The sequence below is a fragment of the Triticum aestivum genome, chromosome 3A, assembly GCF_018294505.1.
Source record: "Triticum aestivum cultivar Chinese Spring chromosome 3A, IWGSC CS RefSeq v2.1, whole genome shotgun sequence".
Lineage (NCBI taxonomy): Eukaryota > Viridiplantae > Streptophyta > Magnoliopsida > Poales > Poaceae > Triticum > Triticum aestivum.
Window position 1 is genome coordinate 89112470 of NC_057800.1, and position 144179 is coordinate 89256648.

Here is a 144179-nt window from a genome sequence, read left to right on the forward strand (position 1 = left end):
CCAAAGCGGGAGGCAAGTGGATGGTCTCCTCCGCCACGGAGGGCAAAGTCAAGAAGCTAAGGAAGGCCGGATACCTGTCCAAGGACATCGCGCACCGGCTTCCCAAAGAGGGGCAGCTTCTCCCCACCCCAAGGCCCCATGAGGGGTAGTATTTCTCCCCCACTTCCTCTGCAGACTGGGTTTTCCACTCCACCCATTTTGTATCGACCCGACTCGAATGGGTCAAGTCTCTGTGCTTAAGTGTCATCCCTGGATCGGTATGCTGACACACACAGTACTCGAGGATTTATAACAGAGGTAAATCACATGTAAAAGTAATGTAAATACTATTACCTCAAATCCAAAATAGCGGAAGTAACAAGGTTGTGGATTCCCATCAACACCAACGGCAAAGTTGAGTGTAGAAATTGTAACCCTAATGTATCACTTACTCGTCGTAAGATAGTCCTGCAACATGAGACGTTGCAGCCACAGAGGGTCAGTACATTGAATGTACTGGAAAATTCACACCATAGAGAATGATGAATAAAGACTATCACTACATGCATATTTGGCTGGTGGAAAAGCTCTATGGTTATAAGGTTTTTGCGTAAAGCCAATTTTTCCCGACTGCAAAGGAATAAATTTTATTTAACTATCATGGTGGTTGTTGAACATTGAGAATGGTTGACAGCATTCTCAATCCCAATTAAGTAACATCATTAAACCCAACAATATTCATTTAAAGTAACGTGATGAGATCAACAGGATAATCCAAGAACTAGATACTCAAGATGTCCATAACCGGGGACACGGCTAATCATGATTAGTTTGTACACTCTGCAGAGGTTTGCGCACTTTTCCCCACAAGACTCGATCTCCTCCGTTGGTTTTCTCGCACTACATGGTGTTTGAGAAACGGATGACCAAGACATAGCCTTTCAGAAGCGCTAGCACCTTACGTTGGATAGACCGGTACACCTACTTTCCCCTACATCTGCTAGTCTACCCTGTAAGAGTTTGCACGACTTAATCAACTATGCCAGAGCCCATAATGGCTTGTGGCTGCACACGGAAGTTTCTAGTATGAATAATCTCATGATCCCTTTGAGCCTGGGTGGCGGACCGTAGGATGATCACACGATATATCCCCGGGATCTCCTAGGACAACACTGGTATATCCCCAGGTGTCCGGGCAAGTCCACTGGTATATCCCCAGGGTGCCCCTAGCAATCCACCCAGATGTGTATTCAAGTTGCCACCTTAAGTTGAACCATTAAATAAGAATCTCACATCTGTCATGGATTTCACTCATACCCAAACCACGTCTACGAGCACAGCATGGCAATATAAGCATAACATAAAAGTAACTTCCAAGGTTTGAATGCAGGGCAATAGGTTCCTACCTCATCAACTACTTCCCAATACCCATAATTTAATTAGATCCTAATCATGCAATGTTTGAGGTTTGATCGAATGCAATAAAAACTGGGTATAAAAGAGGTATGATCAAAGTGTGAACTTGCCTGCAATGTTGATGAAGATGATTCGCACTCAAAACTCTTGATAGATCTACTCGTCACACTCCGGTCAATCTATCGTAAGCAAGCAATAGTAGCCACACATAAGCAATCACTCAAAAGATCAGAAAGAATGAACTAGACGATTCAGAAAACTTCAAACCAAGCAAATAACTCGTGCAACATAAAACAATTTCTAACAGTACCAAAATTATGTGAATTTGGCCTTATTAGAATGTTTAGGTCAAGAGCTTCGATTTGCAAAAAGAATAAACTCAAACGGAGTTACGAAACTCAAGTTATGATCAAACGAAGTTTGAAATCAAATCTGGTCTAATTCAAATTTTAAACTTTTCAAAAACTTGTTTGAGTTGGATTACTGGATAAAGGAGATCATAACGAAGAAGTGGCGTTGGTTTTGTTGGATTTGGACTAACGAGTAAAAAGTTATAGTCGTTTGAAAACCAGGGGCTGATCTGTAAAGAAATTATTCACGTATGGGTCCCTGGACTGAGAACTAAAGAAATAAAAGAAAAAGAGAAATCTAAAAAGGGAACATTCGTTACCGAACGCTAACTAACGAATTTGCTCGCTACGAAGAGGTAAACAGCGAGCGTTCGCTATTTAACAAATACCGGTTCGAAAGAAAAAAAAACGACTAGATCTAATCCTAGCCATTGACCCTAGATCTAACGGACGAGGGAGGAGCCGGGCTTACCACGGCGGTGGGTGTCGACGTCGCCGGAGAAGAAGGCGGCGGCGGCTCGGACGTCGAGGGTGGAGGCTGCTCCGGGGTCCTCTAGCCCGGGCGAGACCATGGGGAGGCGCGGCTCGACGAGGCGAAGGTGATGGCGGCGTCGGCGGTGGTCGAGGGCGACGGCTGCATGAGCGGGCGGCGGTGCGGATCTCGTCGGAGTTCTGTCTCCGGCGAGGTTTGTGCGAGGCTGCGGGAGGCGATGGCGGTTCCGGTTGGAGGAAAAAGAGGCCGGGGTCCGGGGCGGCTCTACTTATGGAGGAGAGGGGCGGCGAGATGCATGGAGGAGGGGGCAAGGGCGGCGCGGAGTACGGCCATGGGACGGCGGCGGCGCGTACTGGCTTGGGACTTCGTCCCGAGCATGGGGAAGGAGGAGCTGGGCCGTGGCCTGGCGCTGGGCTGGGCTGGCCCAGTCGGCGAGGGAAGTTCTTTTTTTTCTTTTTTTTTAACATTATTTTCCAAACAAATAAAATGATAAAAGCAAAATAAATAAAAATATAATATAGGCATATTATATATCAAAATTTTCAGAAAAAGATTTTCTACGACATGAACATTTTCCTAGCATTAAATAAAATACACACAAATTCAGATAAATCAAAGAGTGCTACTGGTCTATTAGAATCCAACAAAAATCATTTTAAAAATTCCAAAATGATTTCAAATAAATTTTTCTCCAATTTTCTATTGTAGGGAATCATGTTACCCTAATTTCCATGTATTTTATTTTTGGAGAAAAATAATTTGAATAAAACTCAAATAACTCCAAATTGAAAATAAATTCAAAAAAACTTTGAATTTGATCCTTGAAACTCACAACTCATATTTCATATAATTTGAAGAAGTCATTTTATCTTCTCTCGTGAAAATTATTAAGTTGCATAAAGTTTCAGAATTGGAAACATTCTCAAATGAAATTCAAATATTTTAAACACCCCTTGTCATTTAATAAATGGAAGAAGTCATGTCATCTTATCTCCAGGGTTTCGTGATGAAAAAGTATTTGAATTCACGGAGAGCATAAAGGCAAAATGAAAGTTTGGGAAAGTCCTTTTATTCCCTCTCATTTAACGTTCAAAAAGTTTCGAATTTCACTCACTTTCAGTCAATCAATCAAACAGTCAATCAAATATATCTATTTATTATAACATTCCAAAATGTAGAATTTTGGGATGTTACAAACCTACCACCCTTAAATGAAACTCGTCCTCGAGATTCGGAGAGGCTAGCAAGAAAAAGGTTAGGGTTTGGGGGTCTTCGCAAAATCCATCGATCATCACAGGGGGTCTGGGGTGCTACCATCCTTAGAAACATGGTTACGCTCCCATCAATACTCATATATTCCATCCTTATTTTTGACGGGGCCGGTCTTCTCAGATTCTCGGCAAATTCCTTCTCTGGGCTCTTCCAGTAATGGCATATCCTTTTCCTCAATTCTTATGTCCTTTCATCTTGGTAAGGTTATTCCGAGACTGGGTCTTCTTAGCTGACGGTCTGGCACCAAGACTAAACAACTATCGATATCTCATGGTGGTCAACAATTTGTGGTTTCTCCTGCAGGAAATGGGCCTGGGTGATCCTCACCGTATAACCTACGGTTGGCAAAGCTACCGTGTACAAGGGAAAAATTTCTTATACCATTCTAAGGTTTAAACAAGGTTTTGATCGTCGTCTCTCTACTATAGGCAAGTCACACAGATTTACCATCCCATATAGCAAGGCGAATAATAAGAGTAAGTCGGTATGGTGATCAATCCATCCCGCACCCAAATCATTACCCTGTATATGCTTTAGTGAATCTCGCATTCAAACACTCGGTCATCCTCACAAGCATTGCAGAATTTTTCTTGTCGACGAACGAAGTTCGGATATATCCATAGATTCTGCAAGCCAGACAAACATCTATCGTTCCTTCACAACTCTTAGGTTTTGCGTTACTCCTATGAAATCGTCTATTGATAAGGGCATATCCTCTTCCAGGGTTTTTCCTTCAGCAAGAGTGTGCTTGCTTCTTGGCAGGTCCTGGGGCCTGTGGGTTATGGCCCATCTCATCACTTGTAGTCCTTGAACTTATCATCGGGCAACTGATCATTGTTCCAACTTCCAACTTCCTAACATCTTTAAAATTCATCCAATTGTACTGTCTTCCTTCCTTCTATTGGCACCAAACTAGGACATGATTACCCATACTCATCATGGAATTTCCATTGATCCATATTTCCAACATCATGCCTCCTTTATATCCAATAGTACTTCATCTCTTCATATTCTTGGGGTATCCAACATATCAAGATAAAACTCGCACCTATGAAGTACACTCCGTGGAACATCATTATCCTTTCCAGGGGTCAAGCGTGCTTACAGGGGAGTATTGGCCATCTCTGCATGGCACTTCTTCAATTGGGAAACGTGAAACACATCATGAACTCTTGACAGTACATCGGGTAATTCCAACTTGTAGGCCACTTCTCTCATACGCTCCAAAACTCGGTATGGTCCTACAAATCTCGGGGCTAACTGTCCCTTAACTCCAATCCGTTTAACTCCTCGCAGAGGGGTCACACGAAGACATGCTCTCTCTCCAATTTCATAGACTACCTCCTTGCGTTTTTAAGTCTGCATAACTCTTCTACCTGGATTGAGCTACTTTCAGTCTATCTCGAATCAACTTAACATTCTCTTCCGACTCCTTGATCACATTTGGTCCAAACTACTGACGGTCTCCAACTTCATCCCACATACTCTTGGGGCATCACACATATCGAGACAAAACTCGTATTCATCTTTGTCCGAAATCCACTAAGTGGAGCATCCTTATCTTTTCCAGGGGTCAAAGGTTCTTACAGGGTACTACCACCCTTAAAATGCACAAATCTTCCATAGACCATATTTCTCATATCCTCAAAATGGTCAAAATCCTTCTTCATAGAGTAACAACTCATAAAATCCATATCAGTACCAATGATGCTACTTTATTCATTCTCAAATGATTACAATCTCTCGCTTTTCCATTACATGTCTCAACTCAACACTTCAATATAAAAGAAAATGTTCTCACTTCTACTACTCCATTTCTTTTGTTGCAAACTCAACTATCTAGCACAAGTTTCCTTCTCATTGGGGCATTCTCTGGCAAAGTGCCCTGCTCCATTACAACTAAAACATATTACTACTGACAGGTTTCGAGGTTTCCTTGTGATTACGTAGCCTACTTGGGTCCTTGGCTTCCTTTTTGGGCAATTGCTGAGGTAGTGCCCTGACTCCTTGCACTTATAACAGGTGACATGACCCAGATCCTTCCTGGAATCCAATCTACTTCTCTTTCTGGACTTTTCCATTCCCATCAGAGCTTCTATTTCCAGTGGGTCATACTCTACTTCCTCTGTCGGGAATTCCACTAAATCCCCATTCAAACAATTCTGGGAGATGTGTCCTTCTTCTCCACATGAATAGCATGACTTGGTGCAGGGTTTCATTGGCTCTTCTTTGGGTGTGTCCTCCACATCTTCCTTCATCACAGGTTCTTCTAAACTTTCCATAAGGGCTCCTCTCGTTGCTTCTTTCTTCTGCTGGATGGTTCTTTGTACCATGGGGTAAATGTGACACTGAGCAGGGTAGTGGGTAGTCCCTTCACACAAGAAACAAGTGATCTGCCTAGTTGGGCATTCTTCAGCTGGGTGACTTCCTTCACAATTAGGGTATTCATCCTTGTGTTCTTTATGGTTGTGTCCTATTTCTCCAGAAAGCTTGCATGCACAAGTTTTTTTCATATCCTTTCCTTAAGGCTTCAACTTCTGGGACACAAACCGAGACTTTAGCAAAGTCAACTTAAAATCTTTCCAAGTGGTTACTCCTTGCCATCCATTTATGGTTTGGTACATCCTCCACCAAGTAGCAGCACCTCTTTCAAAGCATTAAAGACCATGCTGGGCCATATCCTTTCCGACTATAGGGTTGTTCTCCATATGATCCTCCATGTTCTGAATCCATCGGTCTGTCTCCAATTGACTCATTGGTCCCGAAAATACAAGCTCATCTCCATTCATCCTCTATTAGGTCCAAGGGTTTTGGGGTGAGATAAGAGGGATAGAGAGGGATACACACAATGCAAACAACAGTTTTTGAAAAGACAGGTTTTATTGTGGCTGTCGAGAAAAACATCAAACAAATGACAGCTTACAATCGTCGCATCTAACATAGGTATATAACAGGGGTTTGGTCTTCTAAAGGTCAATAAATCTTCAACGTCTCCAAACTCTTCAAGCCTTGTTCAAGCCTCCAATGGCTTCTTCCGATCATGCTTGTCTTTCTCAAGTTCTTTTGCCAGATCAATCTCTGTTGACGTGAAATCTGTCATGACATCCTTTAATATTCCGGAGTTGAATTTCAACTTCTGGTTTCAACATCCTTCACATGAACCATGGTCATACTGTCCTTCAGTTCCTGACAATTCTCTGGTATCTCGAGGTTTTACTTCTCTAGCTTGGCTACTTTCAACTTTTGGGTCATGTGTTCTTCACGAAATGCTTCCTTTCAAATACGGCTTCTTGTGGCTCCATCTTAACTTCTTGATGTAATACTCCAAATCCTGGTGATACACCGGCTGAGGTTAAAACTTCACATGTTGCTAATAGATGCTCCATCTACCATCCAATCCATTCTGAAGAAATGCATTAACTCAGCATGGTGACAATAGCATAAGAGGGCCATAACACGCTGGATAGCTGGGTTTCTGCTCTTGTCATTTCCATGCGCTATCATTCCATAGTTGATATCTCCTGCCTTCGGGTTTTCTTTAACAAAACTTCGAGTTCTCATGCTCCTTGTTTCAGTCTTTCTCCGATACACCTTGATCTCGGTTATTTGACAACTTCCATAGTCTGCCAAGTTCCATAAGGGTAGCCTCCCTAGGTCATACTAATCTGGAAATTCTTCAGAGCCTTCAAATTCTACTTGTCTTCGGCCTTCAATCGTTGTAGTTTCCATTATTCAGATGCACGGAAAATACTCTTCATTCCGAAGTGGTCTTAGTTGTCCGATATCTTGTACTTCTTGGAGTGGTCTCATCAGTGGAATCTTCGAGTGGTCAAAAGGGGAAAGGGGCATGGTCTCACTAAAAGGGAATATTTTAATAAACTCAGAAGAGAAGAGAGGTAAAAAGGTCTTTTTGAAAAGGAAAGTTGTGGGGAAAATCTTTCCTATGGGCTTGCCAGCTTCTAGGGTCACGTCCTACAGTCAACATGTGCTCTGATACCATCTTGTAGCGACCCGACCCGAGTGGGTCAAGTCTCTGTGATTAAGTGTCATCCCTGGATCGGTATGCTGACACACACAGTACTCGAGGATTTATAACAGAGGTAAATCACATGTAAAAGTAACGTAAATACTATTACCTCAAATCCAAAATAGCGGAAGTAACAAGGTTGTGGATTCCCATCAACACCAACGGCAAAGTTGAGTGTAGAAATTGTAACCCTAATGTATCACTTACTCGTCGTAAGATAATCCTGCAACATGAGACGTTGCAGCCACAGAGGGTCAGTACATTGAATGTACTGGCAAATTCACACCATAAAGAATGATGAATAAAGACTATCACTACATGCATATTTGGCTGGTGGAAAAGCTCTATGGTTATAAGGTTTTTGCGTAAAGCCAATTTTTCCCTACTGCAAAGGAATAAATTTTATTTAACTATCATGGTGGTTGTTGAACATTGAGAATGGTTGACAGCATTCTCAATCCCAATTAAGTAACATCATTAAACCCAACAATATTCATTTAAAGTAACGTGATGAGATCAACAGGATAATCCAAGAACTAGATACTCAAGATGTCCATAACCGGGGACACGGCTAATCATGATTAGTTTGTACATTCTGCAGAGGTTTGTGCACTTTTGCCCACAAGACTCGATCTCCTCCGTTGGTTTTCTCGCACTACATGGTGTTTGAGAAACGGATGACCAAGACATAGCCTTTCAGAAGCGCTAGCACCTTACGTTGGATAGACCGGTACACCTACTTTCCCCTACATCTGCTAGTCTACCCTGTAAGAGTTCGCACGACTTAATCAACTATGCCAGAGCCCATAATGGCTTGTGGCTGCACACGGAAGTTTCTCGTATGAATAATCTCATGATCCCTTTGAGCCTGGGTGGTGGACCGTAGGATGATCACACGATATATCCCCGGGATCTCCTAGGACAACACTGGTATATCCCCAGGTGTCCGGGAAAGTCCATTGGTATATCCCCAGGGTGCCGCTAGCAATCCACCCAGATGTGTATTCAAGTTGCCACCTTAAGTTGAACCATTAAATAACAATCTCACATCTGTCATGGATTTCACTCATACCCAAACCACGTCTACGAGCATAGCATGGCAATATAATCATAACGTAAAAGTAACTTCCAAGGTTTGAATGCAGGGCAATAGGTTCCTACCTCATCAACTACTTCCCAATACCCACAATTTAATTAGATCCTAATCATGCAATGTTTGAGGTTTGATCTAATGCAATAAAAACTGGGTATGAAAGAGGTATGATCAAAGTGTGAACTTGCCTGCAATGTTGATGAAGATGATTCGCACTCAAAACTCTTGATAGATCTACTCGTCACACTCCGGTCAATCTATCGTAAGCAAGCAATAGTAGCCACACATAAGCAATCACTCAAAAGATCAGAAAGAACGAAGAAGACGATTCGGAAAACTTCAAAACCAAGCAAATAACTCGTGCAACATAAAAAAATTTCTAACAGTACCAAAATTATGTGAATTTGGCCTTATTAGAATGTTTAGGTCAAGAGCTTCGATTTGCAAAAAGAATCAACTCAAACGGAGTTACGAAACTCAAGTTATGATCAAACGAAGTTTGAGATCAAATCTGGTCTAATTCAAATTTTAAACTTTTCAAAAACATGTTTGAGTTGGATTACTGGATAGAGGAGATCATAACGAAGAAGTGGCGTTGGTTTCGTTGGATTTGGACTAACGAGTAAAAAGTTATAGTCGTTTGAAAACCAGGGGCTGATCTGTAAAGAAATTATTCACGTATGGGTCCCTGGACTGAGAACTAAAGAAATAAAAGAAAAACAGAAATCTAAAAAGGGAACATTCGTTACCGAACGCTAACTAATGAATTTGTTCGCTACGAAGAGGTAAACAGCGAGCGTTCGCTATGTAACAAATACCGGTTCGAAAGAAAAAAACCGACTAGATCTAATCCTAGCCGTTGACCCTAGATCTAACGGACGAGGGAGGAGCCGGGCTTACCGCGGCGGTGGGCGTCGATGTCGCCAGAGAAGAAGGCGGCGGCGGCTCGGACGTCGAGGGCGGAGGCTGCTCCGGGGTCCTCTAGCCCGGGCGAGACCATCGGAAGGCGCGGCTCGACGAGGCGAAGCGATGGCGGCGTCGGCGGTGGTCGAGGGCGACGGCTGCGCGAGCGGGCGGCGGTGCGGATCTCGTCGGAGTTCGGTCTCCGGCGAGGTTTGTGCGAGGCTGCGGGAGGCGATGGCGGCTCCGGTTGGAGGAAAAAGAGGCCAGGGTTCGGGGCGGCTCTATTTATGGAGGAGAAGGGTGGCAAGATGCATGGAGGAGGGGGCAAGGGCGGCGCGGAGTACGGCCATGGGACGGTGGCGGCGCGTACTGACTCGGGACTTCGTCCCGAGCATGGGGAAGGAGGAGCTGGGCCGAGGCCTGGCGCTGGGCTGGGCCGGCCCAGTCGGCGAGGGAAGTTCTTTTTTTTCTTTTTTTTTAACATTATTTTCCAGACAAATAAAATGATAAAAGCAAAATAAATAAAAATATAATATAGGCATATTATATATCAAAATTTTCAGAAAAAGATTTTCTACGACATGAACATTTTCCTAGCATTAAATAAAATACACACAAATTCAGATAAATCAAAGAGTGCTACTGGTCTATTAGAATCCAACAAAAATCATTTTAAAATTTCCAAAATGATTTCAAATAAATTTTTCTCCTATTTTCTATTGTAGGGAATCATGTTACCCTAATTTCCATGTATTTTATTTTTGGAGAAAAATAATTTGAATAAAACTCAAATAACTCCAAATTGAAAATAAATTCAAAAGAACTTTGAATTTGATCCTTGAAACTCACAACTCATATTTCATATAATTTGAAGAAGTCATTTTATCTTCTCTCGTGAAAATCATTGAGTTGCATAAAGTTTCAGAATTGGAAACATTCTCAAATGAAATTCAAATATTTTCAACACCCCTTTTCATTTAATAAATGGAAGAAGTCATGTCATCTTCTCTCCAGGGTTTCGTGATGAAAAAGTATTTGAATTCACGGAGAGCATAAAGGCAAAATGAAAGTTTGGGAAAGTCCTTTTATTCCCTCTCATTTAATGTTCAAAAAGTTTCGAATTTCACTCACTTTCAGTCAATCAATCAAATAGTCAATCAAATCTATCTATTTATTATAACATTCCAAAATTTAGAATTTTGGGATGTTACACATTTGTCCGGGGGATCATGTTCTACTATGGCCTGGATTTCCACGATCTGGCTCCGAACTTCATCCTCAACATCTCGGCGTTTATCGTCGTGTGCGAGGCTTTTCTCCGCGTCCGCCCTCATTTCGGCCTCTGGCTCAAGACCTTCAACGTCAAGCCCAAGGTGGTGCGCGGCAGCCAGGCGGAGTGTGGAGGCGCCATGGCGGGCAAGATGGCCAACGTCCTATGGTTCAAGGGCTCTTTCGTGGAGACCCTAAAGGGATGGCAATCCTGGTGGTTTTATATCACCGAGCCACGCGATCCAAAATGGACCGCAACCCCCGAGTTCCGATCCGGACCCCCCACGCGGCTTATGTCCTGGAAAGAGACGGGCCTGTCATGGGGTGACGAAAAAGAGGTGACCGAATTGCAAACATGCATCCAGTCCCTGGTGAACAAGCCAATCTGGCTTGTTAATGTAATCTAGGTTATGCTCATTCGCCGGATCCTCCCGTGCCAACAACGGGATTTTAATCTGTGGGAGTTCGACCCGGCGCAGCACCAAACCCTTAGCAGGCTCTTCGACATGATGTACGAAGATGCCTGGAAGGTGCTATTCAAGGGCGCCGAGGCTCCCGCATCCGCTTCCGAGGACCGCGGATACAGCTCGCAGCGTCACGCTAGCGAGGTAAGCTATCATCACCTTTTATAGGATGTTAAGCTTTTTTCATAGTTTAACTCTATGCGGGATCTAAACTCCCTTACCTTTGACAGTCTTGGCGGGCGATATCCGGACCGGTTAACTGTCTGGCTCTGCTGCCCGAAGACCCAGCCCCAGCTCTACTAGTGAAGCTGCTGGCTCCGGCGCCTTATGTGGTGCCGGAAAAGAAGGCCAAGAAGAAGAAGACCACGGGGACTCGAAAGAGTGCCCGTAACGTGGTGGTGTCGTACTCGTCATCCGACGAGTCCGAGACGCCCTCTTCTCATGAAAATGAGGAGGAGGAAGAAGAAAACTCTCCTCCCCCCCCCAGCGGAGGGAGGAGAGAAGAGGAAGGCCGCCCCAACGGGGGAGGCCGAGGGGTCTAGGAAAAGGAAGACCCCTCCGCCGAACTACTCCCCCGACGCCGAAAAGGGCGAAGAGGAGTGGCCAAATAGGGCCAAGCGTCCGGCGAAATCGTAAGTTTGGATATCAGAGTAACTCATGATGTTACTTTCTCGCACAGCTTTCCCTAATGTCGAACGTAATTATGCAGCCCGCCCCTGGCCGAATTCAACGAATCGTCGGGCGGCTCCCTGGACTCATTAGACGTGAACTCAGTTCCGCCAGCTGTCTCCCCCTGCACTGCAGGCGACGCCGAAGTGGCGTCGCGACAAGCTCCGGGGCAGGAGGAGGTGGTCCCGGAGGAGCCGCAAGGCAACCTCCCGGACTCCAGGAGTGAAGGGGATAAGGCCCCCCAGGGCTCCAAGTCTGGCTTTGTGTCGGACACCACGCCGGAATCTTCCACAGTTCCGGACCGCGGTAGGCGAACTCCTTCCAAGAGGAGCGAGCCTTCTGAGCCGGAAGCCTCCGTCCAACCGGAGGTGCCGGACAATCTGCCGGAGGTGCTTGACAGCGCCTCCATCGACGAGGGGCACCGTACTATTATGAGTACGGTGATCCAGAAGGTTCAGTCCGCCAAGAGCGGACTGACCGAAGCTTGCGCTAGCCTTCTAACTGGCTTCGAGGTAAGTGAAAATACGTAAAAATATTATTGCATAGACAGTAGCCCCTGATGCTCTGTTTGGCGTTCGGAAAGAAAAGCCGAATAGAGGATCTATTAAATTTTGCAGGGGTCTAACAAAAAAAGAGTCAATATGCGTATGCAGGCTTCGCTGCTATCCACCGCCGCACTGACTGCGGAGGTGGGTGTCCTGAAGCAGGACCTCGAGCAGACCGAGCAAGAGCTCGACCTTGCCAAGCGGCGGCTCGAGGAGAAAGAAGGTAAGAAATACCTTACAGAAAAGGTGCCTATAGAAAGGCGTGATTGCAAAAAAGAGAACAGGATTGTACTGCTTATTGTAGGGGTCACGACTGAGATGGTGACCCTTAAGCAGGCGTTGTCTGAGGCCGAAAAGAAAACGGCCACGGAGCGCACCGAGCGAGACAGACTTGGGGTTCAGGTCAGCGAGGTGCAGCAAGAGCTTCAGGCTCTTATGAAAAAACATGAGAGTTTGGAGCTTGAGTCAAAGGCGCAAGCATCCCAGCTCGCGACGTCTCTTGAGACTGCCAAGTCTGCCAAGGCCGAAGCCCAAAAGGCCCTCCAAGAGTTGGAGGAGATGAGGAAGATAGCAGCGGGTAAGGCATTCTTTATGCACAGAAGAAATATAAAAGTAAACTACTTGTTACTTACCCGAATCCGGAGCTCTTCAGGGGTATTCGCAGATCTTCCCCGCAGCGTATCCGACGCCGCCACATTCTATCGAGTTGAAGAGGGAAGCTTGACGATGAAGGTGTTCTGGTCTCAGTATTCTGAGGCCAGACACCCTGTGCCTTTGAGCGACCAGCTGAAACAGCTGGTCGAGCTCCACAAGGCGGCCAAACAGGCCATGAAGGGCCTCATAGTTCGGCTGTGGCCCGGAGAGGCCCTGCCTGGGAGCTATTTCAGGCTGGTGCGGCGGCTGGTGGAGGCCTGTCCGAGGCTCGAGGTCATCAAGCGCTCCGTCTGCATCGAAGGTGCCCGTCGGGCCCATGCCCGTGCAAAGGTGCACTGGGGTAAGCTGGACGGTGAGAAGCTTGTGAAGGACGGGCCACCGCCGGGGAAGGAGCATCGCAAGCCCAAGAACTACTACAAGGATGTTCTTGCAGGTGCCCGCCTTGTGGCAGATGAATGTACCAAGGATGTGATTTTTGAATGAACTCGCTCGTGTTTATCCTGTGCGGTGAAAACTTGTTCATATGCGCTAAGCAATGCTTATTGAATTTAAAATATTACTTTCTGTGCGGCCGTTTATCAAAAAATTGAGAGATGGCCAGTCATCAGCTTCTGCCCCCATGCCACTAGTGCTGGGGTGTTCGGGATAAACCTGAGCGCTCTTTTTCCCATAGTTGGGTCCTTCAAGGGAGGCGCTCAGCACAACGAACCAGGCAATCGGACTATAATGCTTGAACACTCTCACTTAGCCATAGAACTCTATAATTTTAAATTTCGGCGAAGCCCCTAGTTCGGAAGACCGAGTTCGGGGCACTATCTATGCCTTGGCCGGACAAAGCCAGCTCCTCGCTCGAAGCGGCATAAGCCTTTAGGGACTCGAAAAACCTCTCGAACAGCGACCGGTCTCTCGCCACATCATGACAGTCAGTTTTAGCTTTCTCCACTAAGGTGCTTAACCCAGCTGAACCGGGGCACAATCGCAGTGGTTCTCCTAGTGCTACCTTAGCCGATAGAGCGGAACGTAAGGCACCAAAACATAGGAGCCGGGCAAACCCAACTATTGGCCCAAATCATGATTCGGAGTCGATGCATATAGTGCTATAAGTTCGGGGTGCCGCACTTGTGAAAGTGTACGGACTTCTCACACCATTATGAGGGGTACTGAAGCCCCTGGCGTGTTTGCCGTACCTTGGTGTACGGGTGCAATCATGTCATTTAATAAACATAAATGTGAAAAGAAGATAATGCAAAAAATAGACAAGAAGCTAAGCATTGTTTATAGAGAGGCTATTTATCAAAGCCGAATGATACAAATAGTGCGGTAAGCAAAAGATATTGGACTGTTTAGTATGTCCTGACCAGGGGCAGGCCGCGGAATTGTATTTAAAACAGGTATACCGCTTGTAACAGAGACTACCTGGGAGTTCCACAATGCGGCATGGCTTGTGTGTCTCCATGGATCTTGCATTGTTTATGCGGCAGTCGAATTGCCGAACAGGTCTTCCGAAGTATGGAGTCCTGAAAGTAAGAAAAAATTAAAAAAAGAATCTGGCAGCCCCTAGTACGTTTTAAGCCATATTTTGGGCGAGCCGTTATTGTGCCCCTTCCCCTGTGCCCATGGTATTTCAAGGGCGTGGTTATGTACGTGAGGTACTGGTTTTGCTATGTCGCAAAAGCTGGGGTTGGGGACGCATTGCTATGCTTGCTCAGAGTGTGCCAGGCGGTCCTGCTGTGGGTTACTCCAGGCGCGCTAGGTAGTGTCTGGCTTTTTAACGGCCGGACTGGAGAATTGCCTGAGAAGGCTACTTTGTACCTCCGCTGCGAGAGCCACCGTATGCTCCTCCGTACGGAGGGAGCGTTCGGTGTTTCTGTTGACCGTAATTACTCCTCAAGGGCCTGGCATCTTCAACTTGAGATATGCGTAGTGCGGCACCGCATTGAACTTTGCAAATGCGGTTCGTCTGAGCAGGGCGTGATAGCCACTGCGAAACGGGACTATATCGAAGATTAACTCTTCGCTTCGGAAATTGTCCGAGGATCCGAAGACCACGTCAAGTGTTACTGAGCCTATACAGTTGGCTTCTACACCTGGTATAACGCCTTTAAAGGTCGTTCTTGTGGGCTTAATCCTTGAGGGATCTATGCCCATTTTCCGCACTATATCCTGATAAAGCAGGTTCAGGCTACTCCCGCCGTCCATGAGGACTCTTGTGAGATGAAATCCATCGATGATTGGGTCGAGAACCAATGCGGCGAAGCCGCCATGACGGATGCTAGTGGGATGGTCCCTTCGATCAAAAGTGATCGGGCAGGAGGACCATGGGTTGAACTTTGGGGCGACTGGCTCCATCGCGTATACGTCCCGTAGCGCACGCTTCCGCTCCCGCTTGGGAATGTGGGTTGCGTATATCATGTTCACCGTCCGCACTTGTGGGGGAAAGCCCTTCTGTCCATTGTTGTTCGGCGGCTTGGGCTCCTCGTCGTCGCTGTGCAGCCCCTTGTCTCTATTTTCGGCCCTTAACTTGCCTGCCTGCTTGAACACCCAACAATCCCTGTTAGTGTGATTGGCTAGCCTTTCGGGGGTGCCATGTATCTGGCACAAGCGATCGAGTATTCGGTCCAAACTGGACAGGCCCTGAGTATTCTTTTTGAATGGCTTTTTCCGCTGACCGGATTTATGGCCTTTGAATCCGGCATTGACTGTCGTGTCTTCATTGCTGTCGCTGTTAACGCGGCGTTTTTACTTATTCCGACGTGTCCTGCCACTTTTGTCCTTGGTATCCGAATTACCAGGGTTCTTTGATAAGTTGTTACTGCGAGCTAGCCAGCTGTCTTCTCCCGTGCAAAAGCGGGTCATGAGTGTCGTGAGGGCTGCCATGGATTTTGGCTTTTCCTTTCCCAGGTGCCGGGCAAGCCACTCGTCGCGGATGTTATGCTTGAAGGCTACTAGGGCCTCTGCTTCCGGACAGTCGACTATCTGGTTTTTCTTTGTTAGGAACCGTGTCCAGAATTGTCTGGCCGATTCCTCTGGCTGCTGAATTATGTGGCTTAAGTCATCGGCATCCGGCGGTCGCACGTAAGTGCCCTGGAAGTTGTCGAGGAATGCGGCTTCCAGGTCCTCCCAAGAACCGATTGAGTCTGCTAGCAAGCTGTTAAGCCAATGCCGGGCCGGTCCTTTAAGTTTGAGCGGGAGGTATTTGATGGCGTGTAGATCCTTGCCGCGTGCCATGTGGATGTGAAGGAGATAATCCTCGATCCATACCGCCGAATCTGTGCCATCGTATGATTCGATGTTTACGAGTTTGAAACCCTCTGGGATTTTATGATCCATTACTTCATTCGTGAAGCATAGCGGGTGTGCGGCGCCTCTGTACTGGGCTATATCACGACGCAGCTCGGAAGAGCTATGTCTGTTGTGTTCGGCCTGGCCGGATTTGTTGTATCCGGCGTGAAGATCATTGTCACATGCCGTAGGGCGCCTGTGCGATCCGTAGATCGATCTTGTTTGTCTTGCCTTATCCTTCAGTATGTCTCGCAGGTCGGGCGCATTTTCCCATGCCTTGGTTGACCGGCGTCGGGGCATGGCTTGGGTGGAGGGCCGAGAGGCCTCTCTGTCGCGGCCGCGAGGTGGCCGGTCTGCCATGTCATGTGCTGGTGATGTAGGTGCTTCCTCCTCTGATCGGGGTAGCAGCCTACACTTTGGGTAACTCTTGGAGGGGCGTTCGAGTTCATACTCTTCAGTCGCAAGGACTTCAGTCCATCTGTCAGCTAGCAAATCTTGGGCAGCTCTAAGTTGTTGCTGCTTTTTCTTGAGGCTGCTTGACGTGGCTAAAAGCCTGCGTTTAAAATGCTCTTGTTCGGCGGGTCTGATGGTATGACGAATTCGTCGTCATCGAGGCTTGCCTCGTCTTCGGAGGAAGGCATATAGTTATCATCCTCGACCTCTTGGTCTGCCGCTCTCTAATGAGGACTGGCTTCTCCATCTTTCGCTGCCGAATCTTGCTAAGGTGGGTGTTCTTCGGCGCTATCCGCGGTAGTATTATCTCCCGTGCCAGAATCACCGTTTTTGCTTTGGCGGGATTTAGTGCGGCGCCGCTGACGCCGGCGCTTTGGCTGTTTCTTGGGGGCGTCATCCCCCACTGTTCCATCGCCATCTCCATCTTTTGGAGTATCCACCATATATATGTCATATGACGAGGTGGCCTTACAGCGCCCTACAGGTGCTGGTTCCTGTTCGTCTCCTACATTGTCGTCCATGCCGTCGATGTCTTCGGAGCTGAAGTCAAGCATGTCGGTTAGATCGTCGAGAGTGGCTACAAAGTGGGTGGTGGGTGGGTTTTGAATTTCCTCATCGTCCGTATCCCACCCTCGCCGACCTTAGTCCGGCCATGGCTCTCTTGATAAAGAGAGAGACTTAAGAGAATTCAGGATGTCGCCAAAAGGCGAATGCTGAAAGATGTCTCCGGCGGTGAACTCCATTATCGGCGCCCGATCGGATTCGATTGGCAGGGGCGCGGGGGGTTCGGAGTCCGGAGAGGAGTCCGGATCCTCGGAGTCACGGGTCGTGCAGAGTGCGGGGCTAGCGTTCGGCTCGATCGCATTCGGGATCACAGCCCCCGAGGTGACGTCCAACCGCTCATCCTCGATTGGCGCAATAGGCTCCGAGTTAGGGGTCGGAACTGATGCGTGTGCGGCCTCCAGGACACTGTCCGGGGGCAGAGCTAGATCATGCCCCTCGAGATAGTGCGGCGTGCTTGGCCGTGGCTCGAGCCCGTCGAAGATCAAGTCTCCGCGGATGTCAGCCATGTAGTTTAAGCTTCCAAACCTGACTTAATGGCCAGGGGCGTAGGTTTCGATCTGCTCCAGGTGGCCGAGCGAATTGGCCCGCAGAGCGAAGCCGCCGAAGACAAAGATCGGTCTGGGGAGCAAAGTCTCACCCTGGACCGCATCGTTGTTGACGATCAAAGGAGTCATCGGGCCTAAAGGCGACGACACAGAGGAACTCTCAATGAAAGCACCAATGTCAGTGTGAAAACCGGCGGATCTCGGGTAGGGGGTCCCGAACTGTGCGTCTAGGCCGGATGGTAACAGGAGACAGGGCACACAATGTTTTTTACCCAGGTTCGGGCCCTCTCGATGGAGGTAATACCCTACTCCTGCTTGATTAATATTGATGATATGGGTAGTACAAGAGTTGATCTACCACGAGATCAAGGAGGCTAAACCCTAGAAGCTAGCCTATGGTATGATTGTTGTGTATGGAGTTGATTGCCTACGGACTACAACCCTCCGGTTTATATAGACACTGGATAGGGTTAGGGTTACATAAAGTCGGTTACAATGGTAGGAGATCTTGAATATCCTCATCGCCAAGCTTGCCTTCCACGTCAAGGAAAGTCCCATCCGGACATGGGACAAAGTCTTCAATCTTGTATCTTCATAGTCCAGGAGTCCGGCTGAAGGTATAGTCCGGCTACGCGAACACCCCCTAATCCAGGACTCCCTCAGCGACCCTCAAGCAGGCGCTGTCCGAGGACAAGAAGAAAGCGGCCACGGAGCGCGCCGAGGGGGAGAAATTTGAGGCGCAGGTCGGCGAGGTGCGGCAAGAGCTTCAGGTTCTCATGCAAAAACATGAGAGTTTGGAGCTCGACTCGAAGACGCGAGCGTCCGAGCTTGCTGCAGCCCTTAAAACTGCCAAATCTGCCAAGGCCGAAGCCCAGAAGGCCCTCCAGGAATTGGATGCGGTGAAAAAGATAGCGGCGGGTAAGGCATTCTATATGCAAAGCAGACATATAAAAGTAAACTACTTGTTACTTACCCGAATCCGGAGCTCTCCAGGGGCATTCGCAGATCTTCCCCGCAGTGTATCCGATGCCGCCGCATTCTACCGAGCCGAGGAAGGCAGCTCGACGGAGAAGGTGTTCTGGTCTCAGTACGCTAAGGCCGGACACCCTATGCCCTTGAGCGACCAGCTGAAGCAGCTGGTCGAGCTCCACAAGGCGGCCGAACAGGCCCTGAAGGTCTTCATAGTTCGGCTGTGGCCTAGAGAGGCCCTGCCTGGGAGCTACTTCGGATTGGTGCGGCGGCTGGTGGAGGCTTGTCCAAGGCTCGTGGTCATCAAGCGCTCCGTCTGCATTGAAGGTGCCCGTAGGGCCCTTGCCTGTGCAAAGGTGCATTGGGGTAAACTGGATGGTGAGAAGCTTGTGAAGGACGGGCCGCCGTCGGGGAAGGAGCATCGCAAGCCCGAGAACTATTACAAGGATGTTCTTGCTGGTGCCCGCCTTGTGGCGGATGAATGTACCAAGGATGTAATTTTTGAATGAACTCGCTCGTGTTATCCTGTGCGCTGAAAACTTGTTCATATGCGCTAAGCAATGCTTGAATTTAAAATATTACTTTCTGTGCGGCCGTTTATTAAAAAAATGAGAGATGGCCAGTCGTCGGCTTCTGCCCCCATGCCACTAGTGCTGGGGTGTTCGGGATAAACCTGAGCGCTCTTTTTCCCATGATTGGGTCCGTCGAGGGAGGCGGTCAGCACAACGAATAAGGCAATCGGACTATAATGCTTGAACACTCTCACTTAGCCATAGAACTCTATAATTTTAAATTTCAGCGAAGCCCCTAGTATTCGGAAGACCGAGTTCGGGGCGCTATCCACGCCTTGGCCGGACAAAGCCGGTTCCTCGCTCGAAGCGGCATAAGCCTTTAAGGACTTGAAAAACCTCTCGAACAGCGACCGGTCTCTTGCCTCATCATGACAGTCAGTTTTAGCTTTCTCCACTGAGGTGCTCGGCCCAGCTCAACTGGGGCACAATCGCAGTGGTTCTCCTAGTGCTACCTTAGTCGATATAGAGGAACATAAGGCACCAAAACATAGGAGCCGGGAAAACCCAACTATTGACCCAAATCATGATTCGGAGCCGATGCATATAGTGCTATAAGTTCGGGGTGCCGCACTTGTGAAAGTGGACGGACTTCTCACGCCATATTGATGGGTACTGAAGCCCCTGGCGTATTTTGCCGTACCACAGTGTACGGATGCAGCATGTTATTAATAAACATATATATAAAAAGAGGGTAATGCAAAAAATAGACAAAAAGCTATGCATTGTTTATAGAAAAGCTGCGATGAAAGCGGAACGATACAAATAGTGCGATAGGCAAAATAAATTGGACTATTTGACATGTCCTGGCCAGGGGCAGGCCGCGGAATTGTATTAAAAATAGGTATACTGCTCGCAATAGAGACCACCTGGGAGTTCCATAATGCGGCGTGGCTTGTCTGCTTCCCTGGATCTTGCATCATTTGTGCGGCAGTTGAATTGCCAAACGGATTGTCCGAAGTATGGAGTCCTGAGAGTAAGAGAAAAAATAAGGAATCCGGCAGCCCCTAGTGCGGTTTAAGCCATATTTCGGGTGTGTCGTGATAGTGCCCCTTCCCCTGTGCCCATGGTATTTCAAGAGCGTAGTTATGTACGCGAAGCACTGGTTTCGCTATATCGCGAGGGCTAGGGTTGGGGCCGCATTGCTACGCTAGCTCGGAACGTGCCAGGCGGTCTTGTTGTAGGGTACTCCGGGCGCGCTTGACAGTGTCCGGCTTTTTGAAGGCCGAACTGGAGGACTGCCTAGAGAGGCTGCTTTGTACTTCTGCTGCGAGCGCTGCTGTGTGCTCCTCCATTCGGAGGGAGTGTTCAGTGTTCCCATTGACCGTGATTACTCCCCTAGGGCCTGGCATCTTGAGCTTGAGGTATGCATAGTGTGGTACCGCATTGAATTTTGTGAATGTGGTTCGCCTGAGCAGTGCGTGATAGCCACTACGGAACGGGACTATGTCGAAGATTAACTCCTCGCTCCGGAAGTTATCCGGAGATCCGAAGACCACTTCTAGTGTAACTGAGCCTGTACAATTGGCTTCTACACCTGGTATGATGCCTCTAAAGGTCGTTTTGGTGGGCTTGATCCTCGAGGGATCTATGCCCATCTTTCGCACTGTATCCTGGTAAAGCAGGTTCAGGCTGCTACCGCCGTCCATGAGGACTCTTGTGAGATGAAATCCGTCAATGATTGGGTCTAGAACCAATGCGGAGAAGCCGCCGTGACGGATGCTAGTGGGGTGGTACCTTCGATGAAAGGTGATCGGGCAGGAGGACCATGGGTTGAACTTTGGGGCGACCGGCTCCATCGGATATACGTCCCGTAACACATGCTTCCGCTCCCTCTTGGGGATGTGGGTTGCGTATATCATGTTCACGGTCCGCACTTGCGGGGGAACTCCCTTCTGTCCACTGTTGTTCGGCGGCCTGGGCTCCTCCTCGTCGTCGCTATGCAGCCCCTTGTCTTTGTTTTCGGCTCTTAACTTGCCTGCCTGCTTGAACACCCAACAATCCCGGTTGGTTGATTGGCTGGCTTTTCGGGGGTGCCATGTATCTGGCACAAGCGGTCGAGTATTCGGTCCAAACTGGACGGGCCCTGAGTTTTTCTTTTGAATGGTTGTTTCCGTTGACCGGATTTGTAGCCTCGGAATCCGGCATTAACTGTTGTATCCTCGTTGCTGTCGCTGTTAACGCGGCGCTTTTGCTTGTTCCGACGCGACCTGTCACTTTTGTCCTTGGTATTCGAATTACCAGTGTTCTTGGTTAAGTTGTTACTGCGAGCTAGCCAGTTGTCTTCTCCCGTGCAAAAGCGGGTCATGAGTGTCGTGAGGGCTGCCATAGATTTCGGCTTTTCCTGTCCCAGGTGCCGGGCCAGCCACTCGTCACGGATATTATGCTTGAAGGCCGCTAAGGCCTCTGCGTCCGGACAATCGACTATTTGGTTTTTCTTTGTTAGGAACCGTGTCCAGAATTGCCTGGCCGATTCTTCTGGCTGCGGAATTATGTGGCTTAGGTCATCGGCGTCCGGTGGTCGCACATAAGTGCCCTGGAAGTTGTCAAGGAATGCGGCTTCCAGGTCCTCGCAAGAACCGATTGAGTTTGCTGGCAAGTTGTTAAGCCAATGTCGGGCGGGTCCCTTAAGTTTGAGTGGGAGGTATTTGATGGCGTGCAGATCATCGCCGCGGGCCATGTGGATATGAAGGAGATAATCCTTGATCCATACCGCGGGACCTGTTGTGCCATCGTACGATTCGATGTTTACGGGTTTGAAGCCCTCAGGGATTTTATGATCCATTACTTCATCTGTGAAGCATAGTGGTTGTGCGGCGCCTCTGTATTGGGCTATATCACGACGCAGCTCGAAGGAGCTTTGTCTGTTGAGTTCGGCCCGGCCGGATTCATTGCGTCCGGAGTGACGATCACCGTCATGTGCCGTGGGGTGCCTCCGTGATCCGTAGATCGATCTTGTTTGCCTTGTCTTGTCCTCCAGGATGTCGCGCAGGTCGGGCACATTTTCCCGTGCCTTAGTATGCTTGACGCGGTGTCGGGGCATGGCTTGAGTGGAGGGCCAAGAGGCCTCTCTGTCGCGGCCACGAGGTGGCCGGTCGGCCATGTCATGCGCTGGTGATGTAGGTGCTTCCTCCTCTAGTCGGGGTAGCAGCCTGCGCTTTGGGTAACTCTTGGAGGGGCGTTTGAGTTCATACTCTTCGGCCGCAAGGACTTCAGTCCATCTGTCAGCTAGCAAATCCTGATCAGCTCTAAGTTGTTGCCGCTTTTTCTTGAGGCTGCTTGCCGTGGCCATGAGCCTGCGTTTAAAACGCTCTTGTTCGGTCAAGATCCTCTGGCACGATGAACTCGTCGTCGTCAAGGCTTGCCTCGTCTTTGGAGGGAGGCGTATAATTATCGTCCTCAACCTCTTGGTCCGGCCCTCTCGTGAGGGCTGGCTTCTCTGTCCTCTTGTGCCGAATTTTGTTGGAGGGGGTGTTCTTCGGCGCTATCTGGAGTAGTATTATCTCCCGTGCCGGAATCACCGTTTTTGCTTTGGCAGGATTTAGAGCGGCGCCGCTGACGCCGGTGCTTGGGCTGTTTCTTAGAGGTATCGTCCACCGCTGTTCCATCGCCATCTCCATCCTTTGGAGTGTCCACCATATATATGTCATATGACGAGGTGGCCTTCCAACGCCCTACAGGTGCTGGTTCTTGTTCATCTCCTGCATCGTCGTTCATGCCGTCGATGTCTTCAGAGTCGAAGTCAAGCATGTCGATTAAGTCGTCGACAGTGGGTACAAAGTGGGTGGTTGGTGGGTTTTGAATTTCTTCATTGTCCGTATCCCAACCTTGCTGACCGTAGTCCGGCCAGGGCTCTCCTGATAAAGAGAGAGACTTTAGAGAATTCAGGATGTCGCCGAAGGGCGAGTGCTGAAAGATGTCCGCGGCGGTGAACTCCATTACCGGTGCCGAATCGGATTCGATCGGCGGGGGCGCGGGGGTCTCGAAGTTCAGAGAGGAATCCGGCTCCTCGGAGTCACAGGCCATGCGGAGTGCAGGGCTGGAGTTCGGCTCGATCTCCTCTGAGATCGCAGCCCCTGAGGCAGCATTCAACCGCTGATCCTCGATTGGCGCAGTGGGCTCCGAATCAATGGTCGGAACCGATGCGTGTGCGGCCTCCAAGGCGTTGTTCGGCGGTAGAGCTATGTCATGCCCATCGAGACAGTGCGGCACGCTTGGCTGTGGCTCGAATCCGTCGAAGATCAAGTCCCCGCGGATGTCAGCCGTGTAGTTTAGGCTTCCAATCCTGACCTGATGGCCAGGGGCGTAACTTTCGATCTGCTCAAGGTAACCAAGCGAGTTGGCCCGAAGTGCGAAGCCGCCGAAGACGAAGATCTGTCCGGGGAGAAAAGTCTCACCCTGGACTGCATCGTGGTTGATGATCTAAGAAGCCATCAGGCCTAAAAGCGACGACACAGAGGAACTCTCAATGAAAGCACCAATGTCGGTGTCAAAACCGACGGATCTCGGGTAGGGGGTCCCGAACTGTGTGTCTAAGCCGGATGGTAACAGGAGACAAGGGACACAATGTTTTACCCAGGTTCGGGCCCTCTCGATGGAGGTAAAACCCTACGTCTTTCTTGATTAATATTGATGATATTGGTAGTACAAGAGTAGATCTACCACGAGATCAAGGAGGCTAAACCCTAAAAGCTAGTCTATGGTATGATTGTTGTATGATGAAGTTGTCCTACGGACTAAAACCCTCCGGTTTATATAGACACCGGAGAGGGTTAGGGTTACACAAAGTCGGTTACAATGGTAGGAGATCTTGAATATCTGCATCGCCAAGCTTGCCTTCCACGCCAAGGAAAGTCCCATCCGGACACAGGACGGAGTCTTCAATCTTGTATCTTCATAGTCCTGGAGTCCGGCTGAAGGTATAGTCCGGCTACCCGAACACCCCCTAATCCATGACTCCCTCAGGGATCCCTAACACTACCCCATGATGGAAGTTTGCAAGAAGAAGTGAAATCCTCTAAGTCCATGGTATTAGATATGTGATAGAGATCAAACATGACTGAAGGAGAATTACGCGAATATGAATACTCAAACCTCCTCACAAATGAACTTGTGAGATCATGATACTGGGGCATTTGTTAGCCTCAAAATCCTCAAGACCGGCATTGCACAAATATGCTTTAAATTCTTCTTTAATTCCCGCTCGGTCCATAAAATTTTCCGACGGCCATTCGCAAGGCCGTACTAGAGCGTCTCTTGGTGGATCCTCGTCAGCATCGCGCATAGCAATCCTGGGTCCTTGCTTCTTAGAAGAACCACCTTGGAACATCTTCCTAAGCATATTGTTTTTCTCTGAAAAATTCTGAAATTTTTAGTAAATTCAAACAAAACTGAACCAACTTCAATAAAACCGATAGCAACTACTCCTACAAGTGCCTAGAGTCTATATCAAGCATTAGAACTACTTAGAACCATATAAATTTGACATGCAAGCTCAAGAACATGGTCACCTATGCAGCACAAATTTGCAAAGAATAAAGCACTAGAACAAAAACTAATTGGACCAATGGAGGATTCACATACCAAGGAACAATCTCCCCAAGCAGTTTTGCGAGAGGTGCTTTGAGCAAGGAGATCGAAAATCACAGCAAAAGTGGCTGGAACTCGTGCTTGAGTTGGTTTTTCGGGTTTGTGTGAGACAGAGGAAGAAGATGGGTGCTGGGATAAGTAGAGGAGGGCCACCATGGCCCACGAGGCAGGGGGCGCACCCTAGAGGGGGGGGGCGCCCACCACCCTCGTGGCCAGGTGGCATCTCCTCCCGTGGTAATTTTTGCACAGTAAATCCTCAAATATTCCCGAAAAAATCATATTAAATTGGCATGTCATACTGAGGACTTTTATTTTCGGGATATTTTTAGATTGCACGGATAAGTCAGGAAACAGACAGAAAAATACTATTTTTACTTTATTTCTACTAATTGACAGAAAATAAAGAGAAGGTACAGAAGGTGGTGCTTCTAGTTTCATCCATCTCATGCTCATCAAAAAGAATCCACTAACAAGGTTGATCAAGTCTTGTTAACAAACTCATTTCGATAATCATGAAACCGGAGAAATTTCGAATAACACTAAGTTACCTCAACGGGGATATGCACATCCCCAATAATAAGTATACCATATTTCTTTTTGACAGTAGGAAGAGGGAATTCAAAACCTCCAAATATAATCGATGGGATTTTTCCAATGGAGTTGATACTATGAACTCGAGGTTGTTTCCTCGGAAAGTGTACCGTATGCTCATTACCATTAACATGAAAAGTGACATTGCCTTTGTTGCAATCAATAACAGCCCCTGCAGTATTAAGAAAAGGTCTTCCAAAAATAATAGACATACTATCATCCTCAGGAATATCAAGAATAACAAAGTCCGTTAAAATAGTAACGTTTGCAACCACAACAGGCACATCCTCACAGATACCGACAGGTATAGCAGTTGATTTATCAGCCATTTGCAAAGATATTTCGGTAGGTGTCAGCTTATTCAAGTCAAGTCTACGATATAAATAGAGAGGCATAACACTAACATCGGCTCCAAGATCACATAAAACAGTTTTAATATAATTTCTTTTAATGGAGCAAGGTATAGTAGGTACTCCGGGGTCTCCAAGTTTCTTTGGTATTCCACCCTCAAAAGTATAATTAGCAAGCATGGTGGAAATTTCAGCTTCCGGTATCTTTCTTTTATTAGTAATGATATCCTTCATATATTTAGCATAAGGATTTGTTTTGAGCACATCAGTTAATCGCATACGCAAAAAGATAGGCCTAATCATTTCAGCAAAGCGCTCAAAATCCTCGTCATCCTTTTTCTTGGATGGTTTTGGAGGAAAATGCATGGGTTTCTGAACCCAAGGTTCCCTTTCTTTACCATGTTTCCTAGCAACAAAGTCTCTTTTATCATAACGTTGATTCTTTGATTGTGGGTTATCAAGATCAACAACAGGTTCAACTTCTACATCATTGTCATTACTAGGTTGAGCATCATCATGAACATCATCATTAATATTTTCACTAGGTTCATGTTCATTACCAAATTGTGTTTCAGCATCACACATAGAAATATCATTTGGATTATCAGGTGGTTCAGCAATAGGTTCACTAGAATTTTGCACGGTTCTATCATTTTTCTTCTTCTTAGAAGAAGAACTAGGAACATCAATATTATTTCTTTGAGAATCTTTCTCGATTCTCTTAGGGTGGCCTTTAGGATACAAAGGTTCCTGAGTCATTCTACCAGTTCTAGTAGCCACTCTAACAGCATAATCATTTTTCTTACTATTCATTTCATCAAGCACTTCTTTTTTAGCCTTAAGTACTTGTTCTACTTGAGTGGTAACCATAGAAGCATGTTTGCTAACAAGTTTAAGTTCACCTTTAATATTAGCCATATAATCACCCAAGCGTCTAATCATATAAGCATTTTCTTTTAATTGTCTACCAAAATAAGCATTGAACTCGTCTTGCTTAAACATAAAGTTATGAAACTCATCCAAGCACTGACTAGAAATTTTAGTAGGAGGGACTTCAGCTTTATCATATCTATAGAGAGAATTTACCTTTACTACCTGTGTCGGGATATCGGGATCAGGAGGTTCTTCAATAAATAAAGAATTAAGATCATATGTTTCTTCAACAGGCGGTGAATTAAGACCATGCATTTCTTCAATAAGAGGTAAATTCTTAACGTCTTCATCGTTAATACCTTTCTCTTTCATAGATTTCTTTGCCTCTTGCATATCTTCGGGACTGAGAAATAGAACACCTCTCTTCTTCGGAGTTGGTTTAGGAATAGGCTCAGTAATTGGAGCAGGAGCTGGCTCAGGAGGTGGCTCAGGAGGTGCCCAATTATTTTCATTTGTCAACATATTATTCAATAGGATTTCAGCTTCATCCGGTGTTCTTTCCCTGAAAAGAGAACCAGCACAACTATCCAGGTAATCTCTGGAAGCATCGGTTAGTCCATTATAAAATATGTCAAGTATTTCAGGTTTCTTAATAGGATGATCAGGCAAAGCATTAAGTAACTTGAGAATCCTCCCCCAAGCTTGTGGGAGACTCTCTTCTTTAATTTGCACGAAGTTGTATATTTCCCTCAAAGCAGCTTGTTTCTTATGAGCAGGGAAATATTTAGCAGATAAGTAATAAATCATATCCTGGGGACTATGCACACAACCAGGATCAAGAGAATTAAACCATATCTTAGCATCACCCTTTAATGAGAACGGAAATATTTTGAGTATATAAAAGTAACGCGATCTCTCATCATTAGTAAACAGGGCAGCTATATCATTTAACTTAGTAAGATGTGCCACAACAGTTTCTGATTCATAGCCATAAAACGGATCAGATTCAACCAGAGTAATTATATCAGGATCAACAGAGAATTCATAATCCTTATCAGGAACACATATAGGTGAAGTAGCAAAAGCAGGGTCGGGTTTCATTTTATCTCTAAGTGATTCTTTGTTCCATTTAACTAATAACCTCTTAAGCTCATATCTATCCTTGCAAGCTAAAATAGCGGCAGAAGATTCCATATCAAAAAGATAACCCTCAGGAATAACAGGCATATTTTCATCATCACTATCATCATCATATTCAGATTCAATAATTTCTTTTTTTTCTAGCCCTAGCAATTTGTTCATCAAGAAATTCACCAAGGAGCACAGTAGTATCAGGCATAGAAGCAGTTTCATCATAAGTATCATGCATAGCAGAAGTGGCATCATCAATAACATGCGACATATCAGAATGAATAGCAGAAGCAGGTGTAGGTGTCGCTAGCTTACTCATAACAGAAGGTGAATCAAGTGCAGATCTAGATGGCACTTCCTTACCTCCCCTCGTAGTTGAGGGATAGATCTTGGTTTTTGGATCTCTCAAGTTCTTCATAGTGTCCAGCAGATATAAATCCCAAGTGACTCAAATAATAGAGTTATGGTCCCCGGCAACGGCGCCAGAAATTAGTCTTGATAACCCACAAGTATAGGGGATAGCAACAACTTTCGAGGGTAGAGTATTCAACCCAAATTTATTGATTCGACACAAGGGGAGCCAAAGAATATTCTCAAGTATTAGCAGTTGAGTTTTCAATTCAACCACACCTGGAAACTTAGTACCTGCACCAAAGTGTTTAGTAGCACAGTAATATGATAGTAGTGGTAGCGGAAACAAAAGTAAAGACAGCAAAAGTAATGTTTTTGGTATTTTGTAGTGATTGTAACAGTAGCAGCGGTAAAGTAAATAAGCGAGAACCAGTATATGGAAAACTTGTAGGCACCGGATCATTGATGGATAATTATGCCGTATGCGGTTCATCATGTAACAGTCGTAACATAGGGTGACACAGAACTACCCTCAATTCATCAATGTAATGTAGGCATGTATTCCGTATATAGTCATACGTGCTTATGGAAAAGAACTTGCATGACATCTTTGTTGGAAATATGCCCTAGAGGCAATAATAAAAGCATTATTATTATATTTCTTTGTTCATGATAATTGTCTTTATTCATGCTATAACTGTATTATCCGGAAATCGTAATACACGTGTGAATACATAGACCATAATATGTCCCTAGTAAGCCTCTAGTTGACTAGCTCGTTGATCGACAAATAGTCATGGTTTCCTGGCTATGGACATTGGATGTCATTGATAACGGGATCACATCATTAGGAGAATGATGTGATGGACAAGACCTAATCCTAAGCATAGCACAAGATCGTGTAGTTCGTTTGCTAGAGCTTTTCCAATGTCAAGTATCTTTTCCTTTGACCATGAGATCGTGTAACTCCCGGATACCGTAAGAGTGCTTTGGGTGTATCAAACGTCACAACGTAACTGGGTGACTATAAAGGTGCACTACAGGTATCTCCAAAAGTGTCTGTTGGGTTGACACGGATCGAGACTGGGATTTGTCACTCCATATAACGGAGAGGTATCACTGGGCCCACTCGGTAATGCATCATCATTATGAGCTCAAGGTGACCAAGTGGTTGATCACGGGATCATGCATTACGGTACGAGTAAAGTGACTTGCCAGTAACGAGACTGAACAAGGTATTGGGATACCGACGATCGAGTCTCGGGCAAGTAACATACCGATTGACAAAGGGAATTGTATACGGGGTTGATTAAATCCTCGACATCGTGGTTCATCCGATGAGATCATCATGGATCATGTGGGAGCCAACATGGGTATCCAGATCCCGCTGTTGGTTATTGACCGGAGAGTCGTCTCGGTCATGTCTGCTTGTCTCCCGAACCCGTAGGGTCTACACACTTAAGGTTCGGTGACGCTAGGGTTGTGAAGATATGTATATGCAGTAACCCGAATGTTGTTCGGAGTCCCGGATGATATCCCGGACGTTACGAGGAGTTCCGGAATGGTCCAGAGGTAAAGAATTATATATAGGAAGTGCTGTTTCGGCCATCGGGACAAGTTTCGGGGTTATCGGTACTGTACCGGGACCACCGGAGGGGTCTCGGGGGCCCACCGGGTGGGGCCACCTATCCCGGGGGGCCACATGGGCTGTAGGGGGTGCGCCTTGGCCTGCATGGGCCAAGGGCACCAGCCCCAAAAGCCCATGCGCCTAAGGTTCCACAAAAGGGAAGAGTCCCAATGGTGGAAGGCACCTCTAGGTGCCTTGGGGGGGAGGGAAACCTCCCCTTGGCTGCCGCACCTAGGAGATTGGATCTCCTAGACTGGCGCACCACCCCCCTTGGCCCTCCTATATATAGTGGGGGAGAGGAGGGACTTGACACACCAGCCCCTGGCGCCTCCCTCTCTCCCCGTTACGTCTCTCTCTCATAGTATAGGCGAAGCCCTGCTACTGTGACGCCCTGCATCCACCACCACGCCGTCGTGCTGCTGGATCTTCATCAACCTCTCCTCCCCCCTTGCTGGATCAAGAAAGGAGGAGACGTCTCCCATCCCGTACGTGTGTTGAACGTGGAGGTGCCGTCCGTTCGGCGCTTGGTCATCGGTGATTTGGATCACGTCGTGTTCGACTACATCATCCCCGTTCTTCGAACGCTTCCGCTCGCGATCTACAAGGTATGTAGATGCATCTAATCACTCGTTGCTAGATGAATTCCTAGATGGATCTTGGTGAAACGAGTAGGAAAATTTTTGTTTTCTGCAACGTTCCCCAACAGTGGCATCATGAGCTAGGTCTATGCGTAGTTCTCTTGCGCGAGTAGAACACAATTTGTTGTGGGCGTAGATGTTGTCAACTTTCTTGCCGCTACTAGTCTTATCTTGCTTCAACGGTATTGTGGGATGAAGCGGCCCGGACCAACCTTACACGTATGCTTACGTGAGACCGGTTCCACCGACTAACATGCACAAGTTGCATAAGGTGGCTGGCGGGTGTCTGTCTCTCCTACTTTAGTTGGAGCAGATTCGATGAACAGGGTCCTTATGAAGGGTAAATAGAAGTTGACAAATCACATTGTGGCTTTCACGTAGGTAAGAAAACGTTCTTGTTAGAACCCTACTTCAGCCACGTAAAACCTGCAACAACAATTAGAGGACGTCTAACTTGTTTTTGCAGCAAGTGCTTTGTGATATGATATGGCCAAAGTTGTGATGAATGATGAATGATCTATATGTGATGTATGAGATGTTCATGCTATTGTACAAGGAATCACAACTTACATGTCGATGAGTATGACGGTGACAGGATGATCATGGAGCCCCAAGATGGAGATCAAAGGAGCTATGTGATATTGGCCATATCATGTCACTACTATTATTATTTGATTGCATGTGATGTTTATCATGTTTAGCATCTTGTTTACTTAGAACGACGGTAGTAAATAAGATGATCCCTTACAACAATTTCAAGAAGTGTTCTCCCCTAACTGTGCACCGTTGCTACAGTTCGTCGTTTCAAAGCATCACATGTTAATCGGGTGTGATAGATCCTTACGTTCACATACAACGGGTGTAAGACAGTTTTACACATGCAAAAACACTTAGGGTTAACTTGACGAGCCTAGCATGTACAGACATGGCCTCGGAACACAGAGACCGAAAGGTCGAACACGAGTCGTATGGAAGATACGATCAACATGAAGATGTTCACCGACGATGACTAGTCCGTCTCACGTGTTAATCGGACACGGCCTAGTTGACTCGGATCGTGTAACACTTAGATGACTAGAGGGATGTCTAATCTGAGTGGGAGTTCATTAATAATTTGATTAGATGAACTTAATTAACATGAACTTAGTCTAAAACATTTACAATATGTCTTGTAGATCAAATGGCCAACGTTGTATTCAATTTCAACGCGTTCCTAGAGAAAACCAAGCTGAAAGACGATGGCAGCAACTGTAGGACTGGGTCCGGAACCTGAGGATCATCCTCATAGCTGCCAAGAAAGATTATGTCCTACAAGCACCGCTAGGTGATCCACCCGTCCCACAGAACCAAGACGCTATGAACGCTTGGCAGACACGTACTGATGACTACTCCCTCGTTCAGTGCGGCATGCTTTACAGCTTAGAGCCGGGGCTCCAAAAACGTTTTGAGAGACATGGAGCATATGAGATGTTCGAGGAGCTGAAAATGGTTTTTCAAGCTCATGCCCGGATCGAGAGATATGAAGTCTCCGATAAGTTCTTCAGCTGTAAGATGGAGGAAAATAGTTCTGTCAGTGAGCACATACTCACTATGTCTGGGCTACATAACCGCTTGACTCAGTTGGGAGTTAATCTCCTGGATGGCGCGGTCATTGACAGAATCCTCCAGTCGCTTCCACCAAGCTACAAGAGCTTTGTGATGAACTTCAATATGCAGGGGATGGTAAAGACCATTCCTGAAGTGTTTGCTATGCTGAAATCAGCAGAGGTAGAAGTCAAGAAGGAACATCAAGTGTTGATGATGAATAAAACCACTAAGTTCAAGAAGGGCAAGGGTAAAAAGAACTTCAAGAAGGACGGCAAGGAAGTTGCTGCGCCCGGCAAGCAAGCTGTCGGGAAGAAGTCAAAGAATGGACCCAAGCCTGAGACAGAGTGCTTTTATTACAAAGGGAAGGGTCACTGGAAGCGGAACTGCCCCAAATACCTAGCGGACAAGAAGGCCGGCAACACCAAAGGTATATTTGATATACATGTAATTGATGTGTACCTTACCAGTACTCGTAGCAACTCCTGGGTATTTGATACCGATGCCGTTGCTCATATTTGTAACTCACAGCAGGAGCTGCGGAATAAACGGAAACTGGCGAAGGACGAGGTGACGATGCGCGTCGGGAATGGTTCCAAGGTCGATGTGATCGCCGTCGGCACGCTGCCTCTACATTTACCTACGGGATTAGTTATAAACCTCAATAATTGTTATTTTGTGCCATGTTTGAGCATGAACATTGTATCAGGATCTCGTTTAATACGAGATGGCTACTCATTTAAATCCGAGAATAATGGTTGTTCTATTTATATGAGAGATATGTTTTATGGTCATGCTCCGATAGTCAATGGTTTATTTTTAATGAATCTCGAGCGTATTACTACACATGTTCATAGTGTGAGTACCAAAAGATGTAAGGTTGATAATGATAGTCCCACATACTTGTGGCACTGCTGCCTTGGTCACATAGGTGTCAAACGCATGAAGAAGCTCCATGCAGATGGACTTTTAGAGTCTCTTGATTATGAATCATTTGACACGTGCGAACCATGCCTCATGGGAAAAATGACCAAGACTCCATTCTCACGAACAATGGAGCGAGCAACCAACTTATTGGAAATCATACATACTGATGTGTGCGATCCAATGAGTGTTGAGGCTCGCGGTGGCTATCATTATGTTCTCACCCTCACTGATGACTTGAGTAGATATGGGTATGTCTACTTAATGAAACACAAGTCTGAAACCTTTGAAAAGTTCAAGGAATTTCAGAGTGAGGTTGAAAATCAACGTGACAGGAAAATCAAGTTTCTACGATCAGATCGTGGAGGAGAATACTTGAGTCACGAATTTGGCACACACTTAAGAAAATGTGGAATAGTTTCACAACTCATGCCGCCTGGAACACCTCAGCGTAACGGTGTGTCCGAACATCGTAATCGCACTCTATTAGATATGGTACGATCTATGATGTCTCTTACCGATTTACCGCTATCTTTTTGGGGCTATGCTTTAGAGACTGCCGCATTCACTTTAAATAGGGCTCCGTCAAAATCCGTTGAGATGACACCGTATGAATTATGGTTTGGGAAGAAACCTAAGCTGTCGTTTCTAAAAGTTTGGGGATGCCATGCTTATGTCAAGAAACTTCAACCTGAAAAGCTTGAACCCAAGTCGGAAAAATGCGTCTTCATAGGATACCCTAAAGAAACTGCTGGGTATACCTTCTACCTCAGATCCGAAGGCAAGATCTTTATTGCCAGGAATGGATTCTTTCTAGAGAAAGAGTTTCTCTCGAAAGAAGTAAGTGGGAGGAAAGTAGAACTTGATGAAGTATTGCCTCTTGAACCGGTAAATGGTGCAACTCAAGAAAATGTTCCTGAGGTGCCTGCACCGACTAGAGAGGAAGTTATTCATGATGATCAAGATACTTCTGATCAAGCTCCTACTGAAATTCGAAGGTCCACAAGAACACGTTCCGCACCAGAGTGGTACGGCAACCCTGTCTTGGAAATTATGTTGTTAGACAACGGTGAACCTTCGAACTATGAAGAAGCGATGGCGGGACCGGATTCCGACAAATGGCTAGAAGCCATGAAATCCGAGATAGGATCCATGTATGAAAACGAAGTATGGACTTTGACTGACTTGCCCGTTGAACGGCGAGCCATAGAAAATAAATTGATCTTTAAGAAGAAGACAGACGCGGATGGTAATGTGACCATCTATAAAGCTAGGCTTGTCGCTAAGGGTTATCGACAAGTTCAAGGGGTTGACTACGATGAGACTTTCTCACCGGTAGCGAAGCTAAAGTCCGTCCGAATCATGTTAGCAATTGCCGCATTCTACGATTATGAAATATGGCAAATGGACGTCAAAACGGCATTCCTTAATGGTTTCCTTAAGGAAGAATTGTATATGATGCAGCTGGAAGGTTTTGTCGATCCTAAGAATGCTGACAAGGTGTGCAAGCTCCAACGCTCGATTTATGGGCTGGTGCAAGCATCTCGGAGTTGGAACATTCACTTTGATGAGATGATCAAAGCGTTTGGGTTTACGCAGACTTATGGAGAAGCCTGCGTTTACAAGAAAGTGAGTGGGAGCTCTGTAGCATTTCTCATATTATATGTAGATGACATACTTTTGATGGGAAATCATATAGAACTCTTGGACAGCATCAAGGCCTACTTGAATAAGAGTTTTTCAATGAAGGACCTTGGAGAAGCTGCTTATATATTAGGCATCAAAATCTATAGGGATAGATCGAGACGCCTCATAGGTCTTTCAGAAAGCACATACCTTGATAAGATATTGAAGAAGTTCAATATGGATCAATCTAAGAAGGGGTTCTTGCCTGTGTTACAAGGTATGAAATTGAGCTCGGCTCAATGCCCGACCACGGCAGAAGATATAGAAGAGATGAGTGTCATCCCCTATGCCTCAGCCATAGGTTCTATTATGTATGCCATGCTGTGTACCAGACCTGATGTAAACCTTGTCGTAAGTTTGGTAGGAAGGTACCAAAGTAATCCCGGCAAGGAACACTGGACAGCGGTCAAGAATATCCTGAAGTACCTGAAAAGGACTAAGGAAATGTTTCTCGTTTATGGAGGTGACGAAGAGCTCGTCGTAAAGGGTTACGTCGACGCTAGCTTCGACACAAATCTGGATGACTCTAAGTCACAAACCGGATACGTGTATATATTGAATGGTGGAGCAGTGAGCTGGTGCAGCTGCAAGCAGAGCGTCGTGGCGGGATCTACATGTGAAGCAGAGTACATGGTAGCCTCGGAGGTAGCACATGAAGCAATATGGGTGAAGGAGTTCATCACCGACCTAGGAGTCATACCCAATGCGTCGGGGCCAATCAAACTCTTTTGTGACAACACTGGGGCTATTGCACTTGCCAAGGAGCCCAGGTTTCACAAGAAGACAAGGCACATCAAGCGTCGCTTCAACTCCATTCGTGAAAATGTTCAAGATGGAGACATAGAGATTTGTAAAGTACATACGGACCTGAATGTAGCAGATCCGTTGACTAAACCTCTCCCTAGGGCAAAACATGATCAACACCAGAATTCCATGGGTGTTCGATTCATCACAATGTAACTAGATTATTGACTCTAGTGCAAGCGGGAGACTGTTGGAAATATGCCCTAGAGGCAATAATAAAAGCATTATTATTATATTTATTTGTTCATGATAATTGTCTTTATTCATGCTATAACTGTATTATCCGGAAATCGTAATACACGTGTGAATACATAGACCATAATATGTCCCTAGTAAGCCTCTAGTTGACTAGCTCGTTGATCGACAGATAGTCATGGTTTCCTGGCTATGGACATTGGATGTCATTGATAACGGGATCACATCATTAGGAGAATGATGTGATGGACAAGACCTAATCCTAAGCATAGCACAAGATCGTGTAGTTCGTTTGCTAGAGCTTTTCCAATGTCAAGTATCTTTTCCTTTGACCATGAGATCGTGTAACTCCCGGATACCGTAAGAGTGCTTTGGGTGTATCAAACGTCACAACGTAACTGGGTGACTATAAAGGTGCACTACAGGTATCTCCGAAAGTGTCTGTTGGGTTGACACGGATCGAGACTGGGATTTGTCACTCCATATAACGGAGAGGTATCACTGGGCCCACTCGGTAATGCATCATCATTATGAGCTCAAGGTGACCAAGTGGTTGATCACGGGATCATGCATTACGGTACGAGTAAAGTGACTTGCCAGTAACGAGACTGAACAAGGTATTGGGATACCGACGATCGAGTCTCGGGCAAGTAACATACCGATTGACAAAGGGAATTGTATACGGGGTTGATTAAATCCTCGACATCGTGGTTCATCCGATGAGATCATCATGGAGCATGTGGGAGCCAACATGGGTATCCAGATCCCGTTGTTGGTTATTGACCGGAGAGTCATCTCGGTCATGTCTGCTTGTCTCCCGAACCCGTAGGGTCTACACACTTAAGGTTCGGTGACGCTAGGGTTGTGAAGATATGTATATGCAGTAACCCGAATGTTGTTCGGAGTTCCGGATGAGATCCCAGACGTCACGAGGAGTTCCGGAATGGTCCGGAGGTAAAGAATTATATATAGGAAGTGCTGTTTCGGCCATCAGGACAAGTTTCGGGGTTATCGGTATTGTACCGGGACCACCGGAGGGGTCCCGGGGGCCCACCGGGTGGGGCCACCTATCCCGGGGGGGCACATGGGCTGTAGGGGGTGCGCCTTGGCCTCCATGGGCCAAGGGCACCAGCCCCAAAAGCCCATGCGCCTAGGGTTCCACAAAAGGGAAGAGTCCCAATGGTGGAAGGCACCTCTAGGTGCCTTGGGGGGGAGGGAAACCTCCCCTTGGCTGCCGCACCTAGGAGATTGGATCTCCTAGGCTGGCGCACCACCCCCCTTGGCCCTCCTATATATAGTGGGGGAGAGGAGGGACTTGACACACCAGCCCCTGGCGCCTCCCTCTCTCCCCGTTACGTCTCTCTCTCGTAGTATAGGCGAAGCCCTGCTACTGTGACGCCCTGCATCCACCACCACGCCGTCGTGCTGCTAGATCTTCATCAACCTCTCCTCCCCCCTTGCTAGATCAAGAAAGGAGGAGACGTCTCCCGTCCCGTACGTGTGTTGAACGCCGAGGTGCCGTCCGTTCGGCGCTTGGTCATCGGTGATTTGGATCACGTCGTGTTCGACTACATCATCCCCGTTCTTCGAACGCTTCCGCTCGCGATCTACAAGGTACGTAGATGCATCTAATCACTCGTTGCTAGATGAATTCCTAGATGGATCTTGGTGAAACGAGTAGGAAATTTTTTGTTTTCTGCAACATTCCCCAACAATCTTTTGTCCTACCCTCCCGTGGCAGCGGGGTCCTCTTGGAAATTAAGGGATATTAAGGCCTCCTTTTAATAGAGAACCGGAACAAAGCATTAGCACATAGTGAATACATGAACTCCTCAAACTATGGTCATCACCGGGAGTGGTCCCGATTATTGTCACTTCAGGGTTGCCGGATCATAACACATAGTAGGTGACTATAGACTTGCAAGATAGGATCAAGAACTCACATATATTCATGAAAACATAATAGGTTCAGATCTGAAATCATGGCACTCGGGCCCTAGTGACAAGCATTAAGCATAGCAAAGTCATAGCAACATCAGTCTCAGAACATAATGGATACTAGGGATCAAACCCTAACAAAACTAACTCGATTACATCATAAATCTCATCCAACCCATCACCGTCCAGCAAGCCTATGATGGAAGTACTCACACACGGCGGTGAGCATCATGAAATTGGTGATGGAGGATGGTTGATGATGATGACAGCGACGAATCCCCCTTCCGGAGCCCCGAACAGAATCCAGATCAGCCCTCCCGAGAGGTTTTAGGGCTTGGCGGCGGCTCCGTATCGTAAAACGCGATGATTTCTTCTCGCTGATTTTTTTCTCTCTAAAAGCAAATATATAGAGTTGGAGTAGGCGTCCGAGGGCATCCAGGGGGCCCACGAGGTAGGGGGGCGCGCCCTAGGGGGGGGGGCCACCCTCATGAGAAGGGTGTGGGCCTCCTGGTCTTCATCTTTGGCGAGGATTTTTTATTATTTTTTCTAAGATGTTCCGTGGAGTTTCAGGTCATTCCGAGAATATTTGTTTTCTGCACATAAAACAACACCATGGCAACTCTGCTGAAAACAGCGTTAGTCCGGGTTAGTTCCATTCAAATTCGTAGGAGGCGTAGGATGAAGATGGTCTCTCTCAAGCAACCCTGCAACCAAATAACAAAGAGTCTCTTGTGTCCCCAACACACCCAATACAATGGTAGATTGTATAGGTGCACTAGTTCGGCGAAGAGATGGTGATACAAGTGCAATATGGATAGTAGATAAAGGTATTTGTAATCTAAAAATATAAAAACAGCAAGGTAACTAATGATAAAAGTGAGCACAAACGGTATTGCAATGCGTTGAAACAAGGCCTAGGCTTCATACTTTCACTAGTGCAAGTTCCCTCAACAATAATAACATAATTGGATCATATAACTATCCCTCAACATGCAACAAAGAGTCACTCCAAAGTCACTAATAGTGGAGAATAAAGGAAGAGATTATGGCAGGGTACGAAACCACCTCAAAGTTATTTCTTTCCAATCAATCCGTTGGGCTATTCCTATAAGTTCCACAAACAGCCCTAGAGTTCGTACTAGAATAACACCTTAAGACACAAATCAACCAAAACCCTAATGTCACCTAGATACTCCAATGTCACCTCAAGTATCCGTGTGTATGATTATATGATATGCATCACACAATCTCAGATTCATCTATTCAACCAACACATAGAACCTCAAAGAGTGCCCCAAAGTTTCTACCGGAGAATCACGACGAAAACGTGTGCCAACCCCTATGCATAGGTTCATGGGTGGAACCCGCAAGTTGATCACCAAAACATACATCAACTGAATCACGTGATATCCCATTGTCACCACAGATATGCACGGCAAGACATACATCAAGTGTTCTCAAATCTTTAAAGACTCAATCCGATAAGATAACTTCAAAGGGGAAACTCAATCCATTACAAGAGAGTAGAGGGGGAGAAGAAACATAAGATCCAACTATAATAGCAAAGCTCGCGATACATCAAGATCGTGCCAAATCAAGAACACGAGAGAGAGAGAGCGAGAGAGAGAGATCAAACACATAGCTACTGGTACATACCCTCAGCTCTGAGGGAGAATTACTCCTTCCTCGTCATTGAGACCACCAGGATGATGAAGATGGCCACCGGAGAGGGATTCCCCCTTCGGCAGGGTGCCAGAACGGGTCTAGATTGGCTTTCAGTGGCTACGGAGGCTTCTGGCGGCGGAACTTCCGATCTATTGTGCTCCTCGATCGTTTTAGGGTATATGGAGATATATAGGCGGAAGAAGTACGTCAGGGGGGCACGAGGGGCCCACGAGGGTGGAGGGCGCGCCCCCCTGCCTCGTGGCTTCCTCGTTGCTTCCCTTACGTGGACTCCAAGTCTCCCGGGTTGCTTTCCTTCCAAAAATAAGTTCCATGAAGTTTCAGGTCAATTGGACTCCGTTTGATTTTCCTTTTCTGCGATACTGTAAAACAAGAAAAAAACATAAACTGGCACTGTGCTCTAGTTTAATAGGTTAGTCCCAAAAATCATATAAATAGCATATAAATGCATATAAAACATCCAAGGTTGATAATATAATAGCATGAAACAATCAAACATTATAGATACATTGGAGACGTATCAGCATCCCCAACCTTAATTCCTGCTTGTCCTCGAGTAGGTAAATGATAAAAACAGAATTTTTGATGTGGAATGCTACCTAACATATTTCTCTAAGTAATCTTATTTATTGTAGCAAGAATATTCAGATCTGAAAGATTCAAGATAAAAGTTCATATTGACATAAAAATAATAATACTTTAAGCATACTAACTAAGCAATCATGTCTTCTCAAAATAAAATGGCCAAAGAAAGTTCATCCCTACAAAATCATATAGTTTAGTCATGCTCCATTTTCATCACACAAGAATGCTCTCATCATGCACAAGCCAAGCAATTGTTTCATACTTTAGTAATCTCAAACCTATAAACCTTCACGCAATACATGAGCGCGAGCCATGGATATAGCACTATGGGTGGAATCAAATATGATGATGGGGGTTATGTGGAGAAAACAAAAAGGAGAAAGTCTCACATCGACGCGGCTAATCAATGAGCTATGGAGATGCTCATCGATTGATGTTAATGCAAGGAGTAGGGATTGCCATGCAACGGATGCACTAGAGCTATCAATGTATGAAAGCTCAATAAAAGAAACTAAGTGGGTGTGCATCCAACTTTCTTGCTCACGAAGACCTAGGGCACTTGAGGAGGCCCATTGTTGGAATATACAAGCCAAGTTCTATAATGAAAAATTCCCACTAGTATATGAAAGTGACAAAACAAGAGACTCTCTATCATGAGGATTATGGTGCTACTTTGAAGCACAAGTGTGGCAAAGGATAGTAGCATTGTCCCTTCTCTCTTTTTCTCTCTTTTTTGGGCCTTATCTTTTTTATGGCCTTTCTCTCTTTTTTTGGGCCTTCTCTTTTTTATGGCATTTCTCTTTTTTTAATTGTTTCCTCACTTGGACAATGCTCTATAAAATGATGATCATCACACTTCTATTTATTTACAACTCAATGATTACAACTCGATGCTAGAACAAAAGATGACTCTATATGAATGCCTCCGACGGTGTACCGGGATATGCGATGAATCAAGAGTGACATGTATGATAAATTATGCATGGTGGCTTTGCCACAAATACGATGTCAACTACATGATCATGCAAAGCAATATGACAATGATGATGCATGTCATAATAAATGGAACGATGGAAAGTTGCATGGCAATATATCTAGGAATGGCTATGGAAATGCCATAATAGGTAGGTATGGTGGCTATTTTGAGGAAGATATAGGGAGGTTTATGTGTGACAGAGCGTATCATATCACGGGGTTTGGATGCACCAGAGAAGTTTGCACCAACTCTCAATGTGAGAAAGGGCAATGCATGGTACCGAAGAGGCTAGCAATGATGGAATGGTGAGAGTGCGTATAATCCATGGACTCAACATTAGTCATAAAGAACTCACATACTTCTTGCAAAAATCTACAAGTCATTAAAAACCTCGGCACTACGCGCATGCTCCTAGGGGGATAGATTGGTAGGAAAATACCATCGCTCGTCCCCGACCACCACTCATAAGGAAGACAATCAAATAACACCTCATGTTTCAAATTTGTTACACAACGTTTACCATATGTGCATGCTACGGGACTTGCAAACTTCAACACAAGCACTTCTCAAATTCACAACTACTCAACTAGCAGGACTTTGATATTATTACCTTCATATCTCAAAACAATCATCAACCATCAAACTTCTCTTAGTATTCAATGCACTCTATATGAAAGTTTTTATTATATCCCTCTTGGATGCCCATCATATTAGGACTAATTTCATAACCAAAGCAAACTACCTTGCTGTTCTAAAGACTCTCAAAATAATATAAGTGAATCATGAGAGATCAATTATTTCTATAAAATAAAAATACCACCATGCTCTAAGAAGATATAAGTAAAGTACTAGAGCAAACGACAAACTACTCCGAAAAATATAAGTGAAGCTCAATGAGTAGTCGAATAATTATGCAACTATGTGAAGACTCTCTAACATTTAAGAATTTAAGATCTTGATATTTTATTCAAACAACAAGCAAAACTAAATAAAGTGACTCTCCAAGCAAAACACATATCATGTGGTGAATAAAAATATAGCTCCAAGTAAAGTTACCGATGAACGAAGACGAAAGAGGGGATGCCTTCCGGGGCATCCCCAAGCTTAGGCTTTTGGTTGTCCTTGAATATTACCTTGGGGTGCCTTGGGCATCCCCAAGCTTAGGCTCTTGCCACTCCTTATTCCATAGTCCATCGAATGTTTACCCAAAACTTGAAAACTTCACAACACAAAACTTAACAGAAAACTCGTAAGCTCCGTTAGCGAAAGAAAACAAAACACCACTTCAAGGTACTGTAATGAACTCATTCTTTATTTATATTTGTGTTAAACCTACTGTATTCCAACTTCTCTATGGTTTATAAACTATTTTACTAGCCATAGGTTCACTAAAATAAGCAAACAACACAGGAAAAACAGAATCTGTCAAAAACAGAACAGTCTGTAGTAATCTGGATCAAACGTATAATTTTGGAACTCATAAAATTCTCAAATAAATTACTGGACCTGAGTAATTTGTCTATTAATCATATGCAAAAATAATTAACTAAATAGCACTCTCCAGTAAAAAAAATGGCAGCAAATCTCGTGAGCGCTAAAGTTTCTGCTTTTTACAGCATGATCGCAAAGACTTCACCCAAGTCTTCCCAAAGGTTCTACTTGGAACAACCACTAATTAAAACATAAAACCACATCTAAACAGAGTCTAGATGAATTATTTATTACTAAACAGGAACAAAAATCAAATAACAAAAATAAAGTTGGGTTTCCTCCCAACAAGCGCTATCGTTTAACGCCCCTAGCTAGGCATGATGATTTCAATGATGCTCACGTAAAGGATAAGGATTAAACATAAAGAGAGCATCATGAAGAGTATGAATAGCACATTTAAGTCTAACCCACTTCCTATGCATGGGGATTTTGTGAGCAAACAATTTATGGGAACAATAATCAGCTAGCATAGGAAAGCAAAACAAGCATAACTTCAAGATTTTAAGCGCATAGAAAGGAAACTTGATATTATTGAAATTCCTACAAGCATATGTTCCTCCCTCATAATAATTTTCAGTAGCATCATGAATGAATTCAACAATATAACCAGCACCTAAAGCATTATTTTCATGATCTACAAGCATAGAAATTTTATTACTCTCCACATAAGCAAATTTCTTCTCATGAATAATAGTGGGAGCAAACTCAACAAAATAATTATCATGTGAGGCATAATCCAATTGAAAACTAAAATCATGATGACAAGTTTCATGTATATCATTATTCTTTATAGCATACAAGCCATCACAATAATCATCATAGATTGCAACTTTGTTCTCATAATCAATTGGAACCTCTTCCAAAATAGTGGATTCATCACAAAATAAAGTCACGACCTCTCCAAATCCACTTTCATCAATATAATCACCATAATTAGGAGGCATGCATTCATCATAATAAATTTGCTCATCAAAACTAGGGGGAAAAATATCATCTTCATCAAACATAGCTTCCCCAAGCTTGTGGCTTTGCATATCATTAGCATCATGGATATTCAAGGAATTCATACTAACAACATTGCAATCATACTCATCATTCAAATATTTAGTGCCAAACATTCTAATGCATTCTTCTTCTAACACTTTGGCACAATTTTCCTTTCCATCATACTCACGAAAGATATTAAAAAGATGAAGCGTATGAGGTAAACTCAATTCCATTTTTTTGTAATTTTCTTTTATAGACTAAACTAGTGATAAAATGAGAAACTAAAAGACTCGATTGCAAGATCTAAAGATATACCTTTAAGCACTCACCTCCCCGGCAACGGCGCTAGAAAAGAGCTTGATGTCTACTACACAACCTTCTTCTTGTAGACGTTGTTGGGCCTCCAAGTGCAGAGGTTTGTAGGACAATAGCAAATTTCTGTCAAGTGGATGACCTAAGGTTTATCAATCCGTAGGAGGCGTAGGATGAAGATGGTCTCTCTCAAGCAACCCTGCAACCAAATAACAAAGAGTCTCTTGTGTCCACAACACACCCAATACAATGGTAGATTGTATAGGTGCACTAGTTCGGCGAAGAGATGGTGATACAAGTGCAATATGGATAGTAGATAAACGTATTTGTAATCTTAAAATATAAAAACAGCAAGGTAACTAATGATAAAAGTGAGCACAAACGGTATTGCAATGCGTTGAAACAAGGCCTAGGGCTCATACTTTCACTAGTGCAAGTTCCCTCAACAATAATAAAATAATTGGATCATATAACTATCCCTCAACATGCAACAAAGAGTCACTCCAAAGTCACTAATAGCGGAGAACAAACAAAGAGATTATGGTAGGGTACGAAACCACCTCAAAGTTATTCTTTCCAATCAATCCGTTGGGCTATTCCTATAAGTGCCACAAACAACCCTAGAGTTTGTACTAGAATAACACCTTAAGACACAAATCAACCAGAACCCTAATGTCACCTAGATACTCCAATGTCACCTCAAGTATCCGTGGGTATGATTATATGATATGCATCACACAATCTCAGATTCATCTATTCAACCAACACATAGAACCTCAAAGAGTGCCCCAAAGTTTCTACCGGAGAATCATGACAAAAACGTGTGCCAACCCCTATGCATAGGTTTATGGGTGGAACCCGCAAGTTGATCACCAAAACATACATCAAGTAAATCACGTGATATCCCATTGTCACCAAAGATATGCACGCAAGACATACATCAAGTTTTCTCAAATCTTTAAAGACTAAATCCGATAAGATAACTTCAAAGGGGAAACGCAATCCATTACAAGAGAGTAGAGGGGGAGAAGAAACATAAGATCCAACTATAATAGCAAAGCTCGTGATACATCAAGATCGTGCCAAATCAAGAACACGAGAGAGAGAGAGAGATCAAACACATAGCTACTGGTACATACCCTCAGCCCCGAGGGAGAACTACTCCCTCCTCATCATGGAGAGCACCGGGGTGATGAAGATGGCCACCGGAGAGGGATTCCCCCTCCGGCAGGGTGCCGGAACGGGTCTAGATTGGCTTTCGGTGGCTACGGAGGCTTCTAGCGGCGGAACTCCCGATCTATTGTGCTCCCCGATCATTTTAGGGTATATGGAGATATATAGGCAGAAGAAGTACGCCAGGGGGGCCACGAGGGGCCCACGAGGGTGGAGGGCGCGCCCAGGGGGTGGGCGCGCCCCTTGCCTCGTGGTTTCCTTGTTGCTTCCATTACGTGGACTCCAAGTCTCCCGGGTTGCTTTCCTTCGTTTGATTTTCAGGTCAATTGGAGTCCGTTTGATTTTCCTTTTCTGCGACACTCTAAAACAAGGAAAAACTGAAACTGGCACTGGGCTCTAGGTTAATAGGTTAGTCCCAAAAATCACATAAAATAGCATATAAATGCATATAAAACATCCAAGGTTGATAATATAATAGCGTGGAACAATCAAAAATTATAGATACGTTGGATACGTATCACCCCTCTTAACGAGGGTTTCCTGCCGGAGTCCGGAACCACCGAAGGTTCCGACGCAGTGTTCGGCTGGGGGCCGAACTTGAAGCCCGTGGGAGTCTTGCTCCCTTTGCGCCCAGGGTCTGGAAGGTCGCCTCGAGGCACCCCCAGGACTACCTCCCCTCGGCTCGGTGCCTTTTGAGACAACACCTCGACGTTGCCCGTAGGGAAAGGGGTGGAGGCGGTCAGAAGTGAATCGCTATTCATATCCGACGAGTCCAAAGAACCGTCCGACAAAGATACGTCGAGACGGGCTCGGGACGGACTGCATAATCATATTCGGCGTAAGGAGAAGCAGTGCAATAAAACATACCATGAATTACTATGGTATCCGGATACTTACGACTTCACCAGGGGCTTGTACCTGGGTAACCACTCGTCGCCGTTGTAGGCGGCCATCGTGGAGTAGTCTAGAAGGAGGGTCCTTCCCTTCTTGGACCCTTCGGCCTCCCTGGTTGGGGCAGCATTCCTTTTCTTGTCTCCCCGGCTGGGGGGAGAACTTTCCTCTTCCTCCTCGTTTTCGTGGGAGGAGTGCTCCTCGGAGTGATCAGACGATGAGTCCGATATAAACTTGCGCCGGAGACCCTTTCGGGTCCCCGTGGTCTTCTTCTTAGCCTTCTTCACAGGCACCTCGTAAGGCGCCGGAACCAGCATCTCCACTAGGAGAGCATCTGCAGGATCTTCAGGAAGGGGGGCTGGGCAATCGATCTGCTCCGCTGTCTCTACCTAGTCCTGTTAAGGGCATGGAAGCTTAGATCCCGCACATGATTAAACTAGGGCAAATAAATATCCTGTGTGATATAAAAACTTACCAGATTGGCATGGCGCTTTGTGCTGAGTCCGCGGTCCTCGGTAAGGGGAGGAGGTACCTCGGCGCCCTTGAATAGCACCTTCCAGACGTCCTTGTGCGTAGTGTCGAAGAGCTCTCGCAGTGTGTGGTGCTTGCCCGGGTCGAACTCCCACAAATTGAATACCCATCGTTGACACAGGAGGATCCGGCAGAAGAGCATGACCTGGACCATGTTGACGAGCTTGATTTTCTTGCTCATCATGTTCTTGATGCAGGTCCGGAGTCCGGTCAGCTCTACCGGGGAACCCGAGGACAGGCCCTTCTCTTTCCAGGAAGTGAGCCGCGTGGGGATTCCGGATCGAAATTCGGGGGCCACCACCCAGTTGGTGTCGCGTGGCTCGGTGATGTAGAACCACCCCGATTGCCACCCCTTTATGGTCTCCACATAGGATCCTTCGAGCCAGGTGACGTTAGGCATTTTGCCCACCATGGCGCCTCCGCACTCTGCTTGCTGGCTGACCACCACTTTCGGTTTAACATTGAAGGTCTTTAGCCACAGGCTGAAGTGGGGCCTGATGCGGAGGAAGGCCTCGCACACGACGATAAACACCGAGATGTTGAGAATGAAATTGGGGGCCACATCATGAAAATCCAGCTCGTAGTAGAACATGAGCCCACGGACAAACTGGTGAAGGGGAAATCCTAGTCCGCAGACAAAGTGGGTAAGGAAAACTACCCTCTCATGGGATTCGGGCATAGGGATGATCTGCCCCGCATCTGGCAGCCGGTGCGCAATGTCCGCGGCCAGATATCCGGCTTCCCGTAGCTTTGTGATATTCTCCTCCGTGATGGAGGAGACCATCGACTTGCCTCCCGCTCCGGACATGCTTGGAGTGGTTTGAGGAGAAAGACGCGAACTTGGGCGCTGGAGCTCGAGTGTGCGAGAATGGATAAGCAAGGAGGAAGAAGGTGTGGGTAAAAAGGGTGAATCTTTGTCCCTTTATTAGGGCAGAGGAGGCGATGCGCCTCCCCACTTACCTGGTAAAATTGCTTATTCCCCGAATGCCGTAATTGATGGTGCGGTTGGGTTAACCATACCGTATTGATGAGAATCCCGTGATAAGGGGACATGATCTCTGCTTCGACAAGACGTGTCAAGAAAACTTCCTCGCGATATGTGTAGTGCTGGTTGAGAAAAACGGTTCGAATAATGACCGGGCCATGGTATGATGTCATGCTGTCAAACGTGTCAGCATATTAGATTTGTGGAAATATTATTCTCTCTACATTGGTATATGGAACTTGTTTTGCAGAGCCAGACACTATCCTTGTGTTCTAAATCTTCTATGGAGTATTCGGAGGAAGAACCCGCCTTGCAATCTGAAGATAAATCTGCGCGCCGGACTCATCGTCATTGAAGCCTGGTTCAGGGGCTACTACGGGAGTCCTAGATTAGGGGGTCTCCGGACAGCCGGACTATATCCTTTGGCCGGACTGTTGGACTATGAAGATACAAGATTGAAGACTTCGTCCCATGTCCGGATGGGACTTTCCTTGGCGTGGAAGGCAAGCTTGGCAATACGGATATGTAGATCTCCTCCCTTGTAACCGACTCTGTGTAACCCTAGCCCCCTCTGGTATCTATATAAACCGGAGGGTTTAGTCCGTAGGACAACATACAATCATACCATAGGCTAGCTTCTAGGGTTTAGCCTCTATGATCTCGTGGTAGATCAACTCTTGTAATACTCATATCATCAAGATCAATCAAGCAGGACGTAGGGTATTACCTCCATCGAGAGGGCCCGAACCTGGGTAAACATCATGTCCCCTGCCTCCTGTTACCATCCGCCTTAGACGCACAGTTCGGGACCCCCTACCTGAGATCCGCCGGTTTTGACACAGACAATAGGCATCTTATAGGCAAACAAATTATCAAGGCAAGCAAAAACTAGCATATGCAAGGAAGCAGAAATAAACAATAGCAATCTCAACATAACGAGAGGTAATTTAGTAACATGAAAATTTCTACCACCATATTTTCCTCTCTCATAATAATTACATGTAGGATCATAAGCAAATTCAACAAAATAGCTATCACATAAAATATTTTCAACATGATCCACATGCATGCAAAGTTGACACTCTTCCAAAATAGTGGGATTAACATTAACTAAAGTCATGATCTCTCCGGACCCACTTTTACCAAAAAATTCATAAGATTGAACATTCTCCAAATATGTGGAATCTAAAGTTGACACTCTTCCAAACCCACTTTCAATAATATTGCAAACACTATTATCAATCTCATATTCATCATGGGGCTTAAATAAATTTTCAAGATTAAAAGAAGAATCACCCCAATCATGATCATTACAACAAGTAGTAGACATAGCAAAACTAGCATCCCCAAGCTTAGGGTTTTGCATATTATTAGCACAATTGACATCAAGAGAATTTATAGTAAAATCATTGCTATCATGCTTTTTACTCAAAGATCTATCATGAATCACTCCATAAAGTACTTCATCACAATTTTTAGATTCACGAATTTCAAGCAAAACTTCATAAAGATAAGCTAGTGCACAAAACTCACTAGCAATTGGTTCATCATAATTGGATATCTTGAAAAGATTAGCAAGCGGATGAGGATCCATAGATCTTAGGTTCTCTGTTTAGTAATAAATAAACAACTATTCCAACCACACGAGCAAATGAGCCAAGAAAGACATAAAAGCAAATGGGAAAGAGGCAAATGGAAAATAGGGGGCGAATAAAATGGCAAGGGTGAAGTGGGGGAGAGGAAAACGAGAGGCAAATGGCAAATAATGTAATGCGGGAGATAAGGGTTTGTGATGGGTACTTGGTGTGTTGACTTTTGCGTAAACTCCCCGGCAACGGTGCCAGAAATCCTTCTTGCTACCTCTTGAGCACTTGCGTTGGTTTTCCCTTGAAGAGGAAAGGGTGATGCAGCAAAGTAGCGTAAGTATTTCCCTTAGTTTTTGAGAACCAAGGTATCAATCCAGTAGGTGGCCACGCACGAGTCCCTCGCACCTACACAAACAAATAAATCCTCGCAACCAACACGGTAAGGGGTTGTCAATCCCTACACGGTCACTTACGAGAGTGAGATATGATAGATATGATAAGATAATATTTTTGGTATTTTATGATAAAGATGCAAAGTAAAATAAAAGGCAATAAAAATAAGTAAGTGTTGGAAGATTAATATGATGGAAGACAGACCCGGGGGCCATAGGTTTCACTAGTGGCTTCTCTCGAGAGCATAAGTATTCATGGTGGGTAAACAAATTACTGTTGAGCAATTGACAGAATTGAGCATAGTTATGAGAATATCTAGGTATGATCATGTATATAGGCATCCGAGACAAGTAGACCGACTCCTGCCTGCATCTACTACTATTACTCCACACATCGACCGATATCCAGCATGCATCTAGAGTATTAAGTTCATAAGAACAGAGTAACTCTTTAAGAAAGATGACATGATGTAGAGGGATAAACTCATGCAATATGATGAAAACCTCATCTTGTTATCCTTAATGGGAACAATACAATACGTGCCTTGCTGCCCCTATTGTCACTGGGAAAGGACACCACAAGATTGAACCCAAAGCTAAGCACTTCTCCCATTGCAAGAAAGATCAATCTAGTAGTCCAAACCAAACTGGTAATTCGAAGATACTTGCAAAGATAACCAATCATACATAAAAGAATTCAGAGAAGATTCAAATATTGTTCATAGATAAACTTGATCATAAAACCACAATTCATCGGTCTCAACAAACACACCGCAAAAGAAGATTACATCGAATAGATCTCCACAAGAGAGGCGGAGAACTTTGTATTGAGATCCAAAAAGAGAGAAGAAGCCATCTAGCTAATAACTATGGACCCGTAGGTCTGAGGTAAACTACTCACACTTCATTGGAGGGGCTATGGTGTTGATGTAGAAGCCCTCCATGATCGATGCCCCTCCGGCGAAGCTCCGGAACAGGCCCCAAGATGGGATCTCGTGGATACTGAAAGTTACGGAGGTGGAATTATGGTTTTGGCTTCATATCTGGTAGTTTGGGGGTAAGTAGGTATATATAGGAGGAAGGAGTACGTCGGTGGAGCAACAAGGGGCCCACGAGGGTGGAGGGCGCACCTAGGGGGGTAGGCGCGCCCCCTACCTCATGGCCTCATTGTTGATGTCTTGACGTAGGGTCCAAGTCCTCTGGATCATGTTCGTTCCGAAAATCACGTTCCCGAAGGTTTCATTCCGTTTGGACTCGATTTGAAATTCTTTTTCTGTGAAACCCTAAAATAGGCAAAAAAACAACAATTCTGGGATAGGCCTCCGGTTAATAGGTTAGTCCCAAAAATAATATAGAAGTGTATAATAAAGCCCAATAATGTCCAAAACAGAATATAATATAGCATGGAACAATCAAAAATTATAGATACGTTGGAGACGTATCACCCCCATGTCGGCCCCTCTATCCATGCCTCTCTCAAATACGTAATACACACACATATCTCTCTAGGCCCTGCCAAATGCATCAACTTCACATTCACACATGTTACATCACGTACCCCATTGATCTAAAAAGCCCTCTCTTCACGTTTATTTCGCATACAACATTCCTTTTGAATAAAGTGTGGCCAAAAAATGTTTAAGAATTTCTACATATATACAACATTACAATGTTATATGGAGGAGTATGAATGCTTGCATTGCATGGTGCCCACAATGATATTTATTTCGCACTATGAATTTGTATATTTTTATACTATATATAAAGTTAGTCATAATAAAGAGAAACGAAGAGCATCTCTCTCTCCATCGTATACCCCCCCCCCCTCTACGCCCATTTCACGTACGCACACAAACTATCTCCAGGTCCTTTAAAAGTAAGCCCCCAGCACATTCACGCATGTTTCATCTTTCTCTCGCGATATACACAGTGACGATCATTATATTTGAAGCAAAAGCATGATACGTACATTGGACTTCAGAATCCACTCATTACGGTCACCATTTATGTTTTGTGGTTATTATATAGTCACGGGCTCACCGTATAACTCTGTATTTGCTCAAGACACGACTAGTTGACCAGTTAAACGCTCCACGTGGCACCTCTAGTGTTGCATCACATTATCTCACTACCATCGGGCCCACCTGTCGGCTTGTATCTACTCTACATCTACACTCTTATAAAATACTAGCAAGATGCCCATGCGTTGCACGGAACATCAAGATGCATTTGTATGAGTAGTTTATCTTGTGGGAGAAAAGGATGAACAAGGGAAGGCCTTATTTGCAAGTGCGGAGAGGGGTGTGGGTATCTTTTTGCAAAATTGCCATAGTTTCCTTCCTATCCGTCAGATATAGATCGGACGGCCTATATTGCAGGATGGCAAGCACACGATCATCTCCGACTATGCTTTTTATAAGAGTAGGGATAAAATATACTCTTATAAAAACAGAGTTGGTGATGATAGTGTGCCTGCCATCCTGCAATATAGGTTCTCCGATTTATATCTGACGGATAGGAAAGAAACTATGACAATTTTGCAAAAAGGTACCCACACACCTCTCCACATTTGCAAATAAGGCCTTCCCTCATTCATCCTTTTCTCTCACAAGATAAACTAGTCATACAAATGCATCTTGATGTTACGTGCAACGCATGGGCATCTTGCTAGTAATAATGAAAACAAACGACAAAAAAATATTGGACGGTGGTTCGAAGTCATGACCGCGGGCACAACGGACAAGGTGGCCTTGTATTGGTATGATGAGCCGTCTGTTTTAACACACAGGAGCTGGTGTGGTGATTATAGACACATGCATGCATGCACACGAACTGCATGCACGCAACACTCACATGAACACATGCACCCACGCACGCACGCAACACTCACACGAACACATGCACCCACGCACGCATGCAACACTCACACGTACACACGCAGCCATGCACGCACGCAACACTCACACGCACACATGCACGCATGCTTGCACACACCAGTACACCACACGACCAACACACACTCTCACGCTCAAGTGCTCAACCTACACGTGCATGCGCACACATCAGGCCCTGACAGACACATACACAACCAGGTGATTCCCGTGCACGGGGTGGAGTCTTGTCGCGCTTGTGTAAATTTTGTTTATCTGACCTTTTCCCTATGCGAACTGACAGGTGGGACCCACAAGGAACGTGCTCAATTTAACTAGTCAACATGGTGCCACACAGACTATTTGGCCGGTCAACAAAGTGCAATCCGATGCTGAACCATGAGCAAGTGATCGTATAATCACCGCAAAACGTATATAGTGACCATAATCAGCTTATTCTAAAGTTCGGTGAACGTATTACGCTTTTCTCTCTGTAGGCCCTCCAAAACTACATATCAACACGTTCTCGCATGTTACATCTAACAACTATGCAATACAGCACTACTAATACACCCTAACCCAATAAATCATATGTGTTTTTAGTTTTACTAGATATCATATTGTTACTTAATTATTTAGTTTGCATACATTAAAATTGCCTTTGAAATGTATGGCCAGTATCATATACCGCGCGGGAAAATCCCGCCCTTTCCTATTTAATCGGGGTTGTGACGATGGATCGTGCGAAACAGCAAAACTATAGTACTATATACAGTACAAGTGACAATTCACTGGGTCGTCGTGTCGTGTACTCCTCCGTCGTAAGAGTGGAGCGCTCGCTTTCATAAATCTTCTAGTCCCTTTCGCCGACATGTGGGGCATTAAGCTACCGGTTCCACGTGCCATACCGGAATACAGTGCAGAGCAGCCGGGGTGAAGCGCCCAGTCATGGCGCCGGCGTAGTAATGAGCAATGAGGCGTCAAATCACAAAGCTGCACTGAGGGAGTCCTGGATTAGGGGGTGTCCGGATGGCCGGACTATACCTTCAGCCGGACTCCTGGACTATGAAGATACATGATTGAAGACTTTGTCCCGCGTCTGGAAGGGACTTTCCTTGGCGTGGAAGGCAAGCTTGGCGATACGGATATGCAGATCTCCTACCATTGTAGCCGACTCTATGTAACCCTAACCCTACCCGGTGTCTATATAAACCAGAGGGTTTTAGTCCGTAGGACAACATACACATCAAAAATCATACCATAGGCTAGCTTCTAGGGTTTAGCCTCCTTGATCTCGTGGTAGATCTACTCTTGTACTACCCATATCATCAATATTAATCAAGCAGGACATGGGGTTTTACCTCCATCGAGAGGGCCCGAACCTGGGTAAAACTTCATGTCCCTTGTCTCCTGTTACCATCCGGCCTAGACGCACAGTTCGGGACCCCCTACCCGAGATCCGCCGGTTTTGACATCGACATTGGTGCTTTCATTGAGAGTTCCTCTGTGTCGTCGCCGTCAGGCTTGATGGCTCCTACGATCATCGATAGCGATGCAGTCCAGGGTGAGACCTTCCTCCCCGGACAGATCTTCGTCTTCGGCGGCTTCGCACCACGGGCAAATTCGCTTGGCCGTCTGGAGCAGATCGAAAGCTATGCCCCTGGCCATCTGGTCTGATTTGGAAATTTAAACTACACGGCTGACATCCGCGGAGACTTGATCTTCGATGGATTCGAGCCACTGCCGAGCGCATTGCACTGTCACGACGAGCATGATCTAGCTCTGCCGCCGAACGGTGCCTTGGAGGCCGCATCCGCATTGGCTCCGACCCTTAATTCGGAGCCAACTGCGCCGATCGAGGATGGGCGGTTGGACGCCACCTCGGGGGCTGCAACCCCAACGGCGGTTGAGCCAATCACCAGCCCCGTACTCTGCGAGACCCGTGACTCCAAGGAGCCGGACTCCTCTTCGGACTCCGAGCCTCCCGCGCCCCTGCCGATCGAATCCGATTGGGTGCCGATCATGGAGTTCACTGCCGCGGACATCTTTCAGCACTCGCCTTTTGGCGATATCTTGAAGTCACTGAAGTCTCTCTCTTTATCAGGAGAGCCCTGGCTGGACTACGGTCAGCAAGGTTGGGGTACGGACAATGATGAAATTCAAAGCCCACCCACCACCCACTTTGTAGCCACTGTCGACGACTTAACCGACATGCTCGACTTTGACTCCGAAGATATCGACGGTATGGACACCGATGAAGGAGATGATGAAGAACCAGCGCCTACTAGACCCTGGGAAGCCACCTCGTCATATGACATATACATGGTGGACACCCCAAAAGAGGGAGATGGCGATGGAACAGCGGAGGATGGCCCCTCCAAGAAACAGCCTAAGCGCCGGCGTGAGCGGCGCCGCTCAAAATCCCGCCAAAACAAACACGGTGATTCCAGCACGGGAGATAATAATACTCCAGAAAGCGCCGAAGAAAACCCCCTCCAGCAAGATTTAGCACAGGAGGATGGAGAAACCAGCCCTCATGAGAGAGCGACAGAAAGAGAGGTCAAGGCCGATAATTATATGCCTCCCTCCGAAGACGAGGCAAGCCTCGACGACGACGAATTCGTCGTGCCAGAGGATCCCGTCGAGCAAAAGCGTTTTCAACGAAGGCTTATGGCCATGGCAAGAAGCCTCTAGAAAAAACAGCAACAGCTTAGAGCTGATCAAGATTTGCTAGTCGACAGATGGACTGAAGTCCTTGCGGTCGAAGAGCATAAACTTGAACGTCCCTCCAAGAGCTACCCAAAGCGCAGGTTGCTACCCCAATTAGAGGAGGAAGCACTTGATGCGGCTGACCGACCACCTCGTGGTCGCGACAGAGAGGCCTTTCGGCCCTCCACTCAAGCCGCACCCCGTACCAAGGCATGGGAATATGCGCCGAACTTACGAGACATGTTGGAGGACAAGGCAAGGCAGATCGATCTACGGATCTCGTGGGCGCCCCACGGCTCGAGACGGTAACCATCACGCCGGCCACAAATTCAGCGGGGCCGAACACAGTAGACAAGGCTCATTGGAGCTACGTCACGATATAGCCCAGTACAGAGGCGCCGCACACCCACTCTGCTTTACAGACGAAATAATGGATCATCAAATCCCCGAGGGTTTCAAACCCGTAAACATCGAATCATATGATGGCACAACAGATCCTGCGGTATGGATCGAGGATTATCTCCTTCATATCCACATGGCCCGCGGTGATGATTTCCACGCCATCAAATACCTCCCACTCAAGCTTAAAGGACCAACTCGGCATTGGCTTAACAGCTTGCCAACAGGATCAATCAGTTGTTGGGAGGACCTGGAAGGCGCATTCCTCGACAATTTCAGGGCACTTATGTGCGACCCCCAGACGCCGATGACCTAAGTCACGTCATTCAGCAGCCAGAGGAATCGGACAGGCAATTATGGACACGGTTCCTAACAAAGAAAAATCAAATAGTCGACTGTCCGGACGCTGAGGCCATAGCAGCCGTCAAACACAATATCCGTGACGAGTGGCTGGCCCGGCACCTTGGACAGGAAAAGCCGAAATCTATGGCAGCACTCACGACACTCATGACCCGCTTTTGCGCGGGAGAAGATAGTTGGCTTGCTCGTAGCAACAATATGACCAAGAACCCTGGTAATTTGGACACCAGGGACAGTAGTGGCAGGTCGCGTCGCAACAAGCAGAAGCGCCGCATTAACGGCGACAATGCTGAGGATACGGCAGTTAATGCCGGATTCAAAGGCTCTAAATCCGGTCAGCGGAAAAAGCCATTCAAAAGGAATCCTAGGGGCCCGTCCAGTTTGGACCGAATCCTCGACCGCTTGTGCCAGATACATGGCACCCCCGAAAAGTCGGCCAATCACACCAACAAGGATTGTTGGGTGTTCAAGCAGGCAGGCAAGTTAAACGCCAAAAACGAAGACAAGGGGCTGCATAGCGATGAAGACGAGGAGCCCCGACCGCCGAACAACAGTGGACAGAAGGGTTTTCCCCCACAAGTGCGGACGGTGAACATGATATACGCAACCCATGTCCCCAAAAGGGAGCGGAAGCGCGCGTTAAGGGACGTATACGCGGTAGAGCCAGTCGCCCCAAAGTTTAACCCATGGTCCTCCTGCCCGATCACCTTTGATCGAAGGGAACATCCCACTAGCATCCGTCATGGAGGATTTGCCGCATTGGTTCTAGACCCAATTATTGACGGATTTCATCTCACTAGAGTCCTTATGGACGACGGCAGCAGCCTGAACCTGCTTTACCAGGATACAGTGCGGAAAATGGGCATAGATCCCTCGAGGATTAAGCCCACCAAAACGACCTTTAAAGGCGTAATACCAGGTGTAGAGGCCAACTGTACAGGCTCAGTGACACTTGAAGTGGTCGGATCTCCGGATAATTTCCAAAGCGAGGAGTTAATCTTCGACATAGTCTCGTTTCGCAGTGGCTATCACGCACTGCTCGGGCGAACCGCATTCGCTAAGTTCAATGCGGTACCGCATTACGCATACCTTAAGGTCAAGATGCCAGGCCCTCGAGGAGTAATTACAGTCAATGGAAACACCAATGCTCCCTCCGAACGGAGGAGCACATGGCGGCCCTTGCAGCGGAAGTTCAAAGCAGCCTCTCCAGGCAGTTCTCCAGTCCAGCCACTAAATGACCAGACACCGTCAAGCGCGCCCGGAGTAACCTACAACAAGACCTCCTGGCACGATCCGAGCAAGTGTAGCAATGCGGCCCCAATCCCAACCCTCGCAAAAAGGTGACGCTAGTACTTTGCGTACATAACTACACTCTAGAGATACCATGGGCACAGGGGGAGGGGCACCATCACGGCACGCCCAAAACACGGCTTCAACCGTACCAGGGGCTGCCGATTTTTTAATTTTCTCTTACTTTCAGGACTTCATCCTTCGGAAGGCCTGTTCGGCAGTTCAATTGCCGCACAAATGATGCAAGAACCAGGGAAGCAGACAAGCCACACCGCACTACGGAACTCCCAGGTGGTCTCTATCACGAGCAGTATACCTGTTCCGCATACTATTCCGCAGCTTGCCCCTTGGAACGGACATGTTAACTAGTCCAACCTTCCACTTATCGCATTATTTGTATCGTTCTGCTTTGATCGCAACCCTTTTTAATAAACAATGCATAGCTTTCGTCTATTTTTGCATTACCTTTTTTCTTTCTATATGTTCCTTAACGACATGTTGCACCCGTACACGTTGGTACGGCCAAAATACGCCAGGGGCTTTAGTACCCCTCAATATGGTGTGAGAAGTCCGAACACTTTAACAAAGTACGGCACCCCGAACTTATAGCATTATATGCATCTGCTCCGAATCATGTCTTGGGTCAATAGTTGGGTTTGACCGGCTCCTATGTTTTGGTGCCTTACTTTCCATTATATCGGCTAAGGTAGCACTAGGAGAACCACTGCGATTGTGCCCCGGTTGAGCTGGGTCGACCACCTCAGTGGAGAAAGCTAAAACTGACTGTCATGATGAAGCGAGAGTTGGTCGTTGTTCGAGAGGTTTTTTCGAGTCCCTAAAGACTTATGCCGCTTAGGGCGAGGAGCCGGCTCTGTCCGGCCAAGGCGTGGATAGCGCCCCGAACTCGGTCTTCCGAATACCAGGGGCTTTGCCGAAATTTAAAATTATAGATTCTATGGCTAAGTGAGAGTGTTCACGCATTATAGTCCGATTGCCTTGTTCGTTGGGCTGAGCGCCTCCCTCGAAGGACCCAAACATGGGGAAAAGGGCGCTTAGGTTTATCCCCGAACACCCCAGCACTAGCGGCACGAGGGCAGAAGCCGACGACTCGCCATCTCTCAGAATTGATAAACAGCCGCATAAAAGGTAATATTTTAAATTCTAACAGCATTGCTTAGCGCATATAAACAAGTTTTCAGCGCACAGGACAAAACGAGCAAGTTTCACTCAAAAATTACATCCCTAGAACATTCATCCGCCACAAGGCGGGCACCCTTCAGAACATCCTTATAGTAATTCTCGGGCTTGCGATGCTCTTTCCCCGGTGGTGGCCCGTCCTTCACCAGCTTCTCAGCATCCATCTTGCCCCAGTGCACCTTAGCACGGGCAAGGGCCCTACGGGCACCTTCAATGCAGACGGAGCGCTTGATGACTTCAAGCCTTGGACAGGCCACCACCAACCGCCGCACCAGCCCGAAATAGCTCCCAGGTAGGGCCCCTCCAGGCCACAGCCAAACAATGAGGCCCTTCATGGCATGTTCGGCCGCCTTTTGGAGCTCGACCAGTTGCTTCAGCTGGTCACTCAGGGGCACGGGGTGTCCGGCCTCAGTGTACTAAGACCAGAACACCTTCCCCGTCGAGCTGCCCTCCTCGGCTCGATAGAATGCGGCGGCATCGGATACACTCCGGGGAAGATCTGCGAACGCTCCTGGAGAGCTTTGGATTCGGGTAAGTAACAAGTAACTCACGTTTATGTGTTTGCTTTGCATAAAGAATGCCTTACCCGCCGCTATCTTCTTCACCTCATCCAACTCCTGGAGGGTCTTCTGGGATTCGGCCTTGGCAGACTTGGCATTTTCAATAGCCACCGCGAGATCGGACGCTTGCGTCTTTGAGTCAAGCTCCAAACTCTCATGCTTTTCCATGAGAGCCTGGAGCTCTTGCCACACCTTGCCAACTTCGGCCTCATACTTCTCCTGCTCGGTGCGCTCCGAGGCCGCCCTCCTCTCGGCCTCGACTAGCGCTTGCTAAAGGGTCGCCACTTCAGACGTGTCCCCTACAATAGCCACGATAATCCTGTCATTTTTTGCAATTGTACCTTTTTTGTATATATTTAAACAAGGTATTTCTTACCTTCATTGTCCTCGAGCTGCTTCTTGGCACGACCGAGCTCTTGCTCGGACCGCTCGAGGTTCTGCTTTAATGTGTCCACCTCCGCAGTTAGTGCGGCGGACGCAAGCAGAGAAGCCTGCATACGCATATTGACTCCTTTTGTTAGACTCCTGCAAATTTTATTTGATCCTCTATTCGGCTTTTCTTTCCGAATGCCAAACAGAGCATCAGGGGCTACTGTTTATGCGGTACTATTATTTACACTTTCTTTACTTACCTCAAAGCCTGTTAAAAGGCTAGTACAAGCTTCAGTCGGTCCATCTTTGGCGGACTGAACCTTCTGGACCACCGCACTCATAATAGCGTGGTGCTCCTCGTTGATGGAGGCGCCTTGGAGCGCCTCCAACATATTGTCCGGCACCTCCGGTTGGACGGGGGCCGCTGGCACGGTGGACTTGCTCCTCTTAGAAGGAGGTCCCCCGCCGGACTCTGGATCCTTTGAAGGATCCGGAGCGGTGTCCGGCCTAGAGCTGGACTTGGAGCCCTGGGGGGTTTCATCCCCTTTGCTCCTAGAGTCCGGGAGGTCGCCTTGCGGCGCCTCCAGGACCACCTCCTCCCGGCTTGGAACCTGTTGGGACAACACTTCGGTGTCGTCTGTAGGGCGGGGGGAGGAAGTCGTCGGAAGTGAGTTCACATCCGACGAGCCCAGTGAGTCGCTCGACGATGCATCGAGCCGGTCTTTGGGTGGGCTGCATAAACGTATTCGACATGAGGGAAAGCTATGCAATAAAGGAATACTATGAATTACTTTGGTATCCGGATACTTACGATTTGGCCAGGGGCTTGGCCCTAGGCGCCCACTCCTCTCCGTCGCCGTCGCCGTCGGTGGAGTTGTCCGGAGGAAGGGTTTTCCCCTTCTTGGACCCTTCGGCCTCCCTAGTTGGGGCGGCCTTCCTTTTCTTCCCTTCCCCCGCTGGAGGGGGAGGGGTCTCTTCTTCCTCCTCCTCGTCTTCACGGGAGGAGTGTGTCTTGGATTCGTCGGATGATGAATCCGACACCTCCGGGCGTCGGGCACTCTTTCGAGTCCCCGTGGCCTTCTTCTTGACCTTCTTCTCCGGCACCACATAGGGTGCCGGAACCAACAGCTTCGCCAAGCGAGCATCCGCTGGGCCTTCGGGCAAAGGAGCCGGACAGTTGATCTGTCCGGAGGTCACCTGCCAATCCTGTCAAAGGTAAGGGAGTTTAGATCCCGCATAGAGTCAAACTATGAAAAACTGATGCCCTGTAAAAGGAAAAAACAGCTTACCGCGAGAGCGTGACGCTGCATACTGAATCCGCGATCCTCAGCAGCAGATGCGGGGGCCTCGACGCCCTTGAAAAGCACCTTCCAGGCATCTTCGTACGTCGTGTCGAAGAGCCTGTTCAGAGTTTGGTGCCGCACCGGGTCGAACTCCCACATGTTAAAAGCCCGTTGTTGGCACGGGAGGATCAAGCGGATGAGCATAACCTGGACTACGTTGACAAGTTTGAGCTTCTTGTCCACCAGGGTTTTGACGCATGTTTGGAGTCTGGTTAGCTCTCCTTTTTTACCCCCACGACAGGCCCGTCTCTTTCCAGGACGTGAGCCGTGTTGGGGGTCCGGACCGGAACTCAGGGGGTGCGACTCATTCGGCGTCGCGCGGCTCGGTGATGTAAAACCACCATGATTGCCACCCCTTCAGGGTCTCCACAAAGGAGCCCTCGAGCCAGAGGACGTTGGCCATCTTGCCCACCATGGCGCCTCCGCACTCTGCTTGGCTGCCGCGCACCACCTTTGGCTTGACGTTGAAGGTCTTGACCCATAGGCCGAAATGGGGGCGGATGCGGAGGAAGGCCTCGCACATGACAATAAATGCCGAGATGTTGAGGATGAAGTTCGGGGCCAGATCATGGAAATCCAGGCCGTAGTAGAACATGAGCCCCCGGACAAATGGGTGGAGAGGGAAGCCCAGTCCGCGGAGGAAATGGGGGAGAAACACCACCATCTCATGGGGCCTAGGGGTGGGGATGAGCTGCCCCTTCTCGGGGAGCCGGTACGCGATGTCGTTAGACAGGTATCCGGCCTTCCTTAGCTTTTTGATATGTCCCTTCGTGACGGAGGAGACCATCCACTTGCCTCCCGCTTCGGACATGGCTGGAGAAGGTTGAGGTTGGGAGTGCGGACTTGGGCGCTGGAGCTCGAGTGCGCAAGAATGGATAGGCGAAGGAGGAAGAAGGCGTAGGTGAAAAGGTGGGTCTTTATCCCCTTATATGGGTGGACGCAGCTACATGTCCCCACTAGCCCGATAAAACTCGCTTATCTCCAAGTGCCGTAATCAATGGCGCGGTTGGGTTACCCACGCCCGTATTGATGAGAATCCCGGGATAAGGGGACACGATCTCTGCTTTAACAAGACGTGCCAAGGAAACCGCCTCGCATAACGCGCTGAGATGGAACAGTAAAACGGTTCGAATAAAAGCTTGGCCGTGGTGTGATGTCACACTACGGAATACGTCAGCAGATTAGATTTGTGTAAATATTATTCTCTCTATGGCAATATGTGGAAACTTATTTTTCAGAGCCGGACACTATCTTTGTGTTCAAAATCTTCTATGAAGTACTTGGAGGAGGAACCCGCCTTGCAATGTCGAAGACAATATGCGCGCGTCATTGAAGCCTGGTTCAGGGGCTACTGAGGGAGTCCTGGATTAGGGGGTGTCCGGATGGCCAGACTATACCTTCAGCCGAACTCCTGGACTATGAAGATACAAGATTGAAGACTTCGTCCCGCGTCCGGAAGGGACTTTCCTTGGCGTGGAAGGCAAGCTTGGCGATACAGATATGTAGATCTCCTACCATTGTAACCGACTCTATGTAACCCTAACCCTACCCGGTGTCTATATAAACCGGAGGGTTTTAGTCCGTAGGACAACATACACATCAACAATCATACCATAGGCTAGCTTCTAGGGTTTAGCCTCCTCGATCTCGTGGTAGATCTACTCTTGTACTACCCATATCATCAATATTAATCAAGCAGGATGTAGGGTTTTACCTCCATTGAGAGGGCCCGAACCTGGGTAAAACTTCGTGTCCCTTGTCTCCTGTTACCATCCGGCCTAGACGCACAGTTCGGGACCCCCTACCCGAGATCCGCCGGTTTTGACACCGACATGCACCTTTCCCGCAGTTAAGTTGGAGGGACGAAGTAATAATGCTAAAAAAATAAGTTGGAGGGACGAAGCAACCATCATTTCACTCGTTGCTGAATCCGCTTCTCCCTCATCTTCTTCAAGTTAACCACGTGTTGCTTCTGCCGTTGTTCTGCCTCATGTGGGAAGCGGATCGTCTTGGTAAAGCACTGACATGTGGGACCGCATCTTAGCAAAATGCCAGGACAAAGTCCCCTAAAAATAAGAAACCTCCCCTGCCATCCACGTGGCAAAATCACCTCCTTTTTACTAATCTTGATTCTATAATTTTTTAGATCAATATAATTGAGATTTGTATAGATAGCACACAGGAGCAAAACCAAGTGGTACGGTTAAGGGCATCCACAATGTGTAGCCAAATGTGAAAATAGCTTTTGGAATCATGGGAAGCATTGTGGACGGTGTTTCCGAAGCCAAAAGGATGGAACCGAAGCTCCCTAATTGATTGATTGAAGGAATAGAAAAATGTAACGTCTCTCCTCTTTCTCCCGTGCTTGGACGCATGTACAGTATAGAGGACAGAGTCTACTCCCCTGTCCCTTCTATCACAAATCACAAAGAAGTGAGGCGTCAAATCACAAAACACGGATGAAGCAACCATCATTTTACTCTTCGCTGACTCAGCTTCTCCATCGTCTTCTTCGAGAAACCATCTCACTGCACTAAGCTGGACGGACAACGCTATTGTGTACGAGTAGTACTAGTACATTTATTCGTCCTTTGGTTCAACAGACTTCCTGGATGCAAATAAGGCAGTTGTCTCGGCTTGCAGGCGGCACTTGTGAATGACTTACCGTGGTCTCACTCAATGGTGTTCTCCGTCGAACACACTTTTCCAAACCACAACGTTCGAGATATCGTCGACGTCACCGCAATTGGAGACGGAAGTCAAATATAGTTACTACCTCCATTTTTTTGTACATAAGGCCAGTATATCAAAATTACAATTTGCAAAAGGCCACTAACACTAATCGAGGCAAAATTGATGGGGTTTGCCTCGTACTAGCAACCAAGGACATTAATATCCCCTACATGCATGCGGAAGTGAGAAGGTTGGTTTGCATGGCACTGCATTAATCAAGCAATGAGGAGTGAGATGGTTAGCTCTTTGGGCCGCGTGGGAAAAAATACGCATTAATTGACACGTGAAACGAGGATTTGTATCGATTAATCCCGCAAAGGAAAACCCCGCCTTTCTTTTTTAACACTAGTACTCCTAGTACGTAGTACTACATACTTATCCTGTTTGGGTCTAGGCCTTGCATTGCCATACTTTGCCACACATTTTTGCCAACCTTGCCTAAAGTTTTCAAAATGAAAAGGAGGTACACTTGCGCACGGCTGTCGCGGTCGCACCGCACCCTCACACGGTCGCTCCTGCATGCCGCGGTCGCACCGCACCCTCACATGCACAGTCGCTCCTGCACGCCGCAAACCCAACCAAGGGAACGCACCCTCACTGACATGTGCTATCGCATGTGAACAAACCAAACTCAGCCATCCTACCCCTGACATATAATTTTCGTTCATAGAGTATGTTTATCCAACCGCATGTTGGGGAGTATCCGTACGGCCCATGCGGTGGTCTATTGGGGAATAAGAAGAAGCGAGGAAGAAGGGTTAGGAGACATAGGATATTCATCCAACCGCCTAAAATGGTAGACTGACCCAAGTCAGGCGACTTGCATAACAATATATGTTTTTACTACACAACAAATGATCCATAAAAACAACAACATAAAGAAAAACTATCACTGCTAGCGGAACGGCATGGCCTCATCGTCTTTGGCTGTCGGTGCGAACCAGCCGTAGCTGCCAACGTGTGTCTCCGCACCGTGGTTGTCCTCGGCCTCCAGCTACTTGTTCACGTGGAGCGTGCGGGCGCTCTGCATGGACGAGAGCACCGCCCGGTTCAAGTCGAGGACATCCGGTTCCGCCTACAGGAGGGCCTCGATGGCAGCGGCATCCGCGCGCTCCGCGTCGAGTTGAGCCTCCGTTGCCTAGTTCAAGTCCAGGACGTCCGGTTCCGCCTGCAGGAGGGCCTCGATGAGAGAGGCATCCGCGCGCTCTGCGTCGAGTTGAGCCTCTAGCGCCCGGTTCAAGTCCAGGATGTCCGGTTTTGCCTGCAGGAGGGCCTCGATGGCAGCGGCATCCGCGCGCTCCGCCTCAAGTTGTGCCTCCGCCGCCTGGTTCACATCCATGACATCTTGTTCCGCCTGCAGGAGAGCCTCGATGGTAGCGGCATGCGCGCGCTCCGCATCGAGTTGAGCCTCTGCCTCCCAGTCCTCCTTTAGTATCGCAGGTTGAACCGATGGTCCGCCTACACCACGGGGGACTCGGACGCCGGCACGAAGTCGACGTACATTGTCTCATACCCATCGGTGGCCTTCTGCGCCGCGACCTCCACCATGAACATTGATCAGCTTCGGCCTCCTCGTAGCTTGGCTCCAGAGAACTCGGGGATTGGCCCGCCACAAAGCGAGCTTGGGAACGGAGGTCTCTGGCGCCGACCGCCGCTGTGATTTCTGCACGGCGCTCCGGCGTCAGCATCTTGTAGTACGTGACCTTGCGGCGCACCATGGCTTTCCGACGAACTAGGGGACACTTGATGCGGGCTAGGGGGTCGAAAGGTGGGGGAAGGGGCTGGAGATTAGGTGTGGTTTTAGGGAAGTGGCTGGCGTAGGCCGAGCAGCGAAGGTTCTAGTGTGAATAATGGTTCCGGTGACGAATGGTCAATCAGTTTTGACTGTACATCGTTCTTGTCGCGTTCGCATTGCAGCCCGGCACGCTGCACCCTCCATGTCGCTCACCGAATGGAACACGCTTCGTCTTGCATTTTCGCTCGCTTGTGGGACCGCAGTTGAGAGCAAACCAACGTCCCTCCCCCTCCCCCGCCCGCGTCATTTTATGCGGAGTAAATAAAAACAGAGCGAGTATACTACGGATGAGGATCCTCTGACGTGGCCGAACCCATTGAGTAACTGACATGCGGGGCCTAGTAAGCATGGGGTCCGCCAGTAAGTGACCGAAAGGGAGGGTAAGGCAGTGATACGTATGTGAAAGGAGCTTCCAATGATATAATTTTCACATTATACATCTCATGTACTATTAATCTTGTCAATAGTCAAATGCGGTTTTGAAAAACGCATTAGAGCATGGTTAATAATATAGCCAGTCGATGGCTATAAGGAACTGCATGTCATCTATAGCCATCATCTATTATATGCACTCATACAGTAAGGTAGGCTATAAGGTTGGCTATTTCCCGCAAAAAAAATTATAAGGTTGGCTATTGTATTAGTACTTTTTTCCATCTCCTCTTCATCTCTTTCTTCATATTTATTGTACGTATTTAACTAGGAATGCGTATATAGCTAGACTAGGCCCTATATAAATGGAAGGAGGGGGTACAACTATGAGCACTACATACTCTAGTACAGATGTTGTCAGTACTCCACTAGTACTATTGGACACGGAGCTTAAAAAAGTTACTATTGGACTGGCTATACGTGGCGAAATCCTAGTAGGAAGAGCATGCGCGAGAACAAGCACATTCACGTGGTTGAAAACAAATTGGAAACAATCTCGAGTACAAATCTAGGAGTACGTACGAATCTAACAATATTGATTGGGCGTTGTTGAATGTTGATACTTTTTTATCAAAGTAGAGATACTTTGACTACACATAAAACTTATGTGTAAACTTGAAATGATAGGAGGGAGTATATTGTACGTTCAAAAACGAAACGAACATTGAATACCCTTTATATATGATTTGCGGATGCTATGATCATCGGTTCAAAATTTTGAATCCGCCTTAGGTATCACACATGCCCCCACTCGTTCTCTCTCGATTTCATCTCGGGGTCCGGAGATCGATTGAAAGAGGACTAGGGTGGGTACAATACGTTCATTTCGCTTATGAACGTACAATATACTCCCTCTGATCCGCACAGACCCCCCCCCCCCCACAGGTCATTTCTATCATACAAACATACCAAACCTTTATCTCCTTTCACAACACACAATTGATCTCTGAACAACAATAGATCTCGTCAACATGTGTCGGGGCATGAACCGAGTGGGTTGTCAAAACTAAGACGTGAAGCGACACGTAGTGGTGGCAAAGTGAAACTTCAAACAAACCGTTTGTTTGTATGCATGTCGGACAAATTACAAATAAACATTGGAAATTCAAGCATGTTCTAGGCCCACATGCGAATGATACTCGGCAGAATGTTAAAATGAGGCATGCGAGAGGATGGACTCGACCGGAGGGCGACATGATCGATGGAGAAGAGGGTTGGAGAGGAATGAGAAATAAGCAAATGCCACATGATTATGCTTGAATGGCTCAAATAAACAATAAGTTGTCTCGCTTGGCCTGCATAGTGAAAGGCCTAATGCACAACTCGGAGCACTGACGCTTGAATATGGCTGGGAAAACAGGGAAACCAACATGTGGGGCACACCTGTCGGGACGATGTAGCGCAAACTAGTCCAATGGAGGAGCTAGCCCATGACCTCCTCGCCACCGGAAACCGTTCATGTGGGTCGTGGGGGTCAACAACATGGCCCAGCTCCAGCACCGCCTCTGGACACGGCGACCACGGTGAGCGACACGCTCATCGTCGCTAGACACAGTCGGTTTCAGTGTGCCGAGGGTGGCGTTAGTGCTGTGGCACGACCAACAATATGTTTGGTTTGTGCCCAAGGTTGCCCCATCAAATATTGGGTAGCCAAAATTTTGGTTGAGGTTTTGGTTGCTCATGATTTGGCCGACATTGTCAAGAAAAATGAACTAGAGTTGGCTAGAGTTCATTGGCATGCCAAAAAAATGGCAACCATCCATTTTTGGGTCATGACCAAAACCATTAAAAAAATGGAAACCATCCAAACACAGACCAATCTTTGGGTCATGACCAAATTTTTGGTAAGGTGCACTTTGGCCACAATCCAAACAAACCCCAACACCCGGCTCGTCGAGGATGCATGGGGCGCTGGGACGCGTCCGCGGAGTGGTGTAGTGCGGCCAACTACATCCTCAGGACCTGAGACCATGTCGAGTCGTCTTGCTTTTTCAATGACATGCGTCGATCGCATGTGAGAAAAGGGCATCACCAACGTTACCATGACCGCGGCTGACTACCCTGGCACACAAAAAACCCTCGTCCCTCGTACCGTCGCGAGGTGCGTTCCCAGCCGGCGGCAGCTGCCCGCATTCACGCCGTCCATCTGTATGCCGTCGTTAAGAGGCTCGGTGCCCGAGGAACCAACTCCGGCGACTTAATGATGCACCAGGATGCTTGGCCTCACCGGAATGCACTACTTAAAGCGGCAATGCCCAGCTAACCTCCACACCATAGCGCATCGTCCTCCTACCTGGCACCACATCCGCCATGACCGCAAGCGTGAACGCTCTGCGGGAGAGCTTGTCTTCGGGGATGGAGCTCGAGGTCGCCACCCTCGCTCAAGTCGCCGCACAAGCGGTGGCCACGCTGGCGGCCGACGATGGGAGCACCATCAGCCACGCGTCCTACTTGCCGCCGTCCAACGTCCGGCACCGCCGAGGTCGGGGACTCCCCCGAGGATGAGTAGGGCATGGGAGGCGGCAGGGCATGGTGTGCCAACTGGCCGGTCCATCTCCCGTGTTCTACTTTTCCTCGCCGAAGACTGCACCTTCACTTCACGGGTCTTGAACCCCGCCCCCGTACATGGAGATCGCAGATGGAGGACGTCGGTCGCCGCCGCAGAATAGGTTTAGTGTCGGTGTCAAAACCGGCAGATCTCGGGTAGGGGGTCCCGAACTGTGCGTCTAGGCCAGATGGTAACAGGAGGCAGGGGACACGAAGTTTTACCTAGGTTCGGGCCCTCTTGATGGAGGTAAAACCCTACGTCCTGCTTGATTAATATTGATGATATGGGTAGTACAAGAGTAGATCTACCACGAGATCAGAGAGGCTAAACCCTAGAAGCTAGCCTATGGTATGATTGTATGTTATGATTGTTGTCCTACGGACTAAAACCCTTCGGTTTATATAGACATCGGAGAGGGTTAGGGTTACACAAGGTCGGTTACAAAGGAGGAGATATCCATATACATATTTCCTAGCTTGCCTTCCACGCCAAGTAGAGTCCCATCCGGACATGAGACGAAGTCTTCAATCTCGTATCTTCATAGTCTAACAGTCCGGCCAATGGAGATAGTCCGGCTGTCCGGAGACCCCCTTATCTAGGACTCCCACAGTAGCCCCTGAACCAGGCTTCAATGGCGATGAGTCCGGCGCGCAGTATTGTCTTCGGCATTGCAAGGCGGGTTACTTCTCCGAATACATCACAGAAGAATTTGATTATGAGGATAGTGTCCGACCATGCAAAATAAGTTCCACATTCCACCGTAGAGAGAATAATATTTTCGCAGATCTAATTTGCTGGCTTGTTTTGGCAGCATGACGTTATGTCATGGCCCAGTGATTATTCGAACCGTTCATTTTAACCAGCCCCGCACATAACGCGAGGCAGTTTTTCGACACGTCTTGTCAAAGAAGAGATCATGTCCCCTTATTACGGGATTCTCATCAATACGGGCGTGGGTAACCCAACCACGCCATCAATTGCGGAGCTTGGGGGATAAGCGAGTTTTACCAGGCAAGTGGGAACGTTTGGTTTCGTCCGCCCATATAAAGGGATAAGGATTCACCTTTCTATCACGCCTTCCTCCTCCTTTGCTCATCCGCTCCCGCACACTCGAGCTCTAGCGCCCAAGTCCTCACTTCCACCTCAACCATGTTCGGAGCGGGAGGCAAGTGGATGGTCTCCTCCGTCACGGAGGGAGACGTCAAGAAACTGAGGAGAGCCGGATACCTGCCCAACGACAACGCGCACCGGCTCCCAGATGAGGGGCAGCTCATCCCCACCCCCAGGCCCCATGAGAGGGTGGTATTGCTCACCCATTTCCTCCGTGGACTGGGATTCCCTCTTCATCCCTTCGTCCGGGGGCTCATGTTTTATTACGTCCTGGATTTCCACAATCTGGCCCCGAACTTCATCCTCAACACCTCGGCGTTTATCATCGTGTGCGAGGCCTTCCTCCGCATCAAGCCCCACTTCGGCTTATGGCTGAAGACCTTCAATGTCAAGCCGAAGGTGGTGGGCGGCCGCCAGGCGGAGTGCGGAGGCACCATGGTGGGCAAGATGCCCAACATAACATGGCTCGAGGGCTCCTTTGTGGAAACCATAAAGGGGTGGCAATCGGGGTGGTTCTACATCACCGAGCCGTGCGACCCTGCATGGGCAGCGGCCCCCAAGTTCCGATCTGGCATCCCCATGTGGCTCACCTCCTGGAAAGAGAAGGGCCTGCCCTGGGTAATTCAAAAGAGCTGACCGGACTCCAAACATGTATTCAAAACATGCTGGACAAGAAGCTCAAGCTTGTCAACATAGTCCAAGTTATGCTCATCCGCCGGATACTCCCGTGCCAACAATGGGAGTTCACCTTGTGGGAATTCAATCCGGCGCAGCACCGGACTCTGAACAGGCTCTTCGACACGACTCATGAAGACGCCTGGAGGGTGCTGTTCAAAAGTGCCGAGGTCCCTCCCCCTATTACTGAGGATCGCGGATTCAGCGCGAAGCGCTAAGCCAGTGCGGTAAGCTGCTTTACCTTTCACAGGATACCTTTTTTATATAGATTGACTCTATGCAGGATCTAAACCCCCATACTTTTGGCAGGACTGGCAGAAGATGGCCGGACAGATCAACTGCCCGACTCCTTTGCCCGAAGGCCCTGCAGACGCTCTTCTGACGAAGATGCTGACTCCGGCCCCTTATAAGGTGTCGTAGAAGACCAAGAAGGCCAAGGGAGCTCGAAAGAGTTCCCGACGCTAGGCGTCGTCGGACTCACCGTCCGATGACTCTGCGGCGCATTCTTCCCCCGAAGACAAGGAGGAAGAAGAAGATGCTCCCTCACCGACTTGGGGAGACAAGAAAAGGAAGGCCGCCCCTACTGGGGACGCCGGGGGGTCCAAGAAGGGAAGGACTCTTCTTCCGGACGGTTCCACTGCCGCCGACGAAGGCGAAGACGAGTGGTTGCCCAGGGTCAAGCCCCCGGGGAGATGTAAGTATTCAGATACCAGAGTAACTCATAGGATTCCTTTGTCGCACTGCTTTCCCTAATCGCCGAACTTGATTATGCAGGCCGCCACGAGCCAATATCGAGGTATCATCGGACGGCTCCCTGGGATCGTCGGACATGGATAGCGATCCAGTCCCGACCGCCACCTCCCCCCATCCTGCCGACGACGCCGAGGTGTTGTCTCAAGAGGCACTAGATCGAGGGGAGATAGTCCCAGAGGCGCCCCAAGGCGACCTTGCGGACTCCGGGAGCCGAGGGGACGGGGCCCCCGAGAGCTCCGAGTTCGGCCCTCAGCCGAACACCGTGCTAGACCCTCCAGCGGTTCCGGGCTCGGGCAGGCAGCCTCCTTCTAAGAGGGGCAAGACGCCTGTGCCAGTGACCTCTGTCCATCCAGAGGCACCGGATAATCTGCTGGAAGCGCTTCGCAGTGCTTCCATCGACGAGGAGCACCGCACTATTATGAGTGCGGCGATCTAGAAGGTTTAGTCCGCCAAGAGCGGATTGACTGAAACCTGTGCCAGCCTTCTAACAGGCTTCGAGGTAAGTATTTTAAAATGTAGTAGAAATATTACCGCATAGACAGTAGCCCCTGATGCTTTGTTCGGTGTTCACAAAGAAAATCCGAACAGAGGATCAAATGATATCGCAGGAGTCTAATATAAGTATGTCAATATGCATATGCAGGCTTCGCTGCTGGCGTCCGCCGCACTGACTGCGGAGGTCGCCGTACTGAAGCAGGCCCTCGAGGGGTCCCGGAAAGAGCTCGGCCTTGCTAAGAGGCAGCTCAAGGAGAACAAGGGTAAGTAATACCCCGTGTCGGTGTCAAAACCGGCGGATCTCGGGTAGGGGGTCCTGAACTGTGCGTCTAGGCGGATGGTAACAGGAGACAAGGGACACGATGTTTTTACCCAGGTTCGGGCCCTCTCGATTGAGGTAAAACCCTACTCCACTCCTGCTTGATTAATATTGATGATATGGGTAGTACAAGAGTAGATCTACCACGAGATCAAGGAGGCTAAACCCTAGAAGCTAGCCTATGGTATGATTGTTGTTCGTCCTACGGACTAAAACCCTCTGGTTTATATAGACACCGGAGAGGGCTAGGGTTACGCAGAGTCGGTTACAATGGTAGGAGATCTACATATCCGTATCACCAAGCTTGCCTTCCACGCCAAGGAAAGTCCCTTCCGGACACGGGACGAAGTCTTCAATCTTGTATCTTCATAGTCCAGGAGTCCGGCCGAAGGTATAGTCCGGCTATCCGGACACCCCCTAATCTAGGACTCCCTCAGTAGCCCCTGAACCAGGCTTCAATGACGACGAGTCTGGCGTGCATATTGTCTTCGGCATTGCAAGGTGGGTTCCTCCTCCAAGTACTTCATAGAAGATTTTGAACACAAAGGTAGTGTCCGGCTCTGCAAAATAAGTTTCCACATATTGCCATAGAGAGAATAATATTTACACAAATCTAATATGCTGACGTATTCCGTAGCGTGACATCACACCACGGCCAAGTCTTTATTTGAATCGTTTTACGATCCCACCTCAGCGCGTTTAGCGAGGTGGTTTCCTTGGCACGTCTTGTCAAAGTAGAGATCGTGTCCCCTTATTCCGGGATTCTCATTAATACGGGCGTGGGTAACCCAACCACGCCATTGATTACGGCGCTTGAGAGATAAGCGAGTTTTACCAGGCGGGTGGGGACGCATAGTCGCGTCCGTCCATATAAGGGGATAAGGATCCACCTTTTCATGCACGCCTTCTTCCTCCTTTGCCTATCCATTTCCGCGCACTTGAGCTCCAGCGCCCAAGTCCGCACACCCCACCTCAACCTTCTCCAGCCATGTCCGGAGCGGGATGCAAGTGTATGGTCTCCTTCGTCACGGAGGGACACATCAAAAAACTAAGGAAGGCCAGATACTTGTCTAACGACATTGCGCACCAGCTTCCCGAAGAGGGGCAGCTCATCCCCACCCCCAGGCCCCATGAGAGGGTGGTGTTCCTCCCCCATTTCCTCCGCGGACTGGGCTTCCCTCTTCACCCATTTGTCCGGGGGCTCATGTTCTACTATGGCCTGGATTTCCACGATCTGGCCCCGAACTTTGTCCTCAACATCTCGGTGTTTACCGTCGTGTGCGAGGCTTTCCTCCGCATCTGCCCCCATTTCGGCCTATGGCTCAAGACTTTCAATGTCAAGCCGAAGGTGGTGCGCGGCAACCAGGCGGAGTGCGAAGGCGCCATGGTGGGCAAGATGGCCAACGTCTTATGGCTCGAGGGCTCCTTTGTGGAGACCCTGAAGGGGTGGCAATCGGGGTGGTTTTACATCACCGAGCCGCGCGACCCCGAATGGGTCGCAGCCCCCGAGTTCCGATCTGGACCCCCTACGCAGCTCACCTCCTGGAAAGAGACGGGCCAGTCATGGGGTAAAAAAGGAGAGCTGACCGGACTCCAAACATGCGTCCAAACCCCGGTGGACAAGAAGCTCAAACTTGTCAACGTTGTCCAGGTTATGCTCATCCACCGGATCCTCCCTTGTCAACAACGGGCTTTCAACCTATGGGAGTTCGACCCAGCGCGGCACCGAACTCTGAGCAGGCCCTTCGACATGACGTACGAAGATGCCTGGAAGGTGCTTTTCAAGGGCGCCGAGGCCCCCGCATCCGCTACCGAGGATCTCGGATTCAGCACGCAGCATCACGCTAGTGCGGTAAGCAGTTTTTACCTTTTACAAGGTATTAGTTTTTCATAGTTTGACTCCATGTGGGATCTAAGCTCCCTTACCTTTGACAAGATTGGCAGGAGACGTCCGGACAGATCAACTGTCCGACTCCTTTGCCCGAAGGCCCAGCAGACACTCGCTTGGCAAAGCTGCTGGTTCCGGCACCCTATGTGGTGCTAGAGAAGAAGGCCAAGAAGAAGGCCACGGGGACTCGAAAGAGTGCCCAACGCCTGGAGGTGTCGGATTCATCATCCGACGACTCCAAGACGCACTCCTCCCATGAAGACGAGGAGGAGGAAGAAGAGACCTCTCCCCCTCCAGCGGGGGGAGGGAAGAAAAGGAAGGCCGCCCCAATTGGGGAGGCCGAAGGGTCCAAGAAGGGGAAGACCCTTCCTCCGGACTACTCCACCAACGCCGATGACGGCGAAGAGGAGTGGCCGCACAGGGCCAAGCCCCTGGCGAGATCGTAAGTATTCGGACACCAGAGCAATTCATAGTGTTCCTTTCTTGCACAGCTCCTCCTTACGCCGAATATGACTATGCAGTCCACCCAAGGCCGGGCTCGATGAGTCGTCAAGCAGCTCCCTGGATTCGTCGGATGTGAATTCGCTTCCGACGGCTACCTCCCCCCACTCGACGGACGACGCCGAGGTGGCGTCCCAACAGGTTCCAAGCCAGGAGGAGGTGGTCCTGCAGGCGCCGCAAGGCGACCTCCCGGACTCCAGGCATAAAGGGGGTAGAACCCCCAAGGGCTCCAAGTCCGGCCTTGAGCCAGACACCGCGTCGGAACCTTCAACCGTTCCGGACTCCGGTAGGCAGCCTCCTTCCAAGAGGAGCAAGCCTACCAAGCCGGTGACCTCCGTCCAACCGGAGGCACTGGAAAATTTGCTAGAGGTGCTTAACGGCGCCTCCATCGACGAGGAGCACCGCACTATTATGAGTGCGGTGATCCAGAAGGTTCAGTCCACCAAGAGCGGACTGACTAAAGCCTGTGCCAGCCTTCTAACAGGCTTTGAGGTAAGTAAAGAATATGTAAAAATATTACCGCATAGACAGTAGCCCCTGATGCTCTGTTCGGCGTTCGGAAAGAAAAGCCGAATAGAGGATCTAATAAAATTCGCAGGAGTCTAACATAATCAAGTCAATATGCGCATGCAGGCTTCGCTGGTGGCCTTCGCCGCACTGACTGCGGAGGTGGATACGCTGAAGCAAAACCTCGCGCGGCCCGAGAATGAGCTCGGCCATGCCAAGAGGCAACTCGAGGAGAAGGAAGGTAAGTAATACCTTGCGCAAGTATATAGAGAAGATGTGGTTGCAAAAAATGACAGGATCAACGTGCTATTATAGGGGCCACGACCGAGGTGGCAACCCTTAAGAAAGCGTTGTCCGAGGCCGAAAACAGAGCGGCCACGGAGCGCACAGAGAGAGGGAAGCAGGAGGCGCGGGTGGAGGAGGTGCAGAAAGAGCTCCAGGCTCTCATGAAAAAACACGAGAGTTTGGAGCTTGACTCAAAGACGCAAGCGTCCGAGCTTGCGGCAGCCCTCGAAAGCGTGAAGTCTACCAAGGCCGAAGCCTAGAAAGCCCCCCAAGAAATTAAAGTGATGAAGAAGATAGCGGAGGGTAAGGCATTCATTATGCAAAGCAAGCACGTGAAAGTGACTTACTTGTTACTTACCCGAGTCTGGAGCTCTCCAGGAGCATTCGCACATTTGCCCCGCAGTGCGTCTGATGCCGCCGCCTACTATCAAGCCGAGGAGGGGAGCTCGACGGAGAAGGTGTTCTGGTCTCAGTATGCTGAGGCCGGACACCTGGTGCCTTTGAGCGACCAGCTGAAGCAAATGGTCGAGCTCCACAAGGTGGCCGAACAGGCCATAAAGGGCCTCATAGTTCGGCTTTGGCCTGGAAAGGCTCTGCCTGGGAGCTACTTCGGACTGGTGAGGCGGCTGGTGGATGCCTATCCACGGCTGGAAGTAATCAAGCGCTCCGTCTGCATCGAAGGTGCCCGTAGGGCGCTTGCCCGTGCTAAAGTGCACTGGGGCAAGATGGATGCGGAGAAGCTGGTGAAGGATGGGCCGCCGCCGGGCAAGGAGCATCGCGTCCCGGAAGCGTATTATGAGGGCGTCCTGAAGGGTGTCCGCCTTATAGCGGATGAATGCTCCAAAGATGTAATTTTTGAGTAAACTCGCATTTGTGATCTTGTACGCTGAAAACTTGTTCATATGCGCTAAGCAACGCTTTTGAATTTAAAATATTACCTTCTGTGTGGCCGTTTATCAAATTTGAGAGATGGCGAGTCGTCGGCTTCTGCCCCCATGCCACGAGTGCTGGGGTGTTCGGGATAAACATGGGCGCTCTTTTTCCCATTCATGGGTCCTTCGAGGGAGGCGCTCAACACAACGAACAAGGCAATCGGACTATAATGCTTGAACACTCTCACTTAGCCATAGAATTCTATAATTTTAAATTTTGGCGAAGCCCCTAGTGTTCGGAAGACCGAGTTCGGGGCGCTATCCATGCCTAGGCCAGACAAAGCCGACTCCTCGCTCTAAGCGGCATAAGTCTTTAGGGACTCGAAAACCTCTCGAACAGCGACCAGCTCTTGCCTCATCATGACGGTCAGTTTTAGCTTTCTCTACTGAGGTGCTTAGCCCAGCTCAACTGGGGCACAATCGCAGTAGTTCTCCTAGTGCTACCTTAGCTGATATAACGGAACGTAAGGTACCAAAACATAGGAGCCAGGCAAACCCAACTATTGACCCAAGACATGATTCAGAGCCGATGCATATAATGCTATAAGTTCGGGGTGCCGCACTTGTGAAAGTGTTCAGACTTCTCACACCGTATTGTGGGGTACTTAAGCCCCTGGCGTATTGGCCGTACCAAAGTGTACGGGTGCAACATGTCATTAATGAACATATATTCGTAAAAAAGAGTAATGCAATAATAGACGGAAGCTATGCATTGTTTATTTAAAAAAGCTGCGATCAAAGTAGAACGATACAAATAGTGCAATAGGCAAAAGATGGGACTATTAACATGTCCTTTCCAGGGGCGAGCTGCAGAATGGTATGTGAAACAGGTATACTGCTCGTTATAGAGACCACCTTAGAGTTCCATAGTGCGACGTAGCTTTCTGCTTCCCTGGTTGTATCGTTTGTGCGGCAATTTTTACTGCCGGACAAGCCTTCCGAAGAATGGAGTCCTAAAAATAAGAGAAAATTAAGGAATCGGCAGCCCCTAGTGCGGTTTAAGCCGCGTTTCGGGCGTGCCGTGATGGTGCCCCTCCCCCTGTGCCCATGGTATTTCCAGAGCGTAGTTATGTACGTGCAACACTGGTTTCGCAAGTTCGCGAGGGCTGGGGTTGGGGCCGCATTGCTACGCTTGCTCAGAACGTGCCAGGCGGTCTTGTTGTAGGTTACTCCGGGCGCGCTTGACGGTGTCCACACGTTTAATGGCCGGACTGGAGAATTGCCTTGAGAGGCTGCTTTGTACTTCCGCTGCGATAGCCGCCGTATGCTACTCCATTCGGAGAGAGCATTTGGTGTTTCCATTGACCGTGATGACTCCTCGAGGGCCTGGCATCTTCAGCTTGATGTATGCGTAGTGCGGCACCGCATTAAACTTGGCAAATGCGGTTCGCCCGAGTAGTGCGTGATAGCCACTGCGGAACGGGACTATGTCGAAGATTAACTCCTCGCTTCGGAAATTATCCGGAGATCCGAAGACCACTTCCAGTGTAACTAAGCCTGTACAGTTGGCCTCTACACCTGGTATGACGCCTTTAAAGGTCGTTTTAGTGGGTTTAATCCTTGAGGGATCGATGCCCATTTTCTGCACTGTATCCTGGTCAAGCATGTTCAGGCTACTGCCGCCGTCCATAAGGACTCTAGTGAGGTGAAATCTGTCAATAATTGGGTCTAGAACCAATGCGGTGAATCCTCCATGATGGATGCTAGTGGGGTGGTCCCTTCGATCAAAAGTGATCGGGTAGGAAGACCATGGGTTGAACTTTGGGGCGACTGGCTCCATCGCGTATACGTCCCTTAGCGCACGCTTCCGCTCCCTCTTGGGGACGTGGGTTGCGTATATCATGTTCACCATCCGCACTTGTGGCGGGAAACCTTTCTGTCCACTGTTGTTCGGCGGCCGGGGCTCCTCCTCGTCATCGCTATGCAGCCCCTTGTCTCTGCTTTCGGCATTAACTTGCCTGCCTGCTTGAACACCCAACAATCCCTGTTGGTGTGATTGGCTGGTTTTTCGGGGGTGCCATGTATCTGGCATGAGCGGTCAAGTATTCGGTCCAAACTGGACGGGCCCGGAGTATTTCTTTTGAATGGCTTTTTCCGCTGACCAGGTTTAGAGCCTCTGAATCCGGCATTAACTGTCGTATCCTCAGTATTGTCGCCGTTAATGCGGCGCTTTTCCTTGTTGCGACGCGACCTGCCACTGCTGTCCTTGGTATCCGAATTACCAGGGCTCTTGGTCATGTTATTGCTGCGAGCTAGCCAGCTGTCTTCTCCCGCGCAAAAGCGGGTCATAAGTGTCGTCAGGGCTGCCATAGATTTCGGCTTTTCCTGTCCTAGGTGTCGTGCAAGCCACTCGTCGCGGATGTTATGCTTGAAGGCTGCTAGGGCCTCTGCGTCCGGACAGTCAACGATTTGATTTTTCTTGGTTAGGAACCGTGTCCAGAATTGTCTGGCCGATTCCTCTGGTTGCTGAATTATGTGGCTAAGGTCATCAGCGCCTGGTGGTCGCACATAAGTGCCCTGGAAATTGTCGAGGAATGCCGTTTCTAGGTCCTCCCAACAACCAATTGATTCTGCTGGCAAGTTGTTAAGCCAATGCAGAGATGGTCCATTAAGCTTGACTGGGAGGTATTTGACGGCGTGTAGGTCATCACCGCGGGCCATGTGGATATGAAGGAGATATTCCTCGATCCATACCGCAGGATCTGTTGTGCCATCGTATGATTCGATGTTCACGGGTTTGAAACCCTCAGGGATTTGATTATCCATTACTTCATCTGTGAAGCATAGTGGGTGTGCGGCACCTCTATATTGGGCTATATCACGATGCAGCTCAAACGAGCTTTGTCTATTGTGTTCGGCCCGGCCGGATTTACTGTATCTGGAGTGACGATTACCGTCTTGTGCCATGGGGCGCCCACGCGATCCGTTGATCGATCTTGTTTGCCTTGCCATGTCCTCCAATATATCTCGCACGTCTGGCGCGTTTTCCCGTGCCCTGGTATTTTTTGAGCTGCACCGCGGTGCGGCTTGAGTGGAGGGCCGAGAGGCCTCTCTGTCACGGCTACGGAGTGGCCGGTCGGCCGCATCATGCGCTGGTGATGTAGGTTTAGGTGCTTCCTCCTCTAATCAGGGTAGCAACCTGCGCTTTGGGTAGCTCTTGGAGGGGCGTTCGAGTTCATACTCTTCGGCCGCAAGGACTTCAGTCCATCTGTCGGCTAGCAAATCTAGATCAGCTCTAAGTTGTTGCTGTTTTTTCTTGAGGCTGCTCGCCGTGACCATAAGCCTGCATTTGAAACGCTCTTGTTCGATGGGATCCTCCGGCATGACAAATTCGTCATCGTTGAGGCTTGCCTCGTCTTTGGAGGGAGGCATATAATTATCGTCCTCGACCTCTTTGTCTGCCGCTCTCTCATGAGGGCTGGCTTCTCCATCCTCCTGTGCTGAATCTTGCTGGAGGTGGTTGTCTTCGGCACTGTCCGGGATGTTATTATCTCCCATGCCGGAATCACCGTTTTTGCTTTGGCGGGATTTAGAGCGGCGCCGCTGCGCCGGCACTTAGGCTGCTTCTTGGAGGGGTCATCCTCCGCTGTTCCATCGCCCTTGCCTTCTTTTGGGGTGTCCACCATGTATATATCATACGACGAGGTGGCTTTCCAGTGCCCTATAGGCGTTGGTTCTTGATCGTCTCCTGCATCGGCATCCATACCATCGATGTCTTCGGAGTCGAAGTCGAGCATGTCGGTTAAATCATCGACAGTGGCTACGAAGTGAGTGGTGGGTGGGCTTTGAATTTCTTCATCATCCGCATCCCAACCTTGATGACCATGGTCCGGCCAGGGCTTTCCTGATAAAGAGAGAGACTTTAGTGAATTCAAAATATCGCCGGAGGGAGAGTGCTGAAAGATGTCCGCGGCGGTGAACTCCATGATCGGCGCCCAATCGGGTTTGATCGGTAGGGGCGCGGAGGGCTCGGAGTCTGGAGAGGAGTCCGGCTCCTTGGAGTCACGGGCTTCGCAGAGAATAGGGCTGGTGTTCGGCTCGATCGCTGTAGAGATTGCAGCCCCTGAGGCGGTGTCCAACAACCCATCCTCGATTGGCGCAGTTGGCTCCGAATTAAGGGTCGGAGCTGATGCGGGTGCGGCCTCCAGGGCACTATTCGGCGGCAGAGCTAGATCATGCCCATCATGACAGTGCGGCACGCTCGGCTGCGGCTCGAATCCGTCGAAGATCAAGTCTCCGCGGAGGTCGGCCGTGTATCTCAAACTTCCAAATCTGACCTGATGGCCAGGGGCGTGGCTTTCGATCTGCTCCAGATGGCCAAGCGAATTGGCCCGTAGTGCAAAGCCGCCAAATACGAAGATCTGTCCGGGGAGAAAAGTCTCACCCTGGATCGCATCATCGTTGATGATCGGAGGATCCATCGGGCCTAAAAGTGACAACACAGAGGAACTCTCAATGAAAGCACCAATGTCGGTGTCAAAACTGGCGGATCTCGGGTAGGGGGTCCCAAACTGTGCGTCTAGGCGGATGGTAACAGGAGACAAGGGACACGATGTTTTTACCCAGGTTCGGGCCCTCTCGATGGAGGTAAAACCCTACTCCTGCTTGATTAATATTGATGATATGGGTAGTACAAGAGTAGATCTACCACGAGATCAAGGAGGCTAAACCCTAGAAGCTAGCCTATGGTATGATTGTTGTTCGTCCTACGGACTAAAACCCTCCAGTTTATATAGACACCGGAGAGGGCTAGGGTTACACAGAGTCGGTTACAATGGTAGGAGATCTACATATCCGTATTTCCAAGCTTTCCTTCCACGCCAAGGAAAGTCCCTTCCGGACACGGGACGAAGTCTTCAATCTTGTATCTTCATAGTCCAGGAGTCTAGCCGAAGGTATAGTTCGGCTATCCGGACACCCCCTAATCCAGGACTCCCTCACCCCTTCTATAGATATGTATATATAAAAGAGTTCACGATTGCAAAATGACAGGATCATTGTATGTTTGCCAGGGGCCACGACCGAGGTGGCGACCCTGAAGCAAGTGCTAACCAAGGCCGAATATACGGCGGCCAAGCAGTGCACCGAGCGAGAGAAGCACGAGGCTCGGGTGGGCGAGGTGCGGCAAGAGCTCCAGGCTCTCGTGACAAAGCATGAGGCATTGGAGCTTGACTCGAAGACGCGAGAGTCTGAGCTTGCCGCGACCCTTGAGAGCGCAAAGAGTGCCAAGGCCGAGGCCCAAAAGGCCCTCTAGGAGATCGACGCAATGAAGAAGATAGCGGCAGGTAAGGCTTTCTATATGCAAAGCAAGCATGTAAAAGTAAATTACCGATTAATTACCCGGATTCGGAGCTCTTCCGGAGCATTCGCAGATTTGCCCCGCAGTGTGTCCGATGCTGCACAATGTTACCAGGCGGAGGACGGAAGCTCGACGGAGAAGTTGTTCTGGTCTCAGTATGCTGAGGCTGAACATCCGGTGCCGATGAGCGACCAGCTGAAGCAGATGGTCGAGCTACATAAGGCGGCCGATCAGGCCATGAAGGGCTTTATAGTCCGGCTGTGGCCTGGCGACGCCCTTCCAAACAGCTTCTTCGGCCTGGTGAGGCGGCTTGTGGATGCCTGCCCACGGCTGGAGGTCGTCAAGCGATCCGTCTGCATTGAAGGTGCACGCCGGGCTTTCACCCGTGTAAAAATGCAGTGGGTCAAGCTAGATGCCGTGAAGCTGATCAAGGAGGGGCCGCCGGAGGGCAAGGAGCACCACCACCCCGAGATGTACTACGAGGGTGTTCTGCCGGGTGCCCGTCTTATCGCGGATGAGTGTTCAAAATATGTAATATTTGAATGAGACTTGCTCGTTTTATCCTGTATGTATGAACACTTGTTTCATATGCGCTATGCAACGCTTGTTGGAATTTAAAATATTACCTTATGTTTGGCTATTTATCCAATCTAAGAGATGGCTAGTCCTCGGCTTCTGCCCCCATGCCACGAGTGCTGGGGTGTTCGGGATAAACCTGAGCACTCTTGTTCCTATATTTGGGTCCTTCGAGGGAGGTGCTCAGCACAACGAACAAGGCAACCGGACTAATAATGCTTTATCACTCTCACTTAGCCATAGAATTCTATAATTTTAAATTTCGGTGAAGCCCCTGGTATTCGGAAGGCCGAATTCGGGGCGCGATACACGCCTGTAAGCCGGACAGGGCCGGCCCCTTGCCCTAAGCGGCATAAGTCTTTAGGGACTCAAAAAACCTCGCCGAACAGCGACCAGTCTCTCGCCTTATCATGACAGTCAGTTTTAGCTTTCTCTACTAAGGTGCTCAGCCCGACAGAACCGGGGCACAATCGCAGTAGTTCTCCTAGCGCTACCTTAGCCGATAGAGCGGAACGTAAGGTACCAAAACATAGGAGCCGGGCAAACCCAACATTTGACCAAAGACATGATTCGGAGCAAATGCATATAATGCTATAAGTTCGGGGTGCCGCACTTGCGAAAGTGTTCGGACTTTTCACACCGCATTGTGGGGTACGTAAGCCCTTGGTGTATTGGCCGTACCAGAGTGTACGGTTGCAAGGCGTCATTAATGAACACACACACACACACACACACACACACACACACATATATATATATATATATATGTAACAAGAATGCAATAATAGTCGTAATGTCATGCATTGTTTATTAAAAAAATGCGTTAAGGCAGGGTGATACAGATAGTGTGATAAGCAAAGAGTATGACTATGTCCCTTCCAAGGGCAAGCTGAGGAATGATATTGAATTGAATGTTTCACTCGTTACTGTAATCAACCTGGGAATTCCGTGGTATACCGTAGTTGTCTGCCTCCTTGGTTGCTGCATCATGTGTTCAGCAATAGTGCTGCCGGATAGTGTTTCCAGAGATTAAGGTCCTGAAAGAAAAAAAAGAAAAATAACCAAACGGGAAGCCCCTAGTGCGGTTTAGGCCGCGTTTTGGGGCGTGCCGCAGCTGTGCCCCCCTCCCAACCTGTGCCCATGGTATTTTTAATGCGTAATTATGTACGCGCAGTACGAATATCGCCGTTGTGTTGGGATTGGGGTGGCCGCCGCATTGCTACATGAGCTCAGTTCGCGCCAGGCGGTCTATTTGCCGATTACCCCGAGCGCGCTTGAAGGTGTCCGGGCTTTGAAGCGCCGAACTAGTTGATTGCCTTAAGAGGCTGCTTTGCGCTTCTGCTGCAAGGGCCACGGTGTGCTCCTCAGTTCGGAGAGAGCGCTCTGTGTTTCCATTGACTGTAATAACCCCGCGAGGTCCTGGCATCTTGAGCTTGAGGTATGCATAATGCGGTACCGCATTGAATCTAGCGAATGCGGTTCGCCCGAGCAGCGCGTGATAACCACTGCGGAACGGGACTATATCGAAGATTAACTCTTCGCTTTGGAAGTTATCCGGGGATCCGAAGACCACTTCCAGTGTAATTGAGCCTGTGCAATGGGCTTCTACACCTGGAATGACGCCCTTAAAGGTCGTTTTTGTGGGTTTGATCCTTGAGGGGTCTATACCCATTTTGCGCACTGTGTCCTGATAAAGTAGGTTCAGGCTGCTGCCGCCGTCCATAAGGACTCGAGTGAGGTGAAATCCGTCAATGATTGGGTCTAGGACCAGTGTGGCGAATCCTCCATGACGGATACTAGTGGGGTGGTCCCTACGATAGAAGGTGATAGGGCAGGAGGACCAAGGGTTGAACTTTGGGGCGACTGGCTCCAACGCATATACGTCCATGAGCACACACTTCCGCTCCCTTTTGGGGATGTGGTTTGCGTATATCATGTTCACCGTCCACACTTGTGGGGGAAACCTCTTCTGTCCTCTAGTGTGCGGCTGCCGGGGCTCCTCCTCGTCATCGCTATGCGGCCCCTTGTCCTTGCTTTCGCCAATTAACTTGCTGGCCTGCTTGAACAACCAACAATCCCTATTGGTGTGATTGGCTAGCTTGTCTGGGGTGCCGTGTATTTGACACGAGCGATCGAGTATACGGTCCAAGCTGGACGGACCCGGCGTACTTTGTTTGAATGGCTTTTTCTGCTGACCGGGTTTAGAGCCTTTGAATCCAACATTGACTGTCGTATCCTCAATATTTTCGCTGTTAATGCGGCGCTTATGCTTGTTGCGACGTGACCTTCTATTGCCGTCCTTGGTATCTGAGGTACCATGGTTCTTTGATATGTTATTACTGCGAGCTAGCCAGCTATCTTCTCCCACACAAAAGCGGGTCATGAGCGTCGTGAGAGCTGCCATAAATTTCGGCTTTTCCTGACCAAGGTGCCGGGCTAGCCACTCATCTCGGATGTTATGCTTGAAAGCCGCTAAGGCCTCCGCATCCGGACAGTCGACGATTTGATTTCTCTTTGTAAGGAATCGAGTCCAGAATTGTCTGGCCGACTCTTCTGGCTGCTGAATTATGTGGCTTAAATCATCGGCGTCTGGTGGTCGCACATAAGTGCCCTGAAAGTTGTTGAGTAATGCGGCTTCCAGATCTTCCCAACAGCTAATGGAGTCCGCTGGCAAGCTATTAAGCCAATGTCACGCTGGTCCTTTGAGCTTTAGTGGGAGGTATTTGATGGCGTGTAAGTCATCTCCGCGGGCCATGTGGATGTAAATCCTCAATCCATACGACGGGATCTGTTGTGCCGTCGTATGATTCAATGTTTACAGGTTTGAAACCTTCTGGGAATTGATGTTCCATTACTTCGTCTGTGAAGCATAAGGGGTGTGCGGCGCCTCTGTATTGGGCTATATCGCGACGCAGCTCGAATGGGTCTTGCCCACTGTGTTCGGCCCGGCCGGATTTTCTTTTACTGTATCCGGCGTGACGTTTATCGTCTCGCAGAGTGGTGCGCCCTCGTGATCCTTAGATTGATCTTGAATGCTTTGCCTTGTCCTCCAATATGTCTCGCAGGTCTAGCGTCTCTCCCCATGCCTTTTTATTTGAATGGCGTTGGGGTGGAGGCTGAGCTTTTGGCTAGAATGCCTCTCTATCGCGGCCACGAGGTGGCCGATTAGCCATATCGTACGCTTCTTCCTCCAATCGGGGAAGTAACCTGCGCCTTGGGTAACTCTTGGATGGATGCTCGAGTTTATATTTCTCGGCCGCAAGGACTTCAGTCCATTTGTCAGCTAGCAGATCTTGATCAGCTTGAAGCTGCTGCTGCTTTTTCTTCAGGCTCTTTGCCGTGGCCATAAGCCGGCGCTTGAAGCGCTCTTGTTCGACGGGATCCTCTGGGACGGTGAATTCATCATCGCCAAGGCTTGCCTCGTCTTCGGAGGGGGGCATGTGATCATCCTCCTCCTCTCCGTCTGCCGCTCTCTCAGGAGAGCTGGCTCCTTCATCCTCCTGCTCTAAATCTTGCTGGAGGGGATTGTTGTTGTCTTCGGCACTATCCGGAGTATTATTATCTCCTATGCCGGTATCACCACTTTTGCTTTGGCGGGACTTAGAGCGGCGCCGCTGACGTCGGCGCTTGGGTTGCTTCTTGGAGGGGTCATCCTCCGCTATCTCGTCGCCATTGCCTTCATTGGGTGTATCCACCATGTATATGTCATATGACGAGGTGGCTTTCCAGTGCCCTATAGGTGCTGGTTCATGTTCGTCTCCTACATCGTCGTCCATACCGTCGATGTCTTCGGAGTCGAAGTCGAGCATGTCGGTTAATCATCGACAGTGGCTATGAAGTGGGTGGTGGGTGGGTGTCGAATTTCTTCGTCGTCTGCATCACAATCATGTTGGCCATAATCCAGCCAGGGCTCTCCTGACAAAGAGAGAGACCTTAGTGAATTTAGAATGTCGCCGAAGGGCGACTGCTGAAAGATATCCGCAGCGGTGAATTCCATGATCGGCGTCTAATCGGATTCGATTGGCGGGGGCACGGGCGGTTCGGAGTCAGAAAGAGAGTCTGGCACCTTGGAGTCGCGGGCTGCACAGAGGATTATGCTGGTGTTTGGCTCGATCGCCGTTGAGACTGCAGCCCCTGAGGCGGTGTCTAACCACCCGTCCTCGATTGGCATAGTTAGCTCCGAACTAAGGGTCGGAGGTGCTGCGGGCGCGGCCTCAGGGGTACTGTTCGGCGGCAGAGCTAGGTCATACCCATCGCGACAGTGCGGCGCGCCCGGCTGTGGCTCGAATCCATCAAAGATCGAGTCTCCGCGGATGTCATCCGTGTAGTTCAAACTTCCAAATCTGACATGATGGCTAGGGGCGTAGCTTTCAATCTGCTCCAGATGGCCAAGCGAATTAGCCCGCAGTGCAAAGCCGCCGAATATGAAGATCTGTCCGGGGAGAAAAGTCTCACCCTGGACCGCATCGCTATCGATGATAGTAGGAGCCATCAAGCCTAACGGTGATGACACAGAGGAACTCTCAATGAAAGCACCAATGTCGGTGTCAAAACCGGTGGATCTTGGGTAGGGGGTCCCGAACTGTGCGTCTAGGCCGGATGGTAACAGGAGGCAGGGGACACGAAGTTTTACCCAGGTTCGGGCCCTCTTGATGGAGGTAAAACCCTATGTCCTGCTTGATTAATATTGATGATATGGGTAGTACAAGAGTAGATCTACCACGAGATCAGAGAGGCTAAACCCTAGAAGCTAGCCTATGGTATGATTGTATGTTATGATTGTTGTCCTACGGACTAAAACCCTTCGGTTTATATAGACACCGGAGAGGGTTAGGGTTACACAAGGTCGGTTACAAAGGAGGAGATATCCATATACGTATTGCCTAGCTTGCCTTCCATGCCAAGTAGAGTCCCATCCGGACATGAGACGAAGTCTTCAATCTTGTATCTTCATAGTCTAACCGTCCGGCCAATGGAGATAGTCCGGCTGTCCGGAGACTCCCTTATCTAGGACTCCCACATTTAGGGTCGGGTTTCTTTTATTTTTCTGTCCTATAAAAGTTCGAAATGTAATAAAAATATGTCGTGTTTACATTAATCTCGGCCGGTGTATATGAACTTTCACAATAATATAGTATATTGTAGGAGTACTAGCAAGATGCCCGTGCGTTGCACGGAAGATCAAGATCTTGTGGGAGAAAAGGATGAACGAGGGAAGGCCTTATCTACAAATGCACATTCATGCATTTCACATTTTTTCTACATCTATGGGAACCTACGAAAGGGTTAACGTAAATTGCCTCTCTCTTTCCTACCCTGATTTTCATGGTGGTGGGCCCCTCCCTCCCCCCAATCTACAATCAACAGCTCACACGTTTCACATTATGTTAATTGTGTAACTAGGACTACGTAGGTGTAGCATTACTCGTCCTAAAAAACCCAACTAAGCCAACCTCCAAGCATATCGCGCGGGAAAAGACTCGGCCGCGCCGTTTTAGTCGGGATTACCGGATTACTAGTAGTAGTATCGATGGATCACGTGAAGCAACAACTTTTTTAGGGGGCGAAGCACCTAGTTTAAAAGGAAAAAAGGCAGTACACTCACAGCACCCCTGTCGCGGTCGCATTGCATCCCACACACGTTCGGTCCTGCACACGGCTCAGGCAAATAGAACGCGCTTCGGCTTGCCTCTTCACTAACACGTGGGACTGCACTTGGAGAAACCGACCATGCGCCAAACTCCCCCGCCCAACGCGTGAAAATCCTTCCCCCACCCAAAAATTCCCCCCAAATCCTAGATTCAACTGCCCTTCGGCCAACTAGCCAATAATATTCCCCAAACCCCCTCCCCCCATCCCCCTCCACTCCATTCGCTCCGCCAAAGCCGCCCTCCCCGCCACACTGATACATCGGCGCCGCGGTTCGTCGAGGGGACGCACGGTGATCCTCTCGCTCCCACAGTACGCTCTCGTAGAGTGCCCTCCTCTAGCCGCGCTGCCACCGCTGGCGACGTTCTTGTGGAGGCGCACGGCGGTCAGCGCCGCCACCGTTGGCGATGTTCATGTGGAGACGCACGGCGGTAAGCTTCTCCCACGATACGTGCTTTCTAGACTGAGGCCCCGTGCATGTCGGTGTAGCGCCGAATGTTAGCTGATAGATGTTGTTAATCTCACTGTTTGCCGAAGTAGTTTACATTCAATATGCTCTGCTTAAGAAGCTTCCTTGCCCTGTTTTGCACTCAATCTGCTTAGCTGCAATGGCATGCCAAGGCCGATAAGTTCCTAAAATATCCTGCCATATATTGATTGTGACATAGATTGCCATGGTCTAGTAGCCAATCCGTTAGGTGAAATAGCTCTACACCATTTTATACTCGATCTTTGTTGCTGCGATGGCCTTCGATAGTTCGATGGCTGTGTGCTCGACCTCATTGACGACTGAAATAGCCTGCCATAATTTAGCTCTCAAATCCGTTTGCTGAATTAGCTTTACATATATTTCGTTACTTAGATCTGCTCATCCAAATATCTTGTCATAGCTTTAGACATCGACCTAGGTATTTTCTTCTGTACTTCATAAAAAGCATATATATTTTTCCTGTAATATATAGTAGAAGAACTAATTTGTATGTCTAAAAGATGGACATGACCTGGATAACTTCTGCTCGAAGATTCTCCGCTGCATATGTCGAGGGGGTTGAAAACTTCATGAACTTTATCAGAGCTGAGTAGGGTGGTCCGAAATTAGATGTGCTCTGCCCGTGTAGCAGTTGTATGAATTCAGTTACAAGACCCCAGTCAACCATGCAAAATCATCTACACTTGTATGGGATGTCGGTCACATATACTAGGTGGGTTCATCATGGTGAATCTATGAATGTCAATATTATTGACTACGTGGTTGCAGCAGATCACCATCTTGATCTGCCTGATGCTCAGGTGGAAGAGGAGGAGGAGGAGGTGGTGGTGGCGGAGCCAGTGAGTTTGACCAACATTGAAACAATTCTACGAAATGCTCGTGCATTCCGTGAACTTTCACCTGCAGAAGAAAAAGCCCTGGAAAGGATTTTGATTTGTTCATGGAGCCTCTTGTGGAGGAACTTCAACAGCTATGGAGGGGTTTTCTCACTCGTGACCTATATAGCAGCCCACCAGCTGATTTCTCTCTGCGTGCTATTATAATTTGGTGCATCCATGATTATCCGGCTTTGGGCACTATGTCAGGGCGAACGACACATGGTTACAATGCATGTGTTCGCTGTGACAGGAATCCGCTGTCATACACAATACTTAGCAAGATCTGTTACATTGGACACCGTCGTTTCCTTGCCAAGGACAAGCCGCATCCTAGAAAATACCGAAGACATGTGTTCAATGCAAAGCATGAAAACCGCGATGCGCCAAAGAGGCTCACCGTCGATGAGTTGCAAGTGGAATTAGAGAAGGTCAGGCGTATTACACCAGGAAACCATCCTGATAATGGTAGTGGGAAAAGGAAGTGTGGCGGGGCAGAAGAGAAATTATTGTTTACCCGCAGATCCACTTTGTGGGACTTGGAGTATTGGAAAGATTTGGATCTGCGGCATAATCTTAATGTGATGCACATCAAGAAAAATATATGTGACAGCATTATCGGCACACTTCTTAATATTAAAGGCAAGACGCAAGATACCTTAAAATCTAGGATTGATTTGACACACCTCGGTATCAGACAGGATTTGCAGGTGCAAGATGAAGGTAAACCACAGGATATGGCACCAGCTGTGTACGTCTTGGACAAGGTAAAAAGAAAAGAATTCTGCAAGGTCATGTCACGTGTGAGATTCCCACATGGATTTGCTTCCAACCCTGAAAGGAGAGTCAGTGCAGATGGAGACAAGGTACAGGGTTGAAAACTCATGACTGCCACGTCCTACTTCAAAGGGTTTTACCTGTTATCCTTAGAGGATTGGGCCGCCCTGACTTATACAAAGCAATTACAGAGTTGGGACAATTCTTCCGGGAACTCTGCAGTAGAAATATCAGGACAGATGCTTTGGAGCGTCTTAGAGACAAGATACCAACTATCCTATGCGACCTTCAGAAGATATATCCTCCAGCCTTCTTTGATGTGATGGTGCATTTGGCTGTTCATCTACCTGATGAGGCACTACTTAGAGGTCCAGTACAGTATGGCTGGATGTACCCTATTGAAAGGCGGCTAGGCACTTTCAAGGGCTATGTTAGGAACAGAGCTAGACCCGAGGGTTCCATTGCCGAGGTCTACATTGCTACAGAAGTGTTGACATTCTGCTCAAAATACATTGAAATAGCTGATCAGCTTAGCAAAGACGTGGATGAAGGCAATCCCGGGCTCAATGTTTTCGATTATTCTGTTCGAGTTACAGGTAAGAGTCGACAAGAGGACAAACCTAAAGATTTGGACAAAATGGTTTGGTATGTGTTGAATAACTGTCCTGAGATACTACCTTACATCAAGTAAGTGCTAAATACTGCAGCTTATACATCGTAATCTACTAAACTTGCAGCACATTCTTATATATTTAGATGTTTGACGTGATCACTATGTTGTGTAGCATCTACAAAAAGGAGTTACTACCGCAAAATCCAAGAAACGTTGATAAACTAGTTATGGCAGGATTTGCGAAATGGTTCAAGAGCCATGTAAGCTTTTGAATTGCACTATCAGTTTTTTTAATATATTGAGTACATAAGATGATCAGCTTGTCTATTTTCTAACCATAGGTTAAGAAGATGCGGGAGGATGGGAAGGCAGTTGATGATGCCCTTTACTCACTAGCAATGGGTCCTGATACTCGGGTAAGACATTATGAATCTTGTGTTGTTGGAGATGTGCGCTACAACACCCTTGCACGAGACGAAGGCAGGAAGACACAAAATAGTGCCATCATGAGCACGAATACGTATGACAAAGAGACAACTGAAATGTATGCTAACATAACAGACATTGTTCAGTTGCATTATATCTCCAGTTTCGAGGATCATTAGTGTGTGGTTCTGTTGTGCTGTCATTGGTATAACCTGTTTTCCAGGATAGCAAAACCCAGAGCTGATGATTATTTCAAATCCATCAATGTCAAGGCGGCATACCAGACCAACGAGCCTTTTATTTTGGCAAATCAAGCAACATAGATATTTTTCTTGGAAGACACATTTGCACGTAGCGATGACTCGAGAGTAGTGCAAAGGTTTGAGCAGAGGAATTTGTTTAATGAAGTTGCACAACAAGACGATGCTTACACTGCTCTTGATGTACAAGATAACACAGATGTTCCTAATATCTTTGAGAACCATCACGTCAATGACGCCGGCTAAAAGATTGCCTGTCGTGCTGTGGACATATAAGAGTTGATCAAGAAGAAGCCAACGTTTGAGGACGTTGAGGACGAAGAAGAAGATGACACCGTGGGCAATTACGATTCAGACTGATACACATGGCGAAGATGTTGACGCTGCTATTGCGGATGATGATTACATTGCTTTTGTCGTATTTGCCTGTCAGAAGACGTTTTTATCTACTATGTGAAATTGTGTTTGCTATGACAACTGAAACCTGATGAACATGTTGTTTAGTATTTTCCTGTGAGAACATCACTTGTTATGTATGCTAATTTGTGTTTGGTGATTGTATGACGACTAAAACATGATGACATTGTTGTTTAGTTGTACTCATATTTGGCTGTGAAACTTGAATTTGGTGACATAGTTTGTTGTTGGACTACAATTTGCTTGACGTCTTCAAATGAGAACAAAGCTGACCCGATAGGTCCTCTGCTAATTTATTTATTTATTACCAAAAGGGCCTCTACTATTTATTTATTTATGAGCAAAAGGGGATACCCCCTTGTCGGTGTCAAAACCGGCGGACCTCGGGTAGGGGGTCCCGAACTGTGCGTCTAGGCCGGATGGTAATAGGAGGCAAGGGACACGAAGTTTTACCCAGGTTCGGGCCCTCTCGATGGAGGTAAAACCCTACGTCCTGCTTGATTAATATTGATGATATGGGTAGTACAAGAGTAGATCTACCACGAGATCGGAGAGGCTAAACCCTAGAAGCTAGCCTATGGTATGATTGTTGTTGTGTATGTTGTCCTACGGACTAAAACCCTCTGGTTTATATAGACACCGGAGAGGGTTAGGGTTACACAAAGTCGGTTACAATGGTAGGAGATCTGCATATTCGTATCGCCAAGCTTGCCTTCCACGCCAAGGAAAGTCCCTTCCGGACACGGGACGAAGTCTTCAATCTTGTATCTTCATAGTCCAGGAGTCCGGCTGAAGGTATAGTCCGGCCATCTGGACACCCCCTAATCCAGGACTCCTTCAGTAGCCCCTGAACCAGGCTTCAATGACGACGAGTCCGGCGCGCAGATTGTCTTCGACATTGCAAGGCGGGTTCCTCCTCCAAGTACTTCATAGAAGATTTTGAACACAAAGATAGTGTCCGGCTCTGCAAAATAAGTTTCCACATATTGCCATAGAGAGAATAATATTTACACAAATCTAATCTGCTGACGTATTCTGTAGTGTGACACACCACGGCCAAGCCTTTATCCGAGTCGTTTCATTATCCCACCTCAGCGCGTCATATGAGGCGATTTCCTTGGTACGTCTTGTTAAAGCAGAGATCGTGTCCCCTTATTCCGGAATTCTCATCAATACGGGCGTGGGTAACCCAACCGCGCCATTGATTACGGCGCTTGGAGATAAGCGAGTTTTACCAGGCTGGTGGGGACACGTAGTTGCGTCCACCCATATAAGGGGATAAGGATCCACCTTTTCACCTACACCTTCTTCCTCCCTTGCTTATCCATTCTCGCGCACTCGAGCTCCAGCGCCCAAGTCCGCACTCCCCACCTCAACCTTCTCCAGCCATGTCCGGAGTGGGAGGCAAGTGGATGGTCTCCTCCGTCACGGAGGGACACATCAAAAAACTGAGGAAGTCCGGATACTTGTCTAACGACATTGCGTACCGGCTTCCCGAAAAGGGGCAGCTCATCCCCACTCCTAGGCCCCATGAGAGGGTGGTGTTCCTCCCCCATTTCCTCCGCGGACTGGGCTTCCCTCTTCACCCATTTTTCCGGGGGCTCATGTTCTACTATGGCCTGGATTTCCACGATCTGGCCCCGAACTTTGTCCTCAACATCTCAGTGTTTACCGTCGTGTGCGAGGCTTTCCTCCGCATCTGCCCCCATTTCGGCCTATGGCTCAAGACTTTCAATGTCAAGCCGAAGGTGGTGTGCGGCAACCAGGCGGAGTGCGGAGGCTCCATGGTGGGCAAGATGGCCAACGTCTTATGGCTCGAGGGCTCCTTTGTGGAGACCCTAAAGGGGTGGCAATCGGGGTGGTTTTACATCACCGAGCCGCGTGACCCCGAATGGGTCGCAGCCCCCGAGTTTCGATCCGAACCCCCTACGCGTCTCACCTCCGGGAAGGAGACGGGCCTGTCGTGGGGTAAAAAAGGAGAGCTGACCGGACTCCAAACATGCGTCCAAACCCTGGTGGACAAGAAGCTCAAACTTGTCAATGTAGTCCAGGTTATGCTCATCCGCCTGATCCTCCCGTGTCAACAACGGGCTTTCAACCTGTGGGAGTTCGACCCGGCGCGGCACCAAACTCTGAGCAGGCTCTTCGACACGACGTACGAAGATGCCCGGAAGGTGCTTTTCAAGGGCGTCGAGGCCCCTGCATCCACTACCGAGGATTGCGGATTCAGTACGCAGCGTCACGCTCATGCGGTAAGCTGTTTTTTTCCTTTTACAGGGTATCACTTTTTCATAGTTTGACTCCATGCGGGATCTAAGCTCCCTTACCTTTGACAGGATTGGCAGGTGATGTCCGGACAGATCAACTATCCGGCTCCTTTGCCCGAAGGCCCAGCGGACGCTCGCTTGGCGAATCTGCTGGTTCCGGCACCCTATGTGGTGCCGGAGAAGAAGGCCGCGAAAAAGGCCACGGGGACTCGAAAGAGTGCCCGGCGCCAGGAGGTGTTGGATCCATCATCCGACGGTTCCGAGGCACATTGCTCTCGTGAAGACGAGGAGGAAGAAGAACAGACCTCTCCCCCTCCAGCGGGAGGAGAGAAGAAAAGGAAGGTCGCCATCTCTAGGGAGGCCGGAGGGTCCAAGAAGGGGAAAACCCTTCCTCCGGACTACTCCACCGACGCCGACGACGGCGGAGAGGAGTGGCCACCCAGGGCCAAGCCCCTGGCAAAATCGTAAGTATCTGGATACCAGAGTAATTCACAGTATTCGTTTATTGCACAACTTTCCCTTATGTCGAATATGTTTATGCAGCCCACCCAAAGACCGGCTCGACGCGTCATCGAGCGGCTCACTGGACTCGTCGGATGTGAACTCGCTTCTGACGGCTTCCACCCCCCGCCCTACGGACGACACCGAAGTGTTGTCCCAACAGGTTCCAAGCCGGGAGGAGGTGGTCCTGGAGGCGCCGCAAGGCGACCTCCCGGACTCCAGGAGTAAAGGGGATGAAACCCCCCAGGGCTCCAAGTCCGGCTCTAGGCCGGACACCGCTCCGAAACCTTCAAAGGTTCCAGAGTTCGGTGGGGGACCTCCTTCCAAGAGGACCAAGCCCACCGTGCCGGTGACCCCCGTCCAACCGGAGGCGCCGGACAATCTGTTGGAGGCGCTCCAAGGCGCCTCCATCGACGAGGAGCACGGCACCATTATGAGTGCGGTGGTCCAGAAGGTTCAGTCCGCCAAGAGCGGACTGACTGAAGCTTGTACTAGCCTTTTAACAGGCTTTGAGGTAAGTAAAGAATGTGTAAATAATATTACCGTATAGACAGTAGCCCCTGATGCTCTGTTTGGCGTTCGGGAAGAAAAGCCGAATAGAGGATCAAATAAAATTCGCAGGAGTCTAACAAAAAGGAGTCAATATGCGTATGCAGGCTTCTCTGCTTGCATCCGCCGGACTAACTGCGGAAGTGGACACGCTAAAGCAGAACCTCGAGCGGTCCGAGCAAGAGCTCGGGCGTGCCAAGAAGCAGCTCGAGGACAATGAAGGTAAGAAATACCTTGTTTAAATATATATAAAGGTGCAATTGCAAAAAATGATAGGATTATCGTGGCTATTGTAGGGGCCACGTCTGAGGTGGCGACCCTTAAGCAAGCACTGGTCGAGGCCGAGAAGAGGGCGGCCACGGAGCGCACCGAGCGGGAGAAGTATGAGGCCGAGGTTGGCAAGGTGCGGCAAGAGCTCCAGGCTATCATGGAAAAACATGAGAGTTTGGAGCTTGACTCAAAGACGTGAGCGTCCGAGCTCGCGGTGGCTATTGAAAATGCCAAGTCCGCCAAGGCCGAATCCTAGAAGACCCTCCAGGAGTTGGATGAGATGAAGAAGATAGCAGCGGGTAAGGCATTCTTTATGCAAAGCAAACACATAAACGTGAGTTACTTGTTTCTTACCCGAATCTGGAGCTCTCCAGGAGCGTTCGCAGATCTTCCCCGGAGTGTGTTCGATGCCACCGCATTCTATCGAGCCGAGGAGGGCAGCTCGACAGAGAAGGTGTTCTGGTCTCAGTATGCTGAGGCCGGACACCCCGTGCCCCTGAGCGACTAGCTGAAGCAACTGGTCGAGCTCCACAAGGTGGCCGAACAGGCCATGAAGGGCCTCATAGTTCGGCTGTGGCCTGGAGAGGCTCTGCCTGGGAGCTATTTCGGGCTGGTGTGGCGGCTGGTGGAGGCCTATCCAAGGCTCGAAGTCATCAAGCGCTCCGTCTGCATTGAAGGTGCCCGTAGGGCCCTTGCCCGTGCTAAGGTGCACTGGGGCATGCTGGATGCTGAGAAGCTTGTGAAGGACGGGCCACCGCCGGGGAAAGAGCATCGTAAGCCCGAGAATTATTATAAGGATGGTCTGAAGGGTGCCTGCCTTGTGGCAGATGAATGTTCTAGGGATGTAATTTTTGAGTGAAACTAGCTTGTTTTGTCCTGTGCGCTGAAAACTTGTTCATATGCGCTAAGCAATGTTGTTGGAATTTAAAATATTACCTTCTGTGCGGCTGTTTATCAATTCTGAGAGATGGCAAGTCGTCGGCTTCTGCCCCCGTGTCGCTAGTGCTAGGGTGTTCGGGGATAACCCTGAGCGCTCTTTTTCCCATGTTTGGGTCCTTCGAGGGAGGCGCTCATCCCAACGAACAAGGCAATCGAACTATAATGCGTGAACACTCTCACTTAGCCATAGAATTCTATAATTTTAAATTTCGGTGAAGCCCCTGGTATTCGGAAGACCGAGTTCGGGGCGCTATCCACGCCTTGGCCGGACAAAGCCGGCTCCTCGCTCTGAGCGGCATAAGTCGTTAGGGACTCAAAAATCTCTCGAACAGCGACCAGCTCTCGCTTCATCATGACAGTCAATTTTATCTTTCTCCACTAAGGTGCTCGACCTAGCTCAACTGGGGCACAATCGCAGTGGTTCTCCTAGTGCTACCTTAGCCGATATAACGGAACGTAAGGCACCAAAACATAGGAGCCGGGCAAACCCAACTATTGACCCAAGACATGATTCGGAGCCGATGCATATAATGCTATAAGTTCGGGGTGCCGCACTTGTTAAAGTGTCCGGACTTCTCACACCATATTGAGGGGTACTAAAGCCCCTGGCATATTTAGGCCGTACCAAAGTGTACGGGTGCAATATGTCGTTAAGGAACATATATATATATATAAGAGTAATGCAAAAATAGACAAAAGCTATGCATTGTTTATTAAAGAGGGCTGCGATCAAAGCAGAACGATACAAATAATGCGATAAGCAAAAGGTTGGACTATGTAACATGTCCGTTCCAGGGGCAAGCTGTGGAATAGTATGCGAAACAGGTATACTGCTCGTGATAGAGACCACCTGGGAGTTCCGTAATGCGGCGTGGCTTGTCTGCTTCCCCGGTTCTTGCATCGTTTGTGCGGCAATTGAACTGCCGAACAGGCCTTCCGAAGTGTGGAGTCCTGAAAGTAAGAGAAAATTAAAAAATCGGCAGCCCCTGGTGCGGTTTAAGCCGTGTTTTGGGCGTGCTGTGATGGTGCCCCTTCCCCTGTACCCATGGTATTTCTAGAGCGTAGTTATGTACGCGAAGTACTGGTGTCGCATTTTTGCGAGGGCTGGGGTTGGGGCCACATTGCTACACCTGCTCGGATCGTGCCAGGCGGTCTTGCTGTAGGTTACTCCGGGCGCGCTTGACGGTGTCCGGTCATTTAATGGCCGGACTGGAGAACTGCCTGGAGAGGCTGCTTTGTACTTCCACTGCAAGGGCCACCGGGTGCTCCTCCGTTCGGAGGGAGCGTTTGGTGTTTCCATTGACCGTAATTACTCCTCGAGGGTCTGGCATCTTGAGCTTAAGGTATGCGTAGTGCGGTACCGCATTGAACTTGGCGAATGCGGTTCGCCCGAGCAGTGCGTGATAGCCACTGCGGAATGGGACTATGTCGAAGATTAACTCCTCGCTTCGGAAATTATCCGGAGATCCGAAGACCACTTCAAGTGTGACTGAGCCTGTACAGTTGGCCTCTACACCTGGTATTACACCTTTAAAGGTCGTTTTGGTGGGCTTAATCCTCGAGGGATCTATGCCCATTTTCCGCACTGTATCCTAGTAAAGCAGGTTCAGGCTACTGCCGCCGTCCATAAGGACTCTAGTGAGATGAAATCCGTCAATACTTGGGTCTAGAACCAATGCGGCGAATCCGCCATGACGGATGCTAGTGGGATGGTCCCTTCGATCAAAGGTAATCGGGCAGGAGGACCATGGGTTGAAATTTGGGGCGACTTGCTCTACCGCGTATATGTCCCTTAACGCGCGCTTCCGCTCCCTTTTGGGGACGTGGCTTGCGTATATCATGTTCACCGTCCGCACTTGTGGGGGGAAACCCTTCTGTCCATTGTTGTTCGGCGGCCGGGGCTCCTCGTCGTCATTGCTATGCAGCCCCTTGTCTTCATTTTCGGCATTTAACTTGCCTGCCTTCTTGAACACCCAACAATCCCTGTTGGTGTGATTGGCCGGATTTTCGGGGGTGCCATGTATCTGGCACAAGCGGTCGAGTATACGGTCCAAACTGGACGGGCCCCTAGGATTTCTTTTAAATGGCTTTTTCCGCTGACCGGATTTAGAGCCTCTGAATCCGGCATTAACTGCCGTATCCTCAGCATTGTCGCTGTTAATGCGGCGCTTCTGCTTGTTGCAACGTGACCTGCCACTACTGTCCCTGGTATCCGAATTACCAGGGTTCTTGGTCATATTGTTGCTACGAGCAAGCCAGATGTCTTCTCCCGCGCAAAAGCGGGTCATGAGTGTCGTGAGTGCTGCCATAGACTTCAGCTTTTCTTGTCCAAGGTGCCGGGCAAGCCACTCGTCACGGATATTGTGCTTGAAGGCTGCTAGGGCCTCGGCGTCTGGACAGTCGACTATTTGATTTTTCTTTGTTAGGAACCGTGTCCAGAATTTCCTGACCGATTCCTCTGGCTGCTGAATTACGTGACTTAGGTCATCGGCGTCTGGGGGTCGCACATAAGTGCCCTGGAAATTGTCGAGGAATGCGGCTTCCAGGTCCTCCCAACAACTGATTGATCCTGTTGGCAAGCTGTTAAGCCAATGCCGAGCTGGTCCTTTAAGCTTGGGTGGGAGGTATTTGATGGCGTGGAAATCATCGCCGCGGGCCATGTGGATATGAAGGAGATAATCCTCGATCCATATCGCAGGATCTGTTGTGCCATCATATGATTTGATATTTATGGGTTTGAAGCCCTCGGGGATTTGATGATCCATTATCTCGTTTGTGAAGCATAGTGGGTGTGCGGCGCCTCTGTACTGGGCTATATCACGACGTAGCTCCAATGAGCTTTGTCTACTATGTTCGGCCCTATCGAATTTGTGGCCCGCATGACGGTTACCGTCTCGAGCCGTGGGGCACCCACGCGATCTGTAGATCGATCTTGTTTGCCTTGCCTTGTTTGCCGACATATCTTGTAAGTCCGGCGCATATTCTCGTGCCTTGGTACAGGGTGCAGCTTGAGTGGAGGGTCGAGAGGCCTCTTTGTCGCGGCCACAAGGTGGCCGGTCGGCCGCATCAAGTGCTTCCTCCTCTAATCGGGGTAGCAACCTGCGCTTTGGGTAGCTCTTGGAGGGGCGTTCGAGTTTATGCTCTTCGGCCGCAAGGACTTCAGTCCATCTGTCGACTAGCAAATCTTGATCAGCTCTAAGTTGTTGCTTTTTTTTCTTGAGGCTTCTTGCCGTGGCCATAAGCCTGCGTTGAAAACGCTCTTGCTCGATGGGATCCTCTGGCACGACGAATTCGTCGTCGTCGAGGCTTGCCTCGTCTTCGGAGAGCGGCATATAATTATCGTCCTCGACCTCTCTGTCTGTCGTTCTCTCATGATGGCTGGTTTCTCCATCCTCCTGTGCTAAATCTTGCTGGAGGGGGTTTTCTTCGGCACTTTCCGGAGTATTATTATCTCCCATGCTGGAATCACCGTATTTGTTTCGGCGGGATTTTGAGCGGCGCCGCTGACGCCGGCGCTTAGGCTGTTTCTTGGAGGGGTCATCCTCCGTTGTTCCATCCCCATCTCCTTCTTTTGGGGTGTCCACCATGTATATGTCATATGACGAGGTGGCTTTCCAGGGCCTGATAGGCGCTGGTTCTTCATCGTCTCCTTCATCGGCGTCCATACCGTCGATGTCTTCGGAGTCGAAGTCGAGCATGTCGGCTAAGTCGTCGATAGTGGCTACAAAGTGTGTGGTGGGTGGGTTTTGAATTTCTTCATCGTCTGAATCCCAACCTTGCTGACCGTAGTCCGGTCAGGGCTCTCCTGATAAAGAGAGGGACTTCAGTGTCTTCAGAATATCGCCGAAAGGCGAGTGCTGAAAGATGTCCGCGGCAGTAAACTCCATGATCGGCGCCCAATCGGATTCGATCGGCAGGGGCGCGGAGGGTTCGGAGTCCGGAGAGGAGTCCGGCTCCTTGGAGTCACGAGTCTTGCAGAGTACGGGGCTGGTGTTCGGCTCGATCGCCGTTGGGATCGCAGCCCCCGAGGCGGCGTCCAACCACCCATCCTCGATCGGCGCAGTTGGCTCCAAATTAAGGGTCGAAGCCGATGCGGGTGCGGCCTCCAGGGCACTGTTCAGCGGCAGAGCTAGATCATGCTCGTTGTGACAGTGCGGCGCGCTTGGCAGTGACTCGAATCCGTTGAAGATGAAGTCCCCGCGGATGTCAGCCGTGTACTTTAAGCTTCCAAATCTGACCTGACGGCCAGGGGCATAGCTTTCGATCTGCTCCATATGGCCAAGTGAGTTGGCCCACAGTGCGAAGCCGCCGAAGATGAAGATATGTCTGGGGAGGAAGGTCTCACCCTGGACTGCATCGCCACTGATGATCGTAGGAGCCATCAAGCCTGACGGCGACGACACAGAGGAACTCTCAATGAAAGCACCAATGTCGGTGTCAAAACCGGCGGATCTCGGGTAGGGCGTCCCGAACTGTGCATCTAGGCCGGATGGTAACAGGAGGCAAGGGACACGAAGTTTTACCCAAGTTCGGGCCCTCTTGATGGAGGTAAAACCCTACGTCTTGCTTGATTAATATTGATGATATGGGTAGTACAAGAGTAGATCTACCACGAGATCGGAGAGGCTAAACCCTAGAAGCTAGTCTATGGTATGATTGTTGTTGTGTATGTTGTCCTACGGACTAAAACCCTCCGGTTTATATAGACACCGGAGAGGGTTAGGGTTACACAAAGTCGGTTACAATGGTAGGAGATCTGCATATCCGTATCACCAAGCTTGCCTTCCACGCCAAGGAAAGTCCCTTCCGGACACGGGACGAAGTCTTCAATCTTGTATCTTCATAGTCCGGGAGTCCAGCTGAAGGTATAGTCCGGCCATCCGGACACCCCCTAATCCAGGACTCCCTCACCCCTGATTTCCGTTAATAAAAATCATTACATGTTCACAACACTACGCCTAGCCTGCTTCACACGTTTTATTCATTACTAGTTTCACCAAAGTGCTCATGTCATAGCCACTGAATACATCACGAGTGCTACATACACTGCAAATAAAGAGACAATCATCCTACAGAGCACATCGATTTTGCTCATTATCTTCACAAGCTCTTTCATCTCCTCATTGCGGTCAAGGCCGTTCAGCTACTTTTCAACCAGCCCTCTCCACGGGCTCCTGTTCAACCACCCCTCCACGAGCTATTGTTCATCCTGCCCTCCACTGTCTACTGTTCATCCTGCCCTCCACGGGGTCCTGTTCATCTAGCCCCAACCGGCTCGATCGATCAGGGTACTGTTCATCCAGAGGCAACACCACCACGGGGTCCTGTTCATCCACCCCCCCCCCCCCCCCCCCCCCCCCCCACCCCCCCCCCACCCCCCCCCCACCCCCCGCGCGCGCAACGCTCACTGTTCATGCAGAGGCAGCATCGATCGGCTTCAGTTAGCAGCAGTAGCGAAGGAATCGCTCGCTCGGGTTCAGTAACGCATAGCCTGCAGTGCAATCGCCCGGGTTCAGTTAGAGCCCAACGCCTCACTCGGGTTCAGTTAGAGCTCAACGCCTCACACACACGCACGTACATACGAGAGAAACACGCATCGCTCGGCCCCCAACCACCCACCGTAACCGGGGACTCCCCGATATTTTCCGCGCCCTGGCTTCTACCACGGTTTTTTCTGTCATGGACGGCCCAAAGAATGTGATGCAGCTGCGTCTCCGGCCCGCCCAGGACAAAAGCCCATTTTCTATCATGATTTTTTTGAAATAGAAGTAGGACCCCACCACATCTATGATGATACAGGGTTTTGTCACAATTATCATCATAAAAGTGTCATAAGTATGACAGAAAAAAATTCCGTTCAGCCCAAAATGTCACGGATGTGTCTTTTTTTTGTAGTGATAAGTCATGAAGAAAGCAATAGCAGTAAACTAAAACGATCAAGTGTTAAGCTAACGGAATGGGTCAAGTCAATTACATCATTCTCTAATGATGTGATCCCGTTAATCAAATGACAACTCATGTCTATGGTTAGGAAACATAACCATCATTGATTCAACGAGCTAGTCAAGTAGAAGCAAAATAGTGACAATCTGTTTGTCTATGTATTTACACATGTATTAAGTTTCCGGTAATACAATTCTAGCATGACTAATAAACATTTATCATGATATAAGGAAATATAAATAACAACTTTATTATTGCCTCTAGGGCATATTTCCTTCAATTACATGCCACATCATCTATTTTGCCTACATAAGTGTGATGTTACCATCTATGTTACTATCACTATGTGTGAAAGTGCGTTATATCGACTAGAGGGGGGTGAATAGGCGATTTTTATGAAAGTCTTCAATACGTGGAAGTTATGAAGACAAACGATAGAAATAAACTTATTACCCTGTATCGGAAGGTAGACTACACTAGGCAAGCCATAGTCAGGTATTCAATAGAGTGAAAGCACAATGACTAATAGCAGCAATGTAGTAAGGATCAGGTAGGAAGATATTGTGAAGCCACACAGAACACGCAGTCACTCAGTGAAGACAAATGATAGTGCGAACATACAATGACTTCACAAGGAGTAACAGTAAGTAAAGGGAAGGGAAGATGAAACCAGTGACTCGCTGAAGACAATGATTTGTTGGACCAGTTCCAGTTGTTGTGACAACTGCACGTCTGGTTAGGGCGGCTAGGTATTTAAACCTTAGGACACACAGTCCCGGACACCCAGTCCTGAACACGCAGCTCAGGAGACCCAGTCCTCACCGTATTCCCGTTGAGCTAAGGTCACACAGACCTCGCCCAATCACTCTGGTAAGTCTTCAAGGTAGACTCCCAAACCTTCACAGACTTCGTTCACCGGCAATCCACAATGTCTCTTGGATGCTCAGAACGCGACGCCTAACCGGCTGGAGGATGCACAGTCCTCAAGTGTAATAAGTCTTCAGATCACACAGACAAGAAGACTTAAGTGATGCCTAATTCTCTTTGGCTCTGGGTGGTTAGGGCTTTATCCTCGCAAGGAATTCTCTCTCAAAGGCTTCGAGGTGGGTTGCTCTCAAACGACAAAAGCCGTACTCTGAATCTGAGCAGCCAACCGTTTATGGTTGTAGGGGGTGGGCTATTTATAGCCACTTGGCAACCCGACCTGATTTGTCCGAAATGACCCTGGGTCACTAAGGAACTGACACGTGTTCCAACGGTCAGATTTCAAACTCACACGGCAACTTTACTTGGGCTTCAAGCAAAGCTGACTTGCCCGACTCTGGACAAGATTCGCTCTCAAAGTCTTCACTCGAAGACATAGGTTTTGTTTAAGCATCACTTCAGTCATTCTGACTGGTTCTCTTGGACCCCACTTAACAGTACGGTGGTTCCTATGACTCAACACAGAAGAAAGAGAACTACGAAAGATCTAAGTCTTCGAGCTCCATAGGCTTCATGTGGTGTCTTCTCTTGTCATAGTCTTCAATGTGAATATCTTCATATACCACCTTTGACTTCAATGTCTTCATACATTTTTAGGGGTCATCTCTGGTAGGAAAACCGAATCAATGAGGGACTTCTACCTGTGTTATCCTGCAATTCTCACAAACACATTAGTCCCTCAACTAGGTTTGTCGTCAATACTCCAAAACCAACTAGGGGTGGCACTAGATGCACTTACAATCTCCCCCTTTTTGGTGATTGATGACAAACTAGTTGAAGTTTTCAACGGGGAATATAATCTGTGAAATTGTAAAGGATAAGGAATTGTCTTCATAAGTTGCAAGGGCTCCCCCTGAAGATGTGCATATAAGTAATTTGCTTTTGGAATGCAAATGCACATGGCAGGTTGTACTTGTGGAGATCCACTTCAACTTATGATGACAATCCACTATGCATGTGAAAGTATATGAAGATAATGACATGCATAATGGAAAATGGACGTCTGCAGAATGATCTAAGTGCGGAATTTATCATCGCAACACAAGGTGGCAGATAAGTAGCAGACGACCATCGAGTTTAAGTGTTACAACTCAAAGAACCAAATGTAGCAAAACGAGAGTTGTAAGCACGAAGCAAAATATAAAGCACCCGCCCATATGGACCCGCTTGAAGACTATCAACCTCATATGCTTCTCCCCCTTTTGTCAGTAAGGACCAAAAAGGTTTGAAGACATAGAGCATCTACTCGTTCCCATGAGGAGTAGGTGAAGCAGCAGGGTCGTTGGTGGTGTTTGGCGGTGCTGAAGAGCTTGGAGCAGAGTCGAAGCGTGCTGAAGGAGGTGGCGGTGAAGTAGCATCGTCTTCATCCTCGATCACTCTGGCATTCACAGTTGCAGCAGAGGAAGAGAACTCAGAGTCTTCAAGGGATGGAGTTCGTCGCAGCACTGCCCTTCGAGGAGGTGTGGAGTCAAACTTGAATCGCTCAGTGAAGCCATCCTCTTGAAGATCATCTTCAGAACACATCAGCGTTAGCCCTTTCCATGTGCGGCGAGAGGTTTCATGGGCAACAAAAGCATTCTTGGTGGCAAGATTGCGAATGCGATTAACATCCACCAAGAGGCTTTGCATCTGACGCTTCAGCCAGTCATGATGCCTATCCTGTTTCTGATGAAGAGCCACAAGAAGCTCTCGGTCGTTGAGAACACGAGTGTGCTTCTTGGGTCGTGGAGCAGTTGTACTGTCAGTGGCTTCAGTGAGAGCAGGATGCGGTGCACGTGTAGTGCCAGCCAAAGGATACACACGAGTTACGGCTTCCACGCCTTCAACGTTCTGAGTGAAACTTTGATGCTCTGCATTCTGAAGACTGAGAGGTTCCTTGGCAGGCTCAGGATAGATGGCTTCAATCGACATATCCACATCAGGCAGAAAATCTGATGATTGTGAGCAGATGGCTGATATGAGATAGTGGAGTGAAGTTTGATCAGCCGCATGACCCATGGGGCGTAGAACTTCAAGCCAAACAGATCAGAGCCTGATGCAGCAAGTTGGCGAATGAAGAAGTCCTGTGCATTGAAGCATTTTCCATGAAGAATATAGAAGACCAAAGTCTTCATTGCACCTTCAAGCTTGGCATGTGGAGAGTGTCCTTTGATTGGCCAGAGAGTTCGCCTTATGATGTGATAAATGGTTCTTGGCAGATACTCAAAGTCTTCAACGAAGAACTCTGTGGGATAAGCAGCATCTTGGGGCAATGGCTTCATCATACTGAGCATCTGACTCATATTAGGTTCAGTCTTCTGAAAGATGCTCTCAATAGCTTCACTATGAAGCTGACAGCCATGCTCGTAGAGATCGCCAGGAGTGGGCAAACCAGTGAGCTCAATGATGTCAAACGCTTTGGCTTCGTGATGAACGTTTCCTGTCATCCACTCCAGGACCCAAGTCTTCAGATCTCTGCTATACCCGCGGATGTGAAGTGTGGCATAGAATTGGAGCAGCAACTCTTCATTCCAATGCTCTTGGTCAGTGACGAACGGCAGCAATCCAACTTCTTTGAAGCAATCCAGAGCTTCTTCCAGACAGGGCAGACCAGCTATAGCTTCAATGTCAAGACGCTTGTGGGGGAAGATGTGACCTTGATTGTATAGAATGCAGGAGTAATAGCTTCACTGCGGATAGCTCCAGAACCGATTAGATGATATCCTTTCCCTTGAGTAGGGGTTCCTGGAGCTATTGAAGAATGTGTTGTCTGCTCTGAAGCCATTGATATTGAAGGATCCAGGTGCTGATGCAGGACCTGGGAACCTGGGCAATCTTGGGATTGGCTTCTGTACCTGAGGCCTGTGCTCAACATGATAGTCGAACTGGGGACCGACAGCAGGTGCAGGAACAGAAGCAGTGGGATCAGTGGCTTCGCTGACTTCTGATGCTTTTGTTGGGGAGGGCTCCACATTAGCTTCAGCCATGACAGCGTCAGTGGCTTCATTGGTGGTGGTGGTGGCAGCCTCAAGATTTTCAACCTCCACTTGACGAGCTGGAGGGTCGGTCACAATCATGTTCTCCTCGAGAACCGCTTCTTGGTGGGACAGGGGAGTAGTATCTTGTGGGACTTCTTCTTCATCAGCTGATGCAGCCGGAATGTCTTCAGCAATTTCAGCTTCAGACGTAGAGACTGGAGGCCTAGGTCCTTTGCGAAGTCTGCGCAACGCAGGCGACGCCTGTGTAGTTGGAGTTGGCTGGGCCTCAAAGTCTTCTTCCTCTTATGGGCGATCAACCCATGAAGCATCCTGAGCAATTGGCGTCAGAGGACGACCAATGCTGATGAGTTCGCTGTTCTCGAGCTGAGGAAGGACTGCACCATCTTCTACATGGTCATGTTGACCAATGTCTTCAGTAGCGATGGGATCGGTTGCTGGAAAGTCTTCAGCTTCATGAGCCTCTATGAAAGCAGGCTCATGGATTGTCAGTTGGCGTTCAGCGTCAGGACGAACCATGGAAATGGGTTCAACTATCAAAGGCTCTGTGGGAGCAGCCCGATCTTTCTTGGTCTTCCTCTTCTTCTTGGAGGGGCCAATAGGAGAGGCTTCAGGATGTTTCCTCTTCCTGGCTTCAGCCTCAGCAGTCCTCGTCTTCTTGAGCTCTGAAGCGGTTGACCGGCTTTTTGGCTTCGAGCTAGTCATTCTAGTTGGGAAGACAATGGGATCTGCTTCCTGCCTTGGTGCGTCAGGTTCAGCCGTAGCGGGCTTCTTCATCTTCTTTGTTGCCATCCTGGGGTCGATGCCAGGATGCCCAAGGGCCTTGCGCTTCTCAGCCTCATTGTAGGCCTGCACACATTTGTCAGCCAGAACCTTCATGCGCTCACGAGAACCTTGAGCTTCTGCACGTTTCTTGAGAAAGGCTTCCTTGAGCTCGTGCAGCATAATCTTGAAGTTCTTCACCTCTTGCACGCTGAGCTTGGCCATATGCTTCTTGAACTGAGCCTTTTCATAGTCAATCTTTTGCTTCAGTTCAACAATGCGTTGGGCGATAGCTAACTCTGAAGCAATGGTGCCATGGAAGGCGACACTAAGGCCAATGGGTAGTTGCAGATCTTCGAAGCTGATGTTTGGCGTGTCAAACCATTCATCAATGAAGTTGTGGATGATTGTTACATCAAAGAGAGGCAGATCATTGAAGATTTCTGCTTCTTCTTTGCTCTTGATGAGTTGCTCAAGAGCGTCATCTGCAAGATCTTCATCACTTGACAGATCAATGGCATCATTGCGTAGAATGGCAGCAGCTGTTAGCTCTTGGCCGGTGTGTGGCAGAGGCATCTTGACCTTCTGGGGCTTGGAGATGCGTGATAAATCTTCGGACTGCACACTGTCTTCAGGAGGTGCAGTTGCCAGTGGCTTCGCCCGTGAGATTTTTGGTGAAGGGGCAGGCTTTGAAGCTTTAGGCTTCTTCAACTTCTTTGGCTTCGGCGCTGCAGGCGCTTCATCTGATTCAACGTCAGCTGTAGGCTCATTCACTGCAGTCCCTTGAACCAAGATATGGGTGATGAGGCCTTCAAGGTTGTAGAAAGGACCGACGACATTGGGTTCTGCATCTCGTGTGCCATCAGCCCTTGGAGCTGAGGGACCAGGGTTGAAGTCTAGTCCCAATGTCTTCTTGTTTTGCTTCGCTGAGTTCTGGGCAAACTGGAAGTTGCGCTTGAACAGAATGTCGTCACGACACCATAGTAGTGATGATGGGTGTGCATCAACAGGCTGTGGCCCACGGACCATGCAGGGATAGAAGCCTTGTTCAATGGCTTCATCTCTGGACCTGGGTTGAAGATTCTTGTATAGGATGTCTCCCCACGGTCTCTTGATGGCATTTTTCTCAGCATATTCCTGGGTTACAAATCGGTATTTGAACCATTGTTCTGCCCAATATCTTCGAATCCATTGGATTCGGGTCTTGCGCTGATTATAATCCTCTTCAGGATCTGTCTTGTACAGTTCTGAGAGGTCATCTGGCAGATCTCTAGATGTTTCTCCATGATGCTTTCTGCCACCCTTCCTTGCTGATTTCTCTGAAGCCATGAACTTTAAACTGAAAGGCTTCAACACGTTCAAAGGCTTCAAAGATTTTCGCTTGCTGGACAAACAGGAACTTGCTTTGGGAGAATTTATATGATGCTGTAAGAATTCTGCAAATGAATGCAGACTATGAGAACCAAGGGATTCTCCCACGGACATGTACCTGTGACAGCATTAAGGTGCGAGGGAAGGGGAAGAGGTCATATGCATTCTCAGAAGATTTTGAATATAAATCAGTTTAGAAGACATTGACCTCATCGTGCGAAGATATTCACTCATAGATAAGGAGTTGGTTCCAGATTTGTACGAATCCAGAGATCAGTACAAGTGAGGAATCTAACTACTTTGTGAAGCATAAGTGAATATACTAGGCATCTTATGAGATGCAGTATGAGAGAGATCTAACTTGTGTGAATAGAAGCTGCTTGTGGTAGAAAGTGACAAAGCCATAGGATCAACGGTGCCGTAAAACGGAAGTTTTATTTACCACACTAAGAACTGCTAGACGGAGTGGAAGATGAGGCCGAGCAGTTTGATCTTTTGTGCCCTAACTTGGCGACGGCGGAGAGGACGATGTCCGCGGTCGGCGTGAAGACGGCGTCGGAGAGGTTGCGGCAGCGAAGCGCTTCGTCGCCGGCGTCGTCGAGGGCTAGCGGTGGCGCTAGGGTTCGTGCGAGAGTGGAAGAAGAGATAATGACCGTCGTGAAGTGTGTATTTATAGGTACAGGGGCGGCACTGCGTTATTACACAGGTTCCCCTGGCGATTCGCATCTGAGGAACACGTGGCCATTATGCAGAATTTTGGGGTTTGTTCCACGTCCCACGCACGCCTGGATTGTCGGGTGGTCGTTCCTACTTCTCCGGGTTTCATGTGGAGGAATGAGCATTGAAAGTGGACTTAAGGTTTGTCTTTGTATCTTCTGCTGACAAGGACGCAGAGAAGACATTCGACAGTTTCAATAGAATGCATATGATTTGGAGAGATAGAGTTTGAGATAGATAGCATAGAGAGGTTAGGGTCTGATCACATTCACTTAGTTCAAAAGATTCAACAAGAAGACATAGCTATAAGTGAATGTTGTAGAGGACAGAATACTAATATATATATATATATATATATATATATATAATCAACATAGTGAAGATAATCATGAAGACATGTTGAGATTGAAGCCAAACCAAATGTGAAGACATACCAAGGTAACGCCATGAGTGAAACACTTCAAAATAGAACATTTGGTGGTGGCGTTACCCACCGTATAGGAAGTATTAGACTCAGACACGGCGCATAATTATCGTGGCGCTCCGAAGTCAAATTCCACATTAATGTATTCACACTTAGAATGTATGTCTTCATTGATTGAAGATATACTTTACTTCGTGTGTTGCACATCTAAATCATCAATATGCATAAGGGTTAGGATGTGTGCTTGATCACAGGACATTTGAGGATTCCAGGATATTTAGCTCACACCGTAACTTGCAAAATCTCTTCTCATCCAAGGGCTTGGTGAAGATATCTGCCAATTGCTCTTCAGTGTTGACGTGTATGATATCAATATCTTCCTTCACAACATGATCTCTGAGAAAGTGATGACGAATTTCAATGTGCTTTGTCTTCGAGTGCTGAACTGGGTTGTTGGCAATCTTGATGGCGCTTTCGTTGTCGCAGTAGAGTGGCACTTGCTTTAGATGAATGCCATAGTCTTTAAGTGTTTGCTTCATCCATAGAAGCTGAGCACAGCAAGATCTAGCAGTAATGTATTTAGATTCAGCAGTGGAGAGAGATACACAGTTCTTCTTCTTTGAAGACCAACATACAAGTGATCGTCCCAGAAAGTGACATGTGCCTGATGTAGACTTGCGATCAACTTTGTCACCAGCATAATCAGCATCCGAGAATCCAACCAGATCAAACTCAGAGCCCTTTGGATACCATAATCCTAGAGTTGGGATGTGAGCCAAATATCGAAGAATTCGCTTCACAGCTAAGTGATGCGACTCCTTTGGTGCCGCTTGAAATCGAGCACACATGCAAACACTAAGCATAATATCTGGCCTAGATGCACATAGATAAAGTAAAGAACCAATCATGGAGCGGTATACCTTTTGATCGAACTCTGTACCATTGTCGTCAGGACCCAGATGATGCTTGGCTGGCATTGGCGTCGTGAAGCCTTTGCAGTCTTGCATACCGAACTTCTTCAGGCAATCTTTGAGATACTTCTCTTGAGATATGAAGATGCCGTTGCGTTGCTGTCGTATTTGAAGACCGAGAAAGAACTTCAGCTCTCCCATCATAGACATTTGATATTGCTCTTGCATCATATATCCAAACTCTTCACTGTACTTCTGATTGGTGCAGCTGAAGATAATGTCATCCACATATATTTGGCACACAAATAGTTCCCATCATATGTCTTCGTGAAGAGAGTGGGGTCGAGAGAACCAGGTATGAAGCCTTTGCTCTTCAGGAAGTATTTGAGTGTGTCATACCAGGCCTGAGGGGCTTGTTTGAGGCCATACAGTGCCTTGTTGAGCTTGTATACCATGTCAGGATGTTTTGGATCTTCAAAGCCAGGAGGTTGTGCAACATTGTAACGCCTCGGACACACCCGCCAGTGGTCGTTACTCCTGGCGGGATCTAGACTGGCCCCACAGATCAATACTAGTCTTTTCTGTGCACTTTGTCCTCACTCATGCGCACCCGGGAGCAACTTCCCGGTCGGTCACCCATCCTGACACTACTCCAAACTGAGCATGCTTAACTTTGGAGTTCTGTCCAAATGGGCTCCCGGAAAAGAAGGAATTCCTTATTGATATGAGTAGTCTATCATCCCTAATAAGCCAGGCCATCACATACACCCCCACTCAGAGGAATCGACGTCCTCGTCGGGCCACAGGAACGTTCCCTCTTGGCACATACGTCTGTGCTTCCAGTCCAGTACATGTGTCATGTCGTGTGCCACGACAGGTCACAAACGTCATGAACAACATGACCATGCACATGTCCGCAACCATCTATGTAACCGTGAGGGTCGGCTCTGATACCAACTTGTAACGCCTCGGACACACCCGCCGATGGTCGTTACTCCTGGCGGGATCTAGACTGGCCCCACAGATCAATACTAGTCTTTTCTGTGCACTTTGTCCTCACTCATGCGCACCCGGGAGCAACTTCCTGGTCGGTCACCCATCCTGACACTACTCCAAACTGAGCATGCTTAACTTTGGAGTTCTGTCTGAATGGGCTCCCGGAAAAGAAGGAATTCCTTATTGATATGAGTAGTCTATCATCCCTAATAAGCCAGGCCATCACAAACATACACTTCTTCTTCAATCTTGCCATTGAGGAAGGCGCTCTTCACATACATTTGATAAAGAAGTACGTTGTGATGATTTGCATAGGCCAGCAGTATGCGTATGGCTTCAAGTCTAGCCACAGGAGCAAATGTTTCATCGAAGTCAATGCCTTCCACTTGAGTATATCCTTGAGCAATGAGACGAGCTTTGTTTCTGACAACTTGACCATGCTCATCTTGCTTGTTGCGGTATATCCATTTGGTGCCAATTATGTTGTGCTTCCGAGGATCGGGACGCTTGACCAGTTCCCATACATTATTCAGCTCAAACTGTTGAAGCTCATCTTGCATAGCTTGAATCCATTCAGGTTCCATGAAGGCTTCTTCAACTTTCTTGGGTTATGTTATTGAGACGAATGCGAAGTGCCCACAGAAATTTGCTAGTTGAGTTGCCCTTGAACGAGTGAGTGGACCGGGTGCATTGATACTATCAATTATTCTTTCAATCTGCAGTTCATTGGCAACGCGAGGATGTACAGGGCGAAGATTTTGCTCTTGCTAATCATTGTCGTTGTTAGAAGGAATGTCTTCAGGCTGAGCATTGTCTTCATGTTGATCAGGTGCTGAGATAATAAGTTCTTCTTCAGGATGAGCTTCAGAAGGTATAATTTCTCCAGTTCCCATTAGCTTGATTGATTCACTGGATGGAACTTCATCTAGCACATTTGGCAGTTGCTCTCTTTGTGAACCGTTGGTCTCATTGAACCGCACATCCACTGTTTCAACCACTTTGTAATGAAAGAGATTGAAGACTCTGTAGGAGTGCGAATCCTTTCCATATCCAAGCATAAAACCCTCATGTGCTTTTGGTGCAAACTTTGAGGTGTGATGTGGGTCCTTGATCCAGCACCTGGCGCCAAATACTCTGAAGTAACTGACATTTGGCTTCTTGCCAGTAAGGAGCTCATAAGATGTCTTGTTCAGAAGCTTGTGAAGATAAACACGATTGATTGTATGGCATGCAGTATCAATGGCTTCAGGCCAGAATTTTCTTGGAGTCTTGTATTCATCTAGCATCGTTCTGGCCATCTCAATGAGTGTTCTGTTCTTGCGTTCGACGACCCCATTCTGCTGTGGCGTGTACGGGGCTGAGAATTCATGTGTGATGCCCAAGGTATCAAGATATGTATCAAGGCCAGTGTTCTTGAGTTCAGTGCCATTGTCACTTCTGATATGCTTTATCTTGGCGCCATAGTTGTTCATTGCTCGATTGGCGAAGCGTCTGAAGACATCCTGCACTTCAGTCTTGTAAAGGATTATGTGCACCCAAGTATATCTAGAATAATCATCAAAAATGACAAAGCCATAGAGACAAGCAGTAGTAGTAAGAGTTGAGTAATGAGTGGGACCAAAAAGATCCATGTGAAGCAGTTCGAAGGGTCAAGTAGTGGTCATGATTGTCTTCGAGGGATGTTTGGTCCTCGTCATCTTTCCTGCCTCACAGGCACCGCATAAGTGATCTTTCTTGAACTTGACGCCCTCGATGCCTATGACATGCTTCTTCTTTGCCAGGGTGTGGAGGTTCCTCATGCCATCATGCCCAAGCCTCCGATGCCAGAGCCAGCATGCTGAAGCTTTTGCTAGAAGACATACGGCAAGCTGTGGTCCTGCTGAGAAATCTACCACGTACAAATCATCTTTTCGATACCCTTCAAATACTAGAGACTTGTCAGATTCCATTAGAACAAGGCAACGATATTTTCCAAATATTACGATCATGTTTAAATCGCAAAGCATTGAGACAGACATTAAGTTGAAGCCAAGGGATTCAACAAGCATGACTTTATCCATGTGTTGATCCCTTGAGATTGCAACTCTACCTAGACCCAATACCTTACTTTTACCAGTGTCAGCAAATGTGATGTGGCTCTTGTCGAATGGACGTAAGGTTGAGTCCATAAGAAGGCTTCTTTTGTCAGTCATGTGATTTGTACACCCACTATCAATAATCCATTCTGAAGACGCTGGTGTCGTACCCTATAGTGCAGTTAGGGGGATAGGCTTCACGAAGAGCATTGTGAAGCAAAAACATTTGACGAACCAGTGGGTTATGAAAGCTTAGATCCAGATTAGGACTAATAGGGAGAGTAGCAAGCGATTCAGGAACGAAGTACATAGTAAGACCATTCGGGCATTTGATCTTGCGCCCTACAAGATGTTTAAGGTCCCCAGCAATAGCGTCAGACGATTTTGGTTTTCTGTTGGAGACCTTTCCCTGCAAAAGAGAGTTAAGCTTTCTTAGCCACCCACATCTTCAAGGGTGGCTTAGAAGCAATAAGTCTAAGTGCAGCATCTGAGAACTTTGGCTTTGGAGCCCTAGCAATCAGTCTTGCAGGCAGACAATAGTACTCATAAGAATAAGCAGAATAGTTCTTGGTCTTATGAACATGGCGGTTTGATGAACCGCTCTCATATTCATATGCATGAGTATGGTTTCCCTGCAAAACATTTGCGTTAGTGCGACTCAGGTGAGTCCTCTGTCTGTATGAAGCCTTTGGACCGTATGAAGCCTTTGGTCTGAGGTTTGTCTTCTTCACATAAGGTGTCATGATGACATTTGTCTTCTTCACGTAAGGTGTCATGATGACATTCACAGGAAGATTCTCCAGACACCTTTTCGGAACCCAGATCTTCTTCATAGGCGGTCCATTCCTGCAGTTAGTACCAATGTACCTGGCAAACACTTCACCATTCTAATTCTTAAACAGTTTATAGTTTGCATCAAGGGATTCATCAATGATAATGGGGTTAGCACAAGTGAAGCCAGATAGATTGGATGGATATGCTGAAGGTTCCTTTGCAGCAACCCATGTGGTTTTGGGGTACTGCTCAGGTTTCTAGTAAGAGCCATCAGCATTCATTTTCCTTACGAACCCAACACCCTCTTTCCTCGGGTTTCGGTTCAAAGTCTGATTTTTGAGGACATCACATAGTGTCTGGTGCCCTTTTAAGACTTTTGTACATTCCTGTTTCAAGCAATGTCTTCAACCTAGCATTCTCATCAGCAATAGCAGTGGTATCCTCAGCAGAGGGGTTAGTTACCACATCAACAGTTGAAGATATTGCAACAGTAGTAGTAGTAGAACATTCAGCAACCGAAGTAGCATTATCACACTCAATGCATTTAAGACATGGTGGTTCAAATCCTTCCTGAGCGGAACTGATCTGTTTGGCGCGAAGTGACTCGTTTTCCTTTTGAAGATCTTCATGAGCCGCTCTCAATTTCTCAAGATCTTGCTTCCTTTGAAGATAATCATAGGAAAGCTTTTCATGAGTTGTTGAGAGAGTTTCATGACGACTTTCAAGCTCCTCATACTTAACATGAAGATTTTTATGTCTTCAACTAAGGATTCAGATCGAGTCATTTCAGCACCTAACAGATCATCGCTTCTGTCTAACAGTTTTTGAATATGTTCCATAGCTTTCTGTTGTTCAGTTGCAATTTTAGCAAGTGTTTTGTAGCTGGGTTTTGAACCACAATCAGAGTCATCGTCACTAGATATTTGATAGTGAGTAGTGCGTGTGTTTACCTTGGCACCGCGTGCCATGAAGCAGTAGGTAGAAGCGGAGTAGTCCTTGTCATTTGCATCGGTGTCGGTGATGAAGTCATTGTCTTCAGTGTTGAAGATGGACTTGGCAACGCATGCTATAGCCAGACTTGCGACGCCTGAATCGGACTCCTCCTCAGACTCCACCTCCGCCTCCTCAGAAGCGGACTCCTCCTCTGAATCCATTTCCTTGCCAACAAACGCACGTGCCTTGCCAGATGAGCTCTTTTTGTGTGCTGAAGACTTTGAGGAAGACTTGGAAGAAGACTTTGAGTATTTCTTCTTCTTCTTGTCGTCAGAGTCATATTCCTTGCTCTTCTTCTTCTTTTTGTTCTCATTGTCCCACTGTGGACACTCAGAGATGAAGTGGCCAGGTTTCTTGTAGTCGTGAGCAGAAGCTTCATCATTCCTTGAGCTTGATCGGGAAGACTTTCTGAAACCTTTCTTCTTGGTGAATTTTTGGAACTTCTTCACAAGCATAGCAAGTTCCCTTCCAATGTCTTCAGGATCATCCGAACTGCTGTCAGATTCTTCTTTAGATGAGGAGACAGCTTTTGCCTTCAAGGCACGAGTTCGCCCATAGTTTGGACCGTAGATATCTCTTTTCTCAGAAAGATGAAACTCATGTGTGTTGAGCCTCTCAAGTATGTCAGACGGATCGAGTGTCTTAAAATCAGGACGTTCTTGAATCATCAGGGCTAGGGGGTCAAACGAACTACCAAGTGATCTCAGTAGTGTCTTGATGACTTCATGTTTGGTGATCTCAGTAGCGCCGAGGGCTTGAAGCTCATTTGTGATGTCAGTGAGTCGGTCAAATGTGAGCTGGACATTCTCATCGTTATTTCGCTTGAAGCGGTTGAAGAGGTTGCGAAGGACACTGATTCTCTGATCTCTCTGGGTTGAGACGCCTTCATTGACCTTGGAGAGCCAGTCCCAGACCAGCTTAGATGTTTCCAAAGCACTCACACGGCCATACTGTCCTTTGGTCAGATGACCACAGATGATATTCTTGGCAGTAGAGTCCAGTTGAACGAACTTCTTGACATCAGCAGCAGTGACACCTTCTCCAGCCTTGGGAACGCCGTTCTTGACGACATACCATAGGTCGACGTCAATGGCTTCAAGATGCATGCGCATCTTATTCTTTCAGTAGGGATATTCAGTTGCATCGAAGACGGGGCACGCAGCGGAGACTTTAATTATCCCTGCAGTCGACATAGCTAAAACTCCAGGTGGTTAAACCGAATCACACAGAACAAGGGAGCACCTTGCTCTGATACCAAATGAAAGTGCGTTATATCGACTAGAGGGGGGTGAATAGGCGATTTTTATGAAAGTCTTCAATACGTGGAAGTTATGAAGACAAACGATAGAAATAAACCTATTACCCTGCAGCGGAAGGTAAACTACACTAGGCAAGCCATAGTCAGGTATTCAATAGAGTGAAAGCACAATGACTAATAGCAGCAATGTAGTAAGGATCAGGTAGGAAGATATTGTGAAGCCACACAGAACATGCAGTCACTCAGTGAAGACAAAAGATAGTGCGAACATACAATGACTTCACAAGGAGTAACAGTAAGTAAAGGGAAGGGAAGATGAAATCAGTGACTCGCTGAAGACAATGATTTGTTGGACCAGTTCCAGTTGTTGTGACAACTGTACGTCTGGTTAGGGAGGCTAGGTATTTAAATCTTAGGACACACAGTCCCGGACACCCAGTCCTGAACACGCAGCTCAGGACACCCAGTCCTCACCGTATTCCCCTTGAGCTAAGGTCACACAGACCTCGCCGAATCACTCTGGTAAGTCTTCAAGGTAGACTCCCAAACCTTCACAGACTTCGTTCACCGGCAATCCACAATGTCTCTTGGGTGCTCAGAACGCGACGCCTAACCGGCTGGAGGATGCACAGTCCTCAAGTGTAATAAGTCTTCAGATCACACAGACAAGAAGACTTAAGTGATGCCTAATTCTCTTTGGCTCTGGGTGGTTAGGGCTTTATCCTCGCAAGGAATTCTCTCTCAAAGGCTTCGAGGTGGGTTGCTCTCAAACGACAAAAGCCGTACTCTAAATCTGAGCAGCCAACCGTTTATGGTTGTAGGGGGTGGGCTATTTATAGCCACTTGGCAACCCGACCTGATTTGTCCGAAATGACCCTGGGTCACTAAGGAACTGACACGTGTTCCAACGGTCAGATTTCAAACTCACACGACAACTTTACTTGGGCTTCAAGCAAAGCTGACTTGCCCGACTCTGGACAAGATTCGCTCTCAAAGTCTTCACTCGAAGACATAGGTTTTGTTTAAGCATCACTTCAGTCATTCTGACTGGTTCTCTTGGACCCCACTTAACAGTACGGTGGTTCCTATGACTCAACACAGAAGAAAGAGAACTACGAAAGATCTAAGTCTTCGAGCTCCATAGGCTTCATGTGGTGTCTTCTCTTATCATAGTCTTCAATGTGAATATCTTCATATACCATCTTTGACTTCAGTGTCTTCATACATTTTTAGGGGCCATCTCTGGTAGGAAAACCGAATCAATGAGGGACTTCTACCTGTGTTATCCTACAATTCTCACAAACACATTAGTCCCTCAACTAGGTTTGTCGTCAATACTCCAAAACCAACCATGGGTGGCACTAGATGCACTTACAATGTGTAGTTTTAGGGCCTGTTTGCTTCCAAACAAGTCACCAACTTATAAGTCAAAAAGTGGAAAAAGTGACTTATTTTGCCAAACAGACCCAACTTATAAGTCACCCCAACTTATAAGTCATAAGTTGCTCCACCCCAACTTAAAACTTATAAGCCACCCCCTTTTGCGTGGGTTCCACCACCTTTACATAAAAAAACAAGATGGGAAGGTGTGGTCAGGTGACTTATAAGTCAGGTGACAACCAAACAGGCGTGACTTATAAGTCCCTGGTTTTAAGTCACCTGACTTATAAGTCAGGTGACTTATTGGAACCAAACAGGTCCTTAGACTAGCCACAATAAAGAGTAACATACACATATCCCTAGACTATGTTACTACCTTTCATAGTGGGTAGTAACATAAGTACGGTAACATACAAAGCCTCATTTATCAGGTTATAGACTCATATTGCATTGGGATATGTGATGTTACAGTAACTAGCTAAGTTACTCAAACTACCCCTCTCCTCATTAACTCATTGCCACATAAGTAAATTTGTTGAGTTGGACTCGATGTTGCTGCTGAAGTTACTCTCACTATGACTAGTCTTACGTGTTATTTACCAGTTGTACGCACTAGCTTCGTGTGTTGTTTATTATACAACCAACGAAGTAATCCCACTGTGAGCATTTATTTCTTTCTACGATTCCGTGCGACCCACCTTAAGGTGTGTTTGGTTTCAATCACAGGCTGGAATGTCATAGGTCAGACCCGTTCCTGGGCCTTGTTCCTACGTTTGGTATGTAACTGGAACCGAAACCACATCGTTCCCACCGAGCAAAAATTCGGTTTATATCCAGAACATGCCGATACCTCCAAATCGGAGGAACGACGCGGAACGGCTCGTGCTCCCCTTGTGTCTCCCTCGGCGGCCCGCTCATCTCCCTCTCTCGTCTCTCTCCCTCTCTCTCTCTCATCCGACAGGAACAGGCAGGCGGCGCCGGCAGGAGGTGAGCGGCGGCAGCGGGAACCGGCAGGCGGCGGCGCTGGAAGAAGGCGAGCGGCGGCAGGCGGTGCCTGCTTGTACTTGTCCCTGCCTCCGCACCCACCATCGGCGCACCACGCAGTCGCCCCTCCTCCTACGCCTCGAGTTCTTGGCTGCTCGACCACTTCCTCGGCCGCAGATCAGGCCATGAGCCGCAAGCTCCACCCTTCACCGGAAGATCTTCTCTTCCATGCCCAGTTCAAGCCTCTCCTTCCTTTTTTTCCTCAGATCGGAAAGGAGCTAGCATCCTGATGCGCATCAGCAAAGGCAAGCAACGTCGTGGCTTTTTGGTTGTGCGCAATTAGTGGCGACTGGTGAAAATTGGCTGATGTTATATGTATGCATCGGATTCTTCGTAAAGAGGATTTCTTTGTGACTTACACAAACTCAATCACATATTGTAGTTCCGTGTGTTCAGACTAGATGATACGTATGTTTTCTGTTTAGAACTCCAATCCGACCTATTTGTTCTGAATTTGTTTGTTGCGTAGTAGAGTACTGATAGTAGTTTATTTTTCAAAAGGAAATCAGAGTTTAACTGATACTATGCAAGAGGTGAGCTGGATCAAATTCATTTCATTTTATCTCTTCAACCAAACACTCAATTGAAACCACTCCATTCCATCAAACTGCACTCTACCAAACACAAGGATGGAACCAACCCATTATAATGGAATGGAACCATGACATTACATTTCTCTTCGTTCCTGAACCAAACACACCCTTGATTCCTTATTGACCAGTGCATGAACAAGAGCAACAGCAGCATCCTCGTGCCAGTGAGCCCAGTGCACGCCATCATCCACAACTTCCACCCCCTCCCTAAGAAAAGGAAAAAAAATCTTCAAAAAAGAAAAAAATCATTTATACTACTAGCTCTTTTTTTAATCTCGCAGTATAGTTTATGCCGTTGCTTTACGCCTAGAATAATTTACTGTATAATATCCTAATACGCTTCTATTTATCAAGAAACCAGGCGAAATAAAAATGAGAAATAAAAAAGAAAAAATGATTCATGGGAAATTAAGAAAATAGGGTTGTCTAGGGCACATCTAGATGTGCTCTAATTATTGCACATCTAAGTGACTCAATCAAACTAAAAAGAAAAGAATAAAAGATAAATCTTAGCATAAAATCAATGACATAGGACTTAGATGTGTAATACTTAGAGCACATCTAGATGTGCTTTAGCAAAGCTGGAGAAAATATTAAGAAATTCTCATGTTTCAAAAAAAAGAACTATTCAACATATTACCTGCCATCGACTTAAAAAAGTGTTAGTGCATTTTTAAAAAATCAACATAATTTTCGAAAATTCTCACGTGTATTAAGAAATTGTAAATGTGTGTTTTCAAAAATGTCTGTCATGCATTCAAAAAATTAACAACATCTATTTCATAAAATTTTCTGTATGTATCAAAAAAATTATTGTAAAATTATTCTTACATTTCTACAAACACATTTTACATGTGTTAACACATTTATAGAATTCATTGTTTCTACATGATGAGTTTTAATATAGGTTGAACAATTTTCAAAATACAACGTTGTTGACTTTTAATAATTATGCATTCTAAAAATATAACGAAGATACAGAATAATTCTGCGTGCTTTGTGGTCCTGAGTGAAGATGCAAAACAAATTTGTAATATTTTATAATATACATTGAAATGTTTAAACCAATATAAATTTTAGAAAAAGTTCATGGTTAAATCTGTCAACTACAAATAATAAAAATAGAATAAAAAATTAAATAGACAATAATCACATATTGATAATTATTATATTTTATTATTAGAATATTGTATATCATAAAAACCAAACAATAACTTAAAAACAGAATAGAAATTGCAAAGCGATAGATAGACTTTCCAGCTAACAGCTGTACACAAAGTACTATTAGTTTTGGTGGCTAGCGTGGGTACTACTCCCTCCGTTTCAAAATAGATGACTCAACTTTGTACAACGGAGGGAGCTATTTAACCTGGATGTGCAGGGTCAAAATCAATTCAAAGACCAGTTTAATTTTTTTCATGTTATCAGCATATATAGAGAAAGGGCTTATTTGTGACTTTAATTCAATCTTAGGGGATTTTCTGCAAAAAAAATCATCCCATTTCACCTAGCGCAGGCATCGCTCACACCCCCTGACTTGTGGGTCAGCCACCAGTTGTCACTCCACGTGAACCGCACATGCACCATGCGACAAGTTATATTAGCATTATTTTTGTGTGTTTTACAAGTTTAGACACTAAACTGATCACAAGGAACAAGTTAAGCCACCTGTGATTAACTCCGTCTCAAAAGCAAAAAAGAAAAGAAAAGGGCCTCCTCACCTGCGGTATCCGCACAGTTTGAACTGGACAACGCGCGGGGTCTTGCGAGTTTCACTCCGCTCCGTCTCTCGCCTCCGCGTCGCGTACGGGTCACAGCACGCCACGCCAACCCGGAGACAAACCCGGGGGACCCTCCCACAGTAACGCCGCCGCCGCTGCCACGCCTGCCCCACTCCCTCTACACGTACCCACCCTCCCACGCGCCCACTGCTCATACTAAACCCCACCCTCCTGGGCCCCACCCACCCCTCCTTCCTCCCCTTCCCTCCCCCTCGGCTCCGCCGTACGCGTCGAGCTGTGTGCGCGTTTATAGCTGGCCTCTGTCCTCCTCCTCGCCATCTGTCTCCCTCCCTCTGTCTCCGCACTCCACTCCACTCCCCTCTCCCCCTCTGACAGCGCCCGGAGATCTCGCCATTGTGGCTGGAGGAGATGAGATGAGGCGACTCGCGCTACTCCTGCTCGCCGCCCTCGCCGCCGCCGCCGGGGCCGCGGCGCCGGGCTTCTCCGGCGAAGGAGGGGACGGCACGGCGGCGGCGGTGGATCCGTCGTGGCGGTTCCCGAGCCGCCGCATCGAGGACGCCTACGTGGCGCTGCAGACCTGGAAGCGCCACGCCATCTTCTCCGACCCGCGGAACCTCACCGCCGACTGGGCCGGCCCGGACGTCTGCAACTACACGGGCGTCTTCTGCGCGCCGCTCCCGTCCGACCCGCGCGTGCTCGCCGTCGCCGGCGTCGACCTCAACCACGGCGACATCGCCGGCTACCTCCCGCCGGAGCTCGGCCTGCTCGCCGACCTCGCGCTGCTGCACCTCAACTCCAACCGCTTCTGCGGCATGCTCCCGGGCACGCTCCGCCGGCTCGGCCTCCTCCACGAGCTCGACCTCAGCAACAACCGCTTCGTCGGGCCGTTCCCCGAGGTCGTGCTTGACATGCCGGCGCTCCGGTTCCTCGACCTCCGGTTCAACGAGTTCGAGGGCGCCGTGCCCAGCCGCCTCTTCGACCGCCCGCTCGACGCCATCTTCCTTAACCACAACCGCTTCCGCTTCGAGATTCCGGACAACATCGGCAACTCGCCGGTCTCCGTCCTCGTCCTCTCGCACAACACCTTCGGCGGATGCCTCCCCGCTAGCCTCGCCAACATGTCCGGCACGCTCAACGAGATCTTGCTCATCAACAACGGCCTCGAGTCGTGCCTGCCGCCGGAGATCGGCCGCCTGCGGGAGCTCACGGTGCTCGATGTCAGCCACAACCAGCTCGCCGGCCCGCTCACGCAGGAGGTGGCGGGGCTGAGGAAGCTGGAGCAACTCAACGTCGCGCACAACCTGCTCTCCGGGCCGATACCCCAGGCCGTGTGTGCTCTGCCGCGGCTCAAGAACTTCACCTTCTCATACAATTTCTTCACCGGGGAGCCGCCGGCGTGCGCGCGCGTCGTGCCCCGGGGCAGCGACCGGGACAACTGCCTGCCGAATCGCCCTTCTCAGCGGACGCGGCAGCAGTGCGCCGCCTTCTACGCCCACCCGCCCGTCAACTGTGCGGCGTTCCAGTGCAAGCCGTTCGTCCCGCCTTCGCCGCCTCCATCCCCGCCCCCGCCGTTGCCATCACCGCCCCCGCCGTTGCCTTCTCCGCCTCCACCATCCCCACCGCCGCCATCGCCTCCTCCGCCTTCGCCATCTCCACCACCCCCACCCCCACCTTCACCTCCACCGCCATCCCCGCCTCCACCATCACCTCCGCCGCCAAAGCCAGTCCACCACTCACCACCGCCGCCAAAGCCAGTCCACTCACCGCCGCCGCCAAAGCCAGTCCACTCACCTCCACCGCCAACGCCAGTCCACTCACCGCCGCCGCCAAAGCAAGTCCACCACTCACCACCGCCGCCAAAGCCAGTCCACCACCACCCACCGCCTCCTCCTGCCCCGCAGCCGCATCCAATGTGCCCCCCGCCGCCGCCCTGCACCTGTCCGCCACCAGCATTGCCACCGCCGCCACCCTATTACCCCGGCACATTGCCACCTGTGTCCCGTGCAGAATATGGATCACCACCACCGCCACCCTATAACCCCGACCCATTGCCACCCGTCACCTGGGCAGAATATGGATCACCGCCACCGCCTTCACGGCAGTGATGCACATAGATTCTCCAAAAAAGAAAAACATCATCTGAAGGAAGACATGGTTTTGCTCTCCCTCCTTACCTCTGTCCATGGATGGCAAGCTCACCAATTTACGTAGTCATTGTCATGCTTAGCTGCTAGTGTTCTTGATCGATGGCTACCGCCGCGAAGACTTAGTTGCAAGGTGGGCGGAATTTTCTGGATTATGATTTGTCGCCTGCGCATCCAGACGATTTGTGCTGTGGTGTTGAAAGGGATTGGAGAATAGGCTGCAGATTGAAGGCAAATTTGGTTGTGAATAATAAGAGTTTGAGAGGGACAGAAGAGGATTTGTGAGTGAGTGAGTGAGTGGATTGTAGGTGCAGCAGGGATATAGTATGTGTGGGGTGTATAGAGAGAAGCATGAGTTCAGTTCAATTTAGCTAAATTCAGTCAGACATAAGTTTAGAACAAGAGATTTTCAGGGTGTTTTCTCTTCCTTTTGCATCCCAGTTACTTCTTGGTTATTCGATTATTGTATTTTTTAGTCAGCATTTCTTAGCTTTCTTCTTATGCTAAGTGTTTTAACCCGATCACTTTGACGAATTGTCTCATGTCTTTCCTATTCCTCTGATGTGTTTCCAGAGTAGAAATATTGGAAACATATTCTGCTCTGAATAATTAGGGGAAAACACCTGCTGTTATGGTTCTGAGACATGGTTCAGCTGATAGTGATAGGCACTGTGAGGATTTAGCCTGTGCCGTCGAACTTCATTCGGAAAATTATTCTAATGCCCCTTCTGTATCAAAATTCTAGAATTCGTCTAATACTTCCTCTGTATCAAAATGTAACAAGTTTTCTGACACTGCATAGTGTTAAAAAACGTACTGTCCCCAAGTCCTACGTTTATGAGTGTCCTGCATCTGAGTTCCTTTTCATTTGCCCTGCCTACTGTAGCAGGATGTTAGAACTATATAGATGTAAATTTGCACAGTAACTTTGCAAGCATATTACTCACGAGAGAATCTACGAAAGCCGCTGAAGTACGTACGATGACTAGATCGGTGCAACTTTGCCCGTATCCTTTTTTCTTGATAAGGCATGGTCGAGGTGCTGGTGAGATCTGGCGCTCCTGCCACGTGCTCGCTTGCTTCAGAAGAATCCTGCCAGGAGCACCATTTTTCTTTTCTTCCTCCCAAGAAACATACTCCACGCCCTGTGTTCTGCAGGCAGCAGCAGCTGCTATGTTTATCCTCATTGTTTACTTCAAGTCTGCAATCCTGTTGTTAACTCTTTTGATTAGATTCATTTGCTGGTCTTGGAAGGAAAGGGGCAGAGAAGGACAGCCTGAGATTCCAATCCGAATTATTTTACTGTCTTGACCGTTGTCTGCTTGCCCTTTGTGGCCAAAAGCTTGTGACTGCGATTGTTAACTAATTAACCTTTTGCTTTCGGAGCAACGCTCTCTTTGGTAAGTTTTTATACTGTTAATTTTCTCCTGGAAGCTCGTAGGACGCCTTGACTGGTGAGTGCTAGTGCTATGTTCTATGTGCCACCACACTACACTAGTACACACATTGGTCGACCGGCCAGCAGCATTTGGTTCTTTTGAGAGGAAAAAAGAAAGGCCATCATGGTCTGATACCGCACCCCTTTGCGTCCGGGACGACCGTTGCGCGCCTTTTGCTGGTTTTGATCATGGCTGCTCTTTTGATCGCATCATTACAGCGCTCACTGGCCGTTTGGATTGAAACGAGGGTTTACATTGTCCATTGGTTTCCTGTGTTCTAAAATATTTCATTTCGTCCGAATGTAAGAGCATATTCAGCCGTTCACACCCTCACAGAGGTTAGAAAAAAGCGCCGCTTGGGGGTGAACCGACGATATTTTCGGCGTGGGGCGATCGGGTTACAAGCCGCCGCCCCCAGACGCCCTTTTTGTAAATATTTTTAAAAACATATTCGGCCAAAATTCGGCAAACACGACATAGATTCGGCGATATTTAGACGTTTCACAGGTTTTTACATATAGAAAACATATAATCTACTAAAAGAAGAAAACAAAGGGTTGCTGCCGCGCCTACAGGTCGAAGAACTTGCTGAAGGCGTCGTATAGTCGCCGCCGTCGTCCTCTTCCTTCTCCTTCACACCATGGGCGTCACTGCTGGAACCCTGCCTGGGGTCGCCCTGGCGGACTGGTTTGGCCGGGGCGACGCCTCGTCGTCGTTGTCCTCGAGGACGACGACGCCTCCCTCGTCACAGCCACGGCGCCGTGCGGTGATTTCGTCTAGGGCGCGGCGTTGACGCTCCATCTCCAGCCGCGCCCAGTCCTCCTGCGCCCACTTCATGACGGTCTCGTCGTCGAGTGCGGCCACGTCAGCGTGCTCACTCTTCACGAGGGCGAGCCCCGGCTCCATCTTCAGCTTGACGCGGCGGGAGGTGCTCGAGGAGGCGCGGCCGCCCTCGCTGATGACGAGGGCGGCGCCGCGGGTGCTCCGGCCGAGTGGCGTTTCCATGGGCTCGGCCTTGACGCTGACGAGCGCCGGCAACCCGGAGGAGTGGTAGGAGGATCAGGAGGAGGAGGAGGACCCGCTTAGCATGCGCCTCGGTAGCCACGGGCCGCCGCTTCGGCGGGGGGCCGGGGCTGCCGGGTACTCGAGCGGTGGATCGTTGCCGCCCTCGAGGTACTTGAGGACAGCGTGGAGCGTGCATCCCGGGGCACCCCACCACAGGCGGCGGTCGTCGCTGTTGTTGCTTCCCCTTACCACCGGTGCGTTGTTGATGGAGGCGAGCTGCTCCGCCTGACGACGTTCGAAGTAGCCGCCCACTCCTCGTGGTTGCCGGTGTCGTACTCCGGGAGGTCCCGTTCCTCCTCCGACAGAGAGGCCCGCACACGCTCGATCTCAGCGTGGAAGTAGCCGAGGTGTCGGGTGGTAGGTGCGACATATGCCAACGGGTGGCTTATCATTGTGGGAGCCAGTAAGACGTCGCCGGTGCCTGGAAGCGGGATGAGGCGAAGACATGCGCGCCGGCGAATCTTACCCAGCTTCGGGGCTCTCCGAGGAGATAACACCTCTACTGCTGCTCTGCGGGGTCTCCGCATGATCACTAGATGAACGAGTGGCTACAAGATGCTCCTTGAGCTGTTTGGCGAGAGGAAGAAGAAGGGCACGGCTAGCTCTCCTCTCCTCTCTATGTGGTGTCTAAACTAGCTCAGATCAACCCTTTGCATGGGTGCCCCGGGGGGTTTATATAGGCTCACCCCCGGGGGTACAATGGTAATCCGGCTGGGCGTGGGCCCCAGCCGTCTGTGTCTACGCTCGCCGGCTTCTGCGCCGGCTGGGCCCGGCTGGGGTCCCGCCGGCTGCCGGCTCCTTGGTCGACAGGCAGGCCCCACTGTCCAGGGCCTTGTCGGTGGCTGGTTACTGTTGCCTCAACCTGGTGACGAGGGCTTCGCCGAGGTGGGCGTGGCTACAGTGCCGCCGCCCGGCGGGCGATCGCTGTAGCCTCACCGCGTCTTGTCTCCTTAATGGGGCGTCTCCTTCGAGGGAGGAGGCAAGCCGGCCGTGGGGAGCCGGCCCCGTCTTGGGCCGACTGGGGGAGGCCTGGCCGCCTTCGGGTGTCTCTCTGCCTGAAGGGGCCCACCGCCCGTGGGCCGCGCTGGCAGCCCGTCGTGGGTGACATCAGGGTCAACATGGCAACAGTGCCGCGCCGGACGGGTCATGGCCACCCCGTAAGGCGCACTGTGCCAGGCGTGATCCGGGATTCGGGGGAGCCAGGCTTTACTGTAGCCACGCCCCGTCACATCGCCGTTATGTGGATGCAGACTTCGAGGGTACGATCTTGACCGCTTTGTGGGAGCCGGCCTCTTGGAGTCGGCCTTCTCGTGGCCGGCTTCTTGGAGCCGGCCCTCCCGCGGCTTTCTTCATGAGGGCTAAAGTCGGGCCGCCTTCCGATAGTCGGCCTGGGAGACAGCCGGCAAGGGGAAGGCGGCCCCACGTCTTGGATTCTTGAGGGCCGGATCGGCTCGTAATTTTTTTCAGAAGGGCCAGGGGGAGCCGGCTAGGCTACCCGTGGTCATTTACTCCGACAGTAGTCCCCGAAGCTGATCGAGCTTCGAGGCTGACAAAGGGACGAGAAGCTTGGTCAGCTTCCTATCCTGAGGAGCCGGCTTTGCTTATGCGCGCCGTCTTCGGAAAGCTCCGTTTCTCGTAGGCGGGAACGTGGGTCGGCCTGCGAGCTGACCGCGCGCCATCCCGCGGGCCACGTGGCAAGGAAAACCTGCCAACGCACGCGCGCGATGGGACGTCGCCGCAGGCCCGGGCCCGCCACTCCTAGGCCTCAGCCCGAGCGCGGATCCTCTGCGGCCCACACGGACCGCTTGCCTTCCCGCGGCGGTTTTATTACGCCATCAGGGCGCAATAATCGCGGGACGTGGGGGAGTGGGCGCAGTTGATCCCACGTTCCCCCACACCACGCCTCCACGCAGGTCTATAAGTAGGGGGAGGAGGGGGAGCGGCAGAGGCTCGCACGCTCTCCCTTGCTCCGCCCCTTCTCGCCTTCCTTCTTCTTCCCTTCGCCGCCGCAGCGATCCATTGCCGCGCCGCTCCGCCGTCGGACCTCTCGGTTCCTTTGGTCCCGCCGTAGCGGGGTCGTGCGCGTCTCCGCCGTCGCATCGTCTTGTTCCTCGCCGCGTCACTCCCATGGCGTTGTCGAGCTCGTGGGATGGCTCCAACGTCCACGAGGACCACGTTGAGTTCCTCCGCCGGACGCGGCGTCTGCCGGGCGAGAACTACGTGCGGGTTCGTCAGGCGCCGGCGAGGGAGATTTTGCCGGCACTGGAGGAGGGCGAGCGGGTAATCTTCCGCTCGCACTGCCTGCGCGGCTTCGGCCTCCCGGCGAGCGGATTCCTTCGCGCTTTTCTTGAATTCTACCACCTCCAGCCGCATCACCTCACGCCCAACGCGGTGATGCTGCTGTCGGCTTTCGTCACCTTGTGCGAGGGCTTTCTTGGGGTTCTCCCCACTCTCGAGCTCTGGGGAGAATTCTTCCAGAGCAAGCTCGGCACCGTTGTCGCGGGTGTGCCCGCCCCCTGCGGAGCCTTCATTGCCATGAGGCGGACGGGCGAGAACAATCCGTTCCCGCCCATCCCGCTGATCCAGTCGGTGAAGCTCTGGCAGAAGTCCTATTTTTACGTGAAGAACGTCGCCCAGCAAGGCGACTACGTCAACCTGCCGGCTTACGTAGCCGGCCCGCCGGCTGGGAGGCAACCCTCGTGGAGCTACCGGGCCAGGTCGTTGTCTCAGGCCGGGAACGCAGCCGTCTCCCGGCTCCGGGTGATGATCCAGTCGGAGGGCCTGACCGGAGCCGACCTGGTGGCCGCCTTCGTGGAGCGCCGAGTACTTCCGCTCCAAGGCCGGCCTCACATGATTTGCCAGATGAGCGGCCGCTTCGACCCGTGCCGGCTGAGCACCAGGGAGATGCCTCATGCCGAGGTGTCTTACATGGTGAACTACATCTCCAACTGCAAGCTCGCCGAGGATTGGCGATACGGCAAGGGGCCGTATTCTCGCGCCAACCCTCCGCCTGCCGTAAGTTTTTCTTCTTTTCTTCCTTTTGTAGCCGGCCTCATGATGGCCGACTTCTGATCAATTGGTTTGCCCTTAGCAGAACCCTCTTCTTCCGCCGACGGTCGGGGCCACAGGGGTAGAGCGCCAGCTCCTCCCCGACCGCACGGTGGACGACGTCGACGATCCGGACCTGGGAGCGGCTGCCATGGAAGACGCCATCATGGGGGAAGGCGACGAGGCAGGAGGCGCGGGGCTCGGGGCCGGCCTCGAGGACTGGGCGGACGATGACGAGGTCGAAGCCGCCCCGCACCGCCAGCTGGCGCTTGATCATCAAGGCGCGGGCCCGTCTGCCGGGCCGGCTGCCCATGGTGGTGCGCAGAAACGCCGGGCCGCGTCGACCTTCTTCGGCAGCCGGCCAAAGAAATCCAAGGCTTCCATGGCGGCGACCAAGAGGGATGAGGCGGCCGTGAAGGCGGCCCGCTTCCGCAAGGCGGTGAAACAGCCGCAGGCGATCTCGGCGTAAGTCGTCAAATGTCTTGTAAAAAAAATTGTTGTCCTCTTCGATTGAGGCTCTTCTAAACCTTTCTTTGCTCGCCGGGCAGGGCACCGCTTTCCCTCGAGCGAGGTCCTGGCGGCTCCGTAGTTGGACCGACTGGAGGGTCCTCAGGCTCCCGCCACGTGGATCCCCGCGCCGACCTCATGGAGGCCACGGAGCGGAACGCACGGGAGGTGTGGGAGGAGCGGGAGGCGGTGGAGCGAAGGACCGCCCAGGCGGCGAAGGAGCAGGCCGACGCGGCGGCCAAGGCCCGGGCGGAGGCGGCAGCCACGGAGACGGAGGCGGAGGCCTCGCACAACTAGCCCCCGCTGCTCGTCGTTCCCCTCCGCGCCGTGGCCCCCGACATCCCCGTGCCCCCGTCGGAGGAGGTCGACCAAGACCCGCCGGTGATGGAGAGGAGGGAGGGCCACGTGGTCTTCGTGGAGGAGGCACCGCAGACGGCACCGACTGGAGCGGGCCAAAGCGGCTAACCAGCCGTGGCGCCAGAGCAGCCGGCCGGGGGCGACCGGAGGCAGGGGCCGGCCTCGAGGTGTAGCCGGCATTGCAGCAACGCGCAGGGGGAGGTACCTCCGCGCCGGAGCCACACTGAGCTGCGGGCGCTAGCCAGACGACGGAGGCCCTGGAGGCGGCCAGCGCCAGCACGTCCGAGTGGACTCCCAGCGGGGGGACAGGCGAGCTGAACGCGGCGGCCCAGGAGGTCCGGAACCGGCTTCAAGCCCAGGCCGCTTCGCTGCAGCGATATACCCAACAGTTCCTCGCGACGCGGGCCATCATCCGGGTGAGCCCTCTGGCCTTGGTTGTTTTGCTTTTTTCTTTTCTTCCGTGGGGGTGCGTCAGCACACCCACTGGGTGTAGTCCCCGAGTTACGAGTCGGCTGCTGAGCAGGTGGCTTGGAACTTACTAGGTCCTGACAGCTATCTTATTCTTTCCTCCTGTCTGATCTTCCAGGAGTACCATAACCTCCGCGCTGCTGCCTTCAACTCCCAGGCTCAGGAGCTGGGCCGGAAAACCGAGGACCTGACCAGCAGGCAGAGTGCGTGCTTTGTTTCGTTCATCTCCCGTGGGGGCGCGTCAGTGCACCCACTGGGTGTAGTCCCCGAGATTCGGGCCGACTGCTGAGCAGTCGGGTCGGATCTTCCTTGACGACTTCTTCCTTATTGATTTTTCCTTTGTCTTCATGCTTGCAGGAGCCAATGCCGACTTGAGGGGGTAGCTCAGCGGGGCCCAGGCCGCCCTTCGTGCCAAGGAAGCCGAGTACAACGCCTTGGTCCTGGAGCGTGACCGCCTGGCCAAGAAGTTGGCCGACCAGGAGGAGAGCCACAAGGCGGCCTTGAAGAAGGCGCAGGACAGCGAGGACGCCCTGAAGGCCGAGTTCGAGACCGAAGCGGCGGGCTGGGCTGAGGCAAAACAAGCGCTGAGCGAGGGCTTCTGCCGGATTGAGGATCTGATCGATGGTAAGCCACCTTCCTCACTCGTTGCTTGCCCCTTGCCCCCTGATTTGTGTTCTGACTTGCGCTGCTTTTTGTTCTCTGTGCAGACTACTTCCCCGGCTACTCTGTCTTGGCCACCCAAACCATCAAGGCCCATCGCGAGGCACGCCGGCAGGCGGGGGCTGAAATCGCGCCGGACGCGAGCCGGACGCTGGAGGAGCAACTCTTGGCGGTCCAAGCCCGGCTGCAGCCGGCCCACCGCATGCTCCGCCGCCTCCAGCGCGCTGGGGCGCAGGTGTTGGCCACCCTCTGGCCAGGAGAAACGATTCCCCGCACCCCGAGTTGGACTGCCGACTGCCTGGAGGTTGCGGTGGCCGCTTCGAGGCCTGGAAGGCATCGGCGGCCCGGCTTGGAGCTTGGCGGGCGCTGGAGTTCATTCGAGCCTGGTATCCCGGGCTGAACCTGGACCAGCTGCGCACCTGGCGGCTGGAGGCCGACGAGGAGATGGAGGAGGTGCGGCCGGCTATCGCTCAGCGTGCCTCGACGATCGCCGAGTGCACTGACATCAGCGTCTTTGCTCCTGAAATAAATGACGACAGCGTTGCCCAGCCGGAGGAATGGTTTGGGCTAGACCCGGCAACGGGTGAAGACTCGGCGGAGGTGATCGCTTCCAGCGATGAAGGTGAAGACGACGAAGGAGAGGAAGGCGAAGACGTCGAGCCGGCCGGTGAAGCGGCCAGCCAGCCCCAGCCTGACCGTGCCTCCAGCAACGAGGCGCGTGCTAGTGCGCCCTCTGCGGGAGGTGGTGATCATGCCGAGGTTCGCCAGCCGGCCACTCCTCCAGCCAGCACTGCCGTCTCCACCGACCTGCCCGACTCGCCAGTCGCTCCCTTGGCTTAATCTGTCGTCCTTGCTTTTCCTGCTTGTTACTCTTTGAACAATTTTTGTTAAACTTGCGCAGTTCCACCCACTGGGGGTGTATTCAAACTATGTTGAATGCTGGCCTTTCGAAGGCCTTTTGTGTAAATATGATCGTGTGTGTGTTTGGCTTCCATTCACGTATGCTTTTTATCTTTAGGCTGTTTCCTTTGCCGCCTTCCCCTAGCTGCTGCCTTCCCAACCGGCAGCTGCTCTGCAGCCTGCGGCTAAGGAAGAACTTGGCTATATTTATTATTTTATTTTTGGGGAAGGCAAGTACTCGAGCTTTCTTAGATTGAAGCGAGGTGAATGGAAGCCGGCCGGCCGGCTACTCTGGTAGTCGGTCGGTGGTGGGAGAAAAACCAGCTTTTGTTATATTAGTCCGTTAGTCCCTAGCCGTTTTTCGTGTGGGCGTCCTTTCCTGCCTTTAACTCTTGCCAGCCGGACAGCCGGTTCTTCGAACTGCGACTTTTGGCAAGAGAAGGCTTGGGTGCCGGCACACTACTTGTCTGACCGCGGGTAGGACTTCTAATATAACTCAAGGCGGCCAGTCCCCGGGCCGACTAGTCGAACCCGGTGCCGGACGAAAAAAGTGAATGTAATGACATGATCATAAGCATGATACTCTTCATTTATAGATAAAAGATGGCAGTCCCCGAGCTCTCCTCGGGGGGCCTATTGTCTCGTACTTAGTACAAAAGTTAGCGTGATACATACTGCATTTCAACTGTAAAATCTTCGGAGGAGGTTGGCGTTCCATGGTCGTTCCGACTCTTTGCCGGAGTCGTCTCTCTTTCGTGCCTTCGGCTTCTGTGCGTCGATCAGGTAGTAGGAGTCATTTCCCAGCGCTCTGCTGATGACGAAGGGGCCTTCCCAAGGGGCCGAGAGCTTGTGCTGGCCGGCTGTTCGCTGGATCAGCCGGAGCACGAGGTCGCCTTCTTGGAAAGATCTTGGTTTGACCTTCCGGCTGTGGTAGCGGCGCAAGCCCTGCTGGTAGATGGCGGACCGGCTGAGGGCTAACAGCCGGCCTTCTTCCAGCAGGTCGACGCCGTCTTCTCGTGCTTCCTTGGCCTCCGCCTCTGTGTACATGGTTACCCGAGGCGAGTCGAACTCGATGTCGGTTGGGATGACCGCCTCGGCACCATACACGAGGAAGAAAGGAGTGAAGCCGGTTGACTTGTTTGGGGTAGTGCGCAGACTCCAGAGGACGGCCGGCAGCTCATCGAGCCAACAGCCGGCCGAACGTTCCAGTGGTACGACCAGTCGGGGCTTGATGCCGGAAAGGATGAGGCCGTTGGCTCGCTCGACTTGGCCGTTTGACTGCGGGTGGGCAACGGACGCTAAGTCCAACCGGATGCCCTGCGTCGCGCAGAAACGTGCCAATGCTCCCTTGGCGAAATTCGTGCCGTTGTCGGTGATGATGCTGTGTGGCACGCCGTAGCGAGTTGTTATATCTGCGATGAATGTCACGGCAGTCGGCCCATTCAGCTTCTTGATCGGCTTTGCCTCAATCCATTTGGTGAATTTGTCCACGGCGACAAGCAGATGTGTCATGCCGCCGCGCGCCGTCTTGAATGGGCCCACCATGTCCAGTCCCCAAACGGCGAAGGGCCAAGTGAGGGGAATGGTCTTGAGTGCCGAAGCCGGCATGTGTTGCTTGGAGCTGAAGACTTGGCACCCTTTGCAATGTTTAACTAACTCCTTGGCGTCATCCAAAGCAGTCGGCCAAAAGAACCCATGGCGGAAAGCTTTGGCGACGAGTGATCTTGAGGCCGCATGGTGGCCGCATTCTCCTTGGTGGATGTCTCTGAGGATTGCAATGCCCTTCTCTTGCTCGACGCATCGTTGGAAGACTCCAGTGACGCTGCGCCTGACGAGCTCTCTATTGACGATTGTGTATGCTCCGGCTCGGCGTTGGACTTGTCTTGCCTCTATTTCATCAGCCGGCAGATCTTGGTTTATTAGGAAGTTGAGGATGGACTGAGCCCATGATGGAGCTGCGACTTCTTCTATTGCCAACACGGCTACTGCGACCAGGGCGGGCGAGCTGGGTGGTGAAATGCTGGAGTCGGCCGCCGCCTGTTGCGTTGGTGCAGTCCCCGGGCCGACTACCGCAGTCCCCGAGTCGGGTGTGGCAGTCCCCGGGTTGGGCGTAACTATGGAAGTCCCTGAGCCGCTTACTGACGTCCCCGGGCCGACTATCGAAGTCTCCGGGTCACCTGCTGGGTTCTTCGAGCCGGACCCGGCCGCGTCGGGGTCAGGCGGCACGAAGATGGAATCGGACTCTGGAGACGGCTTGATAGACTGCTTGAGGAGGCGTTGCAGAGAGACACCGGTTGGTATTGCCTGCCGAGTGGAGCCTATTCGAGCCAGGGTATCAGCTGGCTCGTTGTCGGCTCGCGGTACGTGGAGGAACTTGCATCCTTCAAAGTACCCGCTGATCTGCTGAACGAGGAAGCGGTAGCTTGCCATATTTGCGTCCTTGGCATCCCAGTCACCGGATGATTGCTGGACTACCAAGTCCGAGTCGCCATAACATAGGATCCGGCGTATGCCGAGCTCTTTGGCAAGCCGGAGCCCGTGTATGAGCGCCTCGTACTCGGCCACGTTGTTGGAGGCGGCAAAGTGAATTTGCAGTGTGTATCTGAGCTTGTCGCCTTTGGGAGAGGTGAGGATGACTCCGGCTCCCAAGCCGGTGCGCATCTTGGACCCGTCAAAGTGCATGCGCCAATGAGTGGAGTCAGGAGCTGGCAGTAGGTACTGGGTCTTGGCCCAGTCGACGAGGAAGTCGGCCAATGCTTGGGACTTGATGGCGGTGCGAGGCTGGTAGAAGATCGTGTAGGGGGCCAGCTCGATGGCCCATTTCGCCACCCGGCCGGATGCATCCCGGCTGCCTATGATCTCGGCAAGCGGGGCGGTGCATACGACCGTGATGGGGTGCTCTTGGAAGTAGGGCTTCAGCTTCTTGGCGGCGAAGTACACGCCATAGCACATCTTCTGGTAGTGCGGGTAGTTCTGCTTCGAGGTAGACAGCACCTCGCTCAAATAGTACACCGGCCTCTGGACCGGCTGGGCTCGGCCCTCTTCTGGGCGCTGGACTACGATGACGGTGCTGACCACCCGGCTGGTTGCAGCAATGTAGAGGAGCATGGGCTCTTTCTCAGTCGGCGCCGCCAGGACAGGCGGCGTGGCCAGCATCTTCTTCAGCTCGTGAAAAGCTTGGTCGGCTTGGTCGTTCCACTCGAAGTGAGTGGTCTTCTTCATGAGGCGGTAGAGGGGGAGAGCTTTCTCTCCGAGCCGGCTGATGAAGCGGTTCAGGGAGGCCAAGCACCCGGTGAACTTCTGGACGTCTCGAAGTTTGGTGGGAATCGCCATTCTCTCAATGGCCTTGATCTTTATTGGGTTGCATTCGATGCCGCGTTCGGAGACCAGGAAGCCTAGGAGCTGGCCGGCTGGCACTCCGAACACGCATTTCTCGGGGTTGAGCTTGATCTGGAACCGGCGCAGGTTCTCAAATGTTTCCTTGAGGTCCTCCAGCAAGGTGTCGCGCTTCTCCGTCTTCACCACAATGTCGTCTACGTAGACGTGGGCATTTCTGCCGAGCTGCTTGAGGAGGCACTTCTGCATGCAACGCTGAAAAGTGGCACCGGCATTTCTTAAGCCGAATGTCATAGTCAGGTAGCAGAAAGCTCCGAATGGCGTGATGAAGGCGGTCTTCAGGCGGTCAGCCGGATCTAGCTTTATCTGGTGGTATCCTGAGTAAGCATCCAAGAAACTCAACAGCTCGCATCCGGCCGTGGAGTCTATCACTTGATCAATCCTTGGCAGGGCAAAGGGATCTTTGGGGCAGGCCTTGTTGAGGCTCGTGTAGTCTATGCACATGCGCCACTTGTTGTTCTTCTTTAGCACGAGGACCGGGTTGGCGAGCCACTCTGGAAAGAAAACCTCCATAATGAAGCCGGCTGCCAGAAGCCGGGCTATCTCCTCTCCCACAATCCTTCTTTTCTCCTCCGACAGTCGGCGGAGGGGTTGTTTGACTGGTTTTGCGCCTTCTCGGACGTGTAGCTTGTGCTCGGCGAATTCCTTCGGAACACCCAGCATGTCCTTAGGGGACCATGCAAAGATATCCCGATTCTCGGGGAGGAAGTCGGCGAGCTCGCCTTCCTATTTGCTGTTTAGGTTTGCCCCGATAACGGCAAACCTTTCTGGGTGCTCGGGGTCAAGAGGTATCTTCTTCGTCTCCTTGGCCGGCTGGAAAGATCCTTGGGCATCACACACCTTGGGATCGGAGGACAGGGCCGACTGTTTGCTGGCCATGGCCACGACTCGGTCCAACATCTTCTTTTCTTCGGCAGTCACCAGGGACTCGGCCAGCCGGCTGCTGGCTGCAGCGCACTCAGAAGATTTCTTGTAATCGCCGGCTATGGTGAGGATGCCCTTGGCGCTCGGCATCTTCATCTTGAGGTAAGAATAGTGGGGAACAGCCATGAACCTGGCCAAGGCAGGACGGCCAAGCAATGCATGGTAGGGGCTCTCCAGGTCCACCACTTCAAACCAGATCGCTTCTTGGCGGAAATGCTCCTTGTCCCCAAAGAGTACATCAATCTTGATCTTGCCAATGGGGGCGCAGGACAGGCCAGGTACAATGCCATGGAACACAGTTCGAGTAGGCATGAGTTGCTTCGTCTTGACGTTCAGCTTCTCCAGGGTGTCACGGTACAGGATGTTGATGCTGCTCCCGCCGTCTATCAGCACTCGGGAGAAACGGGCGGCGCGTCTTTCCGTTGCAAGGGTGGCATCCAAAACCAACGCATAAGAGCCGGGAGATGGCATCACCTCTGGGTGGTCGGCCCGGCTCCAGCTGATAGGCTTTTCTGACCAGTGCATGTGCTCGGCGGGGTTGGTAGCGACCATGTTGACTTCTTGGTGCTCTCGGCGTCCGCTACGCCGGCCTTCGGGCTGGCTTGTAAAGACGATGTAGGCGGCATGCTCGTCGGGGAACTCATCGTGCACAGCTCCGACTGCTGGCCGAGCGGTCAGCGGCTGTGGAGCCGGAGGCGGCGGGCCAGCAGGCGGAGGCGGCGCGAGCCCTTCGCCTTTGGAGATTCGGGTGAGCCAGTGGCACTTCCGGGTTGTGTGGTTGGACGGCTTCGCACCGCTGTGGAACTTGCATGGGGCTTCGAGAGTTTGCTCGTAGGAGAAGGCCGGCTGCCAAGCCGGCCTACCGCCCTTCGGCTTCTTGGGTGCGGGCCACCCTTCGGGCTGCTTGTCCTCGACTGTGGCCACCTGCCGGCTAGTGGAGAGCGGCACGGGGCCCTTGCGCTTGTGGTCGTTCTGGTACGAGCGTCAGCCGGAGTCCCCAGCCGGCGTCTTGTGCACCGGGTTGATTACCTTCCCGGACGCGTCTACCCGGAGTTCAGTCTTCATTGAGGAGTTGGCGGTGGCGTACTTGTCCGCTATGACCAGAAGCTCGTCGAGGGTAGTCGGCTCGTCGCAGAGGAGCTTGTGCTTGAGGAGGGTGCCTTCTCGGCATCCGGCGGTGAAGTATTCTATGGCTTGCACCTCGTGCACCCCTTCGCAAGAGTTGCGGAGCTCGGCCCAACGCGTGAGGTAGTCGCGGGTGGACTCGGCGGGGCCTTGTACGCACAAGGAGAGCTGTCGGGGCTTGGGGGCGCGCTTGTAGGTGCTGGTGAAGTTGCAGACGAAGGCCTCCGTGAAGTCTAGCCAGCTATTGATGCTGTAGGGCCTGAGGCTATTGAGCCAGGTCCGCGCCGTGCCTTGCAGCATGAGGGGCACGTACTTCATGGCAACGCACCTGTTGCCGTTTGCTATGCGAACCGCTGTGGAGTAATCGATCAACCAATCTTCCGGCTTCACAAAGCCGTTGTACTTGGGCGTGTCTCTTGGGAGCGAGAACCCTTTGGGGAAAGGCTCGTCGCGGATGCGGGGGCCGAAGCAAGGTGGGCCGACATCGTCTTCTTCTTCTAGCGCTAGGGATCGCGCTAGGCGGTCGATCCGATGGCGGGCGTCGTTCTCGCCGACTCCTTCACGGAGACCTAGTCGGCCGCTGAGAGTCGGATGCGTGACAGGCGGCGGGGTGGGATATCTCTCCCCACGAGGCGGAGGCGGAGGCGGGTTGCCCCGCCGCTCCACGGCCCGGGGACGGCCTTCTGCGTCTCGCTCGATGGAGGTCCGGGTTCGGTTTCGGCTGGCAGCCGGCTCCTTCTCGCGTCGCGCGCGGGTTTTACCCGCAGTCGGCGTCCGGGACGTCGCGCCGTGCTCTCGGCGCGGGGAAGGGCTTTCCGCGCGGGCGTCGGCTTCGTGCCACTCTGCGACTGCATCGATTAGTTGCTGGATGCACCTGGTCATGTGGGGGAGTTCTTCGGCCCCCATTCCATCTAGCTCGTCTACGGCCGCTTGGGCGGCGCGCAGGTTCTCGAGCGGAGTGGCATAGACTGGGCGGTCGACCCCTAGTGTGTCGGCGAGGGTAGCGCCGCGCTGTCTGACAACGCCGGCTCAGCTTGGCCCGCCTGGGGGCGGCATGCCAAAGGCGGCGCGGTCGGCTTCACGCTGGTGGGCCTCGGTGAGGCGTCTCATGGAAGCCAACTTCCGGCCCTCCGCGAGGAGGGCGAGGCGGCGAGCCTCCAGTGCTTCGGCGCCGGCATCGGCCGGGAGGGGGATGGACAAATCGTGGACCGCTGCATGCGGGGCGTCGAGGGCATTCTCACCAGAAGCGTAGCCGTGGCCGATGACCATCACCTCGGTGGTGGCGCCGTCGCAGCCATCGGCCCGGGGAAGAGGGTCGTTGTAGATCGCGACGTTGGTGGGGAAAGCGTCGAGCGAGGCCGTGTCGGAGTCGACAGGCATCGGATCGGTGGAGCCAACAGACTCCAAGTCCACAGCAAGCTCGCCGGAGACGTGGAGCTAGCCGAGGAGGTTGACGAGGTGGTCGGTGCCCGCGTCAGAGGTGAGCTCATCGGAGATGAGGGTCTTGTCAAGGAGATCTGCGAGGCTGCTCGCTGCGCAGACGTTGGCGACGCCTTGCACCGCGTCATGGCAAGCGCCATCGGGCGTGCCGGGCTGGCTACGCTCGCTGGGGAGGAAGAGGGTTCCCGTCCAGAACAGGTCTCTGGACGACGGTGCACCTGGCCCCATGGTGGGCGCCAAATGTCGGGTGGTAGGTGCGACATATGCCAACGGGTGGCTTATCATTGTGGGAGCCAGTAAGACGTCGCCGGTGCCTGGAAGCGGGATGAGGCGAAGACATGCGCGCCGGCGAATCTTACCCAGCTTCGGGGCTCTCCGAGGAGATAACACCCCTACTGCTGCTCTGCGGGGTCTCCGCATGATCACTAGATGAACGAGTGGCTACAAGATGCTCCTTGAGCTGTTTGGCGAGAGGAAGAAGAAGGGCACGGCTAGCTCTCCTCTCCTCTCTATGTGGTGTCTAATACTAGCTCAGATCAACCCTTTGCATGGGTGCCCCGGGGGGTTTATATAGGCTCACCCCCCGGGGGTACAATGGTAATCCGGCTGGGCGTGGGCCCCGGCCGTCTGTGTCTATGCTCGCCGACTTCTGCGCCGGCTGCTGGGTCCCGCCGGCTGCCGGCTCCTTGGTCGATAGGCAGGCCCCACTGTCCAGGGCCTTGTCGGTGGCTGGTTGCTGTAGCTTCAACCTGGTGACGAGGGCTTCGCCGAGGTGGGCGTGGCTACAGTGCCGCCGCCCGGCGGGCGATTGCTATAGCCTCACTGCGTCTTGTCTCCTTAATGGGGCGTTTACTTCGAGGGAGGAGGCGAGCCGGCCGTGGGGAGCCGGCCCCGTCTCGGGCCGACTGGGGGAGGCCTGGCCGCCTTCGGGTGTCTCTCTGCCTGAAGGGGCCCACCGCCCGTGGGCCACGCTGCCAGCCCGTCGTGGGTGACATCAGGGCCAACATGGCAACAGTGCCGCGCCGGACAGGTCATGGCCACCCCGCACGACGCACTGTGTCAGGCGTGCTCCGGGATTCGGGGGTGGCAGGCTTTACTGTAGCCACGCCCCGTCACATCGCCGTTATGTGGATGCAGACTTCGAGGGTACGATCTTGACCGCTTGGTGGGAGCCGGCCTCTTGGAGTCGGCCTTCTCGTGGCTGGCTTCTTGGAGCCGGCCCTCCCGCGGCTTTCTTCATGAGGGCTGAAGTCGGGCCGCCTTCCGATAGTCGGCATGGGAGACAGCCGGCAAGGGGAAGGCGGCCCCATGTCTTGGATTCTTGAGGGCCGGATCGGCTCATAATTTTTTCAGAAGGGACAGGGGGAGCCGGCTAGGCTACCCGTGGTCATTTACTCTGACACGAGGTGTTCGGCATCGGGCAGCGGGGGGACTAGGACGCCCCCGGTGCTGAGCCTCCATCGCCCCGGCGCACGTATGTTAAGGGGCGCCGGGTAGTTTGCCTCGTGGAGGAGGTGGGCTTCCCACTCGTGCAGAGAGCGACCGCTGAAGCCATTAGCTGTCGCCTGGAAACCGTTCACCCATCAGCTGGGCGTGCACGCGGTGGCTAGACGGGGAGTGAGAAAAAAAGAGGACGTCCGCGGCGAGAGAGGGGGGCTGCGGGCGGGTGCATCCACCGACGAGGGAGGGGCGGCTTTTATAGCGGCCGGGGGGGGGGGGGCAAACGAGTGTACGCGTGGCGGGAGGGGCGCACCACGACACTGCGCCGCCCATGAGGAATCAATGGAAGGCTGAACGGTGGCAGCCTTGGCACTGATTCCCCGTGGGAAACCGGGGCGATGAGGACGACGAGGCGCGGGGGTCACTGACTCGACGGGCCTGCTATTATTTTGCGCAAAAAACGATTGCCCCAGCGCCCGCCAGCGTGCCGGGTTCGGCCTAGGTCCGCCGGCGCCAGTTTCAGGCCTAACCGGCAAAAATTGGGCTCCTGGGGGCATAACTGGGCCGTTTTTCAGCGCCGATGCTAAAAATGGCCTTGGGGGCCTGTTGGGGGCGCGGTTGGAGATGCTCTAAGCGCATCTGGAACAATGACTGATGTGGAGCATCCTACGTCTCCTCAAATGCCAAGTGGACCATTGGCATGAGCACGTCCAAGAGCTCTCCAGACCGAGGTGACATCTCTCCTTAGTGACATTCTGTATGACCCACATGAGACATGACTACTACCTAAATTCGGAATACTATATGTGCTTAGGTACCAAGAAGACCCTCTCGGAGATGCCCGTGATGATGGATAAGTCCCCAAGTACATGGATGAAGGAGCATGACGAGAGGAGCCGGAGAAAGGCCACAATGAAGGAAATATGCCCTAGAGGCAATAATAAAGTTGTTATTTCATATTTCCTTATCCATGATACATGTTTATTATTCATGCTAGAATTGTATTGGTCGGAAACCTAAATACATGTGTGAATACATAGACAAACACGGTGTCCCTAGTGAGCCTCTACTTGACTAGCTCGTTGATCAAAGATGGTTAAGGTTTCCTAACCATGGACATGAGTTGTTATTTGATAACGGGATCATATCATTAGGAGAATGATGTGATGGACAAGACCCATCTATTAGCTTAGCATATTGATCGTTCAGTTTTATTGCTATTGCTTTCTTCATGTCAAATACATATTCCTTCGACTATGAGATTATGCAACTCCCGGATACTGGAGGAATGCCTTGTGTGCTATCAAACGTCACAACGTAACTAGGTGATTATAAAGATGCTCTATAGGTATCTCTGAAGGTGTTTGTAGAGTTGGCATAGATCAAGATTAGGATTTGTCACTCCGAGCATCGTAGAGGTATCTCTAGGGCCTCTCGGTAATACACATCATAAGAAGCCTTGCAAGAAAAGTGACTAATGAGTTAGTTGCACGATGATGTATTACGAAACGATTAAAGAGACTTGCCGGTAACAAGATTGAACTAGGTAAGAAGATACCGATGATGATCTCGGGCAAATAACATACCGATGGACAAAGGGAATTACATATGTTGTCATAACGGTTAGACCGATAAAGATCTTTGTAGAATATGTAGGAGCCAATATGAGCATCTAGGTTTCGCTATTGGTTATTGACCGGAGAGGTGTCTCGGTCATGTCTACATAGTTCTCGAATCCGTAGGGTCCGCACGCTTAACGTTCATTGACGATACAATGTTAAATGAGTTATATGATTTGGTGACCGAATGTTGTTTAGAGTCCCAGATATGATCATAGACATGACGAGGAGTCTCAAAATGGTCGAGAGGTAAAGATTGATATATATGATGATAGTATTCGGACACCGGAAGTGTTCCAGAGTATATAGGGTATTTATCGGAGTACCGAAGGGGTTACCGGAACCCCCGAGGGGAATATATGGGCCATATGGGCCATGAGAGGGGAGCACACCGGCCCACAAGGGGTGGCACGCCCCCTTATGGCAGGAGGCCGAATTGGGAGAAGGAAAAAGGGGGTTCGCCCCCCCTTTCCTTTCTCTCTTCCCCCTTCCCTTTCTTCTCCGGTGAAATAAGGAAGGGGGCGCCACTTGGGGAAACCCCAAGTAGGATTCAGATCCTACTTGGGGCGTGCCCTGGCTGCCTCCCCTCTCCCTCCCACCTATATATATGTGGGGGGCGCCCCTAGCACACCCAAGACAATTGCCTAGCCGTGTGCGGTGCCCCCTCCACCGTTTACTCCCACGGTCATATCTTCGTAGTGCTTAGGCGAAGCCATGTGCGGATCACTTCACCATCACCGTCACCATGCTGTCGTGCTGAAGGAACTCATCTACTACCTCGACATCTTGCTAGATCAAGAAGGCGAGGGACGCCATCGAGCTGAACGTGTGCAGAACTCGGAGGTGCCGTACGTTCGGTACTTGATTGGTCGGAGCTAGAAGAAGTTCGACTACATCAATCGCATTGTCAAACGCTTCCTCTTTCAGTCTACGAGGGTACGTAGACACTCTCCCCCCTCGTTGGTATGCATCTCCATGGATAGATCATTGCGTGTGTGTAGAATTTTTTTCCATGCAACGATTCCCACAGTGGCATCATGAGCCAGGTCTATGCGTAGATGATATGCACGAGTAGAACACAAAGAGTTGTGGGTGGTGATAGTCATACTGCTTACCACCGATGTCTTATTTTGATTCGGCAGTGTTGTTGGATGAAGCGGCCCGGACCAACATTACATGTCCACGCACATGAGACCAGTTCCACCGACAGACATGCAACTAGTTTTGCATAAATGTGGCTGGCGGGTGTCTGTTTCTCCTACTTTAGTTGAATCGGATTTGACTGCAACCGGTCCTTGAAGAAGGTTAAAACAACAAACTTGACGAAACACCGTTGTGGTTTGATGCGTAGGTAAGAATGGTTCTTGCTAGAAGCCCGTAGCAGCCAGGTAAAACTTGCAGCAACAAAGTAGACGACATCTAACTTGTTTTTGCAGGTCATGTTGTGATGTGATATAGATACATCTCCAATGTATCTATAATTTTTTATTGTTCCATGCTGTTATATTATCATTCCTGGATGTTTTATAATCATTTTTTGGGACTAACCTATTAACATAGTGCCAAGTGCCAATTGCTATTTTTGCATGTTTTTTACATCGCAGGAAATCAATATCAAACGGAGTCCAAACACCGGGAAACATTTTGGAGATCTTTTATGGACCAGAACACTGAGGATGTGCCAGAGCAGCACCTGGGGGGGTGCCCCGAGGGGGGCACAACCCACCAGGGCGCGCCCAGGTGGGTTGTGCCCACCTCGGTGGCCTCCCGCACCCCCTCTTTACCCTATAAATTTTAGAAACCCTCGGGGTTAACCCGGATCAGAAGTTCTGCCGCCGCAAGGCTCTGTAGCCATCAAAAACCAATCTAGACCCCGTTCCAGCACCCTGTCGGAGGGGGGAATCATCTCCGGTGGCCATCTTCATCATCCCGGCGACCACCAGATGAGGAGGGAGTAGTCCACCCTCGGGGCTGAGGGTTTGTACTAGTAGCTATGTGTTTAATCTCTCTCTCTCTCTCTCTCTCTCTCTCGTGTTCTTGAGATGTCACGATCTTGATGTATCGCGGGCTTTGTTAATATAGTAGGATCATATGGTGTTTCCCCCTCTCTATCTTGTTGTGATGAATTGAGTTTTTCCCTTTGAGATTTCGTTGTTATTGGATTGAATACTTTTATGGATTTGAGAGCACTCGATATATGTCTTGCATATGAATACTCGTGGTGACAATGGGGTATATATTGATTCACTTGATATGTGTTTTGGTATTCAACTTGCGGATTCCCGCGGTGACATTGGGGTAATCTATGCATAGGGGTTGGTGCACGTTCTCGTCTTTTGTTTCTCCGATAGAAATCTTGGGGCACTCTTTGAGGTTCTTTGTGTTGGATTGAGCATTATGAATCTGAAATTATTTGGTGTTATTTTAGTACGAACTCTTGGATAGATCGATCAGAAAGATAGCTTTGAGGTGGTTTTGTACCCTACAAACAATTTCGTCTTATGTTCTCCAGGAACTTCGGAGTGATTCTTCATTGCACGTTGAGGGACGGTTATATGATCCAGTTATATTAGCACCGTTGAGAGATTGCACTAGCGAAAGTACGGACCCTAGGCCTCATTTTCAAGCATTGCAATACCGTTTTTGTGCACGTTTACTATTTGCTACCTTGCTGTTTTTATTTATTCAGATTATAAAAATATATTTCTAGCATCCATATTACACTTTTATCACCATCTCTTCGCCGAACTAGTGCACCTATACAATTTGCCATTGTATTGGGTGTGTTGGGGACACAAGAGATTTCTTGTATTTGGTTGCAGGGTTGTTTGAGAGAGACCATCTTCATCCTGCACCTCTCATGGATTGATAAACCTTAGGTCATCCACTTGAGGGGAAATTTCTACCGTCCTACAAAACTCTGCGCTTGGAGGCCCAACACGTGTCTACAAGAATAAAGTTGCATAGTAGACATCAAGCTCTTTTCTGGAGCCGTTGCCGGGGAGGTGAGTGCATGAAGGTATATCTTTAGACCATGCAATCGAATCTTTTAGTTTCTTGTTTATATCACTAGTTTGGTTTATAAAAAAATGGAATTGAGGTTGCATCATATTATTCATCTTTATAATGTCTTTCGTGAAAATGATGGAAAGGAAAATTGTGCTCAATTGATATAAGAATAATTCAATAGAATGTTTGGTATAAAATGATGAGCATGATTGCAATGTGTTAGTATGAATTCTTTGAATATCTATGATGCTAATGATATGCAAAGCCGTAAGCTTGGGGATGCTATGTTTGATGAAGATGATATTTTTACTCCCCCAAGATTTGAT

At 49.6% G+C, this 144179-nt stretch overlaps 1 protein-coding gene across 1 annotated transcript; it reads left to right on the forward strand.

Annotated features, from left to right (window-relative positions):
* Window positions 1-120536: 120536 nt before the first annotated feature.
* LOC123060452 (leucine-rich repeat extensin-like protein 3) lies at window positions 120537-123048 on the forward strand. Its single transcript, XM_044483178.1, has one exon. It carries the CDS (start codon window positions 120726-120728, stop codon window positions 122415-122417), a length of 1692 nt encoding a protein of 563 aa, XP_044339113.1. The 5' UTR covers window positions 120537-120725; the 3' UTR covers window positions 122418-123048.
* Window positions 123049-144179: the final 21131 nt, after the last annotated feature.

Bases quoted from the DNA above. Each gene is read 5' to 3' on its own strand.
- LOC123060452 (XM_044483178.1), top strand. From the start codon at position 120,726: ATGAGGCGACTCGCGCTACTCCTGCTCGCCGCCCTCGCCGCCGCCGCC.